Below are 139,380 nucleotides of genomic sequence, written 5' to 3'. Positions count from 1 at the left end.
GACTTTCCCTTGCTTGCTACCCACTGCTCTGTACTCAAGGTCTTGTCTGCACAGAATTGAGGAGCCCTGGTCTTTCTAGAGTTCTGACAGTATGTGTGCATCTTAACCCTTACTTGACAGTGGACAACCTTTCATGGGCTTTTGAATTAGAAGGCTATACCTGTAAGGAATACTCATATAACTTTTTTGTTTGGTACCTTGCTTGTTTGCACATTTAACAAAAACTTACAGTAGGTAGCAGTAAAATGAGATCTACGAAAACTAGTTTACACTGATCAACTCCTGTCCCTATCAATAGTACAAAAAGAACTCTAGCCCAAGACGTAAAGAATTAAATATTTCCTATTTATTCCTGAGAAGAAGAAATGGTAAACTACAAAGCTCCCAAATGTTACAAGTGACTCAATTATTACAAGTGAATTTAACAGTTTCATAGCAACTAACACCATTGAAAATCACTTCCTTTTCCTTATTTAAACCCTTTTGGTTTCTAAGTATCTGGGACATGACCCCATTTATTTTAGGTCCTTACCTACTTAAGTCTCCCAACTCTTAAATGATGGCATTTAAGCTTGTCTTTGATTTCTCTGCTATATTTTTCTCTTTTCACAGTGTCCTGAAAGTGTGAGTCCTAAATCTGTATCTTTTGTCTGAGTTTTAGGTTCATATTTTCTGCTCTTTATTGGATGCTGAATAGATATTTCTCCATTCATGTCTATTGTCACCTCTAAATCAAAAGTTTTAGCGCTGGCTCAGTGGTAGAGCTTTGCCCAGTGTGTGGATGTCCTGGGTTGATTCTTGGTCAGGGAACACAAGAGAAGTGCCCATCTGCTTCTCCACAGCCACCCCCTCCCACCTTTCTCTTTGCTCTCCCTCTTTCTCTCTCTCCCCCTCCTACAGCCATGGCACAATTGGAGCGAGGTGGCCCTGGGTGCTGAGGATGGTTCCATGGCCTCTGACTCAGGCACTAAGAAGAGCTCGGTTGCTGAGCAATGGAGCAATGCTCTAAATGGGCAGAGCATCGCCCCCTAGTGGGTTTGCCATGTAGATCCTGGTAAGGGCACATGTGGGAGTCTGTCTCTGCCTCTCTTCCTCTCACTGTATATAAAAAAAAAAGTTTTAAAAGATTTCCAATAAATCTGTTTCTCCTTTTCTATGTCTGTATTGGTTTGTGATTCTACCAGTCAGGTATCATGTCTGTACTGTTTTCTTGTTGTGTCCTCTTTTCTTCCCCAACAATGTCATTTGAATCTATATTTTTTTCAACTTGTAATTCAAGCCATTATTCTGTTCAGCAAGATTGTCTCAATAGCCACATAATAAGGACCAGATAACACTTCCCAAAACAATACATGTTACTGCTGCTCAAAAGTTTTTTAATGAAGTACCTTTGCAGACAATGGCAAAGTTGACAATCTTTAATCTGGCACTAACATATTTTGCTTTACTTCTAAACTCATTCTAATGTGAATCTTATACTCTAGCCTAATTGATTACCTCACTCTTCCATAAACATAACTTTAATTTTTCTCTCAGTGGTTCTGGAAATTCCTTTCCTCTGGAATTATTACTTCTCTTATACGAGGAGAAAAACTCCTTCTGCCCACTTGGGTTTTGTGGCTTGGCCTAATAATCAATCTGACAGAGATAACAGGAGCAAAATCATACAAACATTTTTATGTGTACATGGGAGTCTTCAGAAGGACAATTAAGATCCAAAGAAGCAATGTGGCCCAAAAGCTTATATACCTTTTTACACAAAGAATGACAATTTGTGAGGCTGTGATAAGATAAAGAGTCCTAGGCTAGGGGCAATAACTGTGCGATGGTGACTATTAGATATATGGGGGAAAATAATGGGAGATAAGGGTTATTTTAGTAGGTTTGTTTCTACAGGTCTCTTTCAGCATCAGTTGCCAGTATGTGGTGATAGGAATGTTCTCTTCTAGTAGGAGGAAGGAACCTTTCTCATGGGATATATTATGACCTGATTTTAGATAGAAAAGAGAAGTCAGAGAGCCCTTACTGTATCTGCTATTTCTCTGTGCTGTCAGCTCAAAATAGTCAATATGCCAAAATGGCATACTTTTGGGTGGCGTATTCAGAACCCCTTCACTTTCTACCTTAGCTATTTAAATCTCGTTTCCCTGTAATACCTTCTCATCTATAACATTCTTTTTCTTGGCCCTGGCCGGTTGGTTCAGTGGTAGAGCATCGGCCTGGCGTGCAGGAGTCCTGGGTTCAATTCCCGGCCAGGGCACATAGGAGAAGTGCCTATCTGCTTCTCCACCACAACCCTCTCCTTCCTCTCTGTCTCTCTCTTCCCCTCCTGCAGCCAAGGCTCCACTGGAGCAAAGTTTGCCCAGGCGCTGACGATGGCTCTGTGGCCTCTGCCTCAGGCGCTAGAATGGCTCTGATTGCGGCAGAGCAATGCCCCAAGATGGGCAGAGCATTGCCCCCTGGTGGGCGTGCCGGTGGATCCCGGTCGGGCGCATGTGGGAGTCTGACTGCCTCCCCATTTCCAGCTTTGGAAAAATACAAACAAAACAAAACCCATTCTTTTTCTTTTCTTTCAATATCAGTCAACATACAATATTTTATTAGGTGTATAGCATAGTGATTAGATGAAGTGATCATCCCAATAAGACCAGTACCCACCTAACACCATACATCATTATTACAATATCATTGACTATATTCCTCATGCCATACTTTACATTCCCATGACTGTTTTTATAACTACCTTAATCCTTTCCCCTTTCTAACTGATGACCCCCCCAATCAGGCAACCACCAATTCGTTCTTTGTAACTAAGTTTATTTCTGTCTTATTCATTTATTTATTTTATTATTATTATTATTATTTTTGTATTTTTCTGAAGCTGGAAACAGGAAGAGACAGACAGACTCCCACATGCGCCCGACCGGGATCCACCCGGCACGCCCACCAGGGGCAACGCTCTGCCCACCAGGGGGCGATGCTCTGCCCCTCTGGGGTGTTGCTCTACTGCGACCAGAGCCACTCTAGCGCCTGGGGCAGAGGCCAAGGAGCCATCCCCAGCACCCGGGCCATCTCTGCTCCAATGGAGCCTTGGCTGCGGGAGGGGAAGAGAGAGACAGAGAGGAAGGAGGGGGGGGTGGAGAAGCAAATGGGCGCTTCTCCTATGTGCCCTGGCAGGGAATCGAACCCGGGTCCCCCAAACGCCAGGCTGACCCTCTACCACTGAGCCAACCGGCCAGGGCTTATTATGTTTTTTAGATTTTATATATATGTGTGTGTGTGAAATATGGTCTTTGTCTTTCTCAGCCTGACTTATTTCACTAAGTATAATATTCTCTATGTACATCAATATTGTCATGAATGGCAAGATTTTATTCTTTTTTATGTCCAAATAATATTCTGTTATGCAACTTCTTCATCCATTCTTCTATTGATGGGCACTTTGACTGCTTCTGCAACTTGGCTATGTATAAATCACAATGCAATGAACGTAGGGATGCATATGTCTTTTAAAATTAGTGCTTTGGATTTCTTCAGATAAATTGCTAGGTCATACGGCAGTTCTGCTCTTGATTTCTTCAGGACCCCTCATACTGTTTTCCACAGTGACTGCACCAATTTACAGTCCTGTAAATAGTGCACCAGGGGCTCACTTTCTCCATATCCTGGCCAACACTGCTGTTTGTCAATTATTTGAAAATAGTCATTCTGACAGGTGTGCTGTGATATCTCATTGTCGTTTTAAATTGTGTTTTCCTGATATTTATACTTAGTGATATTGAACACCTTTCCAGATGTCAGTTGGCCATGTTTATGTCTTCTTTGGAAAAATGTCTATTCAGGTTCTCTGCCCATTTTTAAATGGAATTGGGTTTTATTGTGTTTTTTTTTTGTTTTTTTATTTTTTGGTATTGTGTTTCTATTTCTTATATATTTTGGGATATTAACCCCATATTGAATGTATCATTGGCATGAATATCTTCTCCCTTTCAGTAGTTGTCTTTTTGTTTTGTTGGTGGCACTCTTAGCTGTGCAAAACATCTTTAGTTTGATTTGTCTCATTTGTTTATTTTTCTTTTGTTTCTTTTGCCTAAGGAGATATAGCCAAAAATATATTACTAAGAACAATGTCAACACAACAATTGTTTACTATCTATTGTTTTCTGAGTTTTATGGCTCTGGGTTTTACCTGTAACTCTTTGATCCATTTTGATTTTATATTTTTAAGATTTTATTTATTCATGTTAGATAGAAGAAAGAGAGAGAGAAGAGGGAGGGAGGAGTGGGAAGCAGCAACTCTGTTACTTTTCATACGCACCTTGTCCGGGCAAGCGCACAAACCCGGGTTTCGAACTGTCAACCTTAATGCTCCAGGTCAGTGTTCTATCTATTGTACCACCACAGGTCAGGCAGTTTATTGTATATGTAAAATAGTGATTAATTTTCTTTTTTTCTATAATTATTTTTATTAAAATTTTAATTTGTTATGTAAACATGGATTCAAGTGTCCCATTTGATATAACACCTTCACCCCACCAACAACGTGCCCTCCATTACAACCCCTGTGTTCCCTTCCCCTGAGTTCCTGCCACCCCTTCCCTCTGGGATTTGCTGCCTGTTATCTGTATCTATGTGTTATGTATATATAATTTCAGTAATCCCTTTACCTTCTCTGATCCCGTTTCCTCATCCCCCTTCCTTATGACAGCTGTCCCTCTGCTCTGTGTGTCCCTGCCTCTGCCTTTATTCCATTCCTAAGTTTATCGTGTTCATTAAATTCCACATATAAGTGAGATAATATGATATCTGTTTTTCTCTGCCTGGTTTATTTCACTTAGCATAATAATCTCCAGGTTCTTCCATGCCATCCCAAAAGGTAAGATTTCCTTTTTATTCACAGCCGCATAGTATACCATTGTGTATATGTACCACAGCTTTTTAATCCACTCGTCCACTGATGGACATTTTGGCTGTTCCAATATCTTGGCTATTGTAAACAATGCTGCAATAAACACATGGGTGTGTATCTTCTTTTGAATCAGTGTTTTGAGATTCTTAGGATATATTCCCAAAAGTGGGATAGCTGGGTCAAAAGGCAGTTCCATTTTTAACTTTTTGAGGAAATGCCATACTGTTTTCCACAGTGACTGCACAATTCTGCATTCCCAACAACAATGCAGGAGGGTTCCCTTATCTCCACACCCTCACCAGCACTTGTGTGTTGATTTGTTAATGAGCGCCATTCTGACAGGTGTGAGGTGGTATCTCATTGTGGTTTTAATTGGCCTTTCTCTAATGATTTGTGACATTGAACATTTTTTCATATGCCTATTGGCCATCTCTATGTCCTCTTTGGAGAAGTGTCTATTCAGGCCCTTTGCCCATTTATTATTGGATTATTTATCTTCTGGGTGTTGAGTTTTAGAAGTTCATTATAAATTTTGATTATTAACCCTTTAACAGACATATTGGCAAATATGTTCTCCCATTGTGTAGGTTGTCTTTTTACTTTATTAATGGTGTCTTTTGCTGTGCAAAAGCTTTTTAGTTTGATATAATCCCATTTCTTTATTTTGTCTTTTATTTCACTTGCACTTGGAGATATATTGGCAAAAATATTGCTGAGAGAGATATCGGCAAGTTTACTGCCTATGTTTTCTTCCAAGATTTCTATGGTTTCATGACTTACATTTAAGTCTTTTATCTATTTTGAGTTTATTTTTGTGAATGGTGTAAGTTGGTGGTCTAGTTTCATTTTTTGGCATGTACTTGTCTAATTTTCCCAACACCATTTATTAAAGAGACTGTCTTTAGTCCACTGTATACTCTTGCCTTCTTTGTCAAATATCAATGGACCATAAAGGCATGGGTTTATTTCTGGGTTCTCTGTTCTGTTCCATTGATCTACAATATATGCCTGTTCTTATGCCAGTACCAAGCTGTTTTGATTATAATGGCCTTTAGTATAACTTGATATTAGGAAGTGTAATACCTCCTACATTGTTCTTCATTTTCATGATTGCTGAAGCTATTTGGTTCTTTTTTTGTTTACATATAAATTTTTGGAATATTTGTTCTAGATCTTTGAAGTATGCCATTGGTATTTTAATAGGAATTGCATTGAATCTATCAATTACTTTGGGTAGAATATTTATTTTAATGATGTTTATTCTTCCTATCCATGAACACAGTATATGCTTCCACTTCTTTGTATCTTTCTTGATTTCTTGTTTCAATATCTTATTATTTTCCAAGTATAGATCTTTTACTTTCTTGGTTATATTTACTCCTAGGTTCTTTTGTTGTTGTTGTTGCAATAATGAAGGGGATTGTTTTCTTAATTTCCCTTTCTGACAGTTTAACGTTGGTATGTAAAAACAGCTGATTTCTGAATATTAATTTTACATCCTGTCACCTTGCCAAATTCATTTATCAGGTCAAGTAGTTTTTTGACTGAGACTTTAGGGTTTTCTATGTACAGTGTCATGTCATCAGCAAATAATGATAGTTTTACTTTTTTTCCAATTTAGATTATTGCTGTGGCTAGACTATGTTGTAAAAGGGGACATCCCTGTCTTGTTCCTGATCTTAGGCGGATTACTTTTCATTTTTGCCCATTGACTATGTCGTTGGCTGTTGGTTTGTCATAGATGGCTTTATTATACTGAGGTATGTTCCCTGTATTCCCACTTTGCTCAGAGTTTTGATCATAAATGGGTGCTGCATTTTATCAAATGCTTTTTCTGCATCTATTGATATGATCATGTGCTTTTTTCCTTCCTTTTGTTTATGTGATGAATAATATTTATTGATTTGCAAATATTATACCAGCCTTGCCTCCCTGGAATAAATCCCACTTGACCATGATGTATGATCTTTTTAATGTATTGCTAGGTTTAGTTTGCTAATATTTTGTTGAGAATTTTAGCATCTATGTTCATCAGGAATATTGGCCTATAGTGTTTTTTTTCTTGTAGTGTCTTACCTGGTTTTGGAATGAGGATAATGCATGCCTCATAAAATTAGTTAAGAAGTTTTCTCTCCTCTTGAATTTTTTAGAATAACTTGAGAAGAATAGATGTTAGTTCAGGGGTCCCCAAACTTTTTACACAGGGGGCCAGTTCACTGTCCCTCAGACCATTGGAGGACCAGACTATAAAAATAAAACTATGAACAAATCCCTATGCACACTGCACATATCTTATTTTAAAGTAAAAAAAACAAAACGGGAACAAATACAATATATATATATTTTTTTCTGAAGCTGGAAACGGGGAGAGACAGTCAGACTCCCGCATGCGCCCGACTGGGATCCACCCGGCACGCCCACCAGGGGCAACGCTCTGCCCACCAGGGGGCGATGCTCTGCCCCTCCAGGGCATCGCTCTGCCGCGAGCAGAGCCACTCTAGTGCCTGGGGCAGAGGCCAAGTAGCCATCCCCAGCGCCCGGGCCATCTCTGCTCCAATGGAGCCTTGGCTGCGGGAGGGGAAGAGAGAGACAGAGAGGAAGGAGGGGGTGGGGGTGGAGAAGCAAATGGGCGCTTCTCCTATGTGCCCTGGCCGGGAATCGAACCCGGGTCCCCCGCACGCCAGGCCGACGCTCTACCGCTGAGCCAGCCGGCCAGGGCCCAAATACAATATTTTAAAAAAGAACAAGTAAATTTATTTATTTATTTATTTATTTAATTTTTTTTTTGTATTTTTCTGAAGCTGGAAACGGGGAGGGACAGTCAGACCGACTCCTGCATGCGCCCGACCGGGATCCACCTGGCACGCCCACCAGGGGCGACGCTCTGCCCACCAGGGGGCGATGCTCTGCCCCTCCGGGGTGTTGCTCTGTCGCGACCAGAGCCACTCTAGCGCCTGGGGCAGAGGCCAAGGAGCCATCCCAGCGCCCGGGCCATCTTTGCTCCAATGGAGCCTTGGCTGCGGGAGGGGAAGAGAGAGACAGAGAGGAAGGGGGGAGTGGAGAAGCAAATGGGCGCTTCTCCTATGTGCCCTGGCAGGGAATTGAACCCGGGTCCCCCACACGCCAGGCCGATGCTCTATCACTGAGCCAACCGGCCAGGGCAGAACAAGTAAATTTAAATCAACAAACTGACCAGTATTTCAATGGGAACTATGGGCCTGCTTTTGGCTAATGAGATGGTCAGCGTGCTCCTCTCACTGACCACGAATGAAAGCAGTGCCCCTTCCGGAAGTGTAGTGGGGGCCAGATAAATGGCCTTAAAGGGCCGCATGCGGCCTGCAGGCCGTAGTTTGGGGACCCCTGTGTTAGTTCTTTGAATGTTTGGTAAAATTCGCCAGTCCAGGACTTTTTTTGCTGGGAGTTTTTGATAAGTTGTCAATTTCATTTGTTGTAATTGCTCTATTTAGGTTTTCTGATTCTTCCAGATTGAGTTTTGGAAGATTATATATTTCTAGGCATTTATCCATTTCTCCTAGGTCGTCAATTTTTTGGCATATAGATCTTCATAGTATTTTCTTATAATCCTTTGTATTTCTGTGGTGTCAGTTGTTACTTCTCCACTTTCATTTCTAATTTTATTTGGGTCCTCTCTTTTTTTTTCTTGATGGGTCTGGTTAAAGGGTTGTCAATCTTATTTATCTTTTTAAAGAACCAAATCTTGGTTTTGTTGATTTTTTGCATTACTTTTTAGCCTCTATGTCATTTATTTCTTCTTTGATCTTTATTATTTCCCTCCTTTCACTTTCTCTTGGCTTTATTTATTGTTCTTTTCTAGTTCTTTTAGGTGTAGGGTTAGGATGTTTATTTGAACTTTTTTTGCTTCTTATGGTATGCCTGTAATGCTATGAATTTCCCTCTCAGGACTAATTTTGCTGTGTCCCATAAATTTTTAGTTGTATGTTCATTTTTATTTGTTTCAAGGAAATTTTTTATTTCCCTTGGTCTCATTTGTTATTTAATAACATGCTATTTAGCCTCCTAGTGTTTGAATATTTTTCTATTGTAGTTGATTTCTAGTTTCAGGCCATTGTGATCAGAGAAGATACTTGATATGATTTAAGTCTTCTTAAATTTATTGAGACTTGTTTTGTGTCTTAGCATGTGGTCTAATCTATCCTAGAGAATGTATTATGAGCACTTGAAAAGAATGTATATTCTGCTGCTTTGAGGTAAAATGTTCTGAAGATATCAGATTGTTGAGGCTAGGACATCCAATACTGTGTTGAATCAAAGTCGTGATACCGATCTTAAAGAAAAAGCTTTCAGGTTTTCACCATTGAATATGTTAGCTGTGGGTCTGTTATACATGGCCTCTATTATGTTGAGGTATGTTCCCTCTATCCCCACTTTGCTGAGAGTTTTTATCATAAATTGATGTTAGATGTTGTCAAATGATTTTTCTACATCTATCAATATCATCATATGATTTTTACCATTCATTTTGTTATGTGATATATCACCTTAATTAATTTGTGGACATTGAACCAGTTTTGTATCCCAGAAATAAATCCTACTTGATCATGCTGTATGATCTGTTAAATGTGGTGTTGAATTTGGTTTGATAATATTTTGTTGAGGACTTTTGCACTTATGTTCAGCAGGAATAATGGCCTATTAATTTTTGTGTGTGTGTATGTGTGGTGTCTTTGATTTTGGTATCATGGTAAGGCTAACATTGTAAAATAAATTTGGGAGCCTTCCTTACTTCAGTTTTTTGGAATAGTTTGAAAAGGTTAGATATCAATTTAAATTTTTGGTAAAATTCACCTGTGAAGCCATTTGGGCCAGGATTTCTTATGTTGGGAGTTCTTGATTACTGATTTGATTTCCCTAGTAGTAGTAATCATTCTGTTTAGATTTTCTCTTTGTTGATTCAGCTTTTGAAGATTGTATGTTTCTAGGAATTTATCCATTTCTTCTAGGTTGTCCAATTTGTTGGCATATAATTGTTCATTGTATTTACTTATATCTTTTGTATTTCTGTGGTGTGGGTTGTCATTTTCCTACATGTCTGATTTTATTTATTTGGGCCTTCTCTTTTTTTTCTTGATGAATCTGGCTAAAGGTTTATCATTTTTGTTTATCTTTCCAAAGAACCAGCTCTTGGTTTTATAAATCTTTGCTATTGACTCTACTTCATTTATTTTTACTCTGATCTTTATTATTTCCTTTCTTCTACTCACGGCTTTGTTTGTTATTCTTTTTTAGTTCCTTTAGATGTAAGGTTAGATAATTTAGTTGAGATATTTCTTGTGTTTTGAGGCCTGTGTTGCTATGAATTTTCTTCTCAGAACTGTTTTGACTGTATCCCATATATTTTTTGGTCATTGTGTTTTTATTTTCTTTTTTATTTTTGATTAAATGAGAGGAGGGGAAGCAGAGAGACAGACTCTCACATGCATTCCTACTGGAATCCACCTGGCAAGCTCCCTATGGAGCAATGCTCTGCCCATCTGGGGGGTTGCTCTGTTGCTTAGAAACTGAGCTATTTTTAGTGCCTAAAGCAGAGGCCATGGAGCCATCCTCAGTGTGGCGGGCCAACTCACTGGAACCCATCGTGCCATCGCTTTGTGAGGGGGAGAGAGAGGGAGAGATAAAACCCAGGGTATACACAAACTAGGCCGACACTCTACTGCTGAGAGAAAGAAGTGATAGAGGATAGGTGGAGAAGCAGATGGTCACTTCTCCTGTGTGCTGACTGGAAATTGAGCCCAGGACATTCACACACCAGCCAGCCGACACTCTGCCACTGAGCCAGCTGCCGAGGGCCATATTTTCTTTTTTCTTTAGGTATCTTTTATTTCTTTCATGAAATTGTTGTTAATCTATTCATTGTTTAGTATCATGCTATTTATCCTCCATGTATTTGTGTGTTTTTTAGTTTTCTTCTTTTTTTTAAAGCCTCTTTAAAAAGAAAAGATATTTTATTTATTGATTTTAGAGAGAGGAGCAAGAGAGAGAGAGAGGGAAATGGGGTGGGGAGGAGTGGGAAACATCAACTTGTAGTTGTTGCTTCTCGTATGTGCCTTGACTGAGCAAGTCCGAGATTTTGAACTGGAGACCTCAGCATTCCAGGTGAATGCTTTATTCACTATGCCACCACCGGTCAGCCTTCAGTTTTCTTATAATTGATTTCTACCTTCGTACCATTGTGATCAGAAAAGATGCTTGATGAGATTGCTATTTTCTTAATTTTTTTGAGATTTGTTTTATGGCCTAATACATAGTCTATCCTTGAAAATATTCCATGTGCAATTGAGAAAACTGATTGGAGCATTTAACTCATTTACATTTAAGGTAATTGTTGATAAGTTTGTAGTTATTGCAATTTTATTAATGTTTTCTGGTTATTTTTGTAGTTCTCTGTTCCTTCCTTATTCTCTTGCTCTCTTCTCATATGCTGTTGGCTTTCTCTACTGTTGTGCTTGGATTCCTTTCTCTTTATTTTTTGTATATGTGTGCAGATTTTTGGCTTGTGTTTATTATGTGCTTCTATATAACAAGCTATGTTTACAATAGTGACAAGTTTTATTCACCCCTTCTATATTTATGTTTTTGCCATTAGTTTTTACTTCTTTTGTGTCTGTTTGTATCCCTTAATTTATTGTTGTAATTATACATGATTTTCATACTTTTAATCTCTGTACAAACTTTATAGTTGGTTGTTCCACTGCTTTTATTATATGTTTGCCTTTGTTACTGAGAATTTTTATTTCCTATGTTTTCTTCATAAAGAAGTTCCTTTAATATTTCTGGTTTAGTTGTGATAAAATTCTTTAGTTGTTTTTTTTTGTGTGTGTGTATTGGAAACTCTTTATCTGTATTTTGATTCTAAATAATAGCCTTGCTGGATAGAGTAATCTTGGTTGTAGGTCTTTGCCTTTTTTGTCATTGAATATTTGCCAGTCCCTTCTGGCCTGCAAAGTTTCTGTTGAGAAATCAGTTGACAGTCTCATGAGAGATCCCTTGTAGATAACTAACTGCTAACTGCTTTTCTATCGCTGTTTTTAAGATTCTGTCTTTAACCTTTGGCGATTTAATTATGATGTATTTATCTGTGGGCCTTTGGATTCCTCTCATTTGGGACTTTCTATGCTTTGCAGACTTGTATGTCTATTTGCTTTGCCAGGTTAGGGATTTTTTTTGGTCATTTTTCAAATAGGTTTTCAATTCCTTGCCCTCTTTCTTCTTCTTGTATACCTATGATGTTAATGCTGGTTCACTTGTTGTTGTCCCAGATGTCCCTTAAAGTTGTTTCCATTTAAAAAATATTTTTGTCTTTTTGATGTTCCAGTTGGGTGCTTTCCATTACCTGTCTTCCAGATTGATGATTCAGACCTCTGCTTCATCTGATCTACTTACCTCTAATGTATTATTACAGTTATTGTGTTCTTTATTTTTTATTATTATTTTTAATTCAGTGAGAGGAGGGGAGAGAGAGACAGACTCCACATGCGCCCCTACTGGGATCCACCCGGCAAGCCCACTAGGGGGTGATGCTCTACCCATCTGGGGCATTGCTCCATTGCTCAGCAATAGAGCTCTTAGCCCCTGAGGTAGAGGCCATGGAGCCATCCTCAGTGCCCAGGGCCAACTAGATCCAAATGGGCCATGGCTGCAGCAGGGGAAGGGAGAGAGAGAAAAGTGAGAGGGAGAAGGGTGGAGAAGCAGATTGGCACTCCTCCTGTGTGTGCCCTAACCAAAAATTAAACCCAGGGTATACACAAACTAGGCCGACACTCTACTGCTGAGCCAACTGGCTGGAGCCTGACTGGTTTTTTGTGTGGTTTTTTTTTTTTATCTCCATTTTTAAATATTTTCTTTTTCTTTGATGCAGTTCTCAATTAGTGTCTCTATTCTTCCTGTAAGTTCATTGAGATCCTTATAACCAGTGTTTTTAAAATCTGCGTCTGGTAGAATGCTTGTCTTAATTTTGTTTAATTTTTTTTTCTGCAGTTTTGTCATATTCTTTCATTTAGGACATGTTTCTTTGTCTCCTTATTTTTGGCTTACTCCCAGTGGCTATTTTTTTTTTTATTTTTATTTTTTTGGTATTACATGTGCTACCTCTCCCAGTTTTAGCAGAGTGGCCTTATATACAACATGTTTTTTGGGGCCCAGTGGCACAGTCTCTCTGGTCACCTGAGCTGGGTACTCCAGTGGTTTCCCTTGTGTGGGTTGTGTGTGCTCTCCTGCTTGAGCCCTGATTGCTGTTAGCACATCAGTGGCAAGGATTGGAACCTTAGGTTGACTGGCTGTCAAGAATGGAGCTGGTTTGATGGTTCTCTGGTATGGTCTGAAGCTGACTACTACTGGATGTATTTATTTTAAGGCCTCTTGGGAGGGGCTCCAGTGCAGGCCAAGGTCATATGCTGCCTGGGCCCAACTGGTGCTATCTAGTAGGAGTTACAAAGTGATCTGTGGTTGCTACCACCTGTTCTGGGCTTGGAGGCACCTGGAAGAGACTAGGCCATGAACCCACGCTAGCTGCCACTTCTGCCCAGCTTGGGTCTGCTCTGCAAAAGGTCTAGAGCACTCCGAGGACAGCTGCTGATTGTTTGGAATTTGTGGACTTTTGAGAGATTTTTGGAAATTACCCCACATGGGTCAAGGTAGGCTATTTGCATTGGAGGATCTGCTGGAAGAGGTTTGAGCTGATACACCAGCTTGAGAGAGTGGGTGGGGTGAGGTCTCAGAAAATCATCAGGTGGGCCAAGTGGTGTTAGCCAAGTTAATGGATAGCTCAGAGTCCAGCCCTGCCTGCACCTACCAGCTCTGTAGGGGGAAGGCTCAACAAAGGAACAATGGTGTCTATCAGCACTTCTATCCTCAGAGTTGCCCTGACCCCGTCCCTCCAACCCTTGCTCTGCAGCTACTCAATTCAGTCTCTGGTGCTTTTCATGCTGCTGCTCCAGCACTGGAGCTCAAATGAGTTGGTGAATGAGTGAGTCTGGGTGTGGCCTGCAGTGCCTCAGCAGCCAAGATATCCCTGTTTCGTAACCACCACACTGAGTGTGGGAATCACTCATTCTGCATCTTCTCCCCTACCAGTCTCCTCTTTATATCTTTAGTTATAGGAATTCCGTTCAGCTAGCTTTAAGGTGGTTCTCGATGGTTTTTCTGTAATTTAGTTGTAATTTTGATGTATTGTAGTTGTGGGAGGAGGCAAACACAGTGTTTCCCTATTTTGCCTTTTTGACTAGAAGTCTACCCATCACATTCTCTTGAATGCTACTCTGTATTAGCAGTACTTTATATGTATTTTTTGTGCATAATTACATGCCATGGCTTATTACCCTAATGAGACCATAAGGTGAGCTGGGTCATGTTTTGTATTTTTTTGTTTCTTGTCTAAGTTTCTTGCTCAGGAGGCCCTCATTCAACATTTGTAGAAAAAATGATTAACAAAACCATTAATTCTGGCCCTAATTAAAATTTCTTATTCCTCCCTCACCATTCCCTGCACCCAAGTTTAGGAGCAGATAAAAATACGAACTCTAGGAAAAACTTTTAGTTTCTGGAAGTGCTACTTTTCATTTTAACAAAATTCTCCACATTAATGACCATAATGAAGAGAAGTCCTGGAAAATAGTGCTGATTATTTTTCTTCCTTTTGAGTGGCAAAAAGGGAGACCATAGTTTTCCAAGATCTTTAAATACTACTATGTCCTCAAATTTAAAGAACTAATGAGATCTAATTTCCAAGTGTGGTGGTTTCTGAATAACAGCATGTCAATAGGAGAGTTTCTATGTACTCAGATTGATTTGTTTGCATTTACTCATTAATACCACCATTGTTAGTTTAGGACAAGGGAAAATATGCACTGGCCTAAAAGATTATCTGCAAATATACTAGTTCTCTAAAGTGGGGTGGACCAAGTATTTCTGAGGTTCAGGAAGACACTAGTGAAAATTGTACACGTACAAAATTTTTATCTCATCAAACAAATTTTCTATTTTATTATGTACACAGCATATAGTAATATTATATAGTCAATAAACATACACATTGTTAAAGTTCAAACTTTATTGGTTTTATCAGAGCCGTTGTTTTGGCTTCTCTTTAGTTTAAAAATCATTTAGCTGTAGTATATAGCAGAGATCTCTAATTTTTTTTTGTGTGTGTGTGTGTGTTTTTCTGAAACTGGAAACGGGGAGAGACAGACTCCCGCATGCGCCCGACCGGGATCCCGCACGCCCACCACGGGGCGATGCTCTGCCCCTCCGGGGCGTCGCTCTGCCCCGACCAGAGCCACTCTAGCGCCTGGGGCAGAAGCCAAGGAGCCATCCCCAGCGCCCCACTTATTTGCTAGTCATCTGACGCAGAGAAAATGATTCCTTCAAATTGTCTTCACTCTTTCTTAGACTCTTTTTGTCATTCTTCCCAACCCTCCAGTTAACTAACTGCCTATTTCATCAAGAAAATTCAAGCCTATTGTTCCACAAACATTATGCATCTACCTGCATTTGTACCTATCCTCTGCGCATTCCTTTCTGGAAGAATGCTGGAAGTCTCTCAGCTAAAGTAATTCTCCTGTCTTTGCAATGGATCCTATATCCTCTGGTCCCCAACCTTTTTTGGGCCACGGACCGGTTTAATGTCAGAAAATATTTTCACGGACTGGCCTTTAGGTTGGGACAGATAATGTATCACGTGACCGAGACAAACGTCAAGAGTGAATCTTAAGACGGATGTAACAGAGGGAATCTGGTCAGTTTTTAAAAATAAAACATTGTTCAGACTTAAATATAAATAAAACAAATAATGTAAGTTATTTATTCTTTCTCTGCGGACTGGTACCAAATGGCCCACGGACCATTACTGGTCCGCGGCCCGGGGGTTGGGGACCACTGCTCTAGATGTATCAGGTACTTAATGCTATTATCCCTTTTCCATCTTCACTCTTTCGCTTTCTATTTGCCCTTTTATGTCAGAATAAAAAATAATTTCTCCCATGTAATAAATAATTGAAAAAAAAAGCCTTCTTTAGAAACCACTTTCTTTCTCAGTTACCACCTTTTTCTCTCCCTTTATAGCCAAGTTTTTGGAAGGCTTTTAATTGCTGCCTTCATTTATCCCCTATCCAATCAATCAAATGATTCTCTTGATTCTACCTTCTGAATATCTCTCAACATCACTTATTTATATTCCTACGCTGGTCCAAGCCATTGGCCATCTCTCCTTTGACAATTTCCTGTCCTTTCTACATTCACTTTTGCCTTCCAGTCTTCTCCCCAAAACAACTAAAATGGTACTTTAAAAACTCAAATCTCGACCTGACCTGTGGTGGCGCAGTGGATAAAGCGTCAACCTGGAAATGCTGAGGTCGCCGGTTCAAAACCCCATATGGTCAAGGCACATATGGGAGTTGATGCTTCCAGCTCCTCCCCCCTTCTCTCTCTCTCTCTCTCTCTGTCTCTCCCTCTCCTCTCTAAAATGAATAAATAAAAAAATAAAAAAAAAACAAAACAAACAAAAAAACAGCCTGACCTGTGGTGGCGCAGTGGATAAAGCGTTGACCTGGAAATGCTGAGGTTGCCAGTTCAAAACCCTGGGCTTGCCCAGTCAAGGCACATATGGGAGTTGAAGCTTCCTGCTCCTCCCCCCTTCTCTCTCTCTCTCTCAATCTCTCTCTCTCCTCTAAAATGAATAAATAAATAAATATTTAAAAAAAAAAACAAAAAAAAAAACCAACTCAAATCTCATCATGTAATTCTTTCCTCAAAAATCACAGAGGAGCCTGACCAGGCAGTGGAGCATTGGATAGAGCATCAGCCTGGGATGCTGAGGACCAGGTTCAAAACTCCGAGGTCACCAGCTTGAGTGCGGGCTCCGCAGCTTGAGGGCAGTGTCACCAGCTTGAGCATGGGATCAGAGACATGACCCCATGGTCACTGGCTTGAAGGCATCACTAGCTCAGCTACAGCCCCTGGTTAAGGCACATATGAGAAAGCAATCGATGAACAACTAAGGTACCAAAACTATGAGTTGATGCTTCTCATCTCCCTTCCTACCTGTCTGTCCCTCCATCTCTCACTAAACAAAACAAAACAGGTATTTTCTACTGACTTAGGATTCAATGATTATCATCATGGTTTCTATATGCTCTTCTGGAATCTGGCATGTATGTATGTATGTTTTAGTGACAGGAGGGGAGGCAGAAACGGACTCCCACATGTGCCCAACCAGGATCCACTTAGCAAATCCACTAGAGGGTGATGTTCTGCCCATCTGGGGCCCCTGCTCAGTTGCAACTGGAGCCATTTTAGCACGTGATGAGGAGGCTACACAGCCATCCTCAGTGCCCAGGCCAACTTTTCAACTTTGCTCCAATGGAGCCATGGCTGCAAGAGGGGAGGAGGAGGAAAAAGAGAAGGAGAAGGAGGAGGAGGAGAAGAGAGAGAGAGAAAGAGAGAGAAAGAAGCGAGAGGGGAGGGGTGGAGAAGCAGATGGGTACTTCTCCTGTGTGCCCTGACCAGGAATTGATCCTGGGGCATCTACATGCCAGGTCAATGTTCTACCATGGTGCCAACCAGCCAGGGCTTGGCCCCTATTTTAATTCTGTAACTTACCCTGGCTTCCTTATGGCATAGCATACAAATTTGTTTTCATTGCCATACAGTTTCTATGACTTGATCAACTAACACACTCTGCTTGTTTCCTCTAACATTCACCTTACTCCTACTCTCATCTTTTGGGTTTCAGTTTCAGCTCACTTTGTCAGGGAATCTTCCCTGGTCTTCCCAAAGTAAGTTAAGTCTTCTAGACACATACTTTCACTGTACCTTTTAATTTTCTTTGTGGCATTCATCATAATTATAATTAGTTATTTACTTGACATTTATCTTCCTTGCTAAATATAAACCTCATAAGGATTTTTGTCCTGTTCAGTGATTAATTCCCAGCCCTCATCTCCTTGCTTGGGATATATCAGGTATTCATACATTTATTAAATGCTTGAAAGAAAGAAAGGGCATATTAAGTATATAAAACGTGATAAAAACAAGTCCCTTAGAATGAGAGCAGACCTTTTTATTCATATATTGAGATCAACTGCAGGGACTGAAAGATAAAGAAATCATAAATCATTCAGCAAAACACTCATTAAAAAATCAAATTCATTTTTAACAGTTCTCACGCAGAAATTTTTATTTCATGTAAGTCTGATATAATATTAAATATTTCACAAATCAGACATTTCATTTTTAAATCTAATGGTATAATCTTGAATGCAGTATAGACAAATAAAGATCTTCTTGACCTTTTCCATTTCATTTAAGCAATAAAAGGCTTCCATTCAAATTCCATCACACCTTAAAAATTACCTGCAGCTTTTAAAAACACATGACTCAAACTTAAATGGAAAGTCTTATGTAGCAATCTAAAACAAAACAAACAAAACAAAAATAGGTAAGAAGCATTTCTTAATACAAATAAATTACAAAGTATCATTTATGTGTGAGTTTCTTCTCATTGCTATAGTCATTCAACTCAAAACAAAATATCATTTTGAAATTGATGCTTAAAATACTCCAATATCACTGAAAAATCCCTATTATTTTAGTGGTGCTCTTAAATGGCAAAGTATAATATCAGACTGGAATGTCCCAATTCCTGTGCTAAAGTGAAGGAGACTTGTTCACATTCATACCAGGTGTCAACTGTTATGCAGCTACTAGACAGCTTGGCAACCAGTAATCCCAATTTTCAATAGCATGCTAAACTAAGACATTTCAAGAAACACTTCTTACCACCTACACATATTTTCAGATTGCTAGATATAGAAAGATACAATTATATTTTAAGTATGGGCTTTACAATAGGAATATTTTAAAATATGAACAATATCAACAGAAAGATTTCACACCAATGAAATTCTGTGGACTGATTTTCAAAGGGAAAAATAAGAATACCCACTGCTAATGGAAGCCCTGCTCTGTGCAAACATAGTGTGGTATAAAATAGTCACACATCTGAGGTATTAGCTGGAAAAAATATTATATACAGCTATACATGGACACATCCACAGAATATTCACAAATCTATTGGCCCCAAAACCAGCAGATAATAAATAAGGAATCACGTACCAACAAGGAAAGGTTACACACAGAGAATTTACAAAAAACAATGTGGTTACATAATCCTTAATATAAGGATTTAATTAATATAAGGATTTGAATTAACATTTGAGGGAAAATGTTTCCATTTATTTGAAAGTACCTATTTAAATAGGAATAAAACCAAAAAGGAAGCCTGAATTCTAGGACTGTGTTGCCTGCCAGGTTATTAAAGGAATATGCAAGAATTCCTTGAAGATCTGCATTCCACCCACTTTTTTTTGTAATTAAAAATTAGAATTAAAAAAATTTTGGAAGTTATTATCAGACTTGTTTTTTTCACTGATTTATAGAAAATTTTATGGATTTTAACTAGGCAGTAGTCCAATGTGGCCAATAGACAAGGCTTTTTTAGCAATTTTAGTAAAGATTAAAATTCTGACTTATTGTTCATTTTTGGAAGTTTTCCTCTTCTGATAAGAAAAAAGATTAGGAATGACCTTATAGTGTGCTTCACTTTGTATGAAAACGGTAGTATGGGTAGTACCAAACCCAAGCTTCATATGGGGAAGCTAAATATATTCACAGATTCTCCTTTTGAACCATTTAGTCCTTTAACATAATACTTACTGAACTGGAAATATAGCTCATTTGGTCCTCAGGCCAACATTAAGAAATATTTCACTGCCTTAAAAGGTGGGAGACTTATTTATGTTTAATGGATATGTAGGAATACATTATTAAGTAATATGACGTGTCAAGTGCACTAAATAACAGCAGCATGTTAAAATATTGCAGATGAACAAAGGGAAATCAAGACGTTAAGGACTTTTCTTGGTAACTATTGTACATACTAGTAGAACTAAAGATTTAACAGGACGAAAACTTAAGCATAAAAGTGCAATTAGAGTCGAGAGCCAGAATTTCACATTCCTGTCCCTGTGAACACCTGAGCTGACATAAAGCAGACTGGCTTATTGCCTTGCCATACATATGCCTTAAGGACTTCTTTTTCTCTACCAAATCTTTGTAAATCATAAATAAGCATATATGATTATGAAACAAATAACTTATTTAAGCAATCAAATGCAACCTGTTTCCAAAATATGTTTCACTTTTTATATGAATTATAAATTGAACCTTTTCATTATTGAGAATTAAATTATCAGATTTCATTACAATAAATGCTGAAACTTATAAATAACTAGCACCTGTCTATTTGAGAACTAAGGAATCAAAAAAACATAGAAGAAAGGTATTTATTTTCCTTTAAATACAAGGACAATGATGTTTGTGTGGATGTATATAAAAAGGAATAAAAATGTAAAGCACTATTAAATATAATTGCTGCCAAACTTCTAAAATAGCAGTAAGAAAAGCTAGTAAAACAATATTTAAAGAATGAGGGCTTTTAGAGAATGATTAAAATGAACAAGTTTTCAAATGAAATCACAAAGCTCATGGAGGTAAAACTAAGAAAATGTTGGAATTTTTAAAAAGTAGCAACAAATATCTTACATTCTTGAGATAACTAAAGTTTTATTTTGTAGAATTAACCCAAAATTCTAACACTTGGTTGGGCCTTTACACCATGATATAAGTAACATAAGGACTTAATCTTTACTTGCATATTTTATATATAGCTTAAGCTGTCAGGCACTCAATCAGCCATTTCCCACAGTTGTTTCAAAATTTTATCAAACACATTTCCCTGAACATTTTATAAAATTTAATGGAATGTAGCAATGCAACTGAAATACAATACTGACCAAAAGCCACGTATGAGTCCTGAATATATAATTTCTCTTATTTTGATAACTTCATCTAGCCCCTTAAAGCTAGGATTAAGGGAAAAAGAAGTCAACAAGAGTCAATTCACGTAAGTATCAACCGCAATCATGTAAATATCCCAGTAAAATAGAAAAATAAGTGGATGAAATTTTTCATTTATAATTTTTTGATGCATATGAACTCTCAAAGTTAATTAGAATGCTATGACCCTTAAAAAATTCATTTTACAGCCTCAAGAAAATATTTAAAATTGTATTTTCTTTTAAGCACTATTTTTTTTAAAGGTGGCATTTCTAAAAGAAAGTTGGTTAAGCTGTCTAGTTTCCTAGGACAGTATGTTACTTAGTTTAACCTACTAATTCAATCATGTATTTCTATTGATTCATCTGGAAAGGGGATACAAGAGAACATTTTTAAAAGAATGGTCTTTTTAAAAGTTTCAACAGATGCTATAAATTAACTAAAATTCAGAAAAAAATTCTTTAAACAAAGGATACTGCCACTTCAACTAGCATTCTCTCACACATAAAAAAAATACCAAAGATGTGTTCATATTCCATTAACTGAGTATGAAGCAAAATTATTAAAATATTACTATGTTAAATACAGAAGATGAGAAATCAACTAGCTTCATACCCAATACAAGCACCAAAAACTTTAATTTCCAGCTGATTTTTCAAATTTATATTATGGATTTGACTACAAGGAGCTTATTCTTATAGGATTAACTGAGTTACTCAATGGTGAATAGATTTTAGCTCAAAATTTTATAAGGATAGTTTGCTATAAGTCACTATTCTATAATACCTGCTGCTGTATTTCTGCTTACTGTTGTATGTGGCCAAACAGATCATGCCCTGATCAAATAATGTGCTGTAATCTACTTACATGGTTAAGAGTTGGCAATCAAGTTAAAAGGCACAAAGCAAAGTAATAATTTTTCCTGTTATTTGTAGAAGAATCTGTTTACTTTTAGATTCTGATTAAATGATCACTTAGAAGAAACTGTAAATTTCCATGGGGGCAGTGGAAACAGGTAGGTCTTCTTCATAAAGTTTAGCTGTCTTCAAAGACATATACAAAGGTTGGCAAAAGTAGGTTCACAGTTGTGAGTACACAAAACAAGAGTTTACTCTTTTGGGGTTTTTTTCATTAGTTACTGTGTTATTTGTATAACAACCATAAACCTACATTTGTCCTCTTCTGTATATGAACATTTGGGGGCAATTTTAATAATGCATTGCAAATGACATAGCTGGAATTTACTGCTGAAGACCCTTTTTGGTTAATATCTATAGCCATTTCCTCATATTTTCTTTAAAACGTACAGTATAAGATTTCATTTCTATGCATGGCTTAGCAATTCATAAAACTAAATAAATAGCAAACTGATAATCTATAACAGTTCATTTATCTCAATATATAATATATTTTGGAATATAATGGCAATATTAAAATAGCTAGTAATGCTACAAGATTTTACACAAACTTAAACAGCTTTTGTTTTTACTTTTCTTTTTGAAAAAGTTTCACTGTTTAAACTCCACACATAGAACATCTGACAAGAACATGTAATTTTGTCATGGAACATTTATTCCATGTATTTAAACTGAAGTGTCTCAAAGAGCTAAACTCTAAAAGAATTTAAATAGAAAGTAAATACCTTGTATGTACACAAATGATCATTCCATAAATATTTACATAACAAGGGAAAAAAGAATCACAAAAACTGGAAACTGCTACAGGTGTGATAATCCTTTCTTGAGACATTTTAAGTTAATAACCATATATTCTTTTAAAGTGAAAAAAATTACAGAAGCATAACTAAAATATTAATTTTAGTTTTCAATTTCTTACTATTTAAAGGAGTCAGTAGGTCATAAACAGTCCAAGATTTCAGGGACCAACTATTCAGTTTAGTTTTTAACAACAAATCTTTTTCTTTAGTTCTCATGTGAAACAGAACTCACAGAAAAAATAAGTAGTACACTAAAAGATACAAATAAAATTCCAGTTCATCCTCCTTTGTAAATACTGGTCAGCCGCTCCAGTTCTTTGCAATTGTCCATGCTCAAGGCATCTGCCTTCCTTCGAAGCCGTTCATCACGGTACACTTTTGCTGCATAGTGCATATCTGTTTCTGTTAACAAACAAAAATATTTTGCTACGTAAATAATAATTTAGATCACTAAGCTGTTTTAACACAAATGATATTTCATAGAAGCCCTTCCATATGTACTTCTGTTAACTGACTTTTTTTTTTTAAACAAGAGAAATCCAAGTGCTACACCTACAAGCCTATGGAAACCCAGTATATAAAACAGAGAGCTGCTCTGGAAAAGACACAAGATTAGAATTCTCTCAACCTTCTGCCCCCACTCCTGTCCCCAATGGTTTAAGAACTACTACTATAAAATATCATCCTGGTTCCTTATCCTAATGCTATCATATGCTACTCAATACTGCTACTAGTTGTTTTGGCTATGACCTTTTGGGATAAACCTGAAGGGAAGGGGGGAGGGTGCTGTATGGAGGGGAGGAAGGGAGATGTCGAAGAGAATACAGGGGAGGGGGGATGCATTCGGGGCAACACTAGAATCTATGTAAACACAATAAATTAAAATCAATTTTAAAAGATTTCACATTATTTAATTATGCTAAGACTTGGAAGTAGAAAATTTTGAAATCTTGTTCTAAGTTAGCTTGAATTTTAAAAATATATATACAATAACCTTACTGAAGGAACACAAATGAGAAAAAAAGCTTCCTCCACAATCTTAGTAGTGACGTTTAGCAAATACCTGTACGTACATGTGAGGCTTGCCTTCAGTATGTGGAATGAATTACTAAAAAAAATAAATGGACTAGGAATCAAACATTCTTGTTTTTGTATAATTTATTTTTACAGGGACAGAGAGAGAATTAGAGAGAGGGATAGATAGGGACAGACAGGAACAGAGAGAGATGAGAAGCATCAATCATCAGTTTCTCGTTGCAACATCTTAGTTGTTCACTGATTGCTTTCTCATATGTGCCTTGACTGGGGGCCTACAGCAGACCCAGTAACCCCTTGCTCGAGCCAAAGACCTTGGGTCCAAGCTGGTGAGCTTTTGCTCAAGCCAGATGAGCCCGCGCTCAAGCTGGAGACCTCGGGAGTCTCAAACCTGGGTCCTGCCGCATCCCAGTCCGACGCCCTATCAACTGTGCCACCGCCTGGTCAGGCGGAATCAAACATTCTTCAGGGAAGGTTTCGTTATTTTCCTGTTGTTCTGAGACATTTCCCTATTTGTTAACATTTGTGAAGGGTGGCAGTATTTAGCAAAGATGAAACAACAACAACAAAAAAATTGGTTCCTTTCTGGAAAACAATGGCCAGAGTAGAGGACATCAGCCAGGACCACAAACAATATGCTCAAAGGACTCAATGCAGGTTTGGACTTAACAGCTAGATATAAATCACTCCAACCCTTTTATTTACAAATGTGGCACTTATAAAATAAAATCCATTTGCAGAGGATTCTTCCCAAATGAGGTACATAAACCAAAGTTCAAAGGGCTAGTGAATGGCAAAATCTAGACTTCAATACAAATCTCCCAATCCCAGTCTATTCTTTGAGTACCTCAAATTATTATATTTTATAAAAAAGCTCTTTTTTAAAGCAGTCTAGATATTAAAGAGTGGTGACTCCAAAACAAAAAAACCCTGGCAAAAGACTATACACTAGCCAGTAATCTTCTTGATGGTATTTATTTATAAAACAAAATAATCTCATTTATCAAATGAAATATTCAGTCAATGGATTAATTAATATACTGAGCTCCTCCTACGTCCATCTTTATTCAAAACCACTAACATATAGATGTGCTGAACTTGTTAAATTTTTTTGTGTGTGTGACAGAGACAGGGACAGACAGGAAGGGAGAGAGATAAGAAGCATCAATTCTTCGTTGCAGCACCTTAGTTATTCATTGATTGCTTTCTCATATGAACCATGACCTAGGGGCTACAGCAGAGCGAGTGACTCCTTGCTCAAGCCAGTGACCTTTGGGCTTAAGCCAGTGACCCCTCACTCAAGCCTGCAACCTCGGGGTTTCGAACCTGGGTCCTCTGCGTCCCAGTCCAATGCTCTATCCACTGCACCACCACTGCCTGGTCAGGCTGAACTTGCTAAATTTTAGTTTGAAAATTTCAACCTACACAAAAGATACTTTAATGAACACCCTAAAACGCTTTACCTAGACTGATTAATTCTTCACATTTTGTCAAATTAGCTTTAGCTGTCTCTATAATAAGGCTGTTACTGTTGTGGTGGTTAATTATTAGTTTGCAGAACCATTTGAGAATAACTTACAGACATCATGACCTTTCCTTCCTAATTACTTCAGCATGTTTTTCTTAAAAACTGCATTCTTTTATATATTCACAATACAATACAATTTTCAAATTCAGAAATTTAACGATATAATACCATTATGTAAATTTTCAAATTTCAAGCACTGTCCCATTGACAGTATTATTTGTTCATTAAACCAAATATCTATTTATTTATTTATTTTCTTTTCCAAGTGAGAGGAGGGAGACAGAGAGACAGACTCCTGCATGCGCCCCAAGCAGGATTGACCTGGCAACCCCCGCATCTGGGGCCGATGCTCTGTCCATCTGGGGCCATGTTCACAACTGAGCTATTTTTAGCAACTGAAGTGGAGGCTCCCTGTGCCATCCTCAGTGCCAGGGCTAACTTGCTTGAACCAATCGAGCCATGGCTGTGGGAGAAGAAGAGAGAGAAGAGAGAGGAGAGAGAGAAGGGGGAGGGGTGGGAAAGCAGATGGTTGCTGCTTCTGTGTGTCCTGACTGGGAATTGAACCCGGGATATCCACATACTGGGCTAATGCTCTAACACTAAGCCAACCGGCCAGGGACCCAAATATATATTGGTAACAACAATAACACAAATACTATTTAAGTCTTTGCTATGTGCCAAATACACATGTGGGCTGCAGCCACATATACATTAAAATATGTTCTCACTGAAGTTCTGAGTTCTGTTTATGTCCTAGGTAATTCTGAACATTGCTTGAGGAAAATCTGCAGTATTCAATTTCTAAGACTTTAAATAAGTTTTTAAATATTAAACATTTGATAAACTTACTTTGTTGTCTTTCTTTCCAGCAATTATTTCGAATATTAGTCACATAATCTTCTTCCACACTCTTTTCTACCTTTTGTAATAAAATTCCTTTATATTCATTTTTAAAGTCCTTGTTGACATAATAAATGACACCCAAGTTTTCTGTCTGCATTTTAATAGTTTGCCCTGATCCACTGTAAAAGAAATGCTTGATCATTATTAATTAAAATTATACATTCTGATCAGCTACTATAAACCAAGCTAACAAAAATAGTTAAAAATAATTGAAAAGTTATTAGAAATCATTTTACATTACCCCAAATTGCCAATCACTACCATTCATGTCATAAGAAAAGAATCGTATTTTAATATACTATGTTCTTGTAAGTGCTCTCAATTTTTTTTTGTGCTCTCAATTTTTAGTCAACAAAAATCTTATTTGGAAGAAATAAAAAATTACGTATAATTTTTACACCAGTGATTTTAATACTGTAAAATCACTAACTGTATGATTTTACAGTTTCCTCTATGTTCACTGTTACATTAAAGTTTTCTAGAATAGATGCTGCAGCAAAGTTCTTCTATGTACTGACCTCATATATAAATTACATTACGAAAAAATACTCCATATAACAGAAATATTTGTTTTTACTTAATATTTTACAAAGAAAAAAATGAAGGCATTTACCCCTTAATAACACACACCTACGTAAGATGAATGAAAATTCTATTTTTGTCTTTAATATCAACATATTACTTATTAAACTGCTATCAAGTTCAAATATAGTACTTCAGTCTTTATCCACAACATAATATAAAATTATCAATGTGTAATTTAAAAATTAGACATTAAAAATCTGATATACTTTTAGCAATAGAAGATTTGGCACTTAAAAGTTTTAAAACGCCCAAAGCCTTTGTGATGCATGGAATCACAGAGTACCAAATTTAAAGGGATCATATTGATCAATCACTCTCCACCGTGACTTTTACCTCTGGCTCCCCTAATATCTCTAAAGAATATTCAGTCTCTATTGAACAGCTGTGGTAAGAGAAAACTCATTACTTCCTTTAAAAAAGAAATCTTGCTCTATTTTTGGACAACTCTAAGAAACAATAAAAATTTATTTTTTGTAAAATTTCACACAGGTACTTACGATCTGGGATATAAGGAATAAGGAGGATTAGAGACCATCAACTGGCTTAGCAATGACACGAGGATCAATACAATAATGGGCATTAGCTGGATAAACACAGAAAATCCTCCCTATAAAAAAAAATCATCAAAGAAGAATAAATTGTAATATAACTGTACCTGTCAATAATCCAACAATTGTCATGCATTTTTTGAGGCAGAAAGGACATTTGAGATCATCTGGTATCAGTGCTTTCAATCTGCCTGACCATACCAACTTCCTGAGGGGACTCTGAAGAACACAACTTTCCAGGCACTTCACCTAGTGATCCTGATTTGGAAAACACTGATACAACCTAATCTTATTTTATAGATGAGAAGTTCTCTCTTTCTCTCTCAGAGAGATTCCATCAATATGCAGTAGGTCTCATTTTTACTTTGGATTTGAGAATAGAACAATGGAAACCATTGAGTAAACTCCTGTCTAATGCTCTTTCCACTTACCTACTTCCTGTGGTTTAACTGCTGTATGCAATTAGGTATAACTGCATTAGAACAAGGAAGTCACAACTAACTTACGTTTTCCAGTATAAATTCCATATTCTTTAGGACCAATAATAAGAAGTAACCTTCAAAATATGCACACTGCATGTTATCTTAATTAGAATCACATAATACCAAATGTAAAGGCATCATACTAACCACCCACCCTCCACCTTGACTTTTACCTTTGCTCCCCTAATACCTCTAGCAGGTGTCCCCAAACTACGGCCCGCGGGCCGCATGTGTCCCCCTGAGGCCATTTATCCGGCCCCCTGCCGCACTCCCGGAAGGGGCACCTCTTTCATTGGTGGTCAGTGAGAGGAGCACTGTATGTGGCGGCCCTCCAACGGTCTGAGGGACAGTGAACTGGCCCCCTGTGTAAAAAGTTTGGGGACCTCTGCAAGGGCTATTCAGTCTCTATTGAACAACTTTGGTAAAACTTGCTCTATTTTCAGACAACTCTAATTGCTTTTCCTGAGCTGACATGTGCCATTTTATAATTTCTAATCATATCTTAAACATACATCTCCTCTTTCTTCTTCTCTTTCATGTCCACTATGTCGATGTTGATGTTGATGGCTATAACCAGCTCTCCCATTTGAAAATGAATGTACACTACCTAGGAAATTAAAAGCAAGGTTAAATTAGGAAAAGCAATTATGATAAAAAATTAAATCTTCTTTAAAAAAATTTTTTTTATTTTCTTATTTAATTTTTAAAAATTACTGAAATAATGTATGTTTGAGTAATAAATGCTTATTGTCTTCTCCTCTTGAGTGAAGGGTGGATGAAAACAGGAATGATTCTTCTCAGACTTTGTTTCTTTTAAAGTAAAATTTTTTTTTATTAGTGAGAAAGACAGACAGAGAGGAAGGGAAGCATCAACTCCTAATTGCGACACTTTAGTTGTTCATTGATTGTGTCTCCTACGTGCCTTGACTGGGGGGCTAGAGCTGAGCCAATAACCTCTTGCTCAAGTCAGAAACCCTGGGCTCAAAGCCAGCGACCTTGGGTTTCAAGCCAGTGACCTTTGGGCTCAAGCCAGCAACCATGGGATCATGTCTGTGATCCCATGTTTAAGCTGGTGAGCCTGCGCTCATGCCGGATGAGCCCATGCTCAAGCCAGCAACCTCGGGGTTTCAAACCTGGGACCTCAGCATCTCAAGATGATGTTCTATCTACCGTGCCACCACCGGTCAGGCTAGAATTCTTCTTTTATGAAAACTAGAATGTGAGTTTCTTCATAACATTCACACATAGAGAACTTTTGTTGTAGTTGGTTGCTTTTATAAGCCTTGGATCATTATTCCAAAACTCTTTCAGCATTTATCAACTAATCACAAATATATCTAAAAATCAAAAGACAGTAATCCAATTCATTTCTGAGAAAAGAGCTATAGAATACACTATGGTACAGGTGGATTACAATTTATCCAAATGTTCTCTTTCTGATGGACATTCAAGTTATTTACAAGTAAGGTGACCAACAAAATGTCTACTACCACTGACAAAGTATGCTATGTTATAAAAGCAAAAAAAAAAAAAAAAGAAAAAACCTATGTGAAAACTATAAAAAACACTACTACCTGAAATATTTCTGAATTTTCCTAGCATATTTTTAGTCAAGATTATTATTCTGAATATTTTTTTCTAGTAGGTAATTATAAGTCCTAATATTTCAAAATACACGTTATATTTTCAGTCATCAATTTGTATTTATATATTCTTTCTTTCAAGGATTCTAAACACCTTAGAGAAGCTGCTCTTGAGAAAAAATTAATTTCCATACCAACAACTCACAGGAAATGTAAGTAGAGTTTAATACCACTTACTAAGCTGGTACTAAAAAATCCATTCATTTAGTAGTACTTCTACAATATTTTACTTTGATAGCCTAATTCAAGTAATTATTTCTATCTCAATATAATTTTAAAAGCTCACTTAATTTTTATATAATCTACAAATCAAACATTTTAATATATCAATGGAAAGCACCTCCACATAGATTCAAATGAGCAATCTATAATATTATTAATAAAATATCTACAAAGAACTCCAGAGAACCAATGTCATCATAGCACTTAACTAAGACATTGCCACTGGATTTCCTACTTACACATTCTTTCTCAATATTTCTATAAAATATATATAGAATATCTGTAGTCTTCATTTTTAATTTTTTAATTAAAATATTTTCTAGAAAAATGGCAGACTTATAGTGAAAGGAATGAGTTGAAGTAATGAGTTTTTCTTCTACCTTCATGAAAAACCATCTCAGGAAATAATACTGTAAGAAATATAGGGAGAAAGGTAGATAAATCCCTAAATAACCTATCTGGAGGTGAAATATCTAGCTTCATACAATATAATTAACATTAAAATACCTGAAGGAAATCCACCACCAAAGAATATATTAAACAAGTCTTCTGGAGTTATATCAGCTTCACAACCTCTATGGAAATTAAATCTACCATTGTTCTGGTGATTACATGCTTGTTCTTCATTGCCTGAGAGGTCATACTGTTTCCGTTTTTCTGGATTGCTTAAAACAGCATAAGCATTTCCAATCTCTGTAAAGGTAATGAGTGATAATTGGTAAGGAAAGTTTTTATAATATAAAAGACTGCCCGTATAAAAACTGTCATGTTAACAACAACAACATAAAAACTATTTGTGCTAATCAAGAAAATAGTAAAACAGTAATAATTTCTTTTAAAGGTATTATACTTGCTTGCAATCGCACATATTACTATCTCCCAATACAATTTTTTTTATACTAAACGAAAGCAAGTCTCCCTACTACCTTAAATATAAAGAAATGTTCATCTATTTTTCCATTGTGCTCCACTCCCTAATATCTTGCTTCTTTAATTTAAATATTCTAATCTAGTCATTCACTAGTGCCACTCAAACCAGTAATAATAGCAATAACTACCAACAGCCAGACTCTGAACCCAAAACCTTTATTATATTATCCATTATTATACCTACTGTACAGATGAGCTCCCTAAGGCTCAAAATGATTAGGAAACTTATTCAAGGTCCTATTTTTCTTTTTAGCACAGCAAAAATACTCTATGCAATCCACACTATATATCCTTTTTTGCACACTCCAGCCTAGAGTTAGCTAGTCTTCATTCTATTCCTGAAAATTTTATTCCTCTTAAAACTGTAAACTCTATGAGTGTAGGGACTATGTCTGTGTGTTCACTGCATTATCCCCATGGTTCAACATAAAGTCTGAATTTGTTTTTGAATGAAACCATATAATCTCTAGTTTTCCCAAATTACTTTACTTTCATGGTACTTATTTATTGTATAAAGAATTCTATCTCCCATCTCATACTCCCATATCCAAAAGAGACAATGGTATTGGGGTGATCACTTCTTAAGTTATATAAATGTCTAATCATTATGTTGTACCTCTAAAACTAATATAATGTCAAGTGTAATTGAAAAAATTTTTTAATCATTAAAAAGAAGCAGCAATGGTACATTAGCTATCAAAATGTCTTCTTGAGGTAATTTACAAAAGCTGTAATGCTTTCATTTAAAAGCAGGGACTACTCTATTCTCATTTTGACACTTCTAATGATCATTTCATATATATAGCTTGCTTCTTAAACTAGAACATGTAAGCCTCTTGCAATATGGGATATTTAAAAAATAGTTTTGAATCCCATGTGGTGGCTGCCATAGGTACAATCCAAGCAAATAGATGCTCATTAGGTAGTTGTTTTGGGCTGATCACATATCACACTGAAATTAATTATATGCGGATACTCTGAAACTTTTCTTCGGATAGGGATTCTTAATCCCAGATTTCAGAAATAAATCTCCAATGGTATGGGAAACCTAATGCATGAAAAATTAGGTGGATGGTCCACTGATGAGGAGATAGTCCAAAACTTTCTTCAGACTCTCAAATAGATCTATGACTTAGAAATATTGCCATTATTTATAATCTTTCTCCAAAGGAAAATCAGAGATCCAAGCAATGTACTTACAAACAACATCAGGGTATTACCCCCACCTAAAAAAGAAGCATATCTATCAAGATCTTCCAAAGTTATACTTCCAGTAATAATATCAGTTTTAGGATAAATGGACTATTTCAGAAAATTTCATAATGCTATTACTTTTTAAATTATTAACATATTGTCTATTTTTAAGTTTTTGCTATTTAAAAAAAATCCAAACATTAAGATATTTGTGAAATACTTTCATAACCCATAATTGTATCTGTAACACAATCTACTGTGACTAAATTTCTATTTATTTATTCTGTCCTATATACCATAATCAAATATTATTTTCAGTTCCTTATTATCCAAAGTTTATTTTGGTATTTAAGACTTACAAGATACATTTCTACCTCAGTCTCAATTACTTCACAAAAAGACACCTTTCACTTTATTCACTTTTCTCTAAACATTTTACTTTGAAATAACTTTAGATTCACATGAAGTTACAAGAAATAAATAATACAGAGAGATCTCTGTACCTGTTATCTAATTTTTCCCAATGATATTATCTTTAAAATTACTGTACAATATTAAAAATAGGGGATAGCCATTGATAATCAGGATATAAAACAATTCCATTGTCATCATGTTGCCATTTTAAACTACACCCACTTTCTGTCCTCTTTAACTCCTGAAAGCCACTAATCTATTCCTTACTTCTATAATTTTGGCATTTCAAGAATGTTACATAAGTGAAATAATATATTAGGTAAATGAAATAAAACATTTTGGGATCTTGGCCCTGGCCGGTTGGCTCAGTGGTAGAGTGTTGGCCTGGCGTGCAGGAGTCCCGGGTTTGATTCCCAGCCAGGGCACACAGGAGAAGCGCCCATCTGCTTCTCCACCCCTCCCCCTCTCCTTCCTCTCTGTCTCTCTCTTCCGCTCCCACAGCCAAGGCTCCATTGGAGCAGGGTTGGCCCGGGTGCTGAGGATGGCTCTGTGGCCTCTGCCTCAGGCGCTAGAATGGCTCTGGTTGCAACAGAGCAACGCCCCAGATGGGCAGAGCATCGCCCTCTGGTGGCCATACCAGGTGGATCCCAGTCGGGCGCATGCAGGAGTCTGTCTGACTGCCTCCCCGTTTCCAACTTCAGAAAAATACAAAATAACAACAACAACAAAAATTTTGAGATCTGCATTTTTTCAATCAGCATAATTCATTGGAGATTGATCCAGGATATTATGTAAAACAATACAGTTCAATTTTATTCCATGGTATGGATATATCACTGACTCACCTGTTCACCCAATGAACAGCACCTGAGTTGTTTCTAGTCTGGGTACAGGTTTATGTGTAAACATAAATTTCCATTTCTTTACAATAAATGCCCAGGAATGTAATTGCTGGGCTGCATGGTATTTTAATACTTAAGTTTGTATAAGAAGCTGCCAAACTGTTTAACAGTGACTATCATTTTACATCCCATTCACAATGTATAGATTCAGTTCCTCTGCATCCATACCAGCAGCTGGTATTGTCACTATTTTTTATTTTAGCCATTCTAATAGGTGTGTAATGATATCTCATTTTCATTTTACTTTGCATTATTTTTAACAGCTAATGAACAGATGTTAAGAATATTTTCATATGCTTATTTGCCATTTGTATATTTTCTTCAGTGGAATGTCTCTTCATGTTTCCTAACTATTTTCTAAATAGATTGTCTTCTTTTAAAAGTTGAGTTCAGGAAGTTCTTTACACACTCTAGGTACTATACTACTCCATTGTAAGGTATGTACTTGGAAAATATTTTCTCCTGTTCTGCTGCTTGTCTTTTCATCCTTTTCATAGGGTCTTTGCAAACTTTAAAAAAGTTTTGAAGGCCCTGGCCGGTTGGCTCAGTGGCAGAGCATTGGCCTGGCGTGCGGGAGTCCCGGGTTCAATTCCCAGTCAGGGCACACAGGAGAGGCGCCCATCTGCTTCTCCACCCCTCCCCCTCTCCTTCCTCTCTGTCTCTCTCTTCCCCTCCCGCAGCCAAGGCTCCATTGGAGCAGTTTGCCTGGGTGCTGAGGATAGCTCCATGGCCTCTGCCTCAGGCACTGGAGTGGCTCTGATTGCGGCAGAGCAAAGCCCCAGATGGGCAGAGCATCGCCCCCTGGTGGGCATGCCGGGTGGATCCCGGTCAGGCGCATGCGGAAGTCTGTCTGCCTGCCTCCCCGTTTCCAACTTCAGAAAAAAAAAAAAAGTTTTGAAAAAGTCCTACTTAACAACTTTTCTTTCTTTATAATTATTACCTAGTGTAGCCCAAGATCCTCAAGATTTGCTCCCTTGATTTTTTGCTAACAGTTCAAAAAGTGTCATTCTAAATTTATATTCACGATTTATTTTGAGTTCATTCTTATATAAAGCATGAGATTTATATCAAGGTTAATTTTTCTTTGTGTGTGTGTGCCTGTGAACATCCAATTACTACAAAAACATTTGCTGAAAAGGTTATCTTTCCTCTATTAAATTGCTTTTGCACCTCTGTAAAATATCAATCGGGTATATTTATATGGGTCTATATCTGGGTTCCCTAGAACTAAGTCTATCCCTCTGTCAGTAACACATTGTTTTAATAACTGTAGCTATAAAGTAAGCCCTAAAATCAGGTACACTGATTACGCTTACTCTATTCTTTTAATCATATTTATTCAGGTTCTTTGCCTTTCTTTATGAGTTTTAGAATAAACTTGCTTTTATTTACAAAAAAGTCTTGCTAGTACTCCAACAGTAATTACGTTAAATATGTATATCAATTTGGAGAGACTGGACATCTTTACCATGTTGAGTCTTCCAATCAATGAACATGATATCATATTTACTTAGATCTTTTTTTCATTAGTATTATATAGCTTTCAGAATACAAATCCTATGTAAGTTTTGTTAAATATCAAATTAAAACCTTTCGCACAACAATGGAAATCATTAAAAAAAAACCAAAGAGATAACCTACTTTTAAATGTGAGAACATATTCACCAATGATACATCTGATACAGGGTTAATATCCAAAATTTATAAAGAACTCATATGACTCAACATAAAAAAAAAATCCAATTGAAAAATGTGCAGAGGACCTGAAATGATGCTTCTCCAGAGAGGACAAACAGAAGGACAATAGACATATGAAAAGATGTTCAACATCATTAATCATCAGAGTAATGCAAATTAATACCACAATGGGATAATACATCACACCTGTCAGAATGGCGCTCATCAATAAATCCACCAATGACAAGTGTTAGTGAGGGTGTGGAGAAAAGGGAACCCTAGTGCACTGTTGATAGAAATGCAGATCGGTGCAGCCACCATGGAAAACAGTATAATGGTTCCTCAAAAAATTAAAAATAGAACTGCTTTATGACTCAGCAATTCCATTTCAGGGAATTTATTGGAAGAAACCCAAAACATTAATTCTAAAAAATACATGCACCCCTATGTTCATTGCAGCATTATTTACAATAGCCAAGCTATGAAAGCAACCCAAGTGCCCAAAAAACAAATGAATAAAAAAGCTGTGATACATATACATATGATGAAATATAACTCGGCCATGAAAAAAAATGAAATCTTACTATTTGTGACAGCTTGGATGCACCTAGAGGGTACTATACTCAGTGAAATAAGTCAGTGAGAGAAAGACAGGTACACTATGATTTCACTTATATGTAGACTGTAAAGAACAAAATAAATGAATAAACAAAACTGAAACAGATATTCACTGATACAGAAAGAACTGGTGGTTGAGAAAGGGGAAGGGGAATTGGGACACTGGGTGAAAGAGGTGAGGGGACTAAGCAGCACAGATTGGTAGTTACAAAATAGTCAAGGGGAAGTAAGTAAAGCATAGGAAATCTAGTCAATGATATTACAATAACTATGTATGGTGCCCATTGGGATACTGAAAATTATCGAGGGGTATACTATGTAAAGTATATGATTATCTAACCACTAAGCTATATACCTGAAACCAATACAAAAATACAAAAACAAAAAATTTATACTTAAGTATTTCTTGTGTGACTGTAAATGGTAATATACAGTGTGTCCGTAAAGTCATGGTGCACTTTTGACCCGTCACAGGAAAGCAACAAAAGATGATAGAAATGTGAAATCTGCACCAAATAAAAGGAAAACCCTCCCAATTTCTGTAGGATGATGTGGCAGCATATGTGCATGCACAGATGATGATGTAACACTGTGTATACAGCGGAGCAGCCCACGGCCATGCCAGTCGAGACGTGGACGGTATAGAAGAAAGTACAGTGTGTTCTGTGGCTCGCTAAATTCGAATCCGTGACCAAAGTGCAACGTGAATATCGGCACGTTTATAACGAAGCGCCACCACATAGGAATAACATTATTCGGTGGGATAAGCAGTTGAAGGAAACTGGCAGCTTGTTGGAGAAACCCCGTTCAGGTAGGCCATCAGTCAGTGACGAGTCTGTAGAGGCTATATGGGGTAGCTACCTAAGGAGCCCTAAAAAATCTGTGCGTGAGCCCACATCGAACTGCACTGAATAGGTATGAAACTGGGAGAGTTTTCCTTTTATTTGGTGCAGATTTCACATTTCTATCGTCTTTTGTTGCTTTCCTGTGACCGGTCAAAAGTGCACCAGGACTTTACGGACACACTGTATTTTTAATTTCAGTGTTTACATGTTTTGCTAATACATAGACATAACTACTTTAAAGTATAGAACTGGATTTTTAAACACAGTTAATATTTATCTCATATCCTGAAACATTGCAGAATTCACTTATTAGTGCTAGAATTTGGGGGGGGGGTACATTCCTTGGGATTTTATACATAGTCACATCATTTGCAAATAGGGACAGTTTGACCTAGGAATCTGTTATTTCCTTTTCTCACCTAATGCACCAACTAGAATTTCCAACACTACATTGAGTAAGAGTTGTGAAAGGGGACACTCTTGCTTTGCATTAAGTCTTTCACCATTAATATAAGGTTATATATAGGTTTTCTATAGTTGCTCTTTTATCAATTTTAGACAGTTCCTTTCAATTCCTAGTTTTCTGTCAGGTTTTATCATAAATGAATGAGTGGTAAAATATTCTGCTCACAAATATTAAGAGGATATTTTATAGCTTCATATTCATTTTGAAATAACCCCTAAATTTTGTGAGCAGTATATTTTAAATGCTTTTACTGCACTGACTGATAAAATCATTAGATTTTTCTTTTTAGTCTATGAACATAGTAGGTCACACTAATATGCAAATATAGAACCAGCTTTTCATTCTAGGAATAAACTCTACATGGTCAGGATATATAATTATTTTTATCTATTATTGCTGCTGATATTTTTTAAAGGACATTTGGACTTATTCCATGAAGACTACTGGTCTGTAGTATTTTTCTTTTTCTTTTTGTAGTGTTTTTTTTCCCCCTCCCTCCCTCTGCCCCTCCCTCCCTCTCTTGTATTTTTCATTTTCTTTTTTGTAGTGTCTTTTTTCCTTCCTTCCTTTCTCCCTCCCTCCCTCCCTCCCTTTATTTTTTAAAGTGAGAGTAGAGGAGGTACAGAGACAGACTCCTGCATGAGCCTGGACTGGGATCCACCCGGCAACCTCTGTCTGGGGCCACTGGCAACTGAGCTATTTTTAGCACCCGAGGCAGAGGCTGTGGAGGGAGTCATCCTCAGCGCCTGGGGCCTACGTGCTCAAATCAATTGAGCCATGGCTGCAGAAGGGGAAGAGAGAGAAAGAGAGAGAGAGAGAGAAGGAGAGGGGGAGCAGATGGGTTGCCTCTCCTGTGTGCCCTGACAGGGAATCTGTTTTGTACTGTATTTGGTTTTAATACAGGTTGATACTCACTTTGTAAAATACATTGGACAATGTTTACTTCCCTTCTATCTTCAGGAAAGGACTGTGTCAACTAAGAGTTTTTAACTCTTCTTAAAAAGTTTGGTGCAGCTTGACCAGGCAGGGGCGCATAATTGCTTAAAAAAACAAACAAACAAACAAAAAAAACCCTGAGGTCTGTGGCTTAAGCAAGGGGTCACTCACTCTGCTGTAGCCCCCCCCCCCCGTCCCCCGTCCCCCCCCCCCCCGTCAAGGCACATATGAGAAAGCAATCAACGAACAACTAAGGTGCCACAACGAAGAACTGATGCTTCTCATCTCTCTCCCTTCCTGTCTGTCTCTATCTGTCCCTCTCTCTGTCTCTGTTTGTCACCAAAAAAAAAAAAAAAAAAAAAAAAAAGGTTTGGTGCAATTATCTAGTAAAAAACTCTGGACAGTTCTTTCAGGGACTTCCTGAATTACAAATTTAACTTACTTAACAGTTACAGGGCTGTTCACATTATCTACTTCAGATTGAATCTTATTTGTATTTTTTAAGGTATTAATCCATTTCATCTAAAGTTGTAAATGTATGTGTGTGTGGACCTGTTCATAGTACAGTACTCTCATTATCCTTTTAATGTTTTAGGGTCTGTATCCTTGTTTCTGATACCATTTCTAATAACGGTCATTTCTGTCTTGTCTCTTTATTTTTCCCCTTTGTCAGTCAGTCAATTTTATTGATCTTTTCAAAGAACTAGTTTTTTGGTTTCACTGATATTGACTACTGCTTTTATTTTTTTCAATTTTATTGATTTTTACTATAACCTTTATTTCCTTTCTTCTTGGTTTGGGTTTATTTTGCTCTTCTTTTTTGAGGTCCCTGTGGTGGACGGTTAGATGACTAAGGCTCTTCCTCTATTCTAATACATGCATTAGTGTTACAAGTTTCTTTTCAGCATTGCTGTAGCTGGTCCCCTCAACTTTTGATATTCTGTACTTTTATTCAGTTCAATGCATTTTAAAAAAAATTCTTTAGAGACTACCTTGACCTATATTCTGAAGTGTACTGTTCAGTTTCCAAGTGATTGGTCATTTTGCAATTAGCTTTCCGTTATTGATTTCTACTTTGATTTCACTGTGGTCAGAGAACACATTCTGTATGATTTCAGTCTTTAACTTAGTGGCAGTTTATTTTATGACACAAAATACGCTCTATCTTGGAGTATGTTCTGTTAGCACTTGAAAAGTATTTATAGTCTGTTTTTGTTGGGTTAAGTATTCTAAAAATGATGATTACATCTTGATTAACGGAGGTATTTAATTCTTCTATGTTCTTGCTGATTTTCTGGTTAGTTCTATCAATTGTTGAGCGAGAGGTGTTCAAGTTTCCAACTATAACTAAATTTGTCAATTTCTTCTTCCAGTTCTATCAGTTTTTGATTTACGTATTTTACATCTCTTGTTTTTTTCTGGTACATCCACATTTATATTGTTATGTCTTCTTGAAGAACTGACCCCTTTATCCTAACATAATGTCCCTCTCTGAAAATTTTTTTAGTACCAAGTCAACTTAATCTAATATTAGCATAGCCATTCCTGCTTTTGATTAATGTTTGCATGATTTTTTCCCACCTCTTTACTTTTTATGTCTATACTGTCATAAATAGAGTTTCTTATAGATAATATAGTCAAGTTTTTTGACTCATTCTGTCAATCTGTCTTTTAACTGATATATTAGACACTTATATTATATTTAATTAATTACTGATAAGTCAGGGCTTATGTCTGCCATTTTATTTTTTGTTTTCTAACTTCCTGTGAGTTATCTGAACTTTTTAAAATTAGAATTCCATTTTAATTAACCTAGTGTTTTCTGTGTGTTATTTCTGTACAGCTCTTTGGTAGTTGCTCCAGGTATTATGTATATATTATAATATATACATAACTTATTACAGCCCACTGGTGTCATCATTTTACCAGTTCAGGTATACTTTGGAATTTTTACTTCTTTTTACTTTCCTTTCTCCTTCCCATTTATAATATAATTAACATATATTTTCTCTGCATACACTTACACTATCAGACAATGTTAAATTTTTTGCTTCAAATGTCAAATATAATTTAAAAATTTAAGAGAAGCAAAGTATATTACATTTACCCATATTTTTTCTTACTGTGTTCTTCCTTCTTCATATATTAGGATTCCTTCTTTTACTGTTCCGTTTTGTTTAGAAAACTGTCTTTAGCTATTCTTTTAGGGTATGTCTGCTAATGACAAACTATTATTTTTCCTTCATCTGAAAATATCTTAATTTGCCCTCCATTCCTGAAGAATATTTTTACTGGCTATACAATTGTGGGCTGATAATTCTTTTCTTTCTGTATTTGAAAAATATGCCATTTTTTCCTAACCTGCATGATTTCTGATATGAAAGTCACTGTTATTTGAATTGCTTTTCCCCTAGAGGTAGGATGTCATTTCTCTTTTGTGGTTTTTAAAACTTTTCCATTGTCCTTAGTTTTCAGAGTTTACTATGATGTGTTCTGCTAAGAATTATCTGTTTAGAATTCATTTACATTCTCAAATTATATAAGCCTACAGTTCTTGCCAAGTACACACTGTTTTAACCATGATTTGTTTTGAGTACCTTTTCCACTGTGCTCTTTCTCCTTTCCTTTCAGACCCCAACAATATAAATGTTAAATCTTTTGTTATAGTCCCACTGGTCACTGAGCCATGTTTTCTTTCTTTTTTTCAGTCAATTTTCTCCACTGTTCCGACTGGATAATGTCTACTTTTCTATTTTCCAGTTCACTGATTCTTTCCTCTGCCATTCTGCTGTTTATTTCATTCATTGCTCGTTTGTTTTTTGTATTTTTAAACTGTAAAATCTCAATTTAATTCTTTATATCTTTTACTTGCTCAACTTTCTATTTTTTTTTGCTGATACTTATTTTTCTAAATTTATTCCAAGCATAGTTGCACTTGCTCAGTGAAGCATTTTTATGATGAATGCTTTAAAATCTTTGTTAGGCAATTCTAACTTCTCTGTCATCTCCATATGGGTATCTTCTGGTTGACCTTAAATTCAGTTTGAGGTATTCCTGGTTCTTACTATGACAAGTGATTTTTGACTGAAATATGATCATTTGAGATATTATCCTATGAGACTCCGGGCCGTATTTTAAACTTGTTTTAGCACTCTCCCTCTGACACTACTCTGGTATGGGAAGAGGGGACGCCACCTTGATATCCTAGATGGAGAAGTCCAGGTCTCCTCCTTGGTCTCTGATGACCTGTGAAATGAGGGGTCCTCACGACTGCTGAGCAAAGATAGGATTTCTAGTTTTCCATTAAGCCTCCAATGATACTTCACTGGCTAGAAGATAGAGGTGCCTCATTACTGCTTCCCAGGACATATGGCTTTCTTTGCCTCTAGATGATGGTGAAAGTCCTGATTCTCCACTGGGCCACTTAGGACAATACCCCACTGAGGAGGGGAAAGGATGCCTTGTTATTGCCCGGTAGAAGTGGAAGTATCATCTCCTACTCAATCTTCTTTCTTACCACCCTGGGTGGGATGGGTGGGGGGTTGAGAGCATCTTATTATAACCTGCAGAAGTTGGCAGTCTAGGTTTGCTCCTCAGCCTTTGCGGGTGTGAGTGGGGCCACAGTTTTTTCTCCATGGTATTTGGCATCAGGAGAATGGCTCCTGCTTAAAGGTTTCCCGTCTTCTAGGTTACCCCTTTCCTGTGCTTAGGCTTTTCTTGGGAATGGTTGTGTTAATTGGTGTTTCTGGTTTGTTTGCTTCTCCAGAACCCAGTCTGATATAAAAGTCAAAATGAAAACCCAGCTAAGTCACTGCAATGTTTTCTTTGGGTCCCAAGGTCTCTAGCCAGTTTACCTTCTCTCCACCTTTCCGAGTTTTCTTATGTTTTGTTTTATATACAATATTCAGTTGTATTTAGTGTGAGGTACAGGGAAAAGTACATCTCTATTTTCAAAAATGAAAGTTCTCACTGATTTTTAAATCACTGGCTTCATTCTCATACCCATGTTTCTGCCATCATCTCTCTTCTCTAACCATAGAAATCATATTCATCTTGAGAATACTCTTAATTTTCACCTAGTATATGAAGGCTTCCCAATTACCCTGATCACAGTGCTACTTTATCTCTCTCCCTTTTCTTCAGACATCTTTATTTTATGTTTTGGTATTTAATTATTCAGTAGTCTGGGAGATCCTAGGTAAATCAGTTAATCTCTCTGAGCCTCAATTTTCTTATTTGTGAAAGAAGTATGACATTGGTCCCTGACTATTTCATAAGGCATTTAATAAGTACTAAATAAAAATCTATGAAGTGAAAAAGAAAAACTATAAAATGCTTGTCAAATGTTAGGTATTCTTATCATACCACATGTTCTATATGGGACTTAACTCCCCTGTATGAATTATCATTTCTATGAGTAAGAGTATATTTCATATTCTCTTACTGTATTTCTGTAAAAAAACTTGCCTGAAATGTAAAATTGACTTTTTGTGTTTAGAGATTAAAATATTGACCTAACAAAAGTAATAGCATCTTATTCATTATTATTATTAGCAAGCAAACACATATACAGCTAATCCATATCTCCTGCTATTACATTCTATATATGTCAACAAACACAGATACTATTCAGATTAGTTTCTGAAATACTTGTGTTTGATGATAATGTAAACTATTTTGAAAACATCCACATCAGAAAGAAGGGAAGGTATCAATTTTAGTCTAGAATTTTTTTTTTTTTTGACTTTTCTGAAGCTGGAAACAGGGAGAGACAGTCAGACAGACTCCCGCATGCGCCTGACCGGGATCCACCCGGCACGCCCACCAGGGGCGATGCTCTGCCCACCAGGGGGCGATGCTCTGCCCATCCTGGGCGTCGCCATGTTGCGACCAGAGCCACTCTAGCGCCTGAGGAAGAGGCCACAGAGCCATCCCCAGCGCCCGGGCCATCTTTGCTCCAATGGAGCCTTGGCTGCGGGAGGGGAAGAGAGAGACAGAGAGGAAAGCGCGGCGGAGGGGTGGAGAAGCAAATGGGCGCTTCTCCTTTGTGCCCTGGCCGGGAATCGAACCCGGGTCCTCCGCACGCTAGGCCGATGCTCTACCGCTGAGCCAACCGGCCAGGGCCTAGTCTAGAATTTTTTAAAAGCATCTTTACATATACTGTGCAAGTCACTCTCAAGATGTAAATAAAATATTCCCTGCTTTGGGAAAATGACAATCATAACTGTAAAGAACAAAGAGGTACATGAACTTAAGAGTCCATTTAGTTTATCCTCCTTGATAGCAACCTTTTATTTTTAAAGCTTTACAAAACACACAAAAGAAAATATCTCTATCTAATTTAATTTCTTAAATCAATTATCTCCTCTTTTTCTAAGAATAAATTAAAAGCAAATGGTTTCCATCTGCAAATAGTGTTCTGGTATACACAGAGCAACAACATATACTGACCTCTTATGCAAAAGAAAAAGCTCTAGTTTTTGCTTAGAATAAACAGTTTGATACCCCCAAAACAGAAGGTAAGATCGACTGGTTAAAATGAAAGTAAGATGAACCAAGAAGGTAATGAAAAGATCCTATATACTGAATGAATGAAACCCGTCATTTCTGTATGATGACACCAGATGTAGTATTTTCTACCTTGACTCACCAAGCATCTATGGATTACAACCTGGGTTTTCTATGTAGTTTTCACTCAATGAAAAATAGGCTCATTAACCAACTCCCTATTCTGATCCTCTCTGGGATTAACTGACATCTGATTTACAGGTAATCTCCTGTGTCCTGAATAATAATAAGTCTCTTCTCTAGATATAAATTACCTTCTAGAATGTTGATAAATATTAAGTTTCTAGTTTTGCAAAGCAGAGCATTAAAATCAAATATGTACTAAACCAAAGTACAACCACCTTTGTTAAATCCCTTTTGGGTATCTAGCTGGAGAGACATTTATGCTGCTCACCACTCAAAGTGTGATGCAGGCTGTGAAAATATTGGTAGATCCACTTACTGTTATTCTAAACCAATGATGTTAACATGACTTCAATGCAGAAATGGGAGAAAATGACATTTAACATTCTTAATGTTAATGGAAAATTAATACTGACATCACCTAGCAGATCAAAAACATGCAAATAACTCACTGCCACAATGTTTTTAAATGTTTTAAGAACAATAAAAAATTGAAATTAAAAGATTTTAATTCATAATGTAACAAATTTGCTTGAACTTTTTGGTGGATATATGCTAAAGTTCGTGTTCCTGAGTAAAGAAGACTTTCCTGTACTCTCAAGGCACCGCTTTTTATTTAAGGAAACAGAGAAGGCTCTGTCACAGTGATTTACTTCCACCAGTATCACTTTGGCGACTGCTTTTGTTGGAATATTATTAACAATCCACAAATGTATTTTGCTTGGCAACTTCCTTAAAGATATAAAACCATTTGGCAAGTGTTTTTGTATAAAAGACCAATTGCGTCATCTATCTTTTAGGAAAATTTTTATTATGAGTATCTATTTCCTCTAACTCCAAGCTCCCCAAATTTATTTCACTGTAAGCATTATACTTGGCTCTATGAATGCCAAATTCACAAGAAGAAACAATCACAAATTCAAGCATGTTCCTATGACTTAGAAGTTAACCACTATGAATAAATTGTATGTAACAAAATATGAACTTACAAAATCAGTTATTTTATGTTTATTTATTAAGTTGGCAAAACATGAGAAAAATGAAGACAAATGGAGAGCAGGTAAGAGAAATGAAACTATTAAATAAAAAGAAAAAAGTCACATTAGTGCTATCGATAAAAGATGCAAAGCTTGGCCAGAGTTAATAGAAATATAAGAACACTGGGCAGACGATTCCAAGTACTTTCCAATTCTAATATCTTAGTATCTCTAATATCTCAAAAATGTTATTTTGCTTTCAGTTCCCTTAGAAGCAGATGGTAAGACAGTAGAGGCTCATGCATAATCATCAAAGTACTGGTGCTTGGTAAACTAGAGAGCAGGCACGGGTGTCTATAGGTTACTGAGGACTTGGCCAAAATCAGCATGTTGCTTTTGTGAAGCCAAACTGCATTTGCTTGGCTCTCGGTGCAACAGGTTAATAGTGAAGTTACAGAGGATTCTGAGGACCCCTGCTTATGCTGGCTTGTATGCACCAATCGAAAAGCAGAATTTAATATTCGGAAACATGTAGGTAGATTCTAAAAAGAACTTAGTAAAATCGTTTTAAAAGGTTTACTTTACTTTTAAAAGCATCTGTTGCTCCAGGTGCATGGTTTTTGTCTGGATGAAACTTCAAAGCAAGCTTTCTATAAGCTTTTTTCAAATCTTCATCACCAGCATCTTTGGTAACTCCAAGTACTTCATAGTAATTTTTACATTTGTTTATGCTGTGAACAAGAGAGTGTGTTATAACGAAAATTTCAAGAAAGAAGTTCATGTAATAGCTCACAGATCTGTCTGTGGATTGTTTTCTCAATATTGAATGATAGCTTATCCCATTAAGGGTTACTGCTTCATTCTTTTTTTTGACCACAGACCATTCCTCCAACCTCTTTCTAGTCTAAGAAGAGCTGACCATGAGAATGTTCTTGGTGCAATTTATAGCAACTACAGAGTAGTAAAGCAAAGTCCATAACAACTGTGGATGAAGGACAGAGCACAGAACTGTAACTAAAATGAGAGGGTAAGAACAACTTTATAGTATTTTTAAGAACATAAAGAAATTCAATAATTGCCCTGGCTGGATAGCTTAGTTGGTTAAAGCATGGTCCTGAAGCTCAGAGGTTGCCGGTTTGATTCCCAGTCAGGGTACATACAGGAACAGACTGATGTTCCTGTCCCTCTCGCCCTTTCTCTCTCGCTGAAACCAATAAAATAAAATAAAAACGTTAAAAAACAATTCAATAATCCTCACAAGTATGTTTCACCTAAGGAACAGCATGTATTATACTACCAAGAGTTTGGTTATCACATAATGTATACCTAACCAAATATCAAAGAATTAGTTTAGTGCTAGTAAAACAATTACAGCACACTATGATTTACATGTCAAGGCAAGTTAATTCAGCTTGGCCAAGCTAAAGAGAATTCATCTGTAAAAGATAAAATCTCATAATATACATTACGGGACTCAAAAATGTTTGTTACCTCCATTTTCATGGTGATGATCATACTGTTAAAGATTACAGTTAAGTCCTACTTGACATCGTCATTAGGTTCTATGACTTTAAGCAAAACAACATATAATGAAACCAAGTTTACCATAGGCTAACTGACATAAAGAGTTAAGTTCTTACAGCTTCTCATCAATGTTATAACAAAACAATGTTTAATGAATTATCATTATTCAAGGACCTACTGTACGTACATAGTTTATAACCCTAAAGATGTAACTGATTTAAACCCAGAGTCCTTAATTAATATATGGAAAAGAAATACTCTAAACTCTAAATAAAACAGAGAACAATACTTTTGAATGCTAACATTCTCCCACAATCTAATAATTTTTCTTCACTAAAATCCAGGTCCATTTACACATTTTTGTGGCATACTTTATGATGTTAGATGTGTTCCATGTGTGAGTGGCTTAATGACAGTGGTAGTAACAGGTAAAAATGAGGCATAACCGTTCACTGGCAGCTAAAGAACTGCAAACACTGACTCAGAGTTTTCAAAGAAAAGAAACAGGATTTACTTATTTTAAACTACTGAACATGTTGATCATCACACCACTTGCTACCTAATCGGTTCTCAGTAAATATTTCGGGAATAAAGGCGCCTCAGCTCTTCCTTTATAATGAAAGCAGTCATCATTTGGTATATAAAATAAGAAAAAAAAGAGAAGACACTGTAAAAGATTATAAAAAATTTTCCATATCACACCAATAAAAATCTGTTATGTAGTCTTTTTTACAGTAACAATAATTAAAATTGGATTTTTCTACTTTAGATAATTATAAATATTAATACAAGTAAATTTTATTTCATGAACATGACATTTCCTTTATTTAGTCAATAATATCTACTGAGTACCAACTATGTCCCAGACCACATTCTAACACTTGAGGTATATATATTACTGAACAAACAGAGGACGGTCCTGCCATTGTAGAGACTCCCCTAAATATGATGAGAAACTATGCGATAGAAAAAAGGAAAGGGGATATTTATAGAATACCTACTGTGTGTCTGGCACAGGTCCACAACCCATGTCCATGTTCTAACATCCATTAAACTCTGAAAAATGTTGTTACTCTATAACAGACCTGACTGCAAAAACCTGCCTTGAACTCTTTTAAAAGTAAAATTTGGCCTGACTGAATATGAAACTGCTACACAGTCTTCATTTATCCCATTTCAGTGTGAATAGTTCTATGTTTTATTGCAGAAATGTTAGTATTAGGGCCCAAGCTCTTACCAGTTATGTAATGTATAATGTATGCTTCCCTTATTACATTTCCAAAACATGAAGAATTCTAATTACAAACTACATCTGGTCCACAAAGTTTTCATACAGAGAATTGTAGAATCCTATTATGCTGATTATTTTACACAAATTATCTCATTTACTCCTCATTAGGTAGATGTTATTCCTATTCAATCAATGAGGAAATCAAGGCTTAGAGTGGTTAATTAAATTGCCAAAAGTTATATAACCAGGATGTAGTCTTTCAACAAAAATTTACTGAATATCTGCTTTCTGCTAAACCCTGTTTCAGATGCTATAGTGTTGAATAAAACAGTCAGAAAAATTCCTGCTCACGGTAAATTTACAACTGGGACAAGGCCAAGCGATGAACAAATATATAAGAAAAATATAAAGTATATCGTATGGTGAAAAATACAGACAAATAAAGTGGCAAAGGGGAATAGAGAATGAAAAGGGAGGCCTGCTAGGGTGATTAGGAAAGGCTTCAAAAGTAAGGATTCAAATCTCAGTTTGTCTGACATAAAAATGCTGTCCAGAACCAGAATAAAGAAAAAAAGGAGTAATCATCTCTTTCCTTCCAATTCGCTTTTCTAATCAGTGTTTAAACAGACTTTCTTTCTTCCTAGATATTTGCAAATAATGGTGTTGGTGCCCAGAATATGTGTTCTCTGCCTCCCTACTTGCTCAGTTAACTTCTATGACTTCTTCAAACCTCAGCTTAGCTCTTTCTCTTCTCAAAAACTGAAATTCCTCAATACTAGGTTCAGTGACCCTCATATAGCCTCTCACAGTTCTCAGAACTTAGTCCTATCCCAGCAATGACCACATTGTACTGTAGCTACTGGTGTACTTGTCTGATTACTCTTTCTAGACTCTAGGCCCCTTGAAGGCAGGTACTGTGTCTTGTTCACCATATGAGCTGAATGAATGAAAGGACAGATGGATGGATGACTGATTGAATTTGAGGGCAGAAATGGTGAAGATCCAAAAGTCATTTCTGGACCAAAGGTGATAAATGCTGTAACATAAATGTAGTTGGCATCAGAACTGAATTTGAAATAGAGGTGAACAGACTATGAAACAAGGAATAGAGCTAAGAATACGACACATTACTTGAATGCAGAAAACAAAAAGTAGTGCCTGACCAGTGGTTAACAGTGGATAGAGTATCAACCCAGCACGTTGTGGTTCCAGGTTCAAAATCCCAAGGTTCAGCTGGAGTGCAGGGTCACCAGCTTGAGCATAGGGTCACCAGCTTGAATATGGTATCATCTGTATGATCCCATGGTTGCTAGTTTGAAACCCAAAGTTGCTGGCTTGATCCCAAGGTCATTGGCTTGAGCAAGGGGATCAATGGCTTGGCTGGAGCCCACCACTCAAGGCATATATGAGAAGCAATCAATGAATAATTAATGCCCCAACTACGAGTTGATGCTTCTCATCTCTCTCCCTTTCTGTTTGTCTTTCTAAAAAAGGAAAAGAAAAAAGGTAGTAAATCAATCAAACACTGAACAATCCTAAAGTCATTACTATTTGGTTTGAATAGATAGTATGTTTATTTACTAGATTAACCCTCTAGATTTGTTTTATTGCTAATTTCTGAGCACAAAAGGCTAGGCAATAGAAGAAGGCAGTCAGGAAAGGGCTGCTGGATAGTGCAAAGAAAGTAGGCTGGAATTTACAATCCTCTAGATGTGGATCACAGAGGTAAGAATTGCTACAAGAAGAAAAAAAAGTAAGAAAAACAATTATTTCGCCAATTCTTAGCTGTATCTAGCTCTGCCATATATTCTCTGCACTAAATTTTTCATATTTTAGAGAAAAAAAATCTCTGAGAAATCAGAAGTATTAAGTCAACATCACCAATGAAAAACTGAAGGCTATGTATTTCAATACTCCAAATATATTTATTTACCTAAGTTTTCATACCTGATTAAGAAAACAGCATTTATATACTTATTTTAATTCATATTTTTGTTCATCATGCTCCTTTTCACTACAAAAATGCATTTGTCACACTTTTTATAGTTTGCTCCTCACTGAAAGATTCAAGCCTTTTAAAAAAATTCTTACAAAAGAATTAAAAAAAGAAAGAAGAAAAAAAATAAGTTAAAAAGAGGTAAGCCATTACTCACCCTAGAAGGAAATGTGCAACCAAGGCAGAAAGAACTGTCCTGGTGCTCAGCAGACTGAACCGGTCTGTCTGGTTCAGCCTCCCTGTCTTCCTCTGGGCGGCAGAGCCAAGAGGGCAGGGGTCCTCTTTCAGTTCTCTCTCAGATGATACCATGGAGTGTTTACACAGAATCCACAATTAATTGGTGTTTAGGGAAATACTTGTTTATTCTTGGAGGTAAAGGACTATTTATTTTATAAATTCAGCAAAATTTCTTTTCATTTAAGGAACTATAACTTAAATTCTTATAAAATCCCCATAATTCAAATGACTTAACAGCTGTACAGAGGTGTTCTAGGTTGATAAATAAAAGTATGGCCCAGCTAATAGTTCACATTGATTTTATAAATTTTAAAATAAAAGAGGAGCTGTAAAACAAGAGATATTAAACTTTTTCAAATTAGACCCATGAAAGTTTTTTTTTTTTTTTTATCAATTTTTCAATATATCTCAACTCATAACAACAAATAGTGCTTAGTTTCACAGAATGTTACTTTCACAAAGTTGCACGCTTTTCCTTCCATCTTACTGTAGGCTCGCTCGCTCTTATGCAAGGGACGCAGTATTATTGCATGGCTTCTCCCATTGAGCCAAACTGTCACTGAGCAACTTGTTTGCATAACAGTGTTAGCCAACAAGATAACACGGCTTTCTTCAGAAAAATCCCCTGAGTGTAGGTAAAACAAAAAAACAAAAAGGTCCAGCATGTAAGTGTTTGCTGGTGATGTTACCTCACTAAAGCAACACGTAGGAAAGCTAATATAATGAAGTGTTTCAAGGTTGAGCTAAGCAACTCTTATCAAGGTATTAATTTAAGTATTTTGAATAATTTAGGGATTCTACTATTAAAGAAGGTTCCAATCATATTTACTCCCCAAAGGACAAAAACCTTATATTTATTTAATGAAAAAGGTATAATAATGTTATTGACAAGAGAAACAATCTCTGATATAGGTATACTGCTAAGCTAATACTTCTACCTGGTAAGAATTCATGGTCTGAAACATAGCTGCGTTCCAAATGCTAACCAGCAATCCTTCTATTTCCTTTGCTTTTCCCTCTACAGATATTTCATACTTTTACCACTCTGCTCAAGCTTTCAATCTCATCTCTTTCCTTATAACTCTCAAAGGATAAACTCAGCTCCAGTTTCACAGAGAATACAGAAGCCAGCTGACAGAAACTCCCTCAGCACTCTGTTTCCACCTGGCCACCTCTGACCACAGACGAAGTATATCTGCCCCCACCATCATCTTTCATTCTCCCATTCTTAAGATGTCCTCTGAATACTGAAACAGAGACAGAACAAGGTGCTGCCCTCCCTTCCTCACTTCTACTACACTGGGAGCTACTCCTTTCTTCCGTTCAAGATTAGGGTAAAGGAAATTAAGAAAATAGGTTAAAAAAAAAACAAACCCCACCAGATTTAGAATATTCCTCTTCTCCAAAATTTTCAACTATATTTTTAATGATATTTTCAAATATATAGGTGATTTTACAGTCTTTCTTTTAAAAAGTGTCAAAATGATTCTAAATGAAAACCACATGTGTACAATTAACTTTATTTAGGTCTTTCACTGAGAACATGTTCTCCCTGCAAAAGTAATTTCTACAAGAAAATACAATTTGTTTTCAGATAAATGTGGTTTCCTGAAATGCATTTCAACACACTGTTTAATTAAAGCTTTTTCTTAAAGAAATTAAAAAGCATGTCTCAGTTTTTCTCACTTATCTCACTTATTCAGCCATCTCTGACATAATGTTACAGTTATAAAAGTGGTTAGCAACATTATTTATATTCTTAAAGTGCTTCACTACCATTCATGCTAATCAAATACTCTTCACTATGGATTTTCATTATTACGGATATACAGTATAAATAATTGCTATTTGATTTAAAATGACTTTAATTTCAAATTATGAAGAGTAAAAAAGAATAAACTAAGAAGGAAGAATGGAGAAAAAAGTGTGAGAAAAGAAAGGAGTAAAAGAAATAAAAAGGGCAAAAGAGAAAAATAATCTAACTAGTTTTACCTACTCTTTACTTGCTAGTTCACTGTATTATAATTCACTCTCTGTGTGCATTATCCGATTAGTCACTGTTCAGTGTCCTTCATCCTTACACTTTAGTTTCCCTAGAGAGCAACATTAATACATCAATACAGCTTCCTGAAGTTGTAATAGGAAACAAACAGTATTCTCTCTGGTATTTCATACTCAGAGGTCATCTTATCCAGAACATTTATTCTTAATTACAAAATTAGCAAAGTCAAATCCCTAAAATCCAGTTCATAATTTTCAACTCTACCTCACTCTTCTGGTTTAAGTGGAGTGTTATCATGAGGTAAAACTAAAACACTAAGAGAGAATAGTCAGAGAAAAAGAATTATGGGGTTGGAGGACTAGGTGGAAAGGTGAAGGAAGTAAGCAAAAAATAAACAAACAAACCCTCACAGGCACAGACAACAATATGGTAATTACCAGAGGAAAAGGGGGTGAGGGGAGGTAGGAGAGGGTAGAGGGTATATAAATGGTGACAGAAGGAGACTTGACTTAGGGTGGTGAACACACAGTACAATATACAGATGATGTAGTATAGAATTGTACACCTGAAACCGGTATAATTTTATTAACTAATGTCACCCCAATAAATTCAACAAAAAAATAAATAAGAGGACATTATGATGTTCGCATATCTATCAAGCTATATAAAGATAACCTTAATAAAGAAATATAGACAGAAAAATACTATCCTTCATTAAGATAAATAGAAAATTGAAAATGCTGTTACTATTGCCCTCAATATTTCTCTCATGTAAAATTCTCCTGCTTTCATGAATATATATGACAGAATAATTCTTCTATCCTCTTTTCAATATTTTATCTAAATTCTGTACTATCAAAAAATTGAAATAATTTTCCTCAAATGATCTAAAAAGTACTAAAAATTTTTGAAAATTAAAAAATGGAACCTTCCAGAGTATTTTATTTTACAGTTTGATTTTCCTTGATGTGTTTTCTACTGCATTGTAATTCAAACACTTTTTAAGGCGCTATACTATTTAAAAGTTACATTAGTATCAACTTTAGTTGAGATATAAATCACACATATTCCTACCTGAGAACTCCTTCGACTTGGTCTTTGGTATACCCCTTTCCACCGTCACCACTACCAGATGTGGTGCTGTCCTTTGTACAGTTAGGCTTGCTCTGATCCGCGCTACCTGATGGTTTTCGGCAATAAGGGCTATTTCCAGTTGTGCTTCCATTTTTCATAATTATTTCCAATAGTGCTGTAGAAAGATATAGAAAGCATACTACATCAAGGTACAGAACACATGATTCTGAGAAGAAAGTTATAAAGTTGACAAATTAAGAATCACGTACTCCACAAAGACTCAGCGTGGGGTCTTTTTAAATGGCAAGCATACCCTTATGTACTTAACTGTTTACATACCACTAATCACCATTTAGAAGTAGAATATTAAGAAATTTAAAGCTCATAACTCAAAAGTAGTTTCATTCAATTACCATACTTATGACGCACTTTAATTTGTCTATCATGGTAAAACTGCTGAATACTAAAGAAAAAGTAGTCAATAAGATTATCTACAAAGAAACAGAAATTAGACTTCCTATTTTTTTCCCAACAGTAGCAATGGCAGCTAAAGAGACACTGGAATAATATCTTCAAAATACTCAGAGAGAATAACTGTCAACTTAAGTTCTACATTAATTTTATAGAAAATGCACAAAATTAGAAATACTTTCAAACAAAAACAGAAAATTTACTACTAAAATTTCTAGAAGATATTATAATACATATATAAGGTCTACCGGAAAGTTCTGTCCGTTTTTGGAATAAAACAAAATACAAGTTTTTCTTACTGTCAATAAACTTTATTAAATAATATAATTGCCATTATTATTAATGATTTCTTGCCAGCATGAGGGCAATTTGTATATCCCATTTTTGAAAAATGTTTTATCTTTTGATGTGAAAAATTGAACCAGTGCTTGATATCTTCTTTATTTTCGAATTTTTTGCCCTTTAAAAAATTTTGTAAGGACAAAAACAAGTGATAGTCGGAGGGTGCTAAGTCCGGGGAATATGGTGGATGAGACAGACATACTTCTGTAGCATTTCTTCCTTGTTGAAATTCGTAAAAATTATAGTGGCGTAAATGAACTTTATCAGTAGCCATGGGTACACTATCGCTTCACACTAAGACTAACGTGAATCAACTTTGTTTTAGTTAATTTGCTACATCAGTATGTATACATTAAGTGATAAAAATAGAGAGGCACACATGTGCCAAATAAACGTGCTTACGTGTCGAAACTTGTTGTGATAGAAATGGACAGAACTTTCTGGTAGACCTTATATTTTGGGCAAAAAGAAAATGCTTCTAGACAGGCTGTGAAAGGGAATGGTGAGCAAATGCTGTGATAAATGTATGAGTAAATCTTAACATTGAGTCTAAAAAACAATAATAGGCCCTGGCCGGTTGGCTCAGCGGTAGAGCGTCGGCCTCGCGTGTGGGGGACCCGGGTTCAATTCCCGGCCAGGGCACATAGGAGAAGCGCCCATTTGCTTCTCCACACCCCCCCCTCCTTCCTCTCTGTCTCTCTCTTCCCCTCCCGCAGCCAAGGCTCCATTGGAGCAAAGATGACCCGGGCGCTGGGGATGGCTCCTTGGCCTCTGCCCCAGGCGCTAGAGTGGCTCTGGTCACAGCAGAGCGAAGCCCCCGGAGGGGCAGAGCATCGCCCCCTGGTGGGTAGAGGTTGCCCCTGGTGGGCGTGCCGGGTGGATCCCTGTCCCGCGCATGCGGGAGTCTGTCTGACTGTCTCTCTCCATTTCCAGCTTCAGAAAAATACAAAAACAAATAAATAAATAAATAAAATAAAAAACAATAATATTAATAGTTATGTCTAGAATTTGATTTAAATACTGATGGGGCATAAAAGATGGGATAGAAAAGATTGGCTATATATATTCATAATGGTTAAGATTGGAGGGTGATAGGAATTGATTATACTACAGTCTATCCCTCCTATGAATGCTTGAAATTTATCATAAGTTAAAACTATACATAAAAAAAATCAATAGGACTAAAAGGAAAGAAAGAGAGAAACCAACCACAATGGCAGATGATTTTAACACATTTTAATTAATAACTGGTAACAGGTAGATTAAGAAAAAAATCACAAAGTATACAAATGATAACACCTAATTTATCAAGCTTGATCTAAAAGATATAACATTATATCCAACACCTAGTGAATATTCATTCTTCATAGGCACACAAGGAATAAAATTGACTACATTATAGCTAAACCATAATGTTATCATTTTTAAATCTTAAAGATTTAGTATCATATCTACCACAATCTATGAGTGCAATGCATTTAATTGAGAAATCAATATAAAAAGGTAACTAGATAGATCATAAATGGGTTATAAAGAAAAAAATTAGATACTGTATTCCCCATGTTAGACTCACCTTTTTCTGAAAAATTTGGTATCTAAAAACTGGGTGCATCTAATACAGTGTCTGCAGTTTTTTTTTACTTGCATTTCCCACTTTTTTGTGCTTGTTTTTGTGCTCATTGTTGAAGACAGTGATGCACCATCAGACACAGATGAAGACAAGCTAATAGATGGGAATTTTGACAGTGATGAGGAGTTGTATGAATTTTATGATGAATAAAACTGAGTTCAATAACTTTGTATAATAATTTTTTAATCAAAGTTTGGGCCCCAAAATTAAGGTGCACCTTATACACGGCAGCGTCTTATACATGGGGAAATACAGGAACTCACATATCAAAGAAATAATCATAATAGAAATAAGAAAATAGAACTAAATAAAAATGAACATACTACAATATCAGAACTTGTGGGTCGACAAATTGTATTGGAATAACTGGATATCCACATGCAAAAGAATAAATTTGGACACGTGCTTTACACCAGGGGTCTCAAACTCAACTCAGCATGTGGGCTGCAGAGCAAGATCACAGCCGTTCGGCGGGCCGCACTAGGTCTACAAAAGGCAACTGTTACGCAACACTTTTCTCACTGCAGTTGAAAACAAAAAAAAAATCAGTACAACAAGCACAATTGTACATGCAGTTTACTCAGTGTCACAAAACGACCAGAAACTGTAGTTCGCATCACAACTGCTGTTAACTAAGCTAATATCTAGCTAGGATGCTAGAGAAATGAAAAATACAAGTAGGCCCCTAGGCTTACTTAATTTTATCCAAAATATTTTGAACTTCATGGATTAGTCTGCGGGCCACACAAAATTGTTCGGCGGGCTGCGAGTTTGAGACCCCTGCTTTACACTGTACACAAAACTTAGCTCACTATAGATCAGATGTCTAAATATAAGAACTAAAACTTTTTATAACTCTTAGAAGAAATTACTGAAATAAACCTTTGTGACCTTGATTTAGGCAAAATATTCTTAGATATGATAAAAGTATAAGTGACAAAAAAAATTAAGAGAAACTGGACTTTATCAAAATTAAAAATTTTTGCCCTTCAAATAATATCAATAAAGTAAAAAGATAATCCACAGAATGAGAAAATATTTACAAAATCATATATCTGAAAAATACACACACACACATACACAGAATATAAAAAGAACTCTTATAATTCAATAAAACCGAAACTTCAATATAAAAATGTGCAAAGAATCTGAATGGACATCCAAAACAAATTTATAAACCGTTAATAAGCACATGAAGTTTCTCAATATCAACCGCCATTAGACAAATGAAAATTAAAACTACAATGAAATACTACTTCACACCAACTACGATGACTATAATAAAAAATATGGATAATAACAAGTATTGACAAGGATATGGATAAATTGGAACCCTAATATACTGTTAGGAATGTAAACTATGTGGCCACTTTGAAAAAATCACTTGGTTGTTCTTAAAAAGATTAAACACATAGTTACCATTTGGCCCAACAATTTTATCCCTGGGTATATACATAAGAGAAATGAAAGCACACATCTATACAAAAACTGATTCATGGCCTGACCTGTGGTGGTGCAGTGGATAAAGCGTTGACCTGGAAATGCTGAGGTCACCGGTTGGAAACCCTGGGCTTGCCTGGTCAAGGCACATATGGGAGTTGATGCTTCCAGCTCCTCCCCCCCTTCTCTCTCTCTGTCTCTCCTCTCTCTCTCTCCCTCTCCTCTCTAAAATGAATAAATAAATAATTTCTTAAAAATAAAAAACTGATTCACAAATGTTCATAATAGCATTGTTGATGATATAAAAAAATGGAAACCTTGAGATAGAAGGCTGTATGGTCTATGGAGTAGTGGCTCACAACTTGTAAATATGAAAATTTCATGGTAATTCTCAACGAAGGCTGTGACAGCAGCTTAAAATAAAAATCTCTGCAAATTTCCTCATAAAATCAGAGCAATTAGATAGCAAAATCAAAACCTCAAGCACAATATCCTAAAATACAAGACGGTGAGAATTAACCACCAACAGCTACAAGATTATGTGGGTACTATCATCTGTGCGGGGAGAAGTAAAAAAGAGGAACAGGGCATTTGCTTGTGTACAGGACAGAACAACTCCAAAATTACCAGCAGGGACTCTCTATGGAGCACAACAGGCAAATCTGAGAAAAGGGTATAATAAAGGAAGGGATTTGCTCACTCCAACAGCATGTGAATAAAAAGGTTCATAATAAACTCTTAAGGGCAGAGAACTCTCCAGTCATGACAAACTCTCAAAATTAATCAGTCACAGCTCCCTTCCATTACAAAGCCACACCAAGGAGAAACTACTGAAACAAGACCCAAACTGAAGAGGACAGGGGCAGCAGGGAAGAAGAAGTGAGAAACTCCAGATGAAGGAAGGAAGGAGAAAGCAGTGAGGAGATTTTATATAGCAAGGTGGTATATTTTCAATCATCACATAAAAAATGAAGGGTCTCTGTGTATTTAGAAAGGCTACCTACACATTAAAAAGCATAAAAGAAAATGATAGAAGTAAAATCTGATACAAAATCATTATAAGAAACAAGAGAACAGGAATAAATTTTTCAAGCTAATGAAAGCACATCACGAAGAATTGCTGAGAAAAAATGGTAAATAAACACTATAACCCAATACTTTTCAAACCAAGCTGAAAAGACTTTAAGAAATTACACATAGGCCCTGGCCAGTTGTTCAGCGGTAGAGCATCAACCTGGCATGTGGAAGTCTGGAAGTCCCGGGTTCAATTTCAGTCAGGCCGCACAGCAGAAGCGCCCATCACTTCTCCCCTCCTTCTCCCCTGCCCTTTCTTTCTCTCTCTTCCCCTCCCACAGCCATGACTCAATTGATTCCACCATGTAGACTCCAGGTACTGAGGATGGCTCCGTGGAGCCTCACCTCAGGTGCTAAAAATAGCTTGGCTGCCAGCAGCCCTAGATGGGCAGAACATCTAACCCAGACAGGGGTTGCTGGGTGGAACCGGTTGGGGTGCATGCAGGAACCTGTCTTTGTATCTCCCTTAATCTCATTTAAAAAAATTATACATTGTACAAAGTAATAACAGAATTAGGCCAACCCCAAAAGTATTTACCTATGAGAAATAAAAAATGAAGTAAAAAGAGACTAAATTAGATGAAACAAAGAGTTAAACACAACAGATATTGTGTAAATGGAATATAAAGAGAAGTAAAAACCTTTTTTTAATGAAAAACACAAAAGCCCTGACCGGTTGGCTCAGTGGTAGAGCTTTGGCCCAGCATGCAGATGTCCTGGGTTTGATTCCCAGTCAGGGCACACAGGAGAAGCACCCATCTGCTTCTCTACCCCTCCCCCTCTCACTTCTCTCTCTTCCCTTCCTGCAGTCATGGCTTGATTGGAGCGAGTTGACTCCGGGTGCTGAGCATGGCTCCATAGCCTCTGCGCCTCAGGCCCTAGGAAGAGCTCGGTTGCTAAGCAATGCAGCAACAGTCCAGATGGACACAGCATTACCCCTAATGGGCTTGCTGGGTGGATACCAGCCAGGGTGCATGCAGCAGTCTATTTCTGCCTCCCCTCCTGTCACATAAAAGGAAAAAAAAAAGACAAAAAATTAGAAAGAAATGGTAAATACTGAAAATAGTTAAAGATCCAACATACATATAATAGGAGTCCTGATGAAGAAAAAAACTTAGATAACAATAATTTGAGAAAACATTTCTAATACTAAAACCGAAACAGCTGAAGCCATATAATAGAAGGGCAAATCACACACCTAAGAATATTGATCTATATTAATGGACACCAAGCTATATTCTAATAAAATTAACTGGGCTTCTAGGCAAAAAAATTAAATGGCTTAAAAAGGAAAGAAAAATAGATTGCCATGAGAGTTTGCTCATCAATAGTACTTGCATCATAAAACAATGAAATAACATACTTTGATAGCCAAAAAAAGAAAACTGAAGCCAAGGATTTTATATCCAAGCTTTAAGCATTAAGAACACAGACAAATTGTGTTCAACATTCCAGAACTTAATGAACATAGTTCTCATAGGCCCTTCCCAGAAACCTATTGGACAACAAGCTTCAGGAATCCAACATAATTAGAGATACATAGGACTGATGGGGAGAATTAAATGTATAGTGAACTACAGAGATAAAGACTAAGTGATGATTAAAAGAGAGAGCATGTAGTATGTAATATATCCTGACACTGTAAATAGGTTGAAATAATTTTTTTTTTTTTTTTTGGTATTTTTCTGAAGTTCAAAATGGGGAAGCAGTCAGACAGACTCCTGCATGTGCCTGACCGGGATCCACCTGGCATGGCCACCAGGGGGCGATGCTCTGCCCATCTGGCGCTTCGCTCTGTTGCAACCAGAGCCATTCTAGCGCCTGAAGCAGAGGCCACAGAGCCATCCTCAGCGCCCGGGCCAACCCTGCTCCAATGGAGCCTCGGCTGTGGGAGCGGAAGAGAGAGACAGAGAGGAAGGAGAGGGGGAGGGGTGGAGAAGCAGATGGGTGCCTCTCCTGTGTGCCCTGGCCGGGAATGGAACCCAGGACTCCTGCACGCCAGGCCAACACTCTACCACTGAGCCAACTGGCCAGGGCCTGAAATAATTTTTTAATGGTAGCCTTACTCTTTCTTTTTTACTTGAAAACAAAACAAAATAAAACAGTTGTTGGTCTTCTGTTCTCTTCCCTTCATTTCATTTTGTCAGTTGAGGCCTGGACCAAGCAAGCTTATTGAGACCAAGAAAGCAGTCACAGCAAAAACCATGGCTGAGTTTGATCGGGCCTGCCCTACAGGGGTCATGGAGCCAACTCATTATATGCAGGGAAAACTGAATAAGTGAAATGAAGGTAACAGGAGCCATGATTCTCACGGTCAGAGAACACGATTACAAATACAGAGGTGATAAAGCTAGAATGAACTCTATGGTGGACTACAAAGGGAGGTTTGTTAGTTTCATACAGATATCAAGCTTTATATAGATTAAATTAGTATAGATGTGTCTTCTCCCACATACACATATAACACACAGATATACATACACATGCATACATGGACATACATGTTCATAGCTCTGTGTCCTGGAGAGACCTAGGAGCAATGACATCCCTTTCACAATGAGCTTATCTAGTGTCTGTATTTGTTTCCAAGTACCACTGTCCACTAAAAAGAATAAAGGTTCCTTTGGGAAAAAACTGAGTTCCAGGGTATAAAATAAAAAGTGGGCCCAACAACAACAACAAAAAAATATTTTGGGCCATACAATAGGGATGCTCAAAGAATGGTGAATGAGGACATGTCAAAAAGACACAGGGCTCCTACTGACTAAATCTGAGGCAATCTGAGCATCAAAATAAATAATGATAGTAATGGATTAAAGAAGAATCCATAAACCCATACTAATAAATTGAATAAGTTGAATGCCAACTAATAAATTATAGAAGAAATGATGGAATTAGAAAACCACCATTTGGCAATCATCGGAAACTTACCCAGGAAAGAATCATCAGTGACTGGAAAAGGAGTTGGTGAAAGTAATAGAACATTTACACAGTCTCAAAGTATTTCCCCATAAAATACTTCTTAATTATAAAGTGAAAAAATGTAAGTTTAGAGTGGAGAAACCTGGCATCACCTACTTAACCAAGTGATCAAAGTTAACCACACCAGTAAAGACCAAATCACTATAATATGTTTCCTAATACATTAAGAAAACAAGGTTGTTTCTATGGTATTTCTACCAAAAATTTATATGTGAAAATGTCAAACCCAAATTGAGGAAATTGTATAAAATAAGTGGCCCATATTCATTACAAATACCAAAGTAAAGATGAAAGGAGAAAAGCTGATATTAAAACATGCCCATAAACGCAATTTGTGTCCTCTTTGCTATCAAAGACAATTGGAAAAACTGGCAGAATTTGAATGAGCTACATGCATGAATTTCATGAATCTGATGGTTATATTTTGGTTACGTTAAGTGAATGCCCTTGTCTTATAAAATATACAGTGAATTATTTCAGGGTAATAGGACAGCATATATATAATTTACTCTTAATTAGTTCAGGAAAAAATATAAGAACAAATTGTGCATATGCACAGGGTGAGGAGGGTATGTGGGGATACAGGGAAGGAGAGAAGGGCATGATAAGGCAATGTGGCAAAACTGTATCCAACAGGAAGCCTGAATAAAATATATATGGGAAGTCTGCACTAATCTGTGACTTTTCTAAGTTTAAAATTATTTCAAAATTAAAAAAAAAACCCATTAAAATGGGGAGGGAAAATGTAAAGTAATGCAAAGATCATTTGTTTTCAACAATTATATCAGTAGATAGTGTTGGTAATATTATTGTGAAACTTTAATGTATATAATGTGGCATAAAGCAAGTAAATAATCATGACACATCTATCATTTACCATGCCTTCAGAAACACTTATTACTGTGGAAGAAACCGCTTCCGTACACTGAAAAGGCCCAGAAACAATGAACAGTCTGGTATCCACAGCACCCTTAATGCCAGATTGTGATGCTGAAACACCGTTTCCCACTAAAAGAAACTACACTTGATTGGAATAAGGTTGATTCAGGTCTAGTACAGGAAACGCACAAGAGGAGCTTAAAACAAAGTTACCAAAGAGCAAGGCAACTACTAAAGAGGGCTGGAAGTATGTGTCTAGAACTCAGGAGCTAATCTAAAGGTTCTGGGGAAAGAAAAGGAACCAACTCCTTTTCTTGAAACCTGATCAAAGCATTCAAACACTTATCCTGCCTTTCCTATGTGAATTGCACCACTGTCTTATCCTAAGACAAGTAAACAAGTGAGGGGGAAGTGTCTCTTTATATGTCTTTCAGCTAAGAAATAAATTATTTTTTGAAAACTGTGGAGCCAATTATATATGCTGTCTACAAGAAACCCACCTCAGAACAAAAGATACACAAAGACTGAAAGTGAAGGGATGGAAAAAAAAAAATTCCATGCAAATGGAAATGAAAAAAAAAAAAAAGAAAGCTGGGGTAGCAATACTTATATCTGACAAAATAGTCTTTAAAACAAAGAGTATATAGTAAGGGACAAAGAAGGTCACTACATAATGATGAAGGGAGAAATCTGACAAGAGGATATAACCATTGTAAATATTTATGCACCCAACATTAGAACACCTACACATATAAAGCAGGTCTTGATGGACAGAAAGGGAGAGCTCGACAGTGAGGGATTTTAGTACCCCACTGACATAGGTCCTCCAGACAGAAAACTGACAAAAAAAACAGTGGCCTTAATTGACACACTAGATCAACTGGATTTAATTGATATCTTCAGAACATTTCACCCCAAAGCAGCAGAATATACATTCTTTTCAGGTGCTTATGGTACATTCTCTAGGATAGACCACATGTTAGGAGACAAAACAAGTCTCAATAAATTTAAGAAGATTGAAATCATATCATCTCTGACCACAATGGCATGAAACTAGAAATCAACTACAACAGAAAAACTAAAACGCATTCAAACACTTGGAGATGAAATATTATGTTATTAAATAACAAATGGGATAACGAGATCAAAAAAGAAATAAAAAATTTCCTTGAAACAAATGAAAACGAACAGACAACAATCCAAAGTCTATAGGACACAGTATAAGCAGTCCTGAGAAGGCAGTTCATAGCAGTATAGGCATACTTTAAGAAGAAAACCGGCCAGGGCACACAGGAGAAGCGCCCATTTGCTTCTCCACCCCTCCGCCGCACTTTCCTCTCTGTCTCTCTCTTCCCCTCCCGCAGCCGAGGCTCCATTGGAGCAAAGATGGCCCGGGCGCTGGGGATGGCTCCTTGGCCTCTGCCCCAGGCGCTAGAGTGGCTCTGGTCGCAATATGGCGACGCCCAGGATGGGCAGAGCATCGCCCCCTGGTGGGTGTACCGGGTGGATCCCGGTCGGGCGCATGCGGGAGTCTGTCTGACTGTCTCTCCCTGTTTCCAGCTTCAGAAAAATGAGAAAAAAAAAAAAAAAAAAACAATCTACTGTAACCCAGCACCTAAAAAAAATAGAAAAAGAACAACAAGCAGAGCCAGAGAAAGTAGAGGAAGGCAACAATAAAGATCAGAGTGGAAATAAATAACATAAAGGATAATAAAACGCCCTGGCCAACTGGCTCAGTGGTAGAGTGTTGGCCTGGCATGTGGAAGTCCCAAGTTTGACCCCTGCCAGGGCACACAAGAGAAGTGCTCATCTGCTTCTCCACCCTTCCCTCTCTCCTTTCTCTGTCTCTCTCTTTGCCTCCCACAGCCAAGGCTCCATGGAGCAAAGTTGGCCCAGGCACTGAAGATGGCTCCATGGCCTCCGCTTCAGGTGCTAGAATGGCTCCAGTTGCCCACCCAGATGGGCATGCTGGGTGGATCCTGGTCGGGCTCATGCAGGAGTCTGTCTGTCTGCCTCTCCCCGCTTCTCACTTTGGAAAAAAAAAAAAGATCAGGAACAAGACGGGAGTCCCCTCTCACCACTCTTATTCAACATAGTACAGGAAATCCTTAGGTTACAACATAGTTCCGTTCCTACGACAGTGATGTAACCCAAGATTTGGTATAAGTCGAAACACACCCTAACCTAAGTCACTTACCTATCCTTACACAGTTGTAAAATCATAATTTAGAACATAAAAACACAACCAAGCCATAGAAAAAGGAAATAAATATACTGTACTGTTATAACAGAAAAAATGAGTGCAAAAATAAGTAGGATGCTAACTGAATAAGCCAAACATTCACGTCTCAATTTTTTTTAGGTTTTTATGACAGTGAACATAGTAAGCTCAAAACATAATTATGTTGAGACTGTCATAACTCTAGGATGCATGTACGGGAAGTCCTAGCCAAAGCAATCATACAGAAAGAAGAAATAAAAGGCATCCCAACTGGAAAAGAAGAAGTAAAACTGTCATTATTTGACATGATACTACACATAGAAAACCTTAAAGTCTATGCAAAAAATAATACTAGAACTGATAAATGAATTGGCAAAGTGGCAGGATATAAAATTAACATTCAGAAATCAGTGGCATTTTTATACACCAATAATGAACTATCAGAAAGAGAAATTAAGAAACAATCCCATTTATTATTGCAACAACAACAAAATAAAGTACCTTGGAATAAATTTAACCAAAGAAGTACCTGTAGTATTTGGATAATTATAAGTCATTGAAAAAAGAAATCAAGGAAGATACAAACAATTGAAAACATATACCATGTTCATGGATAGGGAGAATAAACATCATGAAAATGTCCACACTACCCAAAGCAATCTATGGATTCAATGCAATGTCTATTAAAATACCTATGGAACACTTAATATATCTAGAAATAATATTTCAAAACTTTATGTGGAATGAAAATAGAACCCAAATAGCTTCAGTAATCTTGAAAATGAAGAATAAAGTGGGAGGTATCATACTTCCTGATATCAAGGTATACTAAAGGACACTGTAATCAAAACAGCCTGGTACTGGCATAAGAACAGGCATATAGATCAATGGAACAGAACAGAGAACCCAGAAATAAACCCACACCTTTATGATCAACTAATATTTGACAAACGGGGCAAGAATATATAACAGAGTAAAAACAGTCTCTCTTAAATAAATGGTTTTGAGAAAATTGGGCAGGTACATGCAAAAGAACAAGACCACCAACTTATACCAGTCATAAAAATAAAACCAAATAGATAAAAGACTTAAATGTAAGTCCTAAAACCATAAAAATCCTAGAAGAAAACATAGGCAGTAGACTCTCAGACGTCTCTTGGAGCAATATTTTTGTCAATATATTTCCTTGAGCAAGGGGAATAAAGGACAAAATAAACAAATGAGACTATATCAAACTAAAAAGCTTTTGCACAGAAAAAGACACTATTAACAAAATAAAAGACAACCCACTCAATGGGAGAACACATTTGTCAATACATATAAGGGATTAATAACCATAATTTATAAAAATCTCCTAAGACTCAATACCAAGAAAGTAAACAATCCAATTTAAAAATGGGCAAAGGACCTGAATAAATACTTCTCCAAAGAGGACATACAGATGGCCAAGAGGCATATGAAAAAATGCTAAATGTCACTATTCATCAGAGAAATTCAAATTAAAACTGCAATGAAATTTCACCTCACACCTGCCAGAATGGCTTTCATTAACAAATCAAAAATCAACAGCCTGCCCAGGCGGTGGAACAGTGGATAGAGCAACAAACTGGGATGCGGAGGACACAGGTTCGAGACCTCGAGGTCGCCAGCTTGAGCACGGGCTCATCTGGCTTGAGCAAAAAAAAAGCTCACCAGCTTGAACCCAAGGTCGCTGGCTCGAGCAAGAGGTTACTCAGTCTGCTGAAGGCCCGTGGTCAAGGCACATATGAGAAAGGAATCAATGAACAACTAAGGTGTCGCAACGAAAAACTGATGATTGATGCTTCCCATCTCTCTCCATTCCTTTCTGTCTATCCCTATCTATCCCTCTCTTTGACTCTCTCTCTGTCCCTGTAAAAAAAAAGAAAAAAAAAGAATCAACAAGTGCTGGTGAGAGTGGAGAAAAGGGAACCCTCCTGCACTGCTTGTGGGAATGCAGACTGGTGCAGCCACTGTGGAAAACAGTATGATATTTCCTCAAAAAATTAAAAATAGACCTGCCTTATTTATGACCCAGCTATCCCACTTATAGGAATATATCCTAAGAATCCTAAAACACGAATTCCAAAGAGGATATGCACCCTCATGTTCACTGCAGCATTGTTTGCAATAGCCAAGATCTGGAAACAGCCCAAGTGTCCATCAGTGAAGAAGTGAATAAAGAAAGCTTGGTATATTTACACAATGGAATAATACTATGCGGCCATAAAAAAGGATGAAATTTTACCTTTTGTGACGGCATGGATGGACCTAGAGATTATTATGCTAAATGAAATAAACCAGGCAGAAAAAGACAAATACCATATGATTTCACTTATATGTGGAATTTAATGAACACAATAAACTGAGTAACAAAGTATAAACAGGAAGGGTTACAGGGAACAGATGGACAGCTGTTAGAGGGAAGGGGGGAGGGGGATGGGATCGAAGAAAGTGAAGGAATTAGCTAAAATCATATATACATAACACAGAGACACAGCAGCCAGAGGAAAGGGGGATATGGATGTATGGGGAGGAGGGTGAACAGGGCAAATAGGATGGAAAGAGACTGCGCGTGAGCAGGGGCACGATGCAGTGTGTAGAGGGTGTTATATTGGGTGGGACACTTGAAACCATGTCAACACAATAAATTTTTTTTAAAAAGTTCTTATCTTAAGAAGGAAACAATAAATATTAAGTAAAAAAGGAATTTCGGACATTGATCCTGAGATACAATGATAACATTTCAATAAAATTTAAATATTTATACTTAAAAAAAAATTGTTAAGCCAGATACAAAAATGGTTATATGAATTTAGTATTTACAGGTGGCTACAAAATCCCATGCCTGCTAGTTGGAAGTTATTGTATATTCCCTTTCATTCTTACCACAAACATGTTCTCCCAGTGTTTTTCTGGACATCTTTCCTGTTAATAGCTACATGCTGAATACTGTGCTAAAGCAGTATCACATAGTTGCTTTAGATTTTCAGGTTATTATGATAGTGAAAATTTTCTACAATTTCATACATAAGGGTTCTGCTTAACAATGACTGTGTGTGTACATGCGCTCACACCAAACACTGGTTCCAAAGAATTAAAATTTGTACAAGTTCCATTACCTCTGGATTTCAATATCCAGTTTTCTCATCTTAAAAATAGCATCAGCAAGGTTTTCTGATTAGTAATCACTGGAATCAACGCCTGAGAAGGTAACATGATTCAGTTCAAATGTTGTCAGAATTTAGAGCACATTGGATTTTTCTGATTTATGAAATATCCCATGATATTTCACTTACAATGATGTGCAGTATTACAAATATTAGTTGGGCAGATACAGTAATTATGAACCAGATTACATTTGTTTTTGGTTTCAAAACTATCCAGCCTTATTTCATGCATTCCCTTTCCAGACATACTGCTTTGCCTGGGATTTTAACATAGTTTGAGTTAAGTATATTCCATATTAAGAAACACTGAGAAGTAAATACAATATTAAACGTGTTTATGTGGATAATCCAGAAGTGAAGAACCAAGGTCTATTTTTATTTAAAAGTTTTTGCCACCTACCTGTTACGTATAATGTCCATTATTAGCAAAATCTAAAATAAGAACACAACTTGAGTGTTGGCCCAGCATGTGGATGTCCTGAGTTTGATTCCCGGTCAGGGCACACAGGAGAAGTGCCCATCTGATTCTCCTCCCCTCCCCTTCACACTTCTCTCTCTCACTCTCTCTCTCTTTCTTCCCCTCCTGCTGCCATGGCTTGATTGCAGCAAGTTGACCCGGGCACTGAGGATGGCTCCATGGCCTCTACCTCAGGCACTAAGAAGAGCTTGGTTGCTGAGCAATGAAGCAATGCCCCAGATGGGCAGAGCATGTTCCCTAGTGGGCTTGCTGCGTGGATCCCGGTCAGGACACACGTGGGAGTCTGTTTCTGCCTCCCTTCCTTTCACTGAATTAAAAAAAAAAAAAAACACAATTTGAAAACAGATTTTTCCTTCCTCTTCACAAACTAGAAATAGCTTTTATTTGTGTGATTACAAAAGTAATGTTGCTCACCTCATTTAAAAAACAACAACCATAAAATAAAAATCACATATAAATCCCATACAAGAAAAAAAGATCATTCAACATTACTGTATATTTAACTCTAGTTAGCTAGCAGTCTAGCTTTTCAGATATTTTTAAACAAAGCTAGAATAATCTACATATATTTGTAGCCTACCTTAAATTCATAGTACATTGCGTATGTCATTTTATAGCAATAAATATAGGTTCACATGATCATTTTTTTTGTTTTGAAGACCTTATTCAGGGCTATTGTAATAGGAGAGCAAGATGAGGCTCAACTCAGAATTCCGCAAAGACAGCTGGGGTCATGTCCAATGAGCCGAATGTGGAGGTTAGTTCAGTGGATGGAAAATGACTGAGGTGCACCATCCTTTTTAATAGGTACACAGTATAGGAATGAATGCAATTTATTTAATCAATTCCCACTTATGAACATTTATATTCTTTTCAAATATTTGCTACAGTGACAATTATATGTATATATTTTTGCACACTTGTCAGATTATGGAAAACATTTAAAAATATATATTAGCATGAAAAGCCTTACAGCTATAAATTTTTCATTTAATTATGTTTGACAAATCATCTTAGTTGAAGATAATAAAATTATATAAACAGGTATTATTCTAGAAAATCCAGGCTTATAAATGCCACAGTTATATGCAAAACACTTTTAGACACCATGGAAATAAAAAGAAGGTTAAAATTAAAATGGTTCCTGAGGGCAAGAGTTTTTAATCTAGGAGAGGGACAGCTATATACGCAGACAATACAAGGAATGAATGCCGCAAGGCAAAGAGAACATGTTAACTAAGAGTGAGAAAGTAGTTGAATGCAAATGGAGATTAATCATAACTTAAGGCAATTATTTGTGCTCAATTTGGTAACCAAAAAAAATTACCGAAAAAAGACAATTATGATAGTGTTAACTCGACGGCACGCTCCAGATACGTTTCCCATAGTATTTATATATGACATCCTTACAGCACTTGATTTGAGCCATTATTACAGCCAGCAGATACTTCGTATCTGGGTTCTCCAGGATGTAAGCTCCAAGAGAACTATGACTGTCTTATTGTTACTGATCCCCTAGTTTCCAGAACTATGCCTAGCACAAAAATGTGTACATTCAGCAAATATTTGTTGACTAACTAGATCCCTATTTTACAGATGAGAAAATTGAGGATCAGCAAGATAGTTATTTATGTAAGGTTGCACAACTACTAAATTAAGGTTCAAAATGAAATTCAGTGTTTTTTCTTCAACTATAATGTCTGAAATCATTTGGCGATAAGCTGAAATTTGAAAATAATTTTATAACACTTAACTTGACGCTATCAAAATAATTGTTCTGAATGCATAATTTATATTTGTCACTAAATTTTAACTAAGTCAGGAAAAGACAAAAAACTGTCTTAAAAGGAATAGGTTGGATAATACATGTGTGTAATGACAGGTTAAAAGTTTTATTTTACCTTTTTAAGTGAGATAATAGGGGACAGAACTGACTTTTTATTAGATTTCAACTTTAAAATAATGTAGCAAAAAAAGAAAAATAAACATATATCTCTCACATAAACAGGAAAATAAAAATAAGACTATTTTAATTGTTATGCTGCAAATAGATGCTGCCAATTACAGGCATACATAAGTTATCCATTCATTAAAACAGACACAGGATGGCTTTTTTTGAAGTTGTAGGCCTCCATTTGGTTTAAATTACTATGAAATTCCGAAAAACAATAAAAATGCATTTCTATGAAAAAGGATTTATATTTCAAACTGCCTCTCAATTAGTATACTAAAGTATTAAAATAGAAATGCAAAGCACCAAAACAGTGAGATGGTATCCTTCTGTGAAAGTCCAATACATAACAATAAATATAGTTTAAGAAACCAAAATGTAATTTACTGCCTGACCAGGTGGTGGCGCAGTGGATAAAGCATCAGACTGGGATGCAGAAGGACCCAGGTTCGAGACCCCAAGGTCACCAGCTTGAGTGTGTGTTCATCTGGTTTGAGCAAAAGCTCACCAGCTTGAGCCCAAGGTTGCTGGCTCGAGCAAGGGATTACTCGGTCTGCTGAAGGCCCGCGGTCAAGGCACATATGAGAAAGCAATCAATGAACAACTAAGGTGTTGCAATGAAAAACTGATGATTGATGCTTCTCATCTCTCTCCGTTCCTGTCTGTCTGTCCCTATCTATCCCTCTCTCTGACTCTCTGTCCCTGTAAAAATAAATAAATAAATGAGTAACAAAATGTAATTTACTTTCTGCCTGATGACATTACTTATCCAGAATATTTATATTTCCTACATAGCAGCTACTCATATATAGCAATCCTTTCAAACATAAATCAAATTCTTAGTATAGAAAATATCTGAAAGCTGTAAAATTCATTTCATTTAGTTCATTGCAATAAACTGTAAAATAATATTCTCAACTAAAAACATAGAAAGCAGCAATATCCTAGATCCATTTGAAAATCAAGTTTTTCCTCAAGGAAAACTTGCCAATTTTTAAAAGTGTTTTATCAATCAGACTTCTCACCTGGCAAGAAGAAAACGTAAAGACAAAAATTCAGGAATTTAGTTTCTTATCTTCTCATTTACTATATAAAAATAATGAAGATCAAAATGCAATGTTTTCTTTTGCCTATCTTAGGTATGAAAACATATTCACAGGAACATTCAGTCAAAACTCTTAAGTTACAAGGCCATGACGGTATTCTACAATAGATAAAATTCAGAAATAAAAATGTAAAATTTCATTTTAACCAATAACTTCAATTTCCTTCTACACTTCACATTTTACCAGGAGCTTACAAAAATATTCTAGACCTTTCCTTCCTTTGAATTCTTAAATTATTCCAATAAACATCTGAAAACATTCCATGTAAATTATACTTTGTTAAGTATCTGTACATAATTTTATTTCAGCTACTGTACATCTTGTCAATCCTGTGTCATAATTATCATTTGATACAAGCCTTAATAACTAAGCAAGCCTTGGAGAAGCTACGTAACTTGCCCCTGGTTACAAAGCTGTCTGAGGCAAAGTCTGCATATGAACTAAAGTTTTCACAGACTATACCACAACAGAACGCCATCACTTTATCTATAATCATATCCTGCTGTCTTATAACACACTGTACTACTTTCAACTTATATATTTTTAAAAAAATTCCCATTGATTTTAGGGAGAGAGAAGCATCAACTTGTAGTGTTACATAGTTGTTTCATTTAGTTGTGTCCTCACTGAAGGCTTCTCATAGGCCCTGATTGGGGGGTCAAACCCATGAATTCTGGTGTGCACGGTCAACGCTTTATCCACAGAGCAACCCGGACATGCCCATTTTATGTCTTATTTTTTCCTATGTTCATGTCTTTAAGAGCAATAATTGTGTTGTGCTTTAATATCATCTTATAGTATCCCTTAAATATATTCATTCAAGAGGCTTGTATGACAAATGAATGCTAGACTACAAGTTTTAAAATGATATCAAAATAATTGAGCGCTCACTGACGATGCTTTCCATGTATTAAGTCACTTAAATCCTCACAGCTCTAAGAAGTCAGGGCATTATTGTCCCATTTTGCAAATGGAAAAGCTAAAGGCTAGATTCTCTAATTTTCCCAAGATTCAGGTTACAAGTTAATAGGTGGAGGAGCTAGGTTTCAAAAGCCAATGTTCTATCTGAAGTGGTTATTTGCATGTTCAAACTGTCCCTCTAGGACTTGATAGTGACTAAATGAAATCATGTATCCAGACAGTAGGAAGATTCAAAACATTTTAACTCTGGACACTGATTTCTTAAGAGAAAAAAACAAAAACACAGGCAATAAAAGCAAAAGCAGACAAATGGACTACATCAAACTTAAAAACTTATGTGCATCAAAGGACACAATCAACAGAGTGAAACACAACCTAAAGAATGGGAGAAAAAAACTGCAAATCATGTATCTGATAAGGGGTTGTTATCTAGATTATACAAAGAACTCCTACAACTAAACAAACAAAAAATAACCAAATTACAAAATGGGCAAAGGACTTGAACAGACATTTCTTCAAAGATAATATACAAACAGCCAACAAGCATATAAAATGATGTTCAATATCACTAATCATTAGAGAAATGCAAAATCAAAACCACAATGAGATACCACCTCACACTTGTCAGAATGGCTACTATAAAAAAAAAAAAGCAAAGACAAAATAACAAGTGAAGATGTAGAGAAAATGGAACTTTGGCACACTGTTGGCAGGAATGTAAAATGGGGCAACCACTATGGAAAACAATATAGCAGTTTCCCCCCAAAAGTAAGAATAGTACCACCGAAATAATCCAACAATCCCATTTCTGCGTATATATCCAAAAGAATTGAAAGCAGGATCACAAAGAGATATCTGCACACCCATTTTCATAGCAGCATTATTCACAATAGCCAAAATATAAAAACAACCTAAAAATCTACTAACTGATGAACAAATAATGAAAACGTGGTATATACAAGCAATGAAATATTGTGCAGCTTAAAAAAAAAGGAGCCTGACCTGTGGTGGTGCAGTGGATAAAGCAATGACATGGAATGCTGAGGTGGCCAATTCAAAATCCTGGGCTTGACTGGTCAGGGCACATATGGAAGTTTCAAAGTTGATGCTTCCTGCTCCTCCCTTCTCTCCCTCTCTCTCCCCCTCTCCTCTGTAAAATGAATAAATTTTTAAAAAAAGAAAGAAAAAAAAGGAAAATCCTACCCACATGCTACAGCACAGATGAGCTTTGAAGACATCATGCTAAGTGAAATAAGCCACTTAAAAAAGGTCCTCGGCCCTGGCCGGTTGGTTCAGTGGTAGAGCATTGTCCTGGTGTGTGGAAGTCCCAGGTTTGATTCCCAGTCAGGGCACACAGGAGAAGTGCCCATCTGCTTCTCCACCCTTCCCCCTTTCCTTTCCTTCCTCTCTATCTCTCTCTCCCCCTCCCACAGCCAAGGCTCCACTGGAACAAAGTTGGCCCAGGCGCTGGGGATGGCTCCAAGGCCTCCTCCTCAGGTGCTAGAATGGCTTCGATTGCATTGGGCAACGCACCAGGCCCAGATGGGCAGAGCATCGCTCCCTGGTGGGCATGCTGGGTAGATCCTGGTCGGGTGCGTGTGGGAGTCTGTCAGACTGCCTCTCTGCTTCTAACTTCAAAAAAATACCAAAAAAAAAAAAAAAAAAGATAAGTCCTCGAATAACATTGCTTTTTTCAATTTCATTGTATTACAAAGTTGATCAGATGCCATAAGGACTTTATTTCTGTTTCTATTAAATAGCCTAAGGCAAATCTGGTTTGATTATACCTTGTTTTGTATAAAATCACAGAACCTATTGACTATATGAAATGAGGAAATACTGTACAGGCTTTTCAACCTCTGATCCACGGACCAGTCTGCCAGGAATTTCCCACCAGTCCTGTTAAGAGTTAACCACCCCGATGCTGTATGAAGATTATAGACTCAATGATCTTAGTCAAATTCACTCATGCTCGGGATGATTTCTGCCTTAGCGGTCTAGAAATAATCCTATTTTCACTGGTCCCCAAGTGTAAAAAGGTTGAAAAATCACTGCATGATTCCAATTATATAAGCAGTGGTTTTCAGCAGCAAGTTTGCCAGAAATTTTCTATGAGTCAGAGAAAAAGTTAACCACCCTGATGTTGTATAAAGATTATAGGATCTATAATCATTGGGTCTATGATCTTCATATAACATCATGGTTGTTAACACTTTGGCTGACTAGCACAAAATTTCTGCTGGACAGGCAGTTGGAAAGCCACTGATATAAGGTATCCAAAGTGGTCAATTCTTTTTTTTTTAAGTGAGAGGCGGGGAGATACAGAGAGACTCCCACATGCACCCACACTGGGATCTACCCATCAACCCTGTCCTCATCGCCCCCGGGGCCAAGAGGCTGGAACCAATGGAACCAATCGAACCAGTTGAGCCACTGGCTATGGGGAGAAGAGTGAGAAAGAGGAGGAGAGAGAGGGGAAGAGAAGCAGTCGCTTCTCATGTGTGCCCTGACCAGGAATGGAACCCCAGATGTCTCCACACGGGGCTTATGCTCTATACACTGAGCCAACCAGCTAGGGCCAAGGAGGTCAAATTTTAAAAGAATTGTGGTTGCCAGAACCAGGTGGGTGGGGAAAATGGAAGATTGTTTAACTGGTATAGAGTTTCAGTTCTGTAATATGAAAAATTCTAGATGTCTGTTGTACAACAATGTGAAAATGGTTAACACCACTAACTGCACACTGAAAAATAGTTAAACTGGTAAATTTTATGTGGTTTTTGCCACATTTAAAAAATTATTAACTTTTTTCTACCACTTCCCTTTCCTGTCCACTCTGGTATACTATTCTATAGCAATGTCATGAAAGGATAGAGGAGAATAAAAAATACAAGGTCTTCAACAATGTAGAAACAAATTAAAAAAAACAATAAAGTAAAACAGGTAACCCCACATTCCTATTATCAATAATTTTCTTCTTAACCTGGAAATACCTTGAACCACCACTGAAACAGTATACTATTAGCAAGGAAATAAGAGTAGTGGTTAAAGACCTTTTGGAACTGGAAAGCTCAAGTACAGTGCTTTTCTGCCTTTGCTACTAATTACTGTGTAGCCTTATGTATGATATTTCCTCTCTTTCATCCATCCATCCATCCATCCATCCATCCAAAAGACAGCCTGTTTTCATTAGGGTATATCTGTTCAAATAAATTCTGTACCTCTACATAGAATTGTTCTGAGGAATAAATGAAGTAATTCATATAAAACACTAGGCACATGGTCTGGCACTTTGAAAGTGCTCAATAAATGTTGTTGTTATTACTTTACAGCCTAGAGAGCATGACTTTAAAGCCTAGGTCACAAACAGGGTAAATTCAACTAAAAGAAGTCCAGTAATCTGTTCCTTAGAGACCTGCCTAATTTGTAGATAATTATGGTGTTATCAAACCAATACAATTTAGCAAATCATTACTGACTCTATCATTCTTGCCAAATTTGTGTTTGTCTTTTCTAAAGGGACTCCCTCCCAGGGAAAAGCAATGTCATCTCAGGTATTCAAAAGTCTTTGCTTGGGGAGCAGGGCTCTACCCTAGGGATGGTGGAACCTGAGACCATTAGCGGCTAGAATTCCCAGTTTCTTTCACTTCATTAGGGGTCTAGGTCTTATTTGGGGGTGAGGATGGGAAGAGAGAGGGCCGCACAACCAAGCACCTGGATATCAAGTCCACTCGGTAAGGCTAAGACGGGACCAGACAAATCTCCCAGGGACATTCTCCTGGGAGAATGGCAGCCGGACATTTCCGAAAACGGACCAGGGAACCGGCAACTTGCGTCCGTCAGTGAGAGCCGGCATCTCGCAGGGAGGCAGGTGCAGTGGGAGTCTCCGGAGCCCCCTCCAAGCCCCTGCCCGGCCCGGTCCGTTCGGGGCAGGGGCGGGAGTGTGTCGGGCCGCTCCTCCCGGGCGTCCCACGGAGGGACGGGCTGCCCGCGGTCCCGCCGGCTCCCTGACGGGCGGCTGTGGGGGCGGGGCGGGCTGCGAGGGCAGGGGCCCGGCGGGGAGGGACGGGACCCCGGGGGCCTCACCGCGGGCCGAGGGCAGTGGGTAGAGCTTCTCGGCCTTCTGCAGGAAGCGCTGGGCCTTCTCGCGGTCGCCGGCATTCAGGGCCTCCCGGGCGATCTCCACACATTTCTCCGCCTCATCCCGGTTCCCCTCCATGCCTTGGCTTGTGCCCTCTTCCCTTTCCTCCGGGAGCGCCGCTACGAGGGGCTGAAGCCGCCGCCGCCGAGGAGGCGAGGCCGGCCCGGGTGGGGGCGGGTGGGGGCGTGCGGAGGCGAGCGGGGCGGGGCGGAGCGCAGCGCAGAGACCGCGGCGGCGGCCCCGGAGACAGACGGGCTCGCAGCTCCGCCTCCTCTCCGCGGCCTCCCCGCCCCCCGTGGGCCGCTACTGCGCGAGCCGCACCTCCCGGCCGCGGGACCCGGGCGGCCGAGCCACTGGGTGGTCTCAGCACGGCGCCTACAGGTTCAAAGCCGATCGGCCCGAGGGGGCGGGCGGGACGCCAGCCCCGCGGCGCCGGGGGTTCCGCTGAGGCTGGGACTGGCCCTCCGCGTTGGCCGCGTGGAGCCCTTGAACCCCGCGCGGCAGGAGCAGGCCGCAGCCCGCCTTCCAGGCGGCCGGGCGACAGATCAGAGGTGAGGATGCCGTTTTCAGGAAAATCACCTGGGATGGCCGGCCCGCCTCCAGGGCCCACAGCCTTGGGCGGGTCCGTCAGGTGACGACCGCAGTCAGTCCCTAACGCAGCGCTTCCGGCACAGGTGCTGACGAACACAGCAGTGCAGTTCGAGGCTAACTAACTCTAGGTCGTTTGCCTTATTTTAGCTGCACACCATTTTCGTAGACCCAGACTTCATGCAATTGCCTCTTAGGATACCAATGAGGATAGAAGCAAACTGCAGTTCTGGCCCTAATCCTAATTTATAACCAAAGCACAGCAGTAATCAGCTTTCTGGGTATGCATTACCATCACAGTACACTACCTGCTTTTCTCCCTAACCCACGTTTCATACTGCTGCTGTTTCTTGGTCTCCTCAGTGGGGGGTAAAGGGTCACTTATTGCTTGGAAACGTCATCCAAACTTTTAAAAATAATTTACCATAAAGTGTCAAAATAATCCAATCCAATCAGTTTATTTGTAACCATTTAAAATATGTTCACTCAAGCTATTGTAGTATTCCCCTAAAGATGTTACCCAGTATTACACAGTTTAATTCAGATATCAAAACTGTAGCACAGAGAACACTATTCTTAAATTTCACTGAAGGTTCCCTCTGTGGAGGTAGATACTGAACTTCTGACCTGCCTCTCTCCCTGCCCCAAGACCACCATAGCAATACACCAGTAGTGCTGTATCATACAAGTTTGGCCAAGACACAAACTCAGATGGACAAATAGCTTTTAAAAATTGTCCCATTCCAGTTTCTGCCAGTTTTAAAATTTTTAACAGCTAATTATATAACAATAAAAAGTTTTACAGTTGGGCCTGCTAATTATTGATCTTTCTAGACAACTAAAAAGTTTAATTGTTGAAGAAATATAAGTTATTGCAGGATGAGAGAGAACCTGATCAAAAGAAAGATGTTCCGCCTGACCTGTGGTGGCGCAGTGGATAAAGCGTTGACCTGGAACGCTGAGGTCACTGGTTCAAAACCCTGGGCTTGCCTGGTCAAGGCACATATGGGAGCAGGATGCTTCCTGCTCCTCCCTCCCCCTTCTCTCTCATTCTCTCTCCTCTCTAAAAATAAAAAATAAAAATAAAAAAAAAGGAAGAAAGATGTTCCTACTACAATCAAGCAAATTTAAACACAACTAGTTTGGGATATGACCTTTATTGAGCTTATCCACCTAAGTGGAGATGTCTGTACAAAACCAAATGTTTGTTACTATAACTTCTGCATCACAATTAAAATCCAAACAGTTTTTTAAAAACAATCAACTCAATCAAAACCCACTACTTCAGAATCAATAGCTTCTTTGAAGCCACAGTAACACTTAAATATGGTTAAGACTCAAATGCAGAAATTTGGTTGGTTGGAAAGCTAATTAAACTTCCAACTTGCTCAAATAGAATTACAAAAGGCAAAATTGTGTTTTTCACAGAGATACAGTCCACTGGAATCACCAACACTGGACAGCTGTTAGAGTATTTAGAGTCCTGAGATAATAAGAAATCCCGGCATCCTTTAAACAGTCTTCTGTTGTCCTTTCTTCCCAATCAGAGATTTGTGGATGTGTGGAATTACACCTAGGAGAGGAACAGGGATTAATTCTATTTTTAAAACACTTAAAAATGACTTTAAATGTGAACCCCAAGTACGCAAAGTAAAACCTGTATTTCATGATGAATCATTGTGTATGTCAGTGAAAACATACTCAGGTGTCCTCTTTAGATGAAAAATTACCAATTTTTTTGCTTGAGAAGCAAAATTATTTTCTTTAAAGGAACTTAAAGTATAATTTTACTGTTTACATACCACCACCAGCAATTGTAGCCTTGATGAGAGAGTCCAATTCTTCATCTCCACGAATAGCAAGTTGCAAATGACGAGGGGTAATACGCTTTACTTTTAAGTCTTTTGATGCATTTCCTGCCAATTCAAGTACCTAGAAGGCAAAGGCTAATCAATCTCTTTCCAAACTCTTTAGGACCTAAAGAGTTTAGGCCACGATCCAGAGCAGAACCAAACCTTCATGAACATAAATCTAACAGTTGTTTCTCTCCCTCCTTCACCCCCTGCACATCACGACAGCATTAAATTATAAAGGGACCACGCAATTTTATTCTCAAGAGCGGCTTAAACTCAGTAGGATCCCTTAATGATCACCAGCTCCCTCTAGCGTTTCCAGAGGCATCTCGCCGCGTTTAGGGCCTGGGAGTTTTCTTGCATCACTTTCCTCCTTCCCTCTCGCCACCTAACCGCCCCCCCCCCGCCCCCCAACCTTTCCCAGATTACAGGCGTACACCCATTTACCTCTGCGGTGAGGTACTCCAGAATGGCTGCGCTGTACACAGCAGCAGTCGCGCCCACACGTCCATGACTGGTCGTCCTAGATTTCAGGTGTCGATGAATACGGCCCACCGGAAACTTAATTTTAAGCACAAACAAATGCAAAAAGATAAGAGTCAAAGGTGATAAAATTAGACAGGCGCCAAAGCAAGGACGCCGGTGCAGCAACGCGCCCCCGTACCGACACACGTGATCGCCCCCCTCCCCGATATGTATATCGGCAAAACAAGTCGCGACACCTCATCACCCACGCAAAGACAGAACACCCGTTTAGAGCGATGATAAACAAGAAAGGAGGATGAAAGAAAAATGTCACGATTCCCTGACTGCGCCGAACCGCCACTGACCTGCAAACCGGCTCTCTGCGAGCGGGAAACCGCCTTTGTCTTGGCCTTTCCGGAGTCTTTCCCAGCCTTGCCGCCAGCCTACGGCGCGCACACGCCCGCGAGCGAAGGAGGAACGGAGAATATAGGATTACCAGGGCGGCGCGCCCCTCCCCCACCGCGGCGCGGCCCGGGCGCGAGCGCGCCCCCGTGCCCCACCGGGGTCTCCGGCCCACCGCAAGGGCGACCCCGCCTGCGCGCCCCCCGCTGCGCGCCAGCCGCGGCCGCGCGCCTCCGTCCGCCCGTTCGCCGCCCGCTGGCCCCCAGTGGCGCTGCGCGCGCCACGCAACCGTCACCGCCCGCCGCGAGATCGGAGGCGGCTCCGCTCGCCACCGACAAATCACCTCTTCCCCACCCCCCGCTTTTCCAAATCCTGTCTCCGCGCGTTCCCAACCGTCGCCACTTCACCCCCATTTCCATGTGTAACGGGTTTTTCTCCGCCGGAAAAAAACCCGCTGCACCGTCAAGCGCCTCTGGGAAGTTTACCATTTCGAAATCTGCTGAAGCTCAAACAAGCAAGGAAGAGAAAGGACTAGTGAGACACCCAGCGACACCTCACTGCCTACTCCGTCGCACCGCGATTCAAACTGCGCTGTCTCCCGCCTTCCCCGCTCCCTTTATACTGCAGAATGTTCCCTCATCCGGGAACTCGGATTGCTCATCCCACCAATGGCTGCCACCCGCCCTCGGAACGCGTCCTTGAGGTTTTAGCCAATGAGAAAACGTAGAAAAGGGCGGAGGGGCGGGCACTTCGCAGCTCGAACCGCTATTGGGGCGTGAAGAGGGAGAGGGGGGAGGAGGGAGGGATGGGAACCGGGGAGAAGAAGGGCAGCACGGCGGGAGGAAAGAAACAGAGCGAGCTACGCTGCGGGAACGAGACACCCTCCGTTTGTGGTCATGTGCCTGGGAGGAGGAGCTGAGAGGCCTATGGGAGGAGCACGCAGCTCCCTCTGGTTTCCTAGCGGGTTCCGGTGACCACTTGAAGTCGCCTCCGGGTCTTCAAGATCCTCCTTAGTGTTCCCCACGCACACCCCAGCGCATCGCTTGCAGACACCTTCTGGCATGCAGCCTTCTTCCGGGGTTCCTCCCCACCCTATTATCCATCCATGGGTTTGACAGGTGGCCCGAATGCATTTGGTAAGAGGAATCCCGATGCCTCCGCGAACCACAGTGTCGATCGAGATTTCGTGTTACCTCACCCTACGCGAGTCCCCAGCCACGGACGGGTCACGACCCTGTGCCCCCACTTCCTTTTCAGTGGTGTCTCCCACCTTTTCTCTCCACTTTTGAAACTGCCTACGGGACAATTACACGGGAACAAATGTTGTAGCAAAGTCATCTCGTTGGACACAAAGACCTTTTGGTGTACACACGAAGGGCTTGGGGTGAGGCGCTATTATTTTTTTTTAGTCAAATCATAAACTATATTTTCCCGGAGTCGACAGATAGTGGGTTACACCTATAGACTGGTATCTAAAATTGATTTAATGATACCTTAAAGCTATTATATGTCAATTTTTTTATACTAAACATTTTGCTCCATGACAGATGTTAATATAAATGTCATTGGGTAACTCCTAACATGATTCACAGGCAGTTATGGATGGTCCATTTAATCAATTGCAAATGGTGGGCTTAAAAAAAAATACTGTACACGCAGTACTGTCATAATGGCAGTTACTTAGTCTTCCAACTAACAGAGTAATAACACCTGTGTACATCTCCAGCTGCTTGGAGACAGTGATCTAAATATTTCATATTTGTAGTGTTTAATGCACTTAATATTTCTGGCGTGAAGAAATTTTGAAATATGTACTCTTAAGTACTTTAGATTTGGTTTCAATTTGAAAGCTTTTTATTAAATTAGAGGACCTCTCCTATTTCTTGGAGATAAATTCTAGAAAAGCGCTTCCCAACAATTTTGACACAGGGCTTGTTATTTCTTCCCCTTGTAACTAAGGAATTCTTTTGCTGTTATCAATAGCAAGGGCTAATCAGTTCCCCCATTGGATTGATGTGATGACAATAAAAAGCTATGAAACCTAATATAATAGTTAACCTGGGTTCCACTAAGGCTGCCGGATATATAAATCACAAGCAACGTTAATATCTTTTCCAGTGTAAAAATATATAACCTTTACTTTGAGGTCGGTTTAAAGGAATTCACTGTTGCCTGCCTGAATAGCGGTTAAGAGAAGCTCAGGAGCAGGTAGATGTGAATTCTGTTCTCTTTCCTTTCCATTGTGTCATCTTAGTTAATGACTTCTAAGGATATCGAGTCAAGCTGCAAAAAGAATATGGTAACACGTATTTTCACGTGGTTGTGGAAAGAATAAAGGAGAAATGTGCAGTGGCCACTCCAGCATCTCCATGTCACATAATAAGCACTCAATGATAGTTACTACTGTATTATCTTCTTTCTGCATTGGATACTGGGAAGTGATAAAATATCTGATTCCTGAATCTTTTTTCCTATCCATTACATTGTCTTCCTTTGATAGGAAAATAGCAAGACTGAAACCTGCACAAAGTAAACATAAGCAGCTCATCCAATACACAAACTAAAGCCTGACCTGTGGTGGAGCAGTGAATAAAGCCTCTACCTGGAATGCTGAGGTCTTGGATTTGAAACCCCAAGCTTACCTGGTCAAGGCACAGATGGGAAAAAATTACTAGTTGATGCTTTTGCTTCCTACCCCACCTCCTTTCTCTCTCTAAAATCAATAAATAAAATCTTAAATATATATACAAACTAAAATTCAAAATTGGTTTAATATATTCAGTAGTTTTTCTCTTCCTTTGAAGAACAGGACCTGATCAGTTTCTCCACTTTTCACAGCAGTTGTATGAAGATTTCCTGTTCTCTTTGCTGCTCTGAAATGGTATGGGGAAACTATGTTGATGTTCTTGACTTATCTCTCTTCTACTTGCATCTATGCTAAGACATAGATATAAAAATAGAACCAGAGCTATATAATTCTTATTGTTCTATGTTATACTCAATTATACAGTCATGTGCTGTTTAACTACAAGGATATGTTTTGAGAAATGCATTCTTGGGGATTTCACATTGTTCAAACATTATAGAGTGTGCTTACACCAATCTGTATTGTATAGCCTACTACAGAGCTAGGCTATATGGTAGAGCCTGTTGCTCTTAGGCTACAAGCCTATACAGCATGTTACTGTACAAAACAACAGGAGATTAAATCAAGCACAAGGGAAAATGATAACCCTGGCCTGTTGGCTCAGCGGTAGAGCATCGGCCCAGCATGTGGAAGTTCTGGGTTCGATTTCCAGTCAGGGCACAGAGGAGAAGCAACCATCTGCTTCTCCACCCCTCCTCCTCCCACAGCCATGGCTCAAATGGTTCCAGCAAAGTTGACCCTGGGTGCTGAGGATGGCTCCATGGCCTTGCTTCAGGTACTAAACTAGCTCAGTTGCCAAGCAACAGAGCAGCGGCCCAGCCTGGCAAAGCAGCCCCAGATAGGGGGCTTGCTGGGTGGATCCCTGGTCAGAGTGAGGGATTCTGTCTCTGCCTCCCCACCTCTCACTTAATTAAAAAATAAAAGAGAAAATGATGTAATCAAAAGACAATATTAAACATGAGCTATATGAGTCTGCTGTCATTGTGGCAGAGCATAGTGTTTGACAGCAAACTTCTAAAAATAACAGTGTGCTGTACAGAGACTTGGGGTGGTGAGCACACAGTTCAGTGTACAGATGAGGTATTGTGTAATTTTACAACTGAAACCTGTTTAATATTATTGACCAGTCACCACAGTAAATTAAATTTAAAAAAAATGAAGAGTACACTGTAAAATAACAATATATATAGTATATTAAATATATAAATCAGTAAGTTTATTATCATTATCAAGTATTATGTAGTGTACATAATTGATGTTATATTTTATACAGACTAGGTGAAAATTAGACAAGAAGGAAAATTTTAAATAATGCTCTAATCATTAAGACCACATTAACAAGGGCTATTATTGCGAAACAAATACCTGATTGGCTGCCAAGTTTACTGTTCCTCTAGTTTAAAGAACAAAGACAACTGTGGGCTGGAGTGTTTTAGAGAGTTTATGTTTAAATAGCTAAGCGGAGAGTTTGTCTAGAATGGTGGGTTGCTGTAAGGAAGTAGCTGCTAGAATATAGGTGTGGCAGAGATAACCCTATGTCTTTTTCCTTCTCCCTCAGTAATAGAATTTCCTATTTTTACTGGGACACTTGGTCATCAGAATATAAGGACATTTAGCCATGGAAATATGTTTTGGCCCAAGTGTGTAAGTAGCAGTGGGTGGGCACTTACTGACCGGAATGAAGACAGAGTTGAAAAGCCATTTTGGGCCATGAAATAACATTGGTGATGTAAGCCACACATAAAGGAATAATGACATAGAAGAATCAAAAGACTTTGATATTTGTAAAGCCAGTAGCCAAGGCCACCATCACAGCCGCCTGGCCCAAGCAGGTTCGCATTGGATTCGGACAGTCGGTAAAGAAACAACAGAGCCAAAAACTGGTGGGCCATCATTTTTAATCCTAGCTTGCACCCGGCAGGCAAGTAAAAACACACACTGGACTCCAAAACCCACTCACATTCAGTGCTCACAAAGCTACTGACTTATCCGAGTTTCCTAGAATCAAAGGTTTCTAGCTCACCAGACTTTATTCACCTCTGTTCCCCATCTCCTTCCTTCTCCCTGCACAAACTGCACAAACTGGCTTCTCACTCAACACTCCACCATCTTGGCTGCTTCTCTTGGCCTCCTCCACATGGCCTTTCTCTGCTCTCCTCTCTGCAGTCTCCTCTAATGCTAATCTCAGGAACTAAGAGAGCAAGCTCCCGTTCTGCCCCCATTTTATAGTATAGAAATCAAAACCTTTAATCCAATATACAAAATAGGGGAAGTCTCTAATACAAAGCACTTATCTGAGGCATGATGGGATTGTACCACTCCACATCAAAAAGGGTGGGAAAGGCTTAGTCCTAAAATCAAGCCCCAGACTACAAGGATCCTGCCTGCCCATAGCCCGCTCCCAACACACATTAACATCACCTGGGCAACAGCTTCCACGTGGGCAGCGCCATCTTTAACAAAGTGAGCATAATATATTTTATCTGCCCAATAATACTGTAGAGCAGTGGTAGTCAACCTGGTTTCTACCGCCCACTAGTAGGCATTCCAGCTTTCATGGTGGGTGGTAGCAGAGCAACCATAGTATAAATAAAAAGATAGATTTAACTATAGTAAGTTGTTTTATAAAGATTTATTCTGCCAAACTTAGCGAAAATCTGACAGAAAGTACTTGGTAAGTAATTATTATTATATGCTTTAGCTTGCTGTAACTCTGCTTTATAAATTTTATAAAGTAAAGTTACTTCCCTACTTTATAAATCACCATTACTGTGGAACCAGTGGGCGGTTAGAAAATTTTACTACTAACAGAGATACAAAAGTGGGCGGTAGGTATACAAAGGTTGACTACCCCTGCTACAGAGTATCAAACGTGCCCTAGAGCCCTCTAAACTTTTACATCTGTTTTATCTGAGTCACTTTTATTTTGGATTATCTGTCACTTGCAGCTAAACCCAATCTTAACAATCACAAGTCAACACCCTAAATACTTGGAGAAAGATAGCTGACTTTACCCTGTGGGACTAGAAAACCAACTAATATTTCTGAGGAGAGTAGAATACAGTAATCCTCAATTTCAGGATACTAACCTAGCATTGGCTGTGATGCAGATCACAACAGTGAAAATTTTTGTTAGAAGGCTGGTAAAAATTATATATGGCATTTGAGTGTGAAGCCTGAAGCCAATATAATGCTGAAACCAAGAGAAGGATGTAAAACATCTCAAAGATAGAATCACTGATGATTAGTAATTGACTGGGTATGACATTTAGGAAGGCACAAGGGGTGACATGTAAGTGAGAGACTATATCAAAAGAAATATTCAAGTTTTTAGATGTAGGATCTGGGCTATAAGTAGTATCTATAGAAATAAGAAAGCCAAAAGGGTAGATGTGGATGTGAGAGGGTAAGAAGAAAGAAAGAGTTAAGTCAGGAAAGTTATGAAATATTTACTTCAAGTTGACATTAAAGGAATCCAAGTGGAATTTTCTAGTAGGTACATTGACAATAAGGGCAGGAGTTTATGAAAGGAAAACATTTCAAAGATACAGTGAAAAAGGTATTCCTAAAAAATAAGCTAGGCTGGTCCTAGCTGGTTGGCTCAGTGGTAGAGCATCAGTCCAGCGTGTGGAAGTTCAGGGTTCAATTCCTGGCCAGGACACAGGAGAAGCGCCCATTTGCTTCTCCATCCCTCCCCCTCTCCTTCCTCTCTGTCTCTCTCTTCCCCTCTCGCAGCCAAGGCTCCACTGGAGCAAAGTTGGCCCTGGTGCTGAGGACCACTCCATGGCCTCTGCCTCGGCCACTAGAATGGCTCTGGTTGCAATGGAGCAACGCCTCAGATGGGCAGAACATCACCCTCGAATGAGCTTGCAGGTCGATCCCAGTCAGGCGCATGTGAGAGTCTGCCTCTCTGCCTCCTTGCTTCTCACTTCAGAAAAATATAAATAAGTAAATAAATAAATAAGCTAGGCAATAATGTCAGAATTTTTAAAAGATAAACTGAAGCATATTAAAATTTTTAAGAGTCTCTTTGAGCAAAAGAAGATTCCAATTGGGCAGCACCAAATTGGAAGTTTAGACGTGCTCTTCTGATGGGAGCTGGGGAAAAACTTATACATAGATGGTTTGAAAGCAAAGCAAGAAAAATTTTTGATCGACTTTAAGATTAAAATCTAATTGGCTGTTTCTCATTGGTTGTCCTTTGGTTTTGATTTCATAACCTTAAATTTTGGTTTGCTTCCACAGACCATCACAGTATTAGAGCCACCTCAGTCTAATGACCTCCTTATTCTAAAACACCATTGATGAGGATTCTAAGGAAGAGAGTGAATACAGATGAAAGCTGAAGAGCAGACAGAAAGACCCAGAGAAGTAAACATAATGATTTCATACCAAACTAGAAAACTTCCTATAATTCTAACATTTAACAAGTGTTGTTGAGAACATTTCCACATGTGTACTGCTAGCTCTGGGTAAGGAATATTAATCTATTTTTTTATCTTTACTACTCATTTTCATTTTCCAAAAATAATGTTGTTGCCACGAATTCTGTGAGTAAATCTGATATTATCAACACTCTTGATTGTTATATAAATCTCTTACACCCAGTGTTACAAGAGAATGATAACTAAGAAAAGCCTGGTGGCTAAATTCTGTGTTTGAAATTCCACACACCTTTCTTAGTATTAGAGGGATTCTAAATATACCCCCTTTGTCCTGAAGAGGAAAGGGAGGCAGCACTAAAAAAAGGTGAGTCTAAAACTATATAATATATGCTCTCAAAAACCCTGGAAAACGTGTGGCTAAACACCTATTGTTAAAAGCTGTGCAGTTAGCTGTGACTCCCCTGTCCTCTCAATTGGACAAAAGTGGCTCAGAGAAGAATCTAAAGGCTTTTACACCCTCTTAGAATTTCTCAGTTTCATTGTGTGTGTTGCCGTGTATGTTGGGTTAGGGAAATTTGAATTGTTTGTTAGCAAAGAATAACCTAATGAAAGCTAACTAATACGCTCACAATACATCTGAGAGTCATCTTGTTAGGTATTATAACTGTTGTAAGGAGTTTTCCCGAGTTTCCTATAGAATGATTTATTGAGATTTAATATTGTCAGGACCCAGGCAGAGAATGAAAGAGCAGTGCTTTTACTCATAGGAGTAAATATATAGTTATCAGATAATGATTAATGAGTCAGTAGGTTTAGGATATTTGAGACATATCCTAAGCAAGATCAATTGCTCAAAAATATTTTCTAATGGTTCTTTACATTTACATGACATTTTATGAGTTTTCTATGGAATTTGACCTGGATGTCCATTTCAACCTAAACGTGTCTGAGCTAGGCTTATCTTTATTTTAAAATATAAAGAAACAGACTTAGGGACTTACAGATATAGGTTCTTCATGCTCTTTCTATAGGTTTGTACTTGTGAATGAAAACAACTCAGAGGAGGGTTTAATGAGTGTCTATGCCCATACATACCTGTGATTTTCTTTGTTTAAAATGAAATACGAATATAAACTCTAATTGAACAACGTTTAAGAGATCAATGCAATATCATTCTTTCTAGATGGATACTATTTACATTGTCTTCTAGTGTCCTTAAGTTCCGTGAAATAGTCATTAATTTCTTCAACAAGATGTCTCTAACTGCTCAGAATCACAGCAGGGAACAGCCTGAGAGAATTTCTTCATTCATAGATTAGTCTAACAACTCTAGGCAAGAGCTGCCCAGTCACTTATCATATTTTACCATTGGATATGGAAATTCACATGCAGATTCTTTGTTTAGATTTTTGTTGCCTGTTTTAAAATTAAAACAGTGTTTTAATTAATCTTAATTCTTAAACATGAAACAAGTCACTGTTTCTCCCAATGAAGCTGACAATTCAGGAATTTTACAAAATCTGTAAGGAGAGGAAAAAAGCTGGCAAATCAGTGTTTTTGTACATGATTAAGTACTTATTCCATATCATTGATTTTTTTCTTTTAAAATTATTTTTAGTTTTTTAAAAATTAAGTTTATTAGGGTGACATTGGGTGATATGATTATTTAAGTTTCAAGTATACAATTCTATAATATATCATCTATATATTTATTACATGTGTGCCCAGCACCTAAAGTCAAATCTTCTGTCACCATGTATTTGACCCACTTTAACCTTTACTACAACCCTTTTTCCTCTGGTAACCACCATACTATCGTCTGTGTCTGAATTTTTGTTTGTTTTTATTGTTTGTTCATTTGTTGCTTTCAGTTTTATATTTCACATATGAGTGAAATCATATGGTTCTTAACCTTTTCTGTCTGACTTACTTTGATTAGTATGATATTCTCAAGGTTCATCCATGTTGTCACAAATGGCAATATTTCATCTTTTCTTATGGCTGTGTAGTAGTCTGTTCCAGATATGTACCACATGTTCTTTATCCAATCATCTATCAAAGGACACATTGGTTGTCTCCAAGTCTTGGCTACCATGAATAATGCTACAGTAAACATAAGGGTGCATATAGCTTTGTGAATAAATGTTTTCAAATTTTGGGGGTACTCAGAAGAGGGGTTTCTGGGACACATGGTAACTTGTCTTAATTTTTTGAGGAGCCTCCATACTGTTTTTCATAATGGCTGTACCAGTATACATTCCCACTAGCAGTAAATGAAGGTTCCTTTTTCTCTACAACCTCTCCAACATTTGTTATAATTTGTCTTGTTGATAACAGCCATTCTAACAGGTATGAGGTGGTATCTCACTGTAGTTTTAATTTGCATTTCCCTACTAGCTAGTTGATAACAGCCATTCTAACAGGTATGAGGTGGTGTCCCACTGTAATTTTAATTTACATTTCCCTACTAGCTAGTGAGGTTGAGCATTTTTTCATATATCTGTTGATCATTTTTAAATCTTATTGGGAGAAATGTCTATCCAGGTCCTCTATTCATTTTTTAATTGGATTGTTTGTTTGGTTTTGAGTTGTATGAGTTTTTTATATGTTTTGGATATTAACCCTTTGTCAGAGCTGTTGTTTGCAAATATCTCCTCCCATTCAGTTGGTTGCCTTTTAATTTTGTTTGCAGTTTCTTGTGCTGTGTAAAAGTTTTTTAGTTTGATATAGTCCCTTTCATTTATTTTTGCCTTCACTTCCCTTTCCTTTGGGATCAAACTCACAAAATCTTCTTTAAGAAATAAAAGGCATCCATATCGGAAAAGAAGAAGTAAAGGTATCACTTTTTGCAGATGATATGATCCTATACATCGAAAACCCCAAAGAATCCACAAAAAGACTACTAGAAACAATAAGCCAATACAGTAAGGTCGCAGGATACAAAATTAACATACAGAAGTCAATAGCCTTTCTATATGCCAACAATGAAACAACTGAGAACGAACTCAAAAGAATAATCCCCTTCACGATTGCAACAAAAAAAATAAAATACTTAGGAATAAACATAACAAAGAATGTAAAGGACTTATATAATGAAAACTATAAACCATTGTTAAGGGAAATTGAAAAAGATATAATGAGATGGAAGAATATACCTTGTTCTTGGCTAGGAAGAATAAATATAATCAAGATGGCTATATTACCCAAAGCAATATACAAATTTAATGCAATTCCCATCAAACTTCCAATGACGTTTTTTAAAGAAATAGAGCAAAAAATCATCAGATTTATATGGAACTATAAAAAACCCCGAATAGCCAAAGCAATCCTAAAGAAAAAGAATGAAGCTGGGGGCATAACAATACCTGACTTCAAACTCTATTATAGGGCCACGACAATCAAAACAGCATGGTATTGGCAGAAAAATAGACACTCAGACCAATGGAACAGAATAGAAAGTCCAGAAATAAAACCACATATATATAGTCAAATAATTTTTGATAAAGGGGCCAACAACACACAATGGAGAAAAGAAAGCCTCTTCAATAAATGGTGCTGGGAAAACTGGAAAGCCACATGCAAAAGAATGAAACTGGACTACAGTCTCTCCCCCTGTACAAAAATTAACTCAAAATGGATCAAAGATCTAAACATAAGACCTGAAACAATTAAGTACATAGAAGAAGACATAGGTACTCAACTCATGGACCTGGGTTTTAAAGAGCATTTTATGAATTTGACTCCAATGGCAAGAGAAGTGAAGGCAAAAATTAATGAATGGGACTACATCAGACTAAGAAGTTTTTGCTCAGCAAGAGAAACTGATAACAAAATAAACAGAAAGCCAACTAAATGGGAAATGATATTTTCAAACAACAGCTCAGATAAGGGCTTAATATCCAAAATATACAAAGAACTCATAAAACTCAACAACAAACAAACAAACAATCCAATAAAAAAAATGGGAAGAGGATATGAATAGACACTTCTCCCAGGAAGAAATACAAATGGCCAACAGATATATGAAAAGATGCTCATCTTCTTTAGCTATTAGAGAAATGCAAATCAAAACGGCAATGAGATACCACCTCACACCTGTTCGATTAGCTGTTATTAGCAAGTCAGGTAATAGCAAATGTTGGAGAGGCTGTGGAGAAAAAGGAACCCTCATACACTGTTGGTGGGAATGTAAAGTAGTACAACCATTATGGAAGAAAGTATGGTGGTTCCTCAAAAAACTGCAAATAGAACTACCTTATGACCCAGCAATTCCTCTACTGGGTATATATCCCCAAAACTCAGAAACATTGATACGTAAAGACACATGCAGCCCCATGTTTATTGCAGCATTGTTCACAGTGGCCAGGACATGGAAACAACCAAAAAGCCCATCAATAGATGACTGGATAAAGAAGATGTGGCACATATACACTATGGAATACTACTCAGCCATAAGAAATGATGACATCGGAACATTTACAGCAAAATGGTGGGATCTTGATAACATGATACGAAGCGAAATAAGTAAATCAGAAAAAAACAGGAACTGTATTATTCCATACATAGGTGGGACATAATAGTGAAACTAAGAGACATTGATAAGAGTGTGGTGGTTACAGGGGGGAGGGGGAATGGGAGAGGGAAAGGGGGAGGGGGAGGGGCACAGAGAGAACAAGATAGAGGGTGACGGAGGACAATCTGACTTTGGGTGGTGGGTATGCAACATAATTGAACGACAAGATAACCTGGATTTGTTATCTTTGAATATATGTATCCTGATTTATTGATGTCACCCCATTAAAAAAATAAAATTATAAAAAAAAAAAAAATCTTCTTTAAAATCAGTGTCTATATGTCCTATGTTTTCTTCCCTGTAATTTATTGTTTCAAGTCTTGTATTTAAGTCTTTGATCCATCTTGAGTTAATTTTTGTATATGGGGACAAACAAACAGCAGTTTGTCTAGTTTCAGTCTTTTGCATGTGGCTTTTCAATTTTCCCAGCACTATTTATTGAAGAGGCTTTCTTTTATCTATTGTATGTTTGGCTACTCTGTCAAAAACCATTGCCCAGCTTAGCCTGTGGTGGTACAGCGGATAAAGCATCAACCTGGAAAGCTGAGATTACTGATTCGAAAGCATGGGCTCGCCTGGTCAAGGCACATATGACAAGTAATCAATGAACAACTAAAATGAAGTAACTATGGGTTGATGCTTTTTGCTTTACCCCATCTGTCTTTCTTCTCTATATAAAATAAATAAATAAAATCTTTTAAAAAATCATTTGTCCACATACATATGGATTTATTTCTGGGCTCTCAATTCTGTCCTATTGATCTGTATGTCTGTTTTTCTACCAATACCACACTGTTTAGATTATTGTCACTTTGTAGTATAGTTGAAGTCAAGGAGTGTGATACCTCCGGCTTCATTCTTTTTTTCTCAGTATTGTTTTGCCAGTTGTTGTCTTTTGTGGTTCTATACAAATCTGATGATTTTTTTTCTATTTTTTTAAGAACTGCCATTAGGATTTTGATGGGGATTGCATTAAATCTGTATATCCTTAACAAAATACTAGCAAATAAAATGAAATAATACATTTAAAAAATATATCACAATCAAATAAGGTTCATTCTAAGGGCACAAGGATGGTTCGACATATGCAAATCAGTCAATGTAATATACCACATCAACAAAATAAATGATAAAAATCATATAATCATATCAACAAATGCAGAAAAATCATTTGGTAAGAAACAACATCCATTTATGATTCAAACACTTGATGAAATGGGTATAGAAGGAAACTACCTCAACATAATAAGGTCATATATGACAAACTCTCAACTAATATCATACTCAATGGTGAAAAACTGAAAGCTTTTTGTCTAAGATCAGGAACAAGAAAAGGGTGTCCACTCTTGCCACCTTTATTCAGGACAGCACTAGAAGTTCTAACCAGAGAAATCAGGCAAAAGGAAGAATTAAAAGGCATTTAAACTGGGAAAAAAGAAGTAATATTGTCATTTTTTGCACATGACATAATTCTTTCTATTGAAAGCCTTAAAGACTCCACCAGAAAGATATTAGAAACAATAAACAAATACAGTAAAATTCAGGATATAAAATTAATGTTCAAAACTCCACTGCATTCTTATATTCTGACAATGAAATTTCAGAAAAAGAAATGGCAAAAACAATTCCTTTAACAATTGCAACAAAAGAATAAAATACCCAGGAATTAATTTAAAGAACATGAAGGACCTATACACTGAAAACTACATTATGAAAAGAGATTGAAAAGACATAAATGGAAAGATATTCTGTCTTCATGAATTGAAAGAATCAACAGAGTTAAAATGTCCATATTACCCAAAGCAGTATATAGATTTAATGCAATCACATCACTGATTTTGTAATATAGTTAAACTTTACTAATATGAAAGAGCTGGTTAAAATGAATGAATATCATGAATTATAGAGAACTTGAAGAAAATTCAATATCTTGAAGATAAATACATGTATGTATAAATGTAAATATGTAACAAATTTATAATATTTTTATAAATGATATATATAAAACTTGAAGTGACTGTTAAACAGTATTGCAACAACAAATATTAGATTGCTTTAAAAAAGTTTTGTAATAGCATTAATTGTAATATCAAAGCTTAAAAATCTTTAAAGTATATATTTGAAAATTTTGATATTTTGTGTTTTGTAAGTTAGTTTATAAACTTTTTTTGGATAATTGAATCTATAGTTCAGTTTCCAATGACATACTGAAAATTCCAGATGAGTAGGATTTGAAATATTAAGGTTCTACTCTTGGTTGCCTTTGGCAATCTGATTGGTCTCAAAGACTGGGAAGCATGACTTGAAACTGCATTCACAAAGCATCACATTCTTATTCAGTGCATATTTTAGAGGTGGCCAGATCTCCCAAGCCACCCCTAGGTGCTGAAACTTTGCCTCGAATGATAACTCATGTAAAAATACAGACATTGATAAGAGTGCACCTGTTGTAAGTTCCCTCCATTTGTTTCACACATTTCCAAAGGTTATTTTGAAAGAAAGGCACAGCACCATTTCACTGACATAATCTTTATATTGGTTATAGATTTGTATATAAACATTGGCGTAAATATACTGAAGGCTATGAGGTAGGCAGTCAGAGCCCTGAGTGGCCCAGACTGGCTTACTGTTCACCGAACCCACCTCTTCTTCCTGAGCGTCCACTAGAATTCTTCTTCCTTTGCAGAGAGGGGTGAACATGTGACTGGTGCTTGTCAAGGTATGTGTAAGTGGAATGTGTCACTTCTGCCTCAGGGCTTTTAAAAAGTAGGTGCCTGCTCCATCCTCTTCTTCTGTAATTGAGAGTTGTACACAAAGCAGGAGATTGCAAAGTAAGCAAGGAGAATAAATCCTCAAGATCAACCATACAAAAGGCCAATTGCCAACCAGGAATACAACTGACATTTACTATTGTGTTAAGTCACCACAGTTTACTTGTTTGGTATAGCATTCAGCCTTCCCTAATACACCTAGTTTACAGCCACAAAACAACCAACATGAAGATGTAACCCATCATTATTAGGATGCTACTAACATTTGTTAATACTACACAAGAGAAGGCACTTTTTGGCAGACATTGCTTATTAGAGAATCCTTGTTTTCATTATCCTCTATTAAAAAACAAACCTGTTCTTTGCAAAAATACAAAATAAATTATGCACAGGTTATTTATTATAACAATATTTGTAATAGCAAAATATTGGACTTAACCCAGTAATCATTAATAAAGAATGTTTTAATGAACTATGGTATATGTGGTGTATATGGTATATAAATATAGTATGTTAATAGAGAACTTATTACTAAATAATACACAATGAAGTAAGACAGAGCTGTGAAAAGGAATAAGGAAAATCAGTACACACTGATGTATAGTGATCTTCAGAATAAATTAAGTGAAAGTTATAAAGTACAGAATAAGGCATCAAGTAGGTTATGCTTTATGTAAGAAGTTGCATATTTTCTCATATTTGCAAAAAGAAACAATAGTGGGTGCATAACCCCAAAATTAATAAAAATTATTATAGGAAGAGTGAAGATAGAACAGGGATGGAAGCAAAACTTGTCTTACAGGTTTACTTATGTTATGAATGTCTTTATATAATAAAAAAACCTCCAGAACTTAATAAGCAATTAGTAAATATTAAAAGCAAACTGAATTAAATAAACCTAACCGAATATTAAGTTGGTGCCATATTTTAACAGAGAATATAATTATTTCAAGTAAACTTAGAAATAGTATTACTCTCAATTTTCAGTAGGAAATACTATAAATTCAGAAAGAACTACCAAAAAGCTTTATACTTCATTCAGTAGTCAATGTTGAACAGACAATCAATATTGTTGTTTTTAAAATTTTTATATATAATATAGGATAAAGCAAATTATTAAGTATGTTTTCTTAAGTATCAATAATATCGATGATTTAGTATGAGAAGAAAGAGATCTAAATATAAATTTTAAAGAGTTAAGACTTTGTAATATTATATTTGAAAATCAGTGAGAACATTTAATTTCCTCTTTAAAAATCATATATCTTAGCTCTGTCTAAACAAAAGCCTTGGAAACAATGACAAGCCAGATATCCTTAGTGACAAGATCCTGGTCTCTAAACACCATTGCCCGCTAAAAGGAATCTTTGGAGAAATGGTTAACTCCGGGCCTAGGACAGAAAATGTACATGATTGAACTTGTGACATTATATTATCCCAGAAAGTAAGGGCACCATCAAAGGCTGTGGTGTCCTGCTAAAAGAACACAGGAAGAAGTTGGAAAATTCTCCTATTGGGCCAAATTGGAGATAAAAGAGAGAGAAAACAGAATATAGAGAAGAGGGGGAGGGAGAAAGGAAAGAATACAAGGAAAAAAGAAGAAAATTGGATGTCATTAGAAATGTCCACAGTGTCAACTCATTACTTCAAAGATTGCTAATTAAAAAAAAGATATATCTTCCTTGTATCTCTTATATGAGCTGAATTTCAGTTTATATTGAACTAATTGATGAAGAAAAATTCTAAAATACAGATTTTCAGCTAAAACACAATAGAAATAATAGATTTAGAAGAAAATTCCCATTTGCAACCTTTACATGAATCATTTAAATGTCATCAATTTATGGCAAAACCATCTTGCCTTTATAGTATATTCCAGTGCAAATTGAGTGTTATACCATTTTTAAGTTTACTTGAAAAAAAATTAAGAATATTTTATAAAAGAGGCTGTGTAGTTCAAAAGACAAAAGACAGACAATACAAGGGAGCATTAGTCACATGTGGAATGTGGGAAATAGACCTTGTTTACTCAATAAGAAAATAGCATTGAGAAGAGGGGAAGGGGTATGAGAATGGGGAGAAGAGAGAGTGAGAAATCTGTTCAAGATATTTTATTTTTATTATTATTATTTTTTGTGACAGAGACAGAGAGAGGAACAGATAGGGACAGAAAGGAAGGAAGATGAGAAGCATCAATTCTTCCTTGTGGCACCTTAGTTGTTCATTGATTGCTTTCTCATATGTGCTTGATGTGGGGGTGGCTACAGCAGAGTGAGTGACCCCTTGCTCAAGCCAGTGAGCTTGGGCTCAAGCTGGTGAGTCTTGCTCAAACCAGATGAGCCCACGCTCAAACTGGTGACCTCAGGGTTTCAAACCTGGGTCCTCTGTGTCCAGTCCGATGCTCTATCCAGGGCACCACTACCTGGTCAAGAGATTTAAAAAGCTTAAAGGACAGAACAAAATAAAACTTGTAAATCTTGTTTGGAAGTTGATGTCTTTTTTTTTTTTAAGAAAGAAGGGAGAGAGACAGAGAGATAGAAAGGCGGAGAAGCAGGAAGCATTAACTTGTAGTACAGGGGTCGGGAGCCTATGGCTTGCGAGCCAGATGTGGCTCTTTTGATGGCTGCATCTGGCTCACAGACAAATCTTTAATAAAAAAATAATAACGTTAAAAATATAAAACATTCTCATGTATTACAATCCATTCATTTCCTACCGCTCATGCTCACGGTTGTGGGTGGCTGGAGCCAATCACAGCTGTCCTCCGGGACAACACCAAATTTTTACTGGATAATGTGTAACGTACTTGGGTCATTGTATGGCTCTCACGGAATTACATTTTAAAATATGTGGCATTCATGGCTCTCTCAGCCAAAAAGGTTCCTGACCCCTGTTGTAGTAGTTACTTCCTGTGTGTGCCTGACCAGGCAAGCCCAGGGTTTTGAACTGGTGATCTCAGCATTCCAGGTTGAGGCTTTATCCCCTGTGCCACCACAGATCAGGCAGAAGTTGATGTCTTTAAAGCCCCAGTTTGTTTGTTTTTTTAAGGTTTTTAGATAGTTGGAGAAATTTCGATATGAACTGAACATTAGGTAATATCAAGGAATTATTGTTAATGTTATTAAATAAAATAATGGCATTTGGTTATGTGAGAAAATACCCCTTATTTATAATTTTAAAAGATAAACACTAAAAATTTTAGGGGAAAGATGAAATGATTTTCTGAAATTTGTCTGAAAATGTTCCAACCAATAAAAGATTTTCTTTCTTTTTTTTTGTATTTTTCTGAATTTGGAAACGGGGAGGCAGTCAGACAGACTCCCGCATGTGCCCAACTGGGATCCACTCGGCATGCCCACCAGGGGGCGATGCTCTGCCCATCTGGGGCGTTGCTCTGTTGCAACCAGGGCCATTCTAGCGCCTGAGGCAGAGGTCATGGAGCCATCCTCATCCTCAGCGCCCGGGCCAACTTTGCTCCAATGGAACCTCAGCTGCGGGAGGGGAAGAGAGAGACAGAGAGAAAGGAGAGGGGGAGGGGTGGAGAAGCAGATGGGCGCTTCTCCTGTGTGCCCTGGCTGGGAATCAAACCCAGGACTCTTGCACGCCAGGCCGATGCTCTACCACTGAGCCAACCGGCCAGGGCTAAAAGATTTTCTTTTTTTTTAATTTTTATTATGATTATTATTATTATTATTATTTTTTCATTTTTCTGAAGCTGGAAACAAGGAGAGACAGTCAGACAGACTCCCGCATGCGCCCGACCGGGATCCACCTGGCACGCCCACCATGGGGCGACGCTCTGCCCACCAGGGGGCGATGCTCTGCCCATCCTGGGCGTCGCCATGTTGCGACCAGAGCCACTCTAGCGCCTGGGGCAGAGGCCACAGAGCCATCCCCAGTGCCCGGGCCATCTTTGCTCCAATGGAGCCTTAGCTGCAGGAGGGGAAGAGAGAGGCAGAGAGGAAAGCGCGGCGGAGGGGTGGAGAAGCAAATGGGCGCTTCTCCTGTGTGCCCTGGCCGGGAATCGAACCCGGGTCCTCCACACGCTAGGCCGACGCTCTACCGCTGAGCCAACCAGCCAGGGCAAGATTTTCTTTTTTAAATGCTGGAGAGATAAACAGTATGGCAAAATATTGATGATTGTTGAAATTGGGTATTTACATTTTAAAAATTTCAGTAAAAGTTGAAAAAAAATTAAAAAGGTGATGAAAGTATTACAAATGGTAATTTCATGTAAGGGGGGGTGGAAATGTGAACTTTGCTTTGTAGTCATGCAGTTTGCCCACTGTTTGGGACCAAAACTATGCTTTGCCTCATAGTTTGTCTTTTCAATTTATTTTTATAAAGGGTAACTCCTATATCTGATTTGCATGAGCCAGATTGCCTTCTCAGCTACTTGGGTTTCACCACGTAAAAGATCTTTATTATTTCCGGTTGTGCTTAGGTATCTCTAACAGATACATTTACCTATACAAATGTCTTTGTTGTTATTTTTGTTTTACTTTGGTTATACTAAAATAACATGCAGAAACTTATGTAAGAGTTCACAGGGCACCAATGTGGACAACAAAAGATAAGGAGCAGTGGGGCCATAGAGGAAAGAGAGAGGAAAATTGAATTTAGTCAACATGCATTTGACATTGATACTTATCAGCTAAGGGACATTGGTCAAAGTGACCTCTAGGAGTAGTACCTTTCTCTTGGACAAAATAGAAGTGGTAACAGCACTGTTGTAGTTCGCATGAACTGTGTGAGATGCGTTTTCTACTCTAAAGCATCATACCAAAATAAACATTAGAATGGAGAATGAATACTGGCAATATCTCATATGACTAGGTTCACTTTACAAAAGTGAAAAATTATCAAAGTTGATTTTTAAAAATAAGTCACATAAACATACCAAAAATTTCCACTAAAACATACGAGAGTAAGAAATAATAATTTCATAATATAGATAATTTCTTCAGCTTTATTATTTTATGCCTTATCTTTAATATATCAAGATTTTTGTTTTCCATTTTAACACCTTATAAATTCCACCTCTTCAAAAACTTATAGGTAAATTTAGTACTGTCATAAGGAACAATAGGCAACATTAACTGTGACTTAGATTGTTTTCAGTAATTTATAATTTCAGCTTTCAGTCAATAGGTTGCTGTGCTCGTTATGCCTTTGAACAGTCTTTCTCTAAACTGTTTAAGGCAGTTAAGCATCCTGCATTAGTAAAAAGTTCTCACAATATAATTGTAAAAGTAACCTTTTTCCTCTACCCTTCTTTCAGGAAAAAATGCCACAGGAAAGTAATTAATGACTTAGGGGCTACAGAATACATTTAAAACAAACAAAATGGTTTCCCCCTAATAAACAGCAATAAGAAACATGTTTTATCTCTCTGCATATTTCCATCAGTGCAAGGATTAGATCAGTTTAAGAAACACACAGTTCCATATTGGCTTTTCATTTTATGCCTGAAAAACATTTCATTACAGTGATGTTAGACCTTGTTGAGTTAAATTATTATTCTGTCTCTTCAGGTGAAATAGTAGAAGAAAACAGATTATATTACTGTGGGTATTGTTAGCACTCGCAGTACTTTCATCAACTCATCAACTAGTTTTTCCATATTTCCTTGTCCTCACTTTTCATTACTATTATTATTATTATTTTTTTTTCATTTTTCTGAAGCTGGAAACAGGGAGAGACAGTCTGACAGACTCCCGCATGCGCCCTACCGGGATCCACCCAGCACGCCTACCAGGGGCGACGCTCTGCCCACCAGGGGGTGATGCTCTGCCCATCCTGGGCGTCGCCATGTTGCAACCAGAGCCACTCTAGCGCCTGAGGCAGAGGCCACAGAGCCATCCCCAGTGCCCGGGGCATTTTTGCTCCAATGGAGCCTTGGCTGCGGGAGAAGAAGAGAGAGGCAGAGAGGAAAGCTCGGTGGAGGGGTGGAGAAGCAAATGGGCGCTTCTCCTGTGTGCCCTGGCCGGGAATTGAACCCGGGTTCTCCACACACTAGGCCGACGCTCTACCGCTGAGCCAACCGGCCAGGGCTATTATTTTTTTTTAGAGAGAGGCGGAAAGAGAGAGAAAGAGACAGGAACCTGGAGCTGTTCCTATATGCACCCTGATCAGGGATCACTTTTCACTATTCTTAATTGTCTTTCAACCCAGATGGTTCTTTTTTCATTAAAAATTTTATTATTTATTTTGAAAAGGTTAAACTTTTATATGCTTCCATACTGAAAAGTTTTAAAATGTGGTATATAGTCAGAATTCTCTCTCCCACCCATCTTTCAGTTACCTAGAAACACGTGTTGCCCCATATCTTTCTTGTTCACCTGCTTTTGTTCGTATTGCTATCCCTCTCTTAAATGTCCTTCAAACATCTTTCAACTTTTTACCTTCACATCTTCAAAATGTAGCTTAATATTCTCTTTTAATTAGCTTTCTGAAGTATTATCTCTAAAATTGATCCCTTATTGCCCTTATTCTGCATAATCGAATGTGTACCCTGCTTTTTTTAATACGCTCAAACTTGCTAATTATCCTAAATTATGTTCAGAAATAATTTAGATTTTAGATTTCCAAACAGCTAACAAATTTGTAGACTCCTTGAAAGCAAAAATAATGACTCATTTCTTTTGTTCTCCACTTAGCAGGTAGTCTGGATCTATGGAAATAAATGAGGCCTTATACATTCTCTATTCTCAGAAAACTTTATCTGATAATTCTCAAAATTTGCTATTAGAATCACCTGCAGAGGTTTGAAAACTCAGAATGTCCTGACTTCACACCATGGCAATTAGATCAGAATCTGGGGGTGATGTGGGTCGAAGAGGAGAGGGTTCTTAGCATGAGTACTATTTAAAACTCTCCAACCTGCAGCTAAGTTTGAGAATCAGTAGCCACTCAATCTCAGGTGATGACCTCATGTCATGAAAACATGCTCTTCCTACCAATGTCGTACATACTCCCTTCTACATATGTACCCATCTTCTCCTGCTTTGCTCCCCTTGTAGCTAAGACAGAGTTCCCTTTCCTCCCACAGGCTTCCTTCCAGTAGCCACATTTATTTTGCTCTCCTTTCCTGAAAACCTTCTCATAGGGTTTTGCTGCACAGATGGTTTTCAGTTTTTCACCTCCAAGTTTCTCTTCAACCAGCTTATATTTGGCTTTTATTCTCTTCAGGCCTCCAAAAATGTTCTCGTCACATTGCCAAACCCAAGGGTCAGTTTTCTGCCTTTACCTCTCAGCTGCATGACCACTCTTGACTCTAAACACTATCTTTTCTTGATTTCCCAGAGACCACATTGCTGTTTCTTTTCCCTCTATTGCCTTCTCCCCTTTTATTGCATCTTCACTACCTGACTTCGAGGTGGCAGCTTCCTAGGGCTTGGTCATAAGCCCTCTGGTTTCCTCACCCATTTCCATGGATAACTTCTGTGTAAGATGATTTCAGATAGCAAATGGATGAAATTTTTTTACCTTAATAGATAAATTTTTCTTACCAATGATACTAGAAGAGATTATAACCTACAAATCAAACTCACTTTAAGACTATAAAATGAAGGGAATGAGTTTAACTAGTAAATCACGTGGTGAATCATGAAACATACTTTACACATCTCTCTTCTTTTCCTAAATTTCTTCAGATCACAGCTATATTAGCTTTTTCCCAAATCCTCCACCAGCTGCTAGGTTTCCCTTCTCTTTTCTCTCAGACATACTCTCCAGCTTCCTGTCTCCATTCTTTCTCCTCCCCACTCATCTCCAGTGGAAGCATATCTTGCTGATGACACACCCTGTTTGGAAACTGCCTGTATTATTGGAGAAGTTATGGTTCACCTACAGGTGTTTTCAAAATAAGCAATATATTTATTGCAAAGAAGCCATAGAAAATTTACTTAATACAGAAGACAGACTCAGAGGAAAAAAGAGATGTGGCAATAAAGCAATATAAAAATGTAGTTCAATAATAAAATTTGTCTCAAATATGTTTTTTATCATCTAAGAGTCTAGAATAATTCACATTTAAAAATGTAGGAACCTGGGAATTTTATTCCTTTTTTTTTTTTTTGTATTTTTCTGAAATGAGAAGTGGGAAGGCATGTGCCTGATGGGGATCCACTCAGGATGCCCACTAAGAGCAGATGCTCTGCCCATCTGGGCCATTGCTCCATTGCAACCGGAGCCATTCTAGCTCCGCTGAGGTGGAGGCCATGGAGCCTTCCTCAGCGCCCGGGCCAACTTTGCTTCAATGGAGCCTTGGCTGCAGGAGTGGAATAGAGAGACAGAGAGGAAGGAGAGGGGGAAAGGTGGAGAAACAGATGGGCGCTTCTCCTGTGTGCCCTGGACGGGAATCGAACATGGGACTTCCACATGCTGGGCCAATGCTCTACCACTGAGCCTATCAGCCAGGGCCAAGAACCCAAGAATTTTAAAAGCACCTAGGTCAAGATCAAAGCTGTCATCTTTGTCATCACCTTATTTAAATATTTAATAGGACTGTACATTGTCAACATATAAATCTATCAATTATTAAATTCACATTTCTAAGATTCTAACAGAATAGTTATGCAATACATGTATTGTATTTTCTAGTACTTCTGTTAGTCTTTTTGAGTGACATATATTAAGGTCTAATATGATATAATGTAGCTAATAATTCTATTAGTATCTATAGATTATATCTATTAGATTATAATAAATCTTCAAGAAATACACTGTTTCTAAGAGAACAGAAAATAAGACAGTACAATGTCAGTCACTTAACAAGTAACCAATTTTTATTACTATACTGTTACTTCATTTTACCTTTGTTTTGCAGTTTTCAACAGCCATCTCTTTTCAGCATCATAAACTATATCTGCTAATACATTATAAATTAGGCAAGTAAATAAGATATAAATCTACAGTTTATAGATCCTTGAGAATGAAACAATACCTACTTTATATATTTGTGCAATAACTTTTTAATAAATCAGCCCTAGCATTTGTGGAGGCTTATATACTATATTCCTAAATATTTACATGTTAAAAATTAAGCTAACATTGTTAACTAAAATATGCTTTATCCTTACATTGAAAAATTAAATTTACAATGACAAAAATACAAAAATGAGAATAGCTATGTTATTTTTGCATAACTCCAACATAGAAAATGTAAAGGATGACTGATTTAATTACAGTTGGCACATCTGGACTTTTGGTAATAGACCAGTGATGTTTGGGTAGTATAAAGTTATATGCAATTAATAAATTATTTTATATTTACTTTGTAAAAATTGTTTTTGCCTGACCAGATGGTGACACAGTGGATAAAGCATTGGACTGGGATGCAGAGAACCCAGGTTCAAAACCCTGAAGTCACTGGTTTGAGCACGGGATCATTCTGCTTGAAAGCAGGCTCACCAGGTTGAGTGTGGGTGGCTGGTTTGAGTGTGGGATCATAGACATGACCCCATGGTTGCTGGCTTGAGCCCAAGGTCGCTGGCTTGAGCAAGATGTCACTCGCTCTGCTGTAGCCACCCGGTCAAGGCACATATGAGAGAATAATCAATTAAGAATTAAGGTGCCGCCCTGGCCGGTTGGCTCCGCGGTAGAGCGTCGGCCTAGCGTGCGGAGGACCCGGGTTCGATTCCCGACCAGGGCACACAGGAGAAGCGCCCATTTGCTTCTCCACCCCTCCGCCGCGCTTTCCTCTCTGTCTCTCTCTTCCCCTCCCGCAGCCGAGGCTCCGTTGGAGCAAAGATGGCCCCGGGCGCTGGGGATGGCTCTCTGGCCTCTGCCCCAGGCGCTAGAGTGGCTCTGGTTGCAACATGGCGACGCCCAGGATGGGCAGAGCATCGCCCCCTGGTGGGCAGAGCGTCGCCCCATGGTGGGCGTACCGGGTGGATCCCGGTCGGGCGCATGCGGGAGTCTGTCTGTCTCTCCCTGTTTCCAGCTTCAGAAAAATGAAAAAAAAAAAAAAAATTAAGGTGCCACAACAAAGAATTGATGCTTCTCATCTCTCTCCCTTCCTGCCTGTCTGTCACCCCCCCCTTTCCGTCTCTATCACACACACAAAAAATATTGTTTTTCTTCCATTCATTTTAGAAAAATAATGTTATGATAAAAATTTTCATTTAATGTATTGAAACTATGCAAAATTAGACATATTTTGATTTATTAATATTTCTTGATAGTTTTTTAAAATTAATTTTAATGGGCCAAAGATTCACTCTGCTGAAGTAATAATATCTGAAGTTTAATATAATTCTTAAGGCAATACTTAGATTTGTTAAAGATTTATGAATTTTACATGTCATCTTCAAGTTTTGTAATGGTTTCTCATATTATAAACTATTGGTACACAGTACCCCATAAAATTTGGCAAAATACTTGAAATTTCATTGCCATTACCTATACTGCAATTTATCTTGTCTTTTAAAGCAACATTTAAATCTGTATAATAATATAAAGAATTGACTGATACTCTATCTAGACTTATATATTCGATCATTATGTAAATTATATAATGTTGAAAATTGTTCCTCAGGTACCATGTGCAACTGTGGTGATTATCATTATCAGCTAGTTTGTGAATATTTCTGGAACCACAAGTGAAAAACATACACACAAAAGCAAAAATGTAGACACTACACACTACTGGGAAACAACATTTTGTTATGCAATAAACGATTTCATTGTCCTGGTTTCAGACTTGCCTTGTAGATAGATATTCAATGCTGCCAACAAGTAGTCTTATTTATAAACAAGGAAGTATATTTCTAGGACATAAAAAACAAAGTCAAATCTTCATTTTACTAGAATTATGTGATAGAGAGGAAATGCAGATATTTTGAAATGTCACATATTTGAGATAATGAATTAAAAATATGTATCTGTGCCTGACTGGTGGTGGTGTAGTGGGTAGAGCATTGACCTGGGACACTGAGGTTCCAGGTTTGAAACACTGAGATTGCTGGCTTGAACTCAGGCTCATATGCTTTGATCACGGGGTCGCTGGCTTGAGCAAGAGGTCACTCATTTGGCTGGAGCACATCTGCTGTCCGCACCCATCAAAGCACGTATGAGAAGCAATCAATAAACAGCTAAAATGTTGCAACTGTGAGTTGATGCGTCTCATCTTTGTCCCTTCCTGTCTCTCTCTCTTGCTTGCTGAAAAAAAAAAATGTATCTACTCACCAATAAATTTTAAAATTTCTATAAATTATTATTATTTAAAAATTATTAGGGTTTATTTGAGCTAACCTGGTGACATATGCCATCAGAAGTAAGACCTCAAATGTTCTTCAGTATAAGAGTTCTGCAACTTCTTTAAGTATCTGCTAAGATCCCTTCCAATGAAGTTGGAGAGTGTTTTTTTTTTATTGGATGCCCTTTAAAAAAAAAAAAATCTCCAGGTGGCAGTCAATAATCTTTAAAGTTATTGTCTCCTAGGAGTTCACTACTGACTTGGCATTTTCTTGAAGTGATTCTATCACACTTTGGCAAGAGTGTAAGATTTCTTTGTTCAGTAATGTCAGCTCCTAAGTTTCTTCATCTAAGTTCACTTAAATGCACTGTGGAATGCATGAAGGAATGCAAAACTTGGAAAATGGTGAGCCAGGGAGCATGGAAGAACCAAGTGACCATCTTGGGTTTCCCATAGCCCCATTTGTTTTATTTACAGCCATTGTTTATCCACATAATATACCCTAGAAATTTTCATCACTTATTTTACAATACTTCTTATGCAATTCCAAATTTTTGAGGAATCCAAGGGCCATTCTGAAATTCTGCAAAGTTAGTCCCACATATATGGACATTTTAACTCTTAAAACCTCAACGTCTAATGAAAACTAAGAAGTAGTTAACTAGCATTCTTCAACTTGAACATTTTATAAAAACCTTTTATAACCTCTAGAAAGACTTTTTCATAGACACAGAGTATAATGTTAACATGGATTTATTTTGTAAAACCCAGTAAGATAAAGACATGTCTGTTTTATTTAAACCAATAAACTTTGGCTAGCTTTTATTTACAAAGGATTAATCTTAGATAATGTGAACTTGAAAAGATAATGTTAACTAGTTTCTATATTTCTGAGAACTTTAGTATACCCAATCCTTACAAGCACTTGCCTTTAAATTAATTTTAACAATACCATCCAGAGGTAGAAAATTATTTCACATTTATAACATACAGGGGTGGAAAAAGTAGGTTTATAGTTATGAGTACATAAAACACAGAGTTTATTCTTGTATTATTATTTATTAATTATTGTACTATTTTCTATATGAACAACATGATAGAAGGGCCAAAATCTCTCTCTAAAACTTCTTATGTAAAAACACTGGTCCCGCTTGACCAGGCAGTGGCGCAGTAGATAGAGCGTCGGACTGGGATGCGAAAGGATCCAGGTTCGAGACCCTAAGGTCACCAGCTTGAGTGAGGGCTCATCTGGTTTGAGCAAAAAGATCATGGCTTGGACCCAAGGTTGCTGGCTCCAGCAAGGGGTTACTCAGTTTGCTGAAGGCCCACAGTCAAGGCACATATGAGAAAGCAATCAATGAACAACTAAGAAGTCGCAACGTGCAATGAGAAACTAATGATTGATGCTTCTCATCTCTCTCCATTCCTGTCTGTCTGTCCCCGTCTATCTCTGCCTCTGTAAAAAAAAAAAAAGAAACAAACAAAAAAACAAAACAAAACAAAAAAACACTGGTCCCATTCAGTAGGACTCTGCCCTTATGACATAATCATCTCTCAAATTTTTATTTTCTAATATCATCATCTTGGGGATTAGGATTTCAACATATGAATTTGGGAGAGACACAATCATTCAGAACATAGCACATACCAATCTGAAATTAGCCTTCACTTTGAACCAGACTCCAACTTTTGTTAAATTCTTAAGGAAAATAGTTGTCATGAACCTCAAACCCCTGCTCTAAAATAGAGAATTGGCCTGACCAGGCAGTGGCACAGTGGATAGAGCATTGGACTGGGATGCAGAGGACCCAGGTTCAAGACCCTGAGGTCGCTAGCTTGAGCATGAGCTCATCTGGTTTGAGCAAAAGCCCAACAGCTTGAACCCAAGGTCGCTGGCTCCAGCAAGGGGTTACTCGGTCTGCTGAAGGGGTTACTCGGTCGCTGGCTCCAGCAAGGGGTTATGCGGTCAAGGCACATATGAGAAAGCAATCAATGAACAACTAAGATGTTGCAATGCGCAATGAAAAACTAATGATTGATGCTTCTCATCTCTCTCCATTCCTGTCTGTCTGTCCCTGTCTATCCTTCTCTCTGACTCACTCTGACTCTGTAAAAAATAAATAAATAAACAAATAAATAAATAAAATAGAGAATTGAAGTCATCCTCAGGCCATAAGGACTAACATTTCTTTGGTGGTGTGTGTAAAATCAAGCTTATTAATTTAGAAAGACTTAGACTACACATCTGAAGAAGTGTGAGGGAAGATGAGGAAAGGCTGACCATTGAAAAGTATGATAGCAAAAGGGTAGGATCTATTAATGAATATTTATAGAGTTTCTACTAAGACCCAGAAGAATCACTATTGATCATGCTTTCATATTTCAATAGACTCTTAGAATTTCCTTACATAATAACACAACAATTAATGTTTATAATTCTAAATGTCATCTATAAAAGGCAAGATGAGGTTTCATTTACTTTGTTTTTAAAGGCAGAAAGGTATAAAGTACACACATTAGTACTTAAAAAATGGCTGACATTATTCAGTGCTTAAATTTTAATATTTATGGAAAATCTACATTTGAAAAACTACTTTATTTTCATAGTATCATTAAAAAATAGCTATTATTTGTATTAGAGTCAAACCAAACTCAAGGTCCTGTCATTACCTCCAGTCAGCTTGTAAACTTTGGGTAGACATCATACCTCTCTGGACCTTCAATTTTTTCACTTATAAAATAAGGGAGTTAGTCTAAATTAACTCAAAAATAACTTCCAACTCTAAAATTTTATTATGTCTTCAGGTTTATTAAGATATGGACTTTTCTTCTCCTAAAAAGAGCTTAAAATATGTACAAACAGTTACATGATAGAGTATTTTGTGTTGGGAATTGCCCAATGGGGCAAAAGAGACTGATTAGAAATGAAATCTTCACTCACAAACACCTACACAAGTCTAAGAATAAGGTGTGGTTTTCTTTCAACTGGTAGAAAATTTGAATAATAGAGTAAGGAGTCTATAACAAATTATCATTTGAGATTTACATTAGAGATCAGTTGTTGGAATTTCCCAGAAGGTAATTTCCCACTGCAGCTTATCTTGCCCTACTATGGACCTCAGAAGCTCCCTAAAATAAAAATCAGAACATTTGGTTTGTTTGGTGCTTCCACTATAAGTATCTCTAACCCCAATTTCCTCCTTTTTTCTTAAAGTCCATTTCCTAAGTCTGACTCTTCAAAGACATAGCTTTAAGGTCTTTGTTTGGGGGTATGTTTTCCTGACTTAGATCAATCACATTTCTGCTATTTGGGGTGTTGAACCAGACACTACTGAAACTGATTTAGATATAAGTGGAAATTTAAGAAGAAAGACTACACCAAGAGATCACAAGAGGTAGAGCTAGAAGTGACAGGCTACATGCCTGCACAGATTATTGGGTATAGATCAATGAAAGAGGCTGAGGAGAGAGGAGAAAGGAAATGAGTCTGGAAGAGCAAAGACATGTACATGATCTTGATTTGTTTCACAGCTACTGTGAGGTGGTGTCACATAATTTCTACCAACCGCAATTCGTAAATTAAGAGACTAATACTCAGAATGGTAAATGACTTATTTTCTAAAGGTCACATGGCTAATTACTGTTATAACTGTGTTTAAACCTTAATCTTTTGACCTAAGCTAACCCTATTTTTTAGGATTATTTTAATGCTATATAAAAATATTTTATTATGTTTTATGTTTTATAAAATGACACTAATACACGATTTCACACAATTTCATTCTTATAAGAGTGCTGTAAACTTCAAATCAGAATATATGTGAAAGCAGTTGCACTGTAATTATCACATGCTTCTACTTCCACATACTACTTTCCATCTGAAGCTACTGAAATTCTTGAGATCTTAGTTAAGATTTAAGGTTGTCTGGTAAGGCATTGCGAACATACTTAAACATATTTCATAGCTTCTGCTAATGCTTAGAATTAAACAAAGGCATAATGAGAAGTTTATAACCTGTAATGTCCAACTTTTTTATTTTTATTTTTTATAGTTTTAGAGAGTGAAAGAGACAGACAAGAAGGGAAAAAGATGAGAAACATCAATCTGAAATTGCCTCACTTCAGTTATTTATTGATAGCTTCTCATATGTGCCTTGACCAGGGCGCTCTAACTGAGCCAGTGACCTTTAGGTTTAAGCCAGTCACCTTGGGGCTCAAGCCAGTGACCATGGGGTCATATCAATGATCCATTCAAGCCAGCGACCCTGTGCTCAAGTTGGAGAGCCTACATTTAAGCAGGCGACCTAGAGGTTTTAAAAGAATCTGGGTCCTCAGCATCTGAGGTTCATGCTTCATTCACTGTGCCACCAGTGGTGAGACAGGAATGTCCAACTTCTTCAAACAGACTTCCAAGACCATTAACAATTTGTTGCCCTGACTTACGGCATTCATTTATACATCTTCTAAATTTTTTAGCCCCAGACCCGAGTGGATTCTTTCTCCACGTAGACCTGTTCGGAGGTTCTACTAGTGGTCAGTTTTTGTGCCTGTGTCTTGACACATTCACTATCCTCTGCATAGAACACACTTCATCCATTGCCTACCCTTCCAGGTTTAGATTACACTTAGGGCTAATTATTAGTAGTACTTATGGTGCACAGCCGAAGTTGATAAACCATGACCCACAATGTTTTTGTAAATAAAGTTTAATTGGCACTCAGCCTATGACAGGCTACAAAGGCAGAGTCGAGCAGTTACAGCAGAGACCATATGGCACATAAAAACTTAAATATTTAGGCCCTGGCCAGTTGGCTCAGCGTTAGAACGTCGGCTTGGCGTGTGGGGGACCCGGGTTCGATTCCCGGCCAGGGCACATAGGAGAAGCACCCATTTGCTTCTCCACCCCCCCCCTTCCTCTCTGTCTCTCTCTTCCCCTCCCGCAGCCAAGGCTCCATTGGAGCAAAGATGGCCCGGGCGCTGGGGATGGCTCCTTGGCCTCTGTCCCAGGCGCTAGAGTGGCTCTGGTCGCGGCAGAACGATGCCCCTGAGGGGCAGAGCATCGCCCCCTGGTGGGCAGAGCGTCGCCCCTGGTGGGCGTGCCGGGTGGATCCCGGTCGGGCGCACGCGGGAGTTTGTCTGACTGTCTCTCCCCGTTTCCAGCTTCAGAAAAATAGAAGAAAAAAAAAGAAAAAAAAACTTAAATATTTACTACTTGGACCTTTAGAGAAAGTGTTTTCCAACTCTTGGTCTGTAGAAATTACACTTACTCATGGAAAAATCTGGATCTAGCATAATGGAAATGGCACATTTTCCTCCTGAAATTATTTATTATTCACAGTTTATATTAAAAACATTAAAATTACAGTAGTATGTTGAATGCATATTTCATTGATATTCCTTAGAACACAATTTTAAAGTTTTATTAAAAGATCAAAATAATAAATTTAATTTAGTGCTATGGCAATAATAGAACTCTAAAACCAAATAATATTACACAAATACTATGTGATACACAGTTGACCCTTGAACAACACGGTGGTTAAGAGTGCTCACCCACACACAGTTGAAAATGCATGTATAACTTTTTAAATATTATTTGTTTTATTGCTTTTAGATATATTTATTTATCATTAATTTTAGAAGCAAACATTTTTTTAATTTGAATAACAAAAATACTATTTTTATCAATTTTATTATCATTTCTGGTGCTCTTCATTCCTTAGTGTAGATTTGTATTTCCATTTATTTCACTTTCCTGTTAGTCACATGGTATTTTCTTTTATATATTTTTTATTAAATTTTTAAATTTATTGTATTACATGGATTCCAGTGTCCCACTCAATATAACACCCTCAACCCCCAACAACATGCCCCCAATTACACTTCCTTCCCTCTGGAATTTGCTGTCCAACAGAAAATAAAATATTATTAAGAAAGTCATAAGGAAGAGAAAATACATTTACAGTATTATAGGTATTTATTGAAAAAATCTACTTATAAGTGAACCTGCATGGTTCAAATCATGTTGTTCAAGGGCCAACTCTAATAACAATAGGTGGCTAAGATAATGGGGGTGTTAACGTTTTCACTGAGTGGAAAGAACTAAATCTTGCTTGAACATTATCCTCATTTGCTAGGGTCTTTGGCAAGTCATTTTGTCTCTCCAAACCTATTTCCCAAGGATAGTAATACCTACCTTGTAGAGACGTTTCAAGAGTGAAATAAGATAGTTCACCTAAAGGCATTTTGTGAACTCCAATATTAACTTTTTTTTTTTTTCCTTTTAATTAAGTGAGAGGCAGGGAGGCAGAGAGACAGATTCCCACATGTGCCCTGATTGGGATCCACCTGGCAAGCCCCCTAGCAGGCGATGCTCTGCCCATCTGGGACCATTGTTCCATTGCTTGATATCTGAGGTATTTTAACACCTGAAGCGAGGCCATGCAGCCCCCAAGGCCAACTTGGTGAAACCAATCCAGCCATGGCTGTGGGAGAGGACAAGAGGGAGAGCAAAGGGGAGGGGAAGGGTGGAGAAGCAGATGGTCACTTCTCCTGTCTGCCTTACTAGAAATCAAATCCAGGACGTTCACATGCCAGGCCAATGCTCTACCACTGAGTCAAATGGCCAGGGTCCAATATTAACATTTTAATGGCTATAAAGAAGTGCCAAAACTTCCTAACATTTGCTGTTTGCTCAAGACTGTAATCAAAGTTGTATAAATTTTCCCAATAGAACTCAAGAAAGCCATTCTGAACTTAAAAAATGTGTCCTACAGATATTGTTAAAATTTCTCTATTTCTGTTATGGTGCCCAGAATGTAGTGCTATATTTCAGATGTGGTAGGAATAATGCAGAGGAAAAAAAAAATCACTGTTTTTATTCTAGGCCCTGTACCTCAATTAAAATGTCTTAAAATCATCTTAAAATTTTTAGCTAAAATCTTTATTCTCTTTTATAATAGCTAGTGGTTGAATCATATTTTACCCATTCCATTTTCCTATAACGGCTTTAAGATTCAGCTGCAGGAACTTAATATATTCCTTTCAGATTTTGCTCTGTGAGATGCAAAGTTAAGAGTATAGAAATACTTTTGGCTCTAAAATTTTTTTTTGTTTTTTGTTTTCAACTCTTTATTTCACGTGAAACCTATCATTTTTTTTTTTTTCTGTCCTTAGACTATATAAAATTTAAGATCAGTGCCCCTCTGTCCCTGGATTGGCTCTCCATTTACCTGAACTAATTTGAGTGGATTTCTGATTTTTGCACTAAAAGCAGTCTTGGCTGAAACACAGCATTAACCCAACGAGGGTTTACTTCACTCATCCTTAGCCTGCATGACCGGAGACCAGCCTGAGGAGGTGTTTCAAATGCAAAGATAAGGATTGAAGCAGCCTCTACCATGTGACTACCAGAATGGGAGAATAACACTTCTTTACATTTTATCTCTCTGGTACCAAAATGGAAGAAACAATTGTGTGAAATGATCATTTATGGGGAGAAAGGTGAAGAATGTGTACACTGGAAACAAGCATTGGACGTGAAGTTAGGAAACATTGGTTATTATCCTAATTTTGCTACATTCAGGTTTTGTGACTTAGAGCTAGTCACAGGCTTTGTAGCTTTCAACTACTTCATATGAAAGATAAAAGAGTTAGGTTCATCATATGTAATCTCTGAGGTCCCTTTCAGTTTGCAGGGTTCCTGGACTGCTGCATGCACAGCACCCCTCCTTACTGCCTCTAGCAGCCCCCTTTAGCTTCTTTATCTTGGCTTTGCTTTTGTGTTTGCAAGACATTTACCCCAAAGATAGCAGGGACTGTGTTGGTCAAATAAGTTTGTAAATATGATATATATGTTTGCTCGCTTGTGACTTATATTGGGTGTGGGGGACAGGCTATAAGCAGGCCAGGTCGTTGTAGCCTAAGGTTTGGTTTTGGGACTAAGCTTTTCCCCACACCCTTGACTGATTGTATGATCTGGGTGGTGCACTCTCATGAGGAATCCAATTATGTCTTGGATAAGTGACTTTGTATCAGAGACTTCCTTGTTTGTATATTGGATTAAGGGATTTTGGTTTTCTACACTATAAAGTGGGACAGACCAGGAGCTTGGACACACAGTTCCTGCTATCACAATTGCAGGGGCTTCCCTGATCCCTTGCCCTTCATGGGAAGAGCTGGTTTTCTGCTTTTCCCTTGTCTTCTTTTGTGGTTTGCCTGTCTTGGTGAGACACCAATAAATAGGATGGCCCCCCATCCTCTGACTCCGCCATTTCTTTATCGTCTGCCCGAATCCAATGGGAACCTGCATGTGAATGGCCACGATGGTGCCTCCTGGCCTTACAACTGGCGTAGTTTCCGGCAGGATTCAGAGATTGGTATGGAGCCACCAATAGAGGATAGAGTACTGGTTGCTGCTCTGGCTCCCCATGGCTGTCCTTTTAGGGGCCATGGGCTACATGTTTTTTACTCAAGAGGAAACTGCCTGAGGTCAAAAGCTTCAGTATGAATTGCAAATAGAATGCAGAAAAGGCTGGAATTGGAGCGAGCACTGGAGAAGGAATTACAGGTTCGAGAGTTGCAGTTTACCCTGGAAGCTGAACGTTTTCACCGGCAGTTGTTGGAGAAACAACTGCGAATTCAAGAGCTCGAGTCTCAGCTTCTGGCCAAAAGCCAGCAGCCACAGGAGCCTAAACAGTCACCAAAGGAGCAGCAGCATCCATGCTGGTGGATTGGCTTTGAGTCAGCGGGAGCAGGCGCTTGCGACTCCTCTTCTGAGGATGAGAAGGCTCAGGCTGAAGCTGCCATACGCACACTGAGAGCCCGACCAGTTGTCGCCAAGAAGGTAAAAACCCAGCAACAAAGAGTCCCTCGGGGCAGCCACAGCCTCCTGTCCAGGTAATGGAACACTCTGTGGTCCGGCCCTATACCCAGGCAGAGCTGATGGAGTTGGGGGCACAATTTAGGCAGAAACCTACTGAATCCCTGGTAACCTGGTTACTACGATTATGGGATATAGGGGTGGATGGCATCATGCTCTCCGGAACAGAGATGAAGAAATTGGCCGCCATTACCACACACTCTTCCTTGAGGCAGCGTCTTCAGAACTGCCATGGCAACCCAGGAGACCATACCCTATTAGAATGGGTGATGGCTGCCATTCGTATGGTCTGGCAGAATGCTGGAGAACTGCTGGGAGCAATGAGTCAGTGGCAGCGCTACAGTGAGTTAGTAAAGGTCCTTCGGGAACTAGGTATGAAGAATGCTGTTTTCAACCCTGGGTCTCGTGGGCCAGACGAGGAAGTGTTTACAGCCAAAATGAGGGAATTTGTCCTTGCTAGCGCCCCGTCAGCCCTTTTTGGGTCACTTGTGGCTATATTGGGCCCCTATGTGGGGCAGCCCATCAATGCAGTCACACAGATGGTAGCAGATTTGGGAGAGCTGGAGGCCGCTCGGGATCATAAAGCAGTGAGGGCTGCTGCCTATGTTTCCCCCCCAACTAACAAGGGAAACGGGCCTGTAAAGGTTACCCGAACGCAGATGTGGGTAGACTTGATTGCGGCTGGAGCAGATAAGGGGAAATTGGATGGCCAGTCTAATAAAATTCTTTTGGAGCTTTGGCGGCAGCTTAAACCAGAACAGAAGTTCCAGCCACTGAGATGAAAGGCCCCAGCAGCTACTAATAAAACGTTTGGTGCGCGCACAGCTCAGTTACAAGATTATATGATAGAGACGGCCGAGGGAGAGGGGAACTCCCAAGACCCATTGTACCAGTTTGAATAGGAAAAAGGCCGAGGGACCTGTCTAACGGGGATGGGCGGGGACCGGAGGCCACATGTGGAACTGGCTATCCACTGGTCCCCTTCCAATGTACAACAGGTGTTGGCCTTGGTGGATACAGGTGCAGAATGTTCCCTTCTCTATGGAAACCCAGAGCGGTTTGCTGGGACCCCAGTGGCCATTGATGGTTATGGGGGCCAAACTGTTCAAGTGAAGCCAATAACTATTCCATTGGGGATAGGGAGACTGCCTCCTAAGCCATATAAGGTGTATGTATCTCCTATTCCTGAATATATTTTGGGGGTAGATGTCTTGCAAGGACTGTGGTTGGAAACTACAGCTGGGGAGTTCCGGCTGCGGATCAGGGTTGTGAAGGCAGTATTGCGGGGACATGCATCACATTCCCCTTTGCAATTACCCGTCCCTCGGCGTGTGACTAACACCAAGCAGTACCGCCTGCCAGGTGGTTATGAAGAAGTCACAGGGACAATCCTTGAACTAGAAAAGGTGGGGATCATCCGGCCAGCACACAGTCCTTACAACTCCCCAGTATGGCCTGTACGCAAAGCAGATGGAACCTGGAGAATGACAGTAGATTACAGGGAACTTAATAAAGTTGTTCCCCCTTTGCACGCTGCTGTTCCCTCGATAGCTAACATGATGGATCGGCTAAGCCATGAGTTGGGGACATACCACTTTGTGGCAGACTTGGCCAATGCTTTTTTCTCTATTGATATAGCCGCAGAGAGTCAAGACTAATTTGCCTTCAGTTGAGAAGGGAGACAATGGACCTTTACAGTGTTACCCCAGGGCTATTTGCATAGCCCCACCTTGTGCCATGGGCTGGTGGCTGCTGACCTGGCTAAATGGAAATAGCCAGAGGTAGTCCGCATGTACCATTATATTGATGATATTATGCTAACTAGTGATTCTCTTTCAGAATTGGAGCAAGCAGTCCCTACCCTGCTATCCCATTTGAAAGCATGTGGCTGGGCAGTTAACGAGAACAAATTACAAGGACCTGGGTTATCTGTTAAATTCTTGGGAGTTGTCTGGTCGGTAAGACAAAAATTATCCCTGACGCAGTTATAGATAAGATTCAAGCATACCCCGTGCCCACTACGGTAAAACAGTTACAGGAATTCTTAGGTTTGTTGGGGTATTGGCGAGCATTTATACCGCATTTGGCTCAGTTACTATGCCCCTTGTACAACCTTATTCAAAAGGGGGTTCACTGGGATTGGACTGAGCAGGCGCAAGGTTCATTTGCAGCTGCTAAGAGAGCTGTCAAGGTGGCACAGGCCTTGAATGTGTTTGATCCTGCCAGGCCCTGTGAGCTGGATGTTCATGTAACCTCGGAGGGGTTTGGATGGGGCTTGTGGCAGCGGACAGAGCGCCTACGGCAACCTATTGGGTTTTGGTCCCAATTGTGGAAAGGTGCTGAAGTTCGTTACTCATTAGTAGAGAAGCAGCTGGCAGCTGTGTATGCTGCCCTCCTGGCAACTGAGAGTATTACAACCACAACACCAATTACAGTCAACACAACATACCCTATAGCTGGATGGGTGAGAGATTGGGCAACTAAACCACATAGTGGTGTGGCCCAAATGTCTACCCTGGCCAAGTGGGGTGCCTATCTGCAACAACGCTGTGCTCTTAGCACCAGCCCATTGAGGGCAGAACTGCAGGAAGTCTTGGGTCCAGTCACCTATGCGACCTTAGAGTCAGGTGCAACTGGGGCTCAGGAGGCAGAACCTGAGGTCAGTCCCTACCAGGAGGGGCGGGTGCCCATCCCCAAAGATGCCTGGTATACTGATGGTTCCAGCAGGGGGCAACCTGCCAAATGGACTGCTATCGCCTTCCATCCAGCCACTGAGACTATTTGGATGGACACGGGTACAGGCCAAAGCAGCCAATGGACAGAATTAAGAGCTGTTTGGCTAGTTGCCCATAATGAACCTTCACCTCTGGTGGTCTGTACTGACAGTTGGGCTGTCTATCGTGGACTGACCCTTTGGATTGCTACTTGGCACATTAACCAGTGGATGGTAATGCACTGTCCATTATGGGGTCAGGCCATGTGGCAGGACTTATGGGAAATAGGACACCAGAAGCAGGTGACAGTATATCATGTCACAGGGCATGCCCCTCTAGCCCATCCTGGGAATGATGAGGCAGATACGTTGGCAAGGGTGCGATGGTTGGAGACTGCACCTGCAGGTGATGTGGCACAGTGGCTCCACCGGCGCCTGCTCCATGCAGGACAGAAAACTATGTGGGCTACGGTTAAGGCTTGGAACTTGCCTGTGTCCTATGCAGAGGTACTTGCAGCCTGTGAGCAATGTGCAGTATGTTCCAAGGAACACCCTCGGAGACCACTGGTGTCACCTGGACAGATCCAGAGGGGTCATGTCCCACTGACACGGTGGCAGATAGACATCATTGGACCAGTATGATGTCAGAAGGGTACCAGTATGCAGTCACTTGTGTAGATACTGCCACCGGGCTGCTTGCTGCTTACCCCACTCGTAACCCTGACCAGAGGGCAGTCATACAGGCTCTGGACCACCTGAGTGCTGCATACGGGCGACCGCTGGTCCTTGAAAGTGACAATGGTACCCACTTCACTGGTTCAACGGTGAGGCAATGGGCTCAAAAGTTGGGGGTAGACTGGAAGTACCATGTTCCCTACCACTCCCAGGCTGCTGGTATCATTGAGCGTTATAATGGACTCTTAAAGCAGGGACTGCGACAGGAGGGGGGCACCGGCTCTCTTACTGGATGGACACGCCGCTTATGGACAGTACTTCGGATTTTGAATGAGCGACCTCAACGGGGAAGCCCAGCTCCAGTAGAGGCCCTCCTGCATCGGACAGCTGCCCCTATTTAGTTGCAGATACGCACCAAGGACATTTTACTCAAGCCAGGTTTCGGACAGCAGGGCAACGTGCTCTTGCCTGCTCCAACAGCCCTTCTTAAAGGACAACGGCTTCAATGGACTTGGCCCTGGACTGTACAGGCCCCCCATCTGAGATGGGTGGCCTTGTTGGCACCATGGGGAAAGGGGTTAGAGGTGGACCTCCAGTTAACCCCTTGGGCAACCAGCACCTGGCCACCTAAGGTAGAAGTGTATTATCCCTTGAGTGCTCAGGGGACAGCATTTTGAAGGGCACCTTTGTAATTTCTTTATGGCCAATAATGAGTTCTCCTATTTTACTATACATAGAACCAGCAGATGCTGGTGTATTGGCCAATAAGGTTTGGTATGCCCGCTCAGGGCGGCCTCTGGTGCCAGCTACGGTGCTGTCTGCAGATAAAACTCTGGCCTGTATTCTGCCAGAGGGAAAAGATTTGCCTCTCTTGGTGCCACTGACAGCTCTCTCATTTCGCCCATAGTTTTTGATCTGTTAACCCTATTGCTGTAGTTGGTACTATTTCTGTTTATGCAATGTATCCTACTCCTTGCACAGTGACCATCATGGAAGATGCCTGTGGTTTAGATTGTAAAGCGAGCAAAAGGGGTGGAATGTTGGTCAAATAAGTTTGTAAATATGATATATATGTTTGCTCGCTTGTGACTTATATTGGGTGTGGGGGACAGGCTATAAGCAGGCCAGGTCGTTGTAGCCTAAGGTTTGGTTTTGGGACTAAGCTTTTCCCCACACCCTTGACTGATTGTATGATCTGGGTGGTGCACTCTCATGAGGAATCCAATTATGCCTTGGATAAGTGACTTTGTATCAGAGACTTCCTTGTTTGTATATTGGATTAAGGGATTTTGGTTTTCTACACTATAAAGTGGGACAGACCAGGAGCTTGGACACACAGTTCCTGCTATCACAATTGCAGGGGCTTCCCTGATCCCTTGCCCTTCATGGGAAGAGCTGGTTTTCTGCTTTTCCCTTGTCTTCTTTTGTGGTTTGCCTGTCTTGGTGAGACACCAATAAATAGGATGGCCCCCCATCCTCTGACTCCGCCATTTCTTTATTGTCTGCCCGAATCCAATGGGAACCTGCATGTGAATGGCCACAATGGCGGCTCCTGGCCTTACAGACTGTCACAGGTGTGTAACCATGGTCAATGGATTGAAGACGCTGCCTCTCCTTCTGTAACATTATCCCCGTTTTTTCTTCCCTAAACATATATTAGCCTTCTTTCTCTTTGTTCTTCGACTTTGGACACGTTCATTTCTGCCATCAAATCCTCCTAGGCCTAAGGTGAAACTAGGGTTAGAGGGAAAAAACACATGGAAGAAGCTTTATTTGCCAGATTGTATTAGCAAAGCAAACAACAGACTTGGATTACTTAGAAACAATTTAATGGATATTTTGTCAGTAGCCAAGGCCACCATCATAGCCACCTGGCCCATGTAAGTTCCCATTTGATTCGGACAGATGATAATGAAATAATGGAATCCAATTCTTGAAAAAGAACTTATTTTTTGTTTTGTTTGCTTGCTTGTTTACTGGCAGTCTCTGGGTTACGAAGGAGTTAGCTTCTGTAGGTTTGTTCTTAAATTGCATTTGTATGTAAATTGGAACAGCTACATTTACCTATTAAATGCAATTTAGGCAGATGTTTGTTTTAATGTAATATTCATTTTTACTTTTCTGTGCATATAAATACTTAAACATTTTCAGCCTGACCTGTAGTGGCGCAGTGGATAAAGCGTCGACCTGGAAATGCTGAGGTCGCCGGTTCAAAACCCTGGGCTTGCCTGGTCAAGGCACATATGGGAGTTGATGCTTCCAGCTCCTCCCTCTGTCTCTCCTCTCTCTCTCTCTCTCTCTCTCCCTCTCCTCTCTAAAATGAATAAATAAAAAATTTAAAAAAAAAGAATCTTAAAAAAAATACTTAAACATTTTCAAATCTACAGAACCTATCTCATTTGTAACACAAGGACTGCTTATATTTGAATGGTTTTTGTGGGTCAAATAAGTTTGCAAATATGATGTAAATGTTTGCTTGCTTATAGTTTGCATTGGGTGTGGGGGACAGGCTGTAAGCAGGCAGGGTCATTATAGCCTAAGGCTTAGTTTTAAGACTAAGCCTTTCCCACCCTTTTAATACTAAGATCTTTTCAAAACTAAGCTTTTCCCCACACCCTTGACTGTTGCATGATGTGGGGTGGTGCACTCTCATGAGGAATCCCATTTATGCCTCAAGATAAGTGGCTTTGTATCAGAGACTTCCTTATTTGTATATTGGATAAACGTTTTGAATTCTACACTATAAAATGGGGATGTACGGGGGGCTCACTCTCTCGGTTCCTGAGATTAGCATTACAGAGGAGAAGCAGCCAAGATGGAGGAGTGCTGGATGAGAAGCCAGTTTGAGCAGAGTTTGTGCAGAGAGAAGGAGATAGGGAACAGAGGTGAATAAGGCTGGTGAGGTAGGAACCTTTGATTCTAGGAAGCTCGGATAAGTCAGTGGCTTTGGGAGCCCTGAATAGAAAGGGAAGTGTTTTCCCACTGTGTGTATTTCTTGCCCGCCGGGTACAAGCTAGGATTAAAGCTCATGGCCCACCAGTTCTTGGCTCCGTTGTTTCATTATCATCTGTCCAAATCAAATGCGAACCTACATGGGCCAGGCGGCTGTAATGGTGGCCGTAGCTACTGGCCATACAGTTTTGATCATTTTTTTTGTACTTACACTTCTTTATATTCAAAGAAAAACTGATTTACAAATTTTTTAAGTAAAAGGAAGAGAGAGAGGGACAGATTCCCACATGTGCCCCCACTGGGATCCACCTGGCAACCCCTGTCTGAGGCTGATGTTCAAATCAACCATCGATCCTCAGTGCTCTGGGCCAATGCTTTAGCCAGTCGAGTCACTGGCTAGAAGAGGGGAAGAGGAAGAGAAGGATGAGAGAAAGGGGAGAGAAGCAGATGGTTACTTCTTACGTGTGCCCTGACAGGAAATTGAACCTGGGACTTTCACGTGCCGGGCAGATGCTCCATCCACTGAGCCAACCATCTAGGGCCTGCAAATCTTTATATACGTATTTGTGAGTGTGTTTGCTTTAGTGCTTTTAAATTATTTTTAAATAGATTATACAGAAACATCACATTTTAAAGGTAGAAAAAGGCATACAGACTGTCTAATGTACCTCTATACCCTATTTTCTGGTGGAAAGTCAGTAGCCAAGGCCACCATCATAGCCACCTGGCCCATGTAAGTTCCCATTTGATTCGGACAGATGGTAATGAAATAATGGAGCCCAAAACTGGTGGGCCATCAACTTTAATCCTAGCTTGCATCTGGTGGGCAAGCAATACACACAGTGGGAAGACACTTCAGTTTCCATTCAGGGCTCCCAAAGCCACTGACTTATCCGAGTTTCCTAGAATCAAAGGTTTCTAGCTCACCAGCCTTATTCACCTCTGTTCACCATCTCCTTCTCTCTGCACAAACTGGCTTCTCCTTTAGCATTCTGCCATCTTGGCTGCTTCTTCTAGCCTCCTCCACATGGCTTTTCTCTGCTCTCCTCTCTAATGCTAATGCTGAGAAAGCAAGCTCTCAGTCTGCCCCACTTTATAGTGTAGAAACCAATACCTTTAATCCAATATACAAACAAGAAAGTCTCTGATACAAAGTCACTTATCTGAGGCATAGTGGGATTCCTCATGAGAGTGCACCACCCTACATCAAAAAGGGTGGGAAAGGCTAAGCCTTAGGCTGTAAGGATCATGCCTGCTTACAGCCTGTGCCCCCACATCCAATGCAAAGTATAAGGAAGCAAACATATACATCATATTTTAAAACTTATTTGACCAACACCTGGACACTTATTTTCCTTATGTTGTAAAGCACCATATCTCACTTCTGTGGGTTTATGTAGAGACACCAATTCCAGATGAATTTTGAGGGGTTCTTGTAAAGTACTGTACCCCAGATTCTGAAAAGTACTGTACCTCACTTCAGCACAGCAGGTTTATGTAGAGACACCAAGTCCAGATGAATTTTTTTAATGAATTTTTTCTATTTATTTTTTTATTTTTATTTTTTTATTTTTTACAGAGACAGAGAGTGAGTCAGAGAGAGAGATAGACAAGGACAGACAGACAGGAATGGAGAGAGATGAGAAGCATCAATCATTAGTTTTTCATTGCACATTGCAACACTTTAGTTGTTCATTGATTGCTTTCTCATATGTGCCTTGACCGCGGGCCTTCAGCAGACCGAGTAACCCCTTGCTGGAGCCAGCGACATTGGGTTCAAGCTGATGGGCTTTTGCTCAAACCAGATGAGCCCGCGCTCAAGCTGGCGACCTTGGGGTCTTGAACCTGCGTCCTCTGCATCCCAGTCCGACGCTCTATCCACTGTGCCACTGCCTGGTCAGGCCCAGATGAATTTTGAAGGGTTTTATTAAAGGAGATGATTTACTAAATATGACAGCCACATATGGCTGACATGGGGCATTTGCAGGCCCAAATCGTGCACGCCAAGTATATTTCAGAGGTTGGTTATATACCCTTTGACCACATATAGGTTGGGGGGAGCATGACATTATGACATAATTATTAACAAGCTTATAACATTTGTTTAGGGGATCCATAGAAACATTAAAACTTTTAAGGTAATACAATCAAAAACATTTACAAATCTTTTAGTGTCTATCTTCCCTCCTTTGCCTAGAGGTATGTTACTCTCAGGATTCCAGGAAGGGAGGAAGAGCCAAAATCAATGTAGGGTGGTATGTGAATTCTGTCTCCCACTGAAAGAGAAAAGAAGTTCCTCAGACAACCTTTATTCTATAGTTGAAACTAAATGACCCACTTTCCTTGTGTTATAAAGTACCGTACCCCAGATGCTGAAAGGTACTGTACTGCACTTCATTGGATCTATGTAGAGACACCAAGTCCAGATGAATTTTTAAGAGTTTTATTGGGCCCTGGCTGGTTGGCTCAGCAGTAGAGCGTCGGCCTGGTGTGTGGGGGACCCGGGTTCGATTCCCGGCCAGGGCACATAGGAGAAGCGCCCATTTGCTTCTCCATCCCCACCCTCTCCTTCCTCTCTGTCTCTCTCTTCCCCTCCCGCAGCTGAGGCTCCATTGGAGCAAAGATGGCCCGGGTGCTGGGGATGGCTCCTTGGCCTCTGCCCCAGGCGCTAGAGTGGCTCTGGTCACGGCAGAGCGACACCCTGGAGGGGCAGAGCGTCGCGCCCTGGTGGGCAGAGCATCGCCCCTGGTGGGCGTGCCGGGTGGATCCCGGTCGGGCGCATGCGGGAGTCTGTCTGACTGTCTCTCCCCATTTCCAGCTTCAGAAAAATACAAAAAAAAAAAAAAAAAGAGTTTTATTGAAGGAGGAGATTTGTTAAATATGCCGGCCACATATGGCTGACACAGGGCATCTGCAGACCCAAATAGTGCGTGCCGTGCCGAGTATATTTCAGAGGCTGATTATGTACCCTTTGATCACATACAGGTTGGGGGGGCATGACAGCATGACATAATCACTAACAAGATTAACATCTGACAAGATTTACATCACAATAACAAGATTAGCATTTGACAGGATTTACATCACATTAACAAAATTAATATTTGCCAAGATTTATGTTACATTAACAAGATTAACACTTGGTCTAGGGGATTTACAAAAAACGTTAAAACTTTCAAGGTAATACAATCAAAGACATTCACAAATCCTTTCAGTATCTATCTCTCCTCCTTTGCCTAGAGGCACACGTTAATCTCAGGATTCCAGAAAGGATGGGAGAGCTAAGATCAGTGTAGGGTGGTATGTAAATTCTGCCTCCTATTGAAAGGGAAGAAGTTTCTCAGATAACCTTAATCCTTTCAGAGAACTTAAGACCAAATGACCCTAGTTGTCCTTGTAAGTCAGGAGACTTCTATATTCCTTTTCCTCCATTTTTCAAGGAAAGGACAGGAAAGCCTGCATTTTCTTCCTAGAATATCAATATTAATTTGTAGCTTTTTGGTATCTTACAACACTTGTAAGTCAGGAAGCTTCTACATTCTTCTCTCTCCCCTCCCCAAGGAAAGGATGGGACAAAAAGCCTGACCTTTCTTCCTAAAATATCAATATTAATTTTGCAACTTTTTGGTGCCTTACCACATTCCCCACTGGTTTTATATCCTAAATCAAATTCTTGACTTAATTTCTGAAGAGCATGAGGCTGTTGAGTAGGAATATTAACTTATAACATGTAACAGATATTTAACAGACAGCATTAATAGAAAGAGTTCATTAAAGAAACAAATGTTGATTAATTTTCTATAAACTGCACAATCCTTCTGCAACTTACATAAAACTAACTGGCTTTTTATAACAATTTACTTTTAGTCAGAAATTTTCATTTTAAAACTTTTAACCTTTAATGACAACTAAGCTGGCTTTCTTTTTACCCTAGTTTTCCTTTTTCCTCAATGTCTGATTAAAAGGGAGTCCTTAGTGGGTTTTTTCATGCATTAGCCGTATATAGACCAATCAGCTTTCGGTTTGTGGCTGGAGCATGGCATGCCATCCTTCTCAGGGTTAACTTACAAGAGTTGTTGGGATCAGTCTCCACTATCTATGAGGGTGTCTCTGCTGGGACTGCAGGCTTCAACTGGCTATGGTGGACCCAGGCGGGCATGCCCTCTACCTTGGCAGCAGTGGGAGTGGTCAGGATCACGGTGTGTGGACCTGTGCACGTGGGAGTCAATTCTCCAGTGTTGTCCTTTTTTACCTAGACTGAGTCCCCAGGCTGAAAAGGATGTACCAGATCTCCTGGCAGTGCTGGAAGTGCCTCTCGGACAGTCTTTTGAATAGCCTGCTGAGTAATTTGCAGACCCTGCAAGTACTTAAGGAAGGAGTGTTTCCTTTATGATTTGATTTATGCATTCTATTTGTGCTGAAACCTTGGGGCCTGTGGGCACAATGTAACTTTAAATTAGTTTCTAATTAATATTGGGTTCTTTTCCTACTAGCTGTGAAACTTTAGACACAAATGCAGGTCCCACTTTTAAGTAGGAAAAGCTTCTATCATTTGTCAATTACTTTAGTAAAATCTATTTTTAAATGTTTACTTGGGAAAAGTTTCTCTCTTCCTGGTGTGTTTTTTTTGTTTGTTTGTTTTTTTTTTTTTTTGTTTTTGCTTTGCTTTGCTTAGTATTCACTTGGGCACAAACTAAACACTCGGACATTATGCCTTCTGCAATAGATTCTAAGTCTGGCTTTTCTAATTATCCCTTTCCTACTGGCAAAACCCCTTTTTTAATTGGTTGCAAATAAATCTTTGGCAACAAGGATTCTAGTAAAGTCACAAAAATTTTCTAGAAACCCCATTGGTTTTATGTAGCATCTTCAGCTGTTTGGTTTTTCTTGAGTTTCCCTTCTTTTGGTGTCCTGGTCAGTAGATGCCACTATTTTAGGGGAGCAGGCTCCTGTATTGTTGGGGTGAGGGTTTGAGCCTCACCTTGGTTAGTTCTTAAGCTTTCTCTTTATGGCCTTTTCAACTGTGCCTGTCTTAGGTTGTCCCTTTCTCTCAGAGACCTTACCCGTCATTGACTAACCAGTCATCTTTAGAGGCCAGGCAGAACTATGTGATTGAGGGAGGAACAATGTCCCTTCCAAAATGCTTAGTTTTATTAACTTATTTATTTTTAGCAGCTAATAATGTATGTAACCCTTTTTTAAATTTTAGAACTGGTTGCTATGTAAAGACTAAGTTGACTGTCTCAGTATCTTTTCTGATCCTGGCTAACAGAAACTGATGGAAAAATGTCTAAACCTTCCTTACTTGCTTGGTTGCTAAAATATTACTTAAGCTAGGCAACTAGAAACATTTTCTTGAGGTGGTTTTGATTATTTTACAGATTCTAACAGTCCTGCTAGGGTTTGAGGCTTCCCCTAGAAAGAAAATTCTGAGCTTTTTAATTCTGTAAGTCACTCTGATTTTTGGTGATTTAATACTGAACAATACTGCTTCAAAAATGATAATAAACTAAACATTACATAAAAAGACATTATTAACAATCATTATATATTTCCCAAATATTTAAACCAAGATTTCAATATCACAGGGCTATAAAACAGCAAATAAAAAGGAAAATTAACAAAAGGCTTTTGAAATAACATATATGTTTCTAACATGGAAAATACTTTTTACGTGATAAGGGATCCTTGGTATAAAAAGGAAGTCTTTGGATTTGGCAGGTTATACAATTCTATATCCCTTATTATTAGTACAGTTTTAGTATAGTTTACAATAAGAGAATTGTAAACTGCTACCCTCAATGAACTATTGATTTACTGAGAAAAATAAGGAATGGTCAAAATGCACTCACTATTTCATGAGTACCCAGCTGATAGAGATACTAATCCTCTCTTGACCTGCAGTGTTTTACACTATTAAGTCAATATAAGGGTCAGGGTGCCTGGGATTCCTGGTGCCCAAGGGGAAGCAGGCTCCGGGAGCTCTGAGAGTAGCCTGCCTCTTTCTTTTTTCTTTTCTCCACCATTTTTTCTGCAGTCAAGTCATTAGCAAAACAATGGTTTTTCCTAAGCATGAACTTAATCTTATCCACCACCTGCAACTAACTGCCTTGCTCTGAGCAGCTGCCCAGTGCTCTTTCCCACAACAAAAGCAGCAAATTAAAAAATTACAAATTTACTTTCCCAACAGTGGGCTGCTTTTAGCCCATATGAGGTGCTTTTAGCCCATATGAGGTTTTTAATTTCCCTACAATTCCCTGAAAATACTTTTTAAAAAAATTTTCTATTATTTTGGCTAAAGCAATAGGTCTCCCCTGTGACTCCCATGCCTCCCACGTCAGACAACAACCTGCCACAGAAGGGAATTGGTGAAGGATAGGGGAAACTTGGAGGGGGCCCAACACCCGCCTCGGCCCTGCGGGAGAGTCAGAATCCTTCTCCCAGTGCTAGTCTTGAACATTTTACATTTATTTTCCCTTTTATAATTTTTATACCAGTAGAGGGCAACAAGCCACCACCCCCAACCCATGGAGGACCCACACGACCCCCATGTCCTGGGGAGGGGAAGGGAGAGGAAGATGGAGGGCCTGTCCCTGATAATTCTATTTCCTATAATCCCATTATCCATGAATTCATTACTCATTCTGGAGTTGCAATTTATTTCAAGGAACTGATAACCAGCAAGGTCCACCCTCGTGGTTTGTTAAGTTCTAAATCTTTTAACTTGGATTTTTCTTGTACAACCCAAGGCAGGCTGAACCCTAGCCTAGCTGAGCACCAGGGGGTGCCAGTGGGACTTTGCTCTTGGTGCTCGGCCTGCAGCCCTTTCTCCGCCTCCCGCTCATGTGTGCTGAGGGGGCTGAGGCAGGAGCATGGCGGGGTGGGGAAGGAGCAGGCCTGCACTCGCTTCTCCATGGCCACGCCCCTACTCCATAGTTCCACACCTCGCATGTCCCTGCTTGGCTTTTTATTTTTTCCTTATTTAAATTGTCCACTTGCTGCCCCTTTCTTCTAGAGGCTGGAGAAACACTTTCCTGGGTGTATTACCTATTGCAATATGCACACAAAAAAATCACAATATGATTTTTTTTTTCTAGTGGAGTCTTAATTCTTTCTCTCAAATTCCCTTTCTGTTCTAGATATAAATCTGGCCAGACTAGAAAGACGTAGCACCCTTTCTGTATTGAGCAAGCTTTTAGCCATTGTGGCAGATTCATTGTTAAATTTAGCCATTGATCAATGTATAGAAACTGATCTGGGTGGGCTGGATTCTCAGTTACAATGTTCCAAACTGTCCTTACTAGACAAGGATTAAAAGTTCCAGCCGATGGCCATTCAACCCCAAAGGTAGGCCATTCTAATTCACAGAGAGTGCGAAGCCTTCTTTTTGACCATTTAATTCCATATCCACAGTTGTCTCTATAAGCTTCTTGAAAGTGCTTTAGGAGCCTGACCAGGCGGTGGCGCAGTGGATAGAGTGTCAGAGTGGGATGCAGAGGACCCAGGTTCGAGACCCCGAGGTCGCCAGCTTGAGCGTGGGCTCATCTGGTTTGAGCAAAATCCCACCAGCTTGGACCCAAGGTCGCTGGCTCCAGCAAGGGGTTACTTAGTCTGCTGAAGGCTCGCGGTGAAGGCACATATGAGAGAGCAATCAATGAACAACTAAGGTGTTGCCACGCGCAATGAAAAACTAATGATTGATGCTTCTCATCTCTCTCCTTTCCTGTTTGTTTGTCGTTATCTATCCCTCTCTCTGACTCACTCTCTGTCTCTGTAAAAAATAAATAAATAAATTTAAAAAAAAGTGCTTTAGGAGACAACCTAAGGGGGTCTTTTGTGTACTAGGCCTTCCTCCCATGCTTAATAGCCAGGGCCACCGATTTCCTGTCTGGGAAAATCCAGGAATTAGTGCATTAATAAAAGCAAGAAATAAGAGATAATAACTAGCACCCAGAATAAAGGATGTTTGACTATAGAGGTATTAATTATTACACAAGACAAGGGGAAGGAGCCAACAGAAGAGAATAATTTCTTCAGGGAAGAAGTCTAATAGAGTGTCCTGAAGCCAGAAGTCTTGGATCCAAGAAAAGATATATAGTGGCTCTGAGGAGAGAGGTCTAAACCATAAAATGTCGTGAGAGATTTCTCGGACGAACAAAGAGAATCTACAGTATAGACAATTCACCATTTAAGAATCTTTAATAATTCTATGAATTTCACTAAATTTTATAATTTGTGGGCTCTGGCAGGTAGCCACTAACCTAATATGAAGTTTATAAATTTCCCTTTACTTTGCCCTTTGGTTTTAAGCCAGAAACTTCCAATTTTTTGCATGCAAGACACATTTAAACATTCAACAAAGACTTTACATACACAAATCACAAAATTTAAATGAGTGTGCTTTACTTACTCCAATTAAAATTATACTAGAGGCCCTGGCCGGTTGGCTCAGCGGTAGAGCATCGACCTGGCGTGCGGGGGACCCGGGTTCGATTTCTGGCCAGGGCACATAGGAGAAACGCCCATTTGCTTCTCCACCCCCCCCCCCTTCCTCTCTGTCTCTCTCTTCCCCTCCTGCAGCTGAGGCTCCATTGGAGCAAAGATGGCCCGAGCGCTGGGGATGGCTCCTTGGCCTTTGCCCCAGGCACTAGAGTGGCTCTGGTCACGGCAGAGCAACGCCCCAGAGGGGCAGAGCATTGCCTCCTGGTGGGCGTACCGGGTGGATCCCGGTCGGGTGCATGCGGGAGTCTGTCTGACTGTCTCTCCCCGTTTCCAGCTTCAGAAAAATACAAAACAACCAAAAAAAAATTATACTAGAGTTTGTTTTTTTTTCTGACAAAGAGACAAAACAGATCACTTACTATTTAAGCACACAGCTCAATAGATAAGGGAAAGGGTTCCCCCTAGGGGCCTCTCAGGTGCTCGTAGGCCATGTCCCTGGAAGAGCTTAGGCTCAGGCACCAGAGGTTTCCACTCACACTAATCACTTAGGGGTTTTAGACAGAAACATTAAAAATAAAGGCTGAGATCTCAACAAACACAAAGGTGTCCCTAGAAGTCTAGAGACAGGACTGATCAGCTCAGTATTAACTCAGTCCCTACTCAGGTCTCTTCCTGAGAGCACCCCCAAATGTCCCAACTAATGTCTCCCTCTGAGAGCACTACTAGATGTCTCTGGAAGTTGTGGGCATGATGAAGTCCCCACTAATTGTCTCCCTAGAGCACAAGCAGACATTTCTGGGGGTTCGAGGCAGGACTGACTTAACCTGGTTAACTCAGTCCCCACTAATGCCCCCCCTAGAGTACAAACAGATGTCCCTGGGAGTCCGAGACAGGACCTAATCCCCATTAATCATTCTTCCAGAGTACAACCAGACATCTCCCAGAGGAGCCCAAGGCAGGATCAAAAACTCTCCACTGATGTCTCAGTCCTGGAGAACCTATTGCATAAGTAAGATTGCATCCAATCCTTATGCAGTAGTTACAAATTGACTAGTCCCAAACAAAATTTAGCAAAACAAAAGATTTGCCTTACCTATATACCTCCTCGATCTTTCTGCCAAATTGTTGAATTTGGGAACCAGGGGGCGTCTGCCGAAGAACTGTCCAAACCCACAGGAAAACGGAGAGTCCTGAAAATGTCTCAGGTGACTCCTCTCCTTGAGATTCCAGCGGGGTCGGGCAGCTGCCCGAAGAGACCAGCCGATTTGAGGTGTCTCTACCCAGTGACACGAAACACCATGGCCCCTCATTGGCACCAAATGTTGTAAACTACCATACCTCACTTCTGTGGGTTTACGTAGAGACACCAAGTCCAGATGAATTTTGAAGGGTTTTATTAAAAGAAGGAATTTAATATGCTGGCCACATATGACTAACACAGGGCATTGCAGAACCAAATTGTGTGTGTCAAATACATCTCAGAGGCTAGTTATATACCCTTTGACCACTTACAGGTTGGGGGGATGTGAAGCCAGTAGCCACGGCCATTATCACAGCCGCCTGGCCCATGCAGGTTCACATTGGATTCGGACAGTCGGTAAAGAAACAATGGAGCCAAAAACTGGTGGGCCATCATCTTTAATCCTAGCTTGCACCAGACGGGCAAGTAAAAACACACACTGGGCTCCAAAACCCACTCATTCAGTGCTCACAAAGCTACTGACTTATCTGAGTTTCCTAGAATCAAAGGTTTCTAGCTCACCAGACTTATTCACCTCTGTTTCCCATCTCCTTCCTTCTCCCTGCACAAACCCTACACAAACTGGCTTCTCACTCAACACTCCGCCATCTTGGATGCTTCTCCTGGCCTCCTCCACATGGCCTTTTTCTGCTCTTCTCCTGTCTAATGATAATCTCAGGAACCACAAGAGCAAGCTCCCATTCTGCCCCCATTTTAAAGTGTAGAAATCAAAACCTTTAATCCAATATACAAAATAGGGAAGTCTCTAATACAAAGTTACTTATCTGAGGCATGATGGGATTGTACCACCCCACATCAAAAAGGGTGGGAAAGGCAAGTCCTAAAACCTGCCCACAACCCACCCCCAACACACACTAATATCACCTGGGCAACAAGCTTCCATGTGGGCAGCACCACCTTTAACAAAGTGAGCATAATATATTTTATCTGCCCAACAAGGAAGCATGACTTTATGACATAATTATTAACAAGCTTATAACATTTGTTTAGGGGATCCATAGAAACATTAAAACTTTTAAGGTAATACAATCAAAGACATTTACAAATCTTTTAGTGTCTATCTTCCCTCCTTTGCCTAGAGGTATGTTACTCTCAGGATTCCAGGAAGGGAGGAAGAGCCAAAATCAATGTAGGGTGGTATGTGAATTCTGTCTCCCATTAAAAGAGGAAAGAAGTTCCTCAGACAATCTTTATTCTATAGTTAAAACTAAATAACCCATTGTCCTTGTAAGTTAGGAAGCTTCTACATTCTTCTCCCTCCCCTCCCCAAGGAAAGGACAGGACAGACAGAAAGCCTGACCTTTCTTCCTAAAATATCAATATTAATTTTGCAACGTTTTGATACTTACTCAGAAGCAGACATTTCTTGTATTAGAAGTTGTATTTTCTTTTTTTTTAAAATAAGAACTTCTAGAAATATTCTAGCCATATACAGCATTTAAACACAAGCATAGTAATAAATATAAAGATAATTATAATTATTGTTTTTGCTTGGTAATATGCTATATAACAAAACATTTTTTCCTTTTAAGTAAGTTGTGGCTCTGATTGCCATAACAGCATTTGGAGAGCTTCCCAGTATATCTTAACAGCTTCATAACATTTTATTGTTTAGATGTATCAGACTTGACTTAGTTTTTTATTACAGTTGTAATTAATATCCTTTTAGTTTTGTAGTTTTGAGCATGTATTGATCTGCAAACCCTATTCCTAAAAATAAAAATGCTAGATCAAAGGACAGGGGCATGTGCCACCTTGATGGTTACTACTGAATTTCCCTCCAAATATAAAGTGATTGTCCCAATTTATATTCCCCCAGGCAGTGAGCCTGTTTCCCTAGACTTATCTGACACAGCATATTATTAAACTTTTCAGGTTTTGCCAATTTGACAACTGAAAGACTGTAATCACTATTGTTTTAAATTGCATCCTCTTATTGTGAGATTGACCATCCTTTCGTGTATTTAAGGGCTATTTGTCCATTTTTGTTAATTATCTGTTAATATTCCTTACCAATGTTTATATATTTATTTAGGAAACTTTAAAAAAAGTTTGATGCAGATTTTTAAAATTATGTAAAATAAGGACAAAGTAGTTGTCAGAAATCAAGAGAGCAGGTTTTTAATCTTAAAATATCTTAAAGGAATTTGAGAAAATTTTTTTTATAATCTTTTCACCTTCTGCATTTCATTCTCTATCTTCTTTTTCTATTTGCCTCTCTCCCTTCTTTCTCATAATTATTCCTAAAGAATTTAAGTATTCATTTAAAGTTTCTATATACTGAGTAAAATATTGTGATCCATTTCCTTGTTGTGTAAAAAGAAAAGTAGAGAATTCTACTTGAAATCCATGAGTCAGTGAGATATGCAAAGACACATAAACATTTCAACTGGTTTCTCTGTTCACATGCAATTATGGTGCTTACAAACAGGGACCCATTTCCTTTGGGGAAGGAGGCAGGCCTGACTCTGATGCCCAGAAAGGGGTGACCTAAGGCTTTTTGTTTTTCTTACTTTTCTCCCCTCTTCCTTTTGTTGTTGACCTTGTACTGCAGGGGTCCCCAAACTATGGCCTGCGGGCCACATGCGGCCCCCTGAGGCCATTTATCTGGCCTCACTGCACTTCCGGAAGGGGCACCTCTTTCATTGGTGGTCAGTGAGAGGAGCACAGGATACACTCAGATTTGACAACTGAAAGACTGTATATCACTATTGTTTTAAATCGCATCCTCTTATTGTGAGTGAGATTGACCATCCTTTCATGTATTTAAGGGCTGTTTGTCAATTTTTGTTAATTATATGTTAATATTCCTTGTTGCAAAGCGCAGCATCACTCACATACAGTACTACTTCCGATGATGCGGGACGCACACGTCACGGCTCTGGAAGCGTGTCATATCATTTGTTATAGCTAGCAGTGACAAATATGGAACCGGACATCTACCATCTCATTAGCCAAAAGCAGGCCCATAGTTCCCATTGAAATACTGGTCAGGTTGTTGCCTGACCTGTGGTGGTGCAGTGGAAAAAGTGTCGACCTGGAAATGCTGAGGTCGCCGGTTCGAAACCCTGGGCTTGCCTGGTCAAGGCACATATGGGGAGTTGATGCTTCCAGCTCCTCCCCCCTTCTCTCTCTCTCTGTCTCTCCCTCTCCTCTCTAAAATGAATAAATAAATAAAAAATTTAAGAAAAAAAAAAAAAGAAATACTGGTCAGTTTGTTGATTTAAATTTATTTGTTCTTTATTTTAAATATTGTATTTGTTCTCGTTTTGTTTTTTTACTTTAAAATAAGATATGTGCAGTTTGCATAGGAATTTGTTCATAGTTTTTTTTTATAGTCTGGCCCTCCAATGGTCTGAGGGACAGTGAACTGGCCCTCTGTGTAAAAAGTTTGGGGACCCCTGTTGTACTGGGTTTATTTACAAAAGATGTATTTTGTTGAACCAAATATTAAAAATGAAAAATTCTGTAAAAAATAAATAAAAAACTACACGTTCTTTACAACAGAGTGCTTAGTTGGAAGCAACAGAACAATGGATGATTTAAACACAAATGGAGAGGCTCTAGAATAGTTGGTAAGCATGAAACCTGGCTATCCATCCATGACTGGTGATTAGAGCCACATTACAGAATCATAGTTGTTGAGCGCTACCTTCTATGGCTTGATCACTACTGATACTAGACCCTGAGTTGTTCCCATTATTCCAGAAACTGGATGTACTACCACTGGCTCATCTACCATGGATTTAGAGCAATCCCTGCTTCTTTGGAATCATAACATTTGCTTCGGCCAGTTTAGGTGTATCTGGCTTGTTGGGTCAGGTGGTTATGCTCTAACTGAAAGGAAATTCTGGAAACCAGTATCAGGCATTTTCAATTCTGCATCATAAGATGGGAAGGCACTATAATTGGAAGGATGTTTTGATTCTGGGTAGTCAAAAATATTGACAATTGTCATCAGCAGTTTTGAACTGATTTTCTTCTTCTCCTGGAAGAAGTATTTGTAAAACTGATACCTTTTTAAAAAAAAAATTTTTTTTACAGGGACAGAGAGTCAGAAAGAGGTATAGATAGGGACAGACAGGAATGCAGAGAGATGAGAAGCATCAATAATCAGTTTTTCGTTGCAACACCTTAGTTGTTCATTGATTGCTTTCTCATATGTGCCTTGACCGCGGGCCTTCAGCAGACCAAGTAACCTCTTGCTCAAGCCAGCGACCTTGGATCCAAGCTAGTGAGCTTTTTGCTCAAACCACATGAGCCCGTGGTCAAGCTGGTGACCTTGGGGTCTCGAACCTGGGTCTTCCACATCCCAATCCGATGCTCTATCCACTGCACCACCGCCTGGTCAGGCAAAACTGATACTTGTAAATATTCTGTTCTCTTGGCCTGTAATAATAAGGGCTAAGCAGGAAAAATAATTGGCCCTTTCATCACATAACCTAACAGAGTTTGGCTGGGACAGAATATAAAATGGTGCAGTTGGAGAAATAGTCACCAAAGCTAAAATTTATGTCTGGAAGTTTCAATTTTTAATTTCTTAATCTGATTTTTAAATTATATAAATTATATAATTTCTACTTGCTTACTTTTAATAAAAAATAATTTAACATATTAACATTTTCTGGATGAAAATAACAGTTTATGGTTTTTGTATTTTCTAGAATTACAACAGTAAATTTAGGGCTAGTCACAGATATACAGATAGCCTAAGGAAAAGTCAAAATAAACCTTTTCCCTCAGGTTATTTCTATTAGTTTGTTAGAGCTGTTGTAACAAAGCACCTCAGACTGAGTGGCTTAAGCAATACAGAAATTTAATTTCTCAAAGTACCCAAGACTAGATGTCCAATATCAAGGCATCAGCACTGTTGGCTCTTTCTGAAGTCTGTGAGGGAAGGATCTGTTCTAGGCTTCTCTCCTTGGCTTGTAGATGACTGTCTTTTTCCTGTGTCTACACATGTTCTTCCTTTCGTACGTGTCTCTGTGTCTGACTTTATCATTTTTATAAGGACACTTTAGATTGTATTGGACTAAGGCCCACCCAAATGATCTATTTTTAATTTGCTTATCTTTGTAAAGACACTATTTTCAAATAAGGTCACTTTCTGAGGTACTGTGGGTGCAAACTTCAACATGTAAATTTTGAGGGGGACACAATCAACACTAATCTGGTTGCTCATCTTAATAAAATGTATGTTTAGAAAAGGAGACAAGACTATAAAAGACTGTATGGACTGTTTTGGCTTCTGTTGGGCAAATGAGTTTGTAAAATTTGTATTTTTTGAATTTGCTCACTTTTTTATTATTAATTTTAATGGGGTGACATTGATAAATCAGGGTACATATGTTCGAAAACATCTCCAGGTTATTTTGACATTTGATTATGTTGCATACCCATCACCCAAAGTCAAATTGTCACCTTCTATCTGGTTTTCTTTGTGCCCTGCCCCTCCCCCCCTTCTTCCCCCCACATAACCACTACCCTCTTGTCCATGTCTCTGAGTTTCATTTTTATGTTCCCCCTATATATGGAATCATATAGTTCTTAGTTTTTTCTAATTTACTTATTTCACTCAGTTATAATGTTATCGAGGTCCATCCATGTTGTTGTAAATGATCCGATGTCATCATTTCTTATGGCTGAGTAGTATTCCATAGTATATATGTACCAAAGTTTTTTAATCCACTCATACACTGACGGACACTTGGGCTGTTTCCAGATCTTTGATATTATGAACAATGCTGCCATAAACATGGGGGTGCATTTCTCCTTTTGGAACAGTGCTATGGTGTTCTTGGAGTATATTCCTAAAAGTGGGACGGCTGGGTCAAAAGGCAGTTTGATTTTTCATTTTCGAGGAATCTCCATACTGTTTTCCACAGTGGCTGCACCAGTCTGTATTCCCATCAGCAGTGCAGGAGGATCCCTTTTCTCCACATCCTCGCCAGCACTTATTCTGTGTCGTTTTGTTGATGAGCACCATTCTGACTGGTGTGAGGTGATATCTCATTGTGGTTTTAATTTGCATTTCTCTAATGATTAGTGATGTTGAGCATTTTTTCATATGCCTATTGGCAATCTGTATATCCTCTTTAGAGAAGTGTCTATTAATTTCTTTTGCCCATTTTTTGATTGGATTGTTTGTCTTTCTCTTGTTGAGTTTTATAAGTTCTTTATAAATTTTGGTTATTAACCCCTTAGCTGATGCATTGTCAAATATATTCTCCCATTGTGTAGTTTGTCTTTTTATTCTGTTCTTATTGTCTTTAGCTGTGCAAAAGCTTTTTAGTTTGATATAGTCCCATTTGTTTATTCTATCTTTTATTTCACTTGTCCATGGCGATAAATCGGCAAATATATTGCTGCAAGAGATGTTGGATAGCTTACTGCCTATGTTTTCTTCTAAGATGCTTATGGTTTCATGGCTTCCATTTAAATCTTTTATCCATTTTGAGTTTATTTTTGTGAATGGTGTAAGTTGGTGGTCTAATTTCATTTTTTTGCAGGTAGTTGTCCAATTTTCCCAACACCATTTGTTGAAGAGACTGTCTTTACTCTACTGTATGCTCTTATCTCCTTTGTCAAATATCAGTTGTTTATAAAGGTGTGGGTTTATTTTTGAGTTCTCTGTTCTCTTCCATTGATCTATATGCCTGTTCTTATGCCAGTACCAGGCTGTTTTGAGTACAATGGCCTTGTAGTATAACTTGATATCAGGAAGTGTGATACCTCCCACTTTATTCTTCCTTTTCAAAATTGCTATGGCTATTCATGTTCTTTTTCAGTTCCATATAAATTTTTGGAATATGTGTTCTATATCTTTGAAATATGTCATTGGTATTTTAATTGGTATTGCATTGAGTTATAAATTGCTTTGGGTAATATAGACATTTTAATGATGTTTATTCCTAACTATGAACACAGTATATGCTTTCACTTATTTGTATCTTCCTTGATTTCTTTTATCAATGTGTATAATTTTCCGAGTACAAGTCTTTAATCTCCTTGGTTAAATTTACTCCTAGGTACTTTATTTTTTTGGTTCCAATAGTGAAGGGGATTGTTTTCTTAATTTCTCTTTCTGACTGTCCATTGTTGGTGTATAAAAATGCCTCTGATTTCTGAGTATTAATTTTATATCCTGCCACCTTGCTGAATTCATTTATCAGGTCCAGTAGGTTTTTTATTTATTTTTATTTTTTATTTATGTTTTAATTTTTTTTTGTACTTTTCTGAAGCTGGAAATGAAGAGGCAGCCAGACGGACTCCCGCATGCTCCCGACCGGGATCCACCCAGCATGCCCACCAGGGGGCAATGCTTTGCCCATCTGGGGCATCGCCCTGTTGCAACCAGAGCCATTCCAGTGCCTGAGGCAGAAGCTACAGAGCCATCCCCAGTGCATGGGCAAATCCTGCTCCAATGGAGTCTTGGCTGCAGGAGGGGAAGAGAGAGACAGAGAGGAAGGAGAGGGGGAGGGGTGGAGAAGCAGATGGGCGCTTCTCCTGTGTGCCCTGGCCGGGAATCAAACCCGGGACTCCCGCACGCCAGGCCGACGCTCTACCACTGAGCAAACCGGCCAGGGCCTCCAGTAGTTTTTTGACTGAGACTTTAGGGTTTTCTACGTACAGTATCATATCATCTGCAGATAATGATAGTTTTATTTCTTCTTTTCCAATTTGTATGCCTTCTATTTATTCTTCTTGTCTGTTTGCTGTGGCTAGGATTTCCAGAATTATGTTGAATAAGAGTGGTGAAGGAAGGCACCCCTGCCTTGTTCCTGATCTTAAGGGGATTGCTTTTAATTTTTTGCCCATTGAGTATGATGTTGACTGTGGGCCTGTCATAGATGGCCTTTATCATATTGAGGTATTTTCCCTGTATTCCCGCTTTGCTGAGAGTTTTGATCATGAATGGGTGCTGGATTTTATCAAGAGTTTGCTCACTTTTATTGTTAAAAAAATGGCACTGGGCACATTCTCTGTTATGTTGCCATAAATATGGGGGTGCATTTCTCCTTTTGGAACAGTGCTATAGTGTTCTTAGGGTATATTCTTAAAAGTGGGAAAGCTTATTGTTAAAAAATGGCACAAGCATAGATGGGACATAAAAATGAGACTCAGAGACATGGACAAGAATGTGATGGTAACAGGGAATGGGGTGGAGGGGTGGGGAAGGGGCAAGGAAGGAGAGGGAGGGAGTGAGGGGAGGGTAGGGGCACAAAGAAAACCAGATAGAAGGTGACGGAGGACGATTTGACTTTGAGTGAGGGGTATGCAGCATAATCAAAGGTCAAAATAATCTGGAGATGTTTTCTCGGAACATATGTACCCTGATTTATCAATGTCACTGCATTAAAATTAATAAAAATAAGATAAAAAAATGGCACAAGCCAAGTATGTGCTTGCCTTCAGAGCAGGGCAATTGATTGAAAATTGTGGTTGCATTCCTGCTTGGGAGGGGCCATTGTTTTGCTAATGTTTGCTGGAGGAGGGGTCTTCGTGGGCCCAGGTAGTTTTGCAGAGAGAGCAGAGAGAATGCAGAGTGCTGAACAAGCAATGTTTTGCAGAAAGAGAGAAGGTGTGCAGATGGGGAACCAGAACTGAGGAGCTTTACAATCCCCACTGAGGCTCGTGGGGGCATTTGATTCTAGAAGAAACCAGAGAAAGTGTCAGGCTTTGGGAGTCCTGCATGAAATAGAAGTGTTTTCCCTGTCTGTTTGCTCGTTGGCCGGTGCAAGATTTTAATAAAGGAATGGGCCACCATTGTTTGGCTCTGCTGTTTCTTTACCATTGGCCTGAATCCAATGTGAACTTGCATGTGAATGGTCATAACGGTGGTGGCCACTGGCCCTATAGCTTCTAATTTGGGAAGAAAGCAGTGCTGAAGTTTCAGAATGTGAGAAAACGACATTTCTAAATCTGAGCAGACCCAAGATGACCTCTCAATATATAATCTATAGTTACAATATTTTTAAAGAATAATTTACAAGGCCCTGGCCGGTTGGCTCAGCGGTAGAGCGTCGGCCTAGCGTGCGGAGGACCCGGGTTCGATTCCGGCCAGGGCACACAGGAGAAGCGCCCATTTGCTTCTCCACCCCTCCGCCGCGCTTTCCCTCTCTGTCTCTCTCTTCCCCTCCCGCAGCCGAGGCTCCGTTGGAGCAAAGATGGCCCGGGCGCTGGGGATGGCTCTGTGGCCTCTGCCCCAGGCGCTAGAGTGGCTCTGGTCGCAACATGGCGACGCCCAGGATGGGCAGAGCATCGCCCCCTGGTGGGCAGAGCGTCGCTCCTGGTGGGCGTGCCGAGTGGATCCCGGTCGGGCGCATGCGGGAGTCTGTCTGACTGTCTCTCCCTGTTTCCAGCTTCAGAAAAATGAAAAAAAAAAAAAAAAAAAAAAGAATAATTTACAGAAATAACCTAGGTAATGAAATACAAGTAAAATTTGGTAGGTATATGTCCAGGATGCAGCACTGAAAACCATTTTTGTTTTGTTTTATTTTGTTTTTGTAATTTAAAAGAACACAGCTTCTTTAATTCTCTTTGGGTTCTAAAACTTATTCTGAAAACAATTTGACAATATTGCAATAAAACCTAATCTTATTAGTTTTATTGAATTTTTCTTTGAAATTGTATAAAATCTTAAAACTCATGAGTATTTTCACATCATACATTTGATCATACAATCAAATGAGATCATTTTTGAACACCAACTTATAAAGTAAAATTTAATAAAGAAATGATCTAGAGTCAGAAAATTTTGATGAAATTGTCTCTAATATATCTGCCTAATCAATCTCATAAGACTCAAAAACAATAGCGTAAACTACTATATGATGCTCTACCAGTTCAAGATATTTTTATACCAAATTATGAGCAGAGTCTTACTTTGGCTTTTACATTATTGAGACATATGGCAAATTCTCTGTTGGTCTGAAACAACTCAGAATTAAAATGGAGATGATAAACATGTTTAGAAGCGATTATAGTATAAGAATATATTTACATATTTCTCCATGTATAAGATGCACCCTTTTCTAAAAAATTTGGGGTCTAAACGTGGGTATGTCTTATACAGTGGTTGTAGTTTTTATACTTGCATTTCCCACTTTTTTGCTCTTGTTTTTGCACTCACTGAACACAGTGATTTGTCATCAGACACAGATGAAGACAAGCTAATGGATGGGAGTTTTGACAGTAATGAGGAGTTGTATGAATTTTATGATGAATAAAACTTGAGTTCAATAACTTTATGTATACTTTTCTTTTAAATTTCAGGCCCCAAAATTAAGGTGTGTCTTATACATAGGAGTGTCTTATACATGAGGAAATACGGTATATGTCGAATTTTATTAAATCACTTTATCAAAATTACAGCTATAAAATTTTAAAAATAGACTGAAGTCTGAGACAGTTGGCTTTTCCCTCTAAGTTTCCTTTGTACTTAGTCTAAGTCTTTTTGGGTTCCTACCACATTCTATCTTGCATTTGGCAAATGGCAGGTATATTTTACAACTTTGGTAAATTATACAGATTTG

The 139,380-nt window shown here is 38.7% G+C and overlaps 2 protein-coding genes and 1 non-coding gene across 7 annotated transcripts; 1 reads left to right on the top strand and 2 right to left on the bottom strand.

Moving 5' to 3' along the window:
- Window positions 1–17,993: 17,993 nt before the first annotated feature.
- On the bottom strand, window positions 17,994–75,266 carry DNAJB14 (DnaJ heat shock protein family (Hsp40) member B14). 5 transcript variants are annotated; one of them, XM_066279600.1, is made up of 9 exons: window positions 74,983–75,260; window positions 52,217–52,391; window positions 44,738–44,883; window positions 30,010–30,195; window positions 28,150–28,244; window positions 27,105–27,214; window positions 25,969–26,141; window positions 22,789–22,958; window positions 17,994–18,351 (listed from the first exon to the last, which is right to left on the bottom strand). In XM_066279600.1, the coding sequence occupies exons 1-8, from the start codon at window positions 75,113–75,115 to the stop codon at window positions 22,834–22,836; spliced, it is 1,143 nt and encodes a 380-aa protein (XP_066135697.1). In that variant the 5' UTR covers window positions 75,116–75,260; the 3' UTR covers window positions 17,994–18,351; window positions 22,789–22,833. The 5 variants fall into 5 exon arrangements, with proteins under 5 accessions (XP_066135697.1, XP_066135699.1, XP_066135698.1 ...); XM_066279602.1 differs by lacking the exon at window positions 17,994–18,351 and having other exon boundaries at window positions 18,783–22,958; window positions 74,983–75,258; XM_066279601.1 differs by lacking the exons at window positions 17,994–18,351; window positions 74,983–75,260 and adding an exon at window positions 71,902–72,003 and having other exon boundaries at window positions 18,783–22,958.
- Window positions 53,596–53,671, top strand: TRNAA-CGC (transfer RNA alanine (anticodon CGC)). The gene has a single exon. It is a non-coding gene; the product is annotated as a tRNA-Ala (tRNA).
- Window positions 75,267–76,763: 1,497 nt separating the features above from the next.
- On the bottom strand, window positions 76,764–78,985 carry H2AZ1 (H2A.Z variant histone 1). The gene is made up of 5 exons (XM_066281249.1): window positions 78,831–78,985; window positions 78,309–78,386; window positions 77,926–78,039; window positions 77,428–77,557; window positions 76,764–77,198 (listed from the first exon to the last, which is right to left on the bottom strand). The coding sequence occupies exons 1-5, from the start codon at window positions 78,831–78,833 to the stop codon at window positions 77,137–77,139; spliced, it is 387 nt and encodes a 128-aa protein (XP_066137346.1). The 5' UTR covers window positions 78,834–78,985; the 3' UTR covers window positions 76,764–77,136.
- Window positions 78,986–139,380: the final 60,395 nt, after the last annotated feature.

This window comes from Saccopteryx bilineata, chromosome 5 (assembly GCF_036850765.1).
Source record: "Saccopteryx bilineata isolate mSacBil1 chromosome 5, mSacBil1_pri_phased_curated, whole genome shotgun sequence".
Taxonomy (NCBI): Eukaryota; Metazoa; Chordata; class Mammalia; order Chiroptera; family Emballonuridae; genus Saccopteryx; species Saccopteryx bilineata.
Note: the sequence above shows the minus strand (reverse complement) of the source record. Positions and strands in the feature narration are given on the sequence as shown.

Coding starts and splice junctions, on each gene's coding strand:
- DNAJB14 (XM_066279600.1), bottom strand. CDS start 75,115: ATGGAGGGGAACCGGGATGAGGCGGAGAAATGTGTGGAGATCGCCCGG. Junction 27,215..28,149: donor GAGAAGAAGAAAGAGGAGAT/GTATGTTTAAGA, acceptor TTTTTTTTATAG/GGAGGATTTTCTGTGTTTAT. Junction 22,959..25,968: donor CTGGAAAGAAAGACAACAAA/GTAAGTTTATCA, acceptor GTTTGTTAACAG/AAACAGATATGCACTATGCA.
- H2AZ1 (XM_066281249.1), bottom strand. Junction 78,040..78,308: donor CGCAGAGAGCCGGTTTGCAG/GTCAGTGGCGGT, acceptor CTTAAAATTAAG/TTTCCGGTGGGCCGTATTCA. Junction 77,558..77,925: donor TGGAGTACCTCACCGCAGAG/GTAAATGGGTGT, acceptor TTTGCCTTCTAG/GTACTTGAATTGGCAGGAAA.